General features: G+C 41.0%; 1 long non-coding RNA gene across 1 annotated transcript; it reads left to right on the top strand.

Moving 5' to 3' along the window:
- Positions 1–59430: 59430 nt before the first annotated feature.
- LOC121957084 lies at positions 59431–122490 on the top strand. The gene is made up of 4 exons (XR_006106734.1): positions 59431–60915; positions 101181–101242; positions 118276–118338; positions 120652–122490. It is a non-coding gene; the product is annotated as an uncharacterized LOC121957084 (long non-coding RNA).
- Positions 122491–144179: the final 21689 nt, after the last annotated feature.

Here is a 144179-nt window from a genome sequence, read left to right as displayed (position 1 = left end):
TTTATGGTGCTTTTCAGTCTTATAAGCTTTAGGGGATTAGCAATAATACTTCACACTGAACGGAGATATAACAGCAGAGCCTTTTAATAGGTATGTGCATCATGCTGGCAGTTTGTGTCTTTTACATTGGTTTTTTTCTTCTTTTTTTGAGATTTCACAGCTCAAAAAGTAATTGATTTTGTGTGATTCTATCAGCGACATCAAAGTTTTCCTTTGTTTTTTAAACCATTGAAGCCTTTGCACATCCTCTCAGTTTTTTCACAAAAAAAGCTCAGTTGTCATAGCCACCCAGAGCATACTGGAATGTATTCAGACTAAATTACATGATAAGCTAATAAATCAAATCTTATTCCTTCTAAATTCGCTCTAAATTTGCTTATCTATCTATTTTGTTACAACATCTAGGAAAACATCTGTAACATGAGAACGTATGTTAGTGCAGATTGTAATATATACTGCATCCAGTATTAAAGTTTCCACATTGGTGATGAGTCTTTGGTGATAAGTTGATATCAGCAAAGGCACATTGTTCCCTCCGGTTGCTCTAATGTTGACTTTCTGCTTCTCTCAGATTACCATCTGTGTTTGGCTGAGCTACAGCAACACCCGAGCATTTGAAAGCGCAGACACCTGATGTCTTATCACACATCAAAGATCATAGAACATAAGGGAAAGGATATTGGCCAAACCTAAGCAGCAGTCGCCCTCTGTGTAACGCGGGTGCTGAATGGCAGAGATTGACCGACAAAGACGGGCTTTGTGTGCAAGAGAAACGGCGACAGCTTCCTTTTTCTCTGTCTGAAAGGTTAAGGGTTAACGCTTTCTTTACAATCATTATGAGAGCAGATAGAAGGCCTGATGAGAATCACTTTCATTATAGCTGCCAGTCAGCTGTGTCCCCCACAATCAGTATATGAGCAGCTGATCTCAGAAATACACAATCATGTCTGTGGCAAACAGTGTAACAATGGGCTTTGATTCGCAGGCAGGGAGAGATAAGGGATTCTGAAAGTGGCAATGATAGCGATGTGCCGTTTTTATTTTTTCATTTTTCACATGTAATTGTTTCCTCTTTCAAATTGATTAATGCTGTGTCATTAGCATATCAGCAACACTCTCTCATACCTAAACGACAGAATTGTGTGATTTTCACTACCTTCAAAAAAGACATAAAACTGTTTTAATAGTTCTAAACACATCCCCTCTTTTTGCACTTTTGCTATTCTTGATGGTGATTTTTTTTTTAAATTATCACTGATGAATTAATTTTATCTTCTGTATCTTTTCTCCTTAGTCTTTCATTGTAAATCTGTATCCTTTCGATTCTTTTATATTTTATTGCTCTGTAAAGCACTTTGAATTTCCCTGTTGAATAACATAAAATGGTCACAGTTCGGCTCCAAAACTACCCAGCTAGGTTTAGACAACAAAATTACGTGATTAGGTTTTTGAAAAACATCATGGTTTGGCCATTGATAAATACTTTTTTCATTAATGTAACACCAGGTATGTCCGGTGACATTCATCATTAGCGCACCATGCAACACATACTAGCGTACTAGGCTGCATTATTATAAAAAGAAGTCAAGGTTGACTTTGGCACGCAAACCCTGATCTTCTGGTTGAGAGTCCAATGTTTGACAAATTCAACAGTCCTACAGGGTGTAGGTGCTTCTTTGACATTATGCTGACTTCATCACTTTTTGTGTTACTTTCTGTTAAATTCTCCTCTGCTCTTGTAATAATTACTAATACATTAATTTGCAACCACCTGAGGGCTTCGTCTTACAATATACATCACGGGATTGTAATAACCTGCTTGCACAGTTGTCCTATGTGGTCATTTTTTCAGTGAGAGCGGGCTGCAGCAAGGTTTAAATACCTGCTTAATGTTTTGAAGTTTAGAAGTGTTATATAAAGACATTTTTAACTTCCCTTTGGTTTGTATCAGTAGTATGGATGTGGTTTGTTACTAGGCAGATAGAAGAAAGGTGGGCTTTCCACTCATTTTTGGAAGTAAACACACTTTATCCACAGGATTATGAATACCTAGTTTCAGACAAAAGATGAATGCATGTCCAGAGATCTAACCTCAGTGCATTATAATTGGTTAGCAACCGCAACCCAAAATACTGTCAGATACAAAAGAGACACTGCTTTAGACGCTGCCTCCATCTTTATAACCATAACTACTGTTTAGGACTCTGTGCCTTTTAAATGTAAGATCTTGATATGAACGAATATTTTATTAAATCAATAACCTCCTTGTAGGTTTTAAGTGCACTTAATTAATCACAACATGCACCCATTATTTTCATTAAGTTGCTTCAGTTAGAACGTTTTTATCATCTGTTAGGGTTTTACTGCTGTGGATGTGAAAAGCACTTATGTTCAGAGTGTATGCAGGATGTACTTTCTCAGCTCAGCCTATTTGCTTTGGTAGCAGGATGAGTCCTGATTTGGCACAGGTGATATAACCACAGTGCAGAAACAGACTGGGTAAGCTCTTCAGTATCCAACCTCCTGTTTGCTGCCCAGTTATATAGAAGCAGCTTGAGGTGACTTTATTACAAACGGTCTGTAAGTGCCAAACGATTGTATTGCTGTGAGTTGATAGGTAAGCACAGCTTAAGTGACACTTAAGGCTTGCTTTTGGGTACGTATATAAAATATACTGATCTGATAGAGGCATTACTCTTTCTTACAGCGAAAAATAGGGCTGCCTCATGAAAGTCAGAGATCCAAATCACCAGTCGGAGACCCCTAAATTGACTGAGACTGCTACAAGTCAAAGAGTAATTTTTTACTCCCTAGTCAGCATTCTATGCAGTAAACTAATGGGGGGTGATTTGGTACCCAGATTTTGCACTGGAGTGAGTGCTCTTGACTTTCATGCTACTCTTTGGTACAAGCATGCAGTTGCTTACATGCAGGCAGCGGCACAGAGAATGTTGTTGCACATTTGCAATCTGTTGTTAACGCCGGTAGCTTGTTTTTATCACATGAATGCCACTTTCACATTTCAAACATGAAACCCTTATATGGGAAAAAACCCAACAACGAATCACTGAATATTGAACAGCCAAATCAGATTCGACTTGCATAATTCTTAGTCGGGTACCATCCTAGTAAATACAATTTTGGAGAACAATTTAGGGCTGCGGGATTTTAATCAGGGATTGTGTAGCTATGTTGAGAACCCCAGTAATGAGCCCTAAAACCAGAAATCCATTGGCATTCTAGCACCTCTGGTTCCCTTGTGTCAAAGTCAATGGGTTTTTTAAATGGGTTTTTGGTTAGAAGCCTGAAATAGGGTCTGTGGTTAACGCTAGCTTAAGAGACTCACATTTTGTTTGATGACAAAATACAAGTAAATACCCCGCTTGCAAACTTTAAAGTGGTGTTCATTTGTGAAAATTATCTTGCCAAACGAAACATGTATCATAATTGTATTATTATTATTATTATTACAAAACTTATTTTCTGTAATAATCCAAAATCCAATGGAAAAACCTGTGAGCTTTTTGACAAGGGAACCAGGGTGACGTTAGCTTCTGGGTTGGCCAACAGAAAAGCGGGGCACAATATACCATTTTTGGAGCCAGATGTGACCTCTTTTGGTTGACAGTGTGGAGCCGTGGAGGAGAGAAGGTGGATCTGACTCACAGACTGTGGTGACGCCTTGTGGACTGCCTGTCAGTCTAAGGGTCCCGGCCCTTAGTTATGCGTAGCTTTAAGCCCTAATAAAACTGAAACTTTAAGTTATATAAAAATGCACCCCCTGTGCAGTTATAATGAATGGTGCAAATATAAACCACTGTTTTGTACCAGGCTGTAAACATGTTTATTTCTGCTGTAAAGTTGGGCATTTTAACATGGTGTTCTATAGGGATTGACTCCTTTTTGGAGTCAGCCTCAAGAGGAACTGCAGGCTTTGGCACTCAAAGTTTCAGGCTTGGAGGTTGCTGCTTCAGTGTTGAACAGTGGTTACTCACATCAAACATATCTCTTACTGAAGATGTTAAATTTTTTTGCGGCTGATTATCAGTAGAAAGATGCTCATAGTTCTCAGATCCCATTTGCACATCAGGAGGTGTCACATCAAAAGCCAAAACCTGGTGAGAGATGCGTCCACCATCATTGAAGCCAAATATGATATCAATGCAAAAAAAATAACAAAATTAGTTTTTTTGTACAAGAACACACAGACATGCACGAGCACGCACACAGTGTTGCTGTGGGTGTCACTTTCCTCTCAGCAGATGTTACACCTTCACCCTCTTTATTTCACACATATGATAGGCTGACACTGACTGCTAAATCATAGCTTGGGGCATCTCCATTCCAGTGAAAATACATCTCGCTCGTTGGAATGCAATTATCACATGAAGATGATTCTTACAAATCCATTGTAGCAGTTTGCAGAATTAGTCAACCCTAATATCTTGCCCCCTAGAGCTACAAAGATTGCACAGTGACTGCACCAGGGTTGTGTTTTGGATCAGCTAAATGCAGAAATGTATTCAGACAAAGTCAGAGGTAGGCTGAATATTGGTGTGCAATTTCCTGGTAATATCCTGTGATATTACCAGGTATCTGCTTTGCACTCAGGCACATTGATATGATATTACATGAATGGCACCATGCAGGTGTTTAATCTACCTTTATTCTCCTCAATACGTGTATGTAGTTCTATATAATTTCTTCAAACATTGCCTCATGAATATACATGAGCCTAATTTTGGCTGTAATTACTATATTCACTGTGTGTGCTGTACTTGGCAGTACTGTACGTATGGCAGACCTTTGTGCTAACAGGAATAAGAAACAAATTTTATTTGCACTCTACCCTTCAGAGGACTTACTATGTCTACAGACAAGGAAAGTGATATTCTGTAACCTGCACTCATAATAAACTAATAATATTTCGTTTTGCATGTTAGATAGGTTGTGTGAATGGTCAAATTAAATGTGGAGGCTGTTCATGACTTCCTCTGAGATGTTATGGTACTTGCATGTAAAGCGGGCCCATAATTAAACATGATGTTTATTTAAATAATCAAAAAAGAGAGTCATGGATGAATGGATTGCCATTTAACATTTTGTGCCTAGCTAAGAGTTATTAGCTTAGGTCTAAGTATTATTATTATTATTAAGTAATTATAAAAATTCACGAGTGAGACTCTGATGACATGTTTGTTAAACTTCTGCAGTGCTAATGGATTTGGTGGTTAAAGGTCAAGGTCACTGTGACTTTACAAAACATGTTTTTTTGGCCATAACTCAGGAATTCATAGACTAATTATGACAAAAATTTCACACAAATGTCTAATAGAAAAAAATGCTGTAGTAGTGACATTTTTTATCCAAATTGGTCAAAGGTCAACTTCATAATGTTTTGCAAAAACACTTTTCGGGCCATTATTCAGCATCATATCTCAGGAACAGAAGGGGAGACATTTGGTCCGATATTGAATCGGTGACTCTAATCTTGGGTGCCCACCTTAAAACTGCACTGATTGTATAGATCTTCGGTGCTGCTGGGGGGAAGATGAGTGTGAGGAAGAAGTGTTTGAAACATCTATTAGATGTAAACTTTAAGTGCAATTTGACGGGTTTGAAGAGGCATATAACCGTGAGGCAGTAATTCTACTTTATACCTGAATGTCATTTTATTGTAATTTTCTTCATATGTGGTGGCTCTGCCAAAGTTATTAATGGGACAACCCCATCTCGGTCTCATAACCAGTCATGACCCATCTGACCCATCTGCCAGTCTCCCTTTGTGGCAAATAAATCCTCAGCCACCAGTTCTCACGAAGCATTTCTCAGCGGTCACCTCGACTGAAAGACAGCTTGACAGCAAGTGAGCCATCCCATTAGAGAGCAGAGAAAAAATCAATATTTTCAAAGAGTGAGTCACAATTCTTCATTTGGAGTCAGTTATCTTTTTATTGAAACAAATCCTGCTTTGCACTTTTTGTTTTTTTTTACCAGAGCAAATGAAAATTTTACAAGGTCAAGGTACACAAAGTCCGATACAGTATCTGGCACTATTGATGCATCATTAGAGTTAATTTTTTTGGATAGCTGTGCTGTAAAGTACAGGAGACGCAGCAGAAACAAGACCTAAGTCATGAAAAATAACTTGGCTGCAGAGTTCGTGCCGTAACCAGCTGAGCCACCAGGATGCACCATTTTATTCCTCAACTTTGGCCTTCACACAGTGTTACTGCAGATCTCTCCTGTGCGCCATGTCCCCAGGAGACTGTTAAAATCCCTGACATCGCTGGGTCATCACCATGGTTACTACATGTCATTCGTGACATTCAGCGACTCAATCTTCCGTGGATTCTTTTAGAAGGACATCAGACCAGTTGGTGAGCGACAGAAACTTCTCACCTCCCTCTCTCCCTGTCAAGCCAGCTGCCTCTCATGGTAGACATACTGTATCATGCTCTGATACCTCAAGTCAGTCACAGAGCAACAGGGCTGCACAAGCTGCCACATACAGCATGAAGCAATGCAAGTCGGCATGAGTTTACTATAAATCCACTCTGGAAAGTTGTAAAAAAATCACCCAGTTTTAAAACGCCATCTACAGGACTGATATTTCTATTGATTGTCTTCTCCTTCCCAATAAGATGATTCAAATCCTTTTTACATGTTTTTATACTGTATCAAAGAGTAGTAGGTAAGGCATTTGCCTATTAACTGACGTGAATGTGGACAGTCTGGATTAATAGAAACAAATAAAAGAAAAACATCAGTATTTCAGCTTGATGTTCAATAATAAGGCTGCAATGTTTGCTCTCTCTTTTCAGAAGAAAAGAAGAAAACAAAACAGAACAATCAGAAGGCTTTTCTCAATTATTGGCGTTCTGTCCGCTGCTTCCAGCTGGTCTCTACTTTCTGGACTTATTGATTTGAATTTCCGGACAATACCAAGGGTGTTTTGTATGTTTGCACTGGCTGGCTTTTTCCTCGTGTAAACAATGACTCATTTTTTAGCACAAACATTCAGGATTTCTGCTTAGACAAAGTGCCATCTTGGGAGCAACCATATGAATCAATGCACGGGTGTTGTTTTATGGATGTTTAGCTCTGCTCTGGTACCATCCTCACACTGATCTCACTTTCCCATCAAGCCTCACTTACCAGTGTTGGAGTAATAAGCTTTATGTTTTACCGATCCCTAAGCGCTCATACAGTTCTAACGTCTAGGAAAGAAAAAGAAATGCCGTCTGACTTGATGGAAATGTCAGAACATTTGCAACAAGAAGGTTCTGCATGAATGCTTGTTAGTCCAGTGTTAATGCATGGAGAACAGTCATATCTCACTCCAGCTTGACATGTCTTGATATATTGTTTTATCACTAGTGGACGGTATATCAATATGTAGCATTTACAAGATTGACTTTCAAGATCTCTCATGACTTATAAACACCCCTCATTCTTTCACATATATATTTCAATGCTGACTCTTCAAAAACACACTTTTTAGCCATGCTGGGCTCTAGGCATGGCAATGTTGGTCTCTAAGTCGGTTCACCACTTTGGGGCAGACTGAAACATTTTAACAACTGATTAACAAATGGTTTTGGTGATCCCCTGCAATTTTAATGCAACCACAAGGTGAAATAGCTCAACAACTAATGGATGGATTGCCACATTCATTTGTGTCCCCCTCAGAAAGACTTGTAAGAATTTTGCTAAGGATGAATTTTAAACACTTGTTGATATCTAGACTCATCTAACGCCATTATCCGCCATTTACCAGTATGCTAATATGCTAAATTAAGGTGACCATGGCCGGCTGTGGCTCAGGTGGTACAGCGAATTACTCCCAGTGGTTAGAAAAGCTGCTTAACGCTTTTCATTGTAGAGTGCTGTCACTGATGTGAGTGTTTTTGTATAAATGGGTATAAGTGAGAGGCAGAATTATAATGAATAAAATGCTATATTAATGCAATCACTTTAAAATTTACCCTTATACCATGGTATGTTCTGTCAGCGTGCGAGCACTCACATTGTGAGGCTAATAATCGCATGTAGCTTAAAGCATAAGGTGACGTCTCAGACTTCTAGCATGACTGACATCTTTTGTGACACTTAATTTTAATAATTCACTTTAACCGACGATGCTGTAGACTTATCACATATCTGAAGATATTGTGGTTGGTTGTTCATTTAAAAATCTGACCATATGTAGGTGCAGTCAACTGTTTTGTTGCACTTTTTTTTGTGTGGTTTCAGGGAAGAAACAAGCCTGGTGTGAAATGGGCTGCAGGCAGATAATAGGCTCACATTTAAGATTATTACAACCATCAGAGGAGCATCCAAACAGACAGCTGGCCACTGAGCTTGTTGACCTGCTTTCAAACAGATGCGTTTACCCCTCTGTAGCCTGAGTGGGGCCTATGTTTCACCTCCATAACCTAATGAATGTTGCTTGAATGGTATTGCCTGAAGTAGAGTTAAAATGATCAACACAGAGGTGACACTGTATTGGCAAGCAACTGCTAAAGCAATACTGGAGATAAATCTTATCAACCTGATGAATTCATCATATTTGACAACCACAATACACAATATGCCACTCGAGGCACAGCTTCAAATTTGACAGATGTTATTTGCCTTTAATTTAGTGAATTTGAAACCCTTCCCTGCACATTGTGGATAAAATTGCCCACAGAAAAACTTAATGGGATGTTTCCTGGTGTAAATGCCAAGATACATCCTGACTTATCACCCAGGTTTGTCATCATTAGATATCACAACAGTTTATCTACTGTGTCACTGTGTAGTTTTACAACTATAACAAATTATATTTTATAAACCTCTCGTTCATTGAAATAATATTCGCTCTGTATGCAGTGATTATGTAACTTAGCAAGGAGGATAAGAGTTCAAATGGAGACACAAATATATTGAATGCAGTTGGTCAAAGTTAAACCAGGGAGTCACCTAAAAAATCCAGAGATTTCCTGAGATAAACCTCATCATATCATCCTCTGGCTCATGAATCTCCATAGCCCCAGCCAATGATTTCCTCACCTACTCATAGTATAATGTTTGTTTGCCACCTTTTCTGATAATTACTTGGTGTTGAAGCAAGTGGGCAGAAGATGGAGGAGGTGAGGTGAAGCTGATTTTTTTTCCCTTTGATTAATTTGTGTGTGCATGTTATGTGTTGCCAACACTTTGCGCTCTGTCTGGAAGTAATCGGCTTCAAGCAAATGCAATTAAAAACTCAAAGTCACTGATTTAGAGAAACAGACTCTTTTTTTTCTGCATGACGTGCGTAGTTTTCAGCAACAACAGTAAAAATGGCCTTTTGATAATTGTATTGACTCTATTCCACCTTTTATTAGAGTTTCAATGTCTCCATCTATGTCACAGACATGAGGAAATACAAATTATCTGTTTCACTCAACCTTTCCTGTTTCCGTTTCAAAATAAAAGCCCTCTGACGACATTTGACACAAGCGATTTTATTGTGAAATATTTGGAGGACTGTGTTGTTGACAATGCAGTAACTTGCACGACTTCATAAATAAGTGGAGTATGTACATTAAATTGTGAAAATACAGTAGTTACAACAGAAGACAGCTCTGCAGCAGCGCTGCAACAACAAAAGCTGCTGATGTGAACACACTGCTCACCAGCCTCTCCAGTATGAAGTTAATAGAAAGATAAGGGTCTGTATTTTTATGGTATTTGTTGGGATTTCTAAATACCCATGTATACCGTAATACCGTGATAACGCCCATGCTTACTTCCTACCTTAAATCAAGGTGTGAGGTTCAATGTCAGCTGAGTTGAAGGGATGCAGCATCACGTACAATTGACCTTGAAAACCATTTAGCATGTTCTCTCTGCACTTACTCAAAGAAGTACTTAAAAACTAAGCTGAAGAAAAACATATGTATCAGACAGACACTAGACAGACACTTATTTTTTGCAGATAATGACTCTTTTTAATGAGACCTTTAAGACACACACTTCTTTTTTCCCCCCTGTCGCTGAAGTCAAGCTGTTAAAGCACAAAAAAAGAGGGGGGGTGTTCTGTGCTGAGCTGCAATTAAATATATTCAATGTATGTCATGCTCAATTGGTGACCTGTTCATTACAGGAGGGGGCTTCAGAGAGAACAGGGAAGTAATTTTTCCTGCATTCAGTGTGTAACAGACTGCGTCTCTTGAATGAACATTGTTTTGGGGCTCATGCTGATCACATTTAGTTTTACTGCTCTGCGTGTCCCTCAGCCATGATATGAACAAATTAATTCCTTTCAGATATATTCCTTTGAGACTTAACCTTTTTGCTCATCCAGATGCTTCTTAATACATTGTGAGGATTCCATTATGAACAACAAAAGGAAAGACTGTGGCTACCAGCCATTCTTATGACAATATGTGCTGTGTCCGTGGGTATGTGACAGCTTTGTAATTACCTGGCTGGCTATAAACTCAAATGCCAGGCCAGAAGGGAGGCTATATAAAGGCAGGTCATTAAAACAAAACACAGCTCATTAGCTTTCGTTGAATACCACAGGTCTGACCTGCTGCTCTGTCTTCTTCCTTCCAAAAAATCTACAGCCATGCGGCTCTGTGAGTTTGCATTGAGGCACAGCAGAGCTCTGAGCTAAATGCTAACAGCAGCATGATAAAAAGTGCAATGCAACAATGCTTTTCTGTGCTAGTTATGCCTTGTAGCATGCTAATGTCTGAAAATTAGCACTAATGTACAACTGTGGCTAATGGGAATGTCGTAAGTTTTGCAGGTATTTAGTTAGACAATGTTAAATAAAGAATTTGACCAAGTAACGTTGCGTAGGAAAGATCAGGGGATTACCAAAGTCATTAGGGTGCATCGTCCAGGAATCATGAATGTCTGTATTGTTGACTGTATATAAAGATGGACGAGACGTCTCTAGTTACCCCCACAGCCCTGCAGTTTCCACCCATACACAATTTGGCCGATTGCAAGCATCATCATGCCAAAGCCCTTCTTTATAGCATCAAACAAGTAATTAAAATTTATCAGAAAAATGACACTTGATCATGTATCAGCGTGATAAGAGCTAGCTAAAATGACAGATACTATCATTGTAAAAAATGCATTTGTTGAGTAATTTGAGTTTTTAGTTTGATCCATGTCCCATCAGCTAACATGGCGAGATTTATGACCTTTACTGCAGTCAGCCACCAGGGGGCAGTCAAGCTGTTTTGGCTTCACTTTTGGGAAGCTCTCATGTAGTCCAGCAGTATATGGTTTGTACATAAAGGTGGAGCCTGTCCCAGCGTGCACTGCGTGAGGGGCTGGTAACACAGTTGGTCACAGTTGGCTGGTATACTTGGCAACCTTGAGGATTTCAAAACCATAGCAGGGCCTTGGAGCCCTCCCCCAGAAACATCTGAGTTTCAGAGTTTTAGTTTGCTGTATTCTGGTGACTTTTAAAGAAGTAAAATAACAAAATAAGTAGACTGCATGAGCATGCAGATGTTACATACATTTAATTTGGTTTAGTTTTTGGTAGAGATGCACAATATTGGATTTTTTGCCAATATCTGATATGTAGATGTACAATAAGTCATCTGACTGACACCAATATCAATATATCCACCTCATTTTAGTGATCATCAAGTCTCTTCTGTTGTGGAATTAACATCATATTATGCATAATCTTAATGTGATGGTCCACAGACAGATGGAGACATAAAACATGATGTTTTTTGATGTATGTAACATCAATCATTGCACACAATTTATCTTAGACTTCAACCTAGTCAGTAAAAATAAAAACTAAAAAAAAAAAACATTGGTTTGTGGTCCATTTTTATTGTGTATCCCCAGTTTTTGGTCATGACAATGGCCCTCCAACAGAGTAGGTAAGAGGGAAGTGCTAATGGACAGGAAACAGACTTGTAGGGTTTTTACTACTGTAATGTGCCAGAAAAAGGTTGTGATAATAAAAAGGGGGAAAAATGTGTGGAAATTTGTCATAAATTGGAAGAAATACAGGGGAGTTGTAAAGTTGGGAGGAAATGGGGAGAGGGCAATGAAAAAACAGGAGAAAAACAGGCAGGAGAGCAAGTACGTAGCCAGGCTATCACAGTGCCAATGTACACCGTCAACCAAGTTCACACTTAGATTCACACCTGAATGTCTCTCCCAGGCTGTTTTGACCATACAAAAATGCAAACGCTACATAGGAACACCCCATGCAGCCAAAGGAGACCCTCCTGCTTTGACGTTATTTCAGTTTTTCAGGTGCCTTGCTGTTTCCGACAGAAATCCTGTCTTCACTGACTGCAGACATCAGCTGTTGTGTTTCATTGAATGCTGTGATTGAAGCACTGAAAAATGACCAAAGAGCTGCAATTTGAAAGAACTGACTGCAGGAAAATGGGCATAGCTCAATTGATGTTCCATGCTTTATTGTTAAAATCAATGAGACAAATAAAAGACGAGAATTCGAGGGAGGAAGGCAGATGGCTGTTTTATGACTGCAGGATAGTTGCTTTGATCAATCCTTCGAGGACTGTAAAGGCTGCAGTGGCACAAGCTTGCGTCAGTTATAGTTTGTTGTCGAAGTGTGCACCTTTAGAATGGCTTCCTCTCTTTCAGTTTTATTCACTGAATGCGGACTGTGATTTGGAATTGAACGTGGAAGTGTTACAGCTTTCACTTGCATAAATTGCTGTGTTTATGTGAAAATAGATCTCGTGAAAATCACTGTTAGCAGAGTTCAGTGCGTCAGTCTGAAGCCGACAGACAAGGATTCGTCCCCGCCCTGTTTAAGAGGTATTAATCGGTTTTCTCTTCACACTTGTGTTGGGCAGTGCACTTTGGTGATGTCAGAAATGATGGTCCATCAATGCGGTTCGACTGCACATGCAGAGATGTGTGACTAGCACCCACACAACAACAATTCCATCAAAACGCCACTATCTGCATTTCCTCCGCCATCTACCATCCGGTCTGTCGATAACCCAGCAAATAAATGGTTATGATACAACAAGTGTTCCCTAGATACCATCTCTATTAGCCAGAGGAACTCATGATAAGCACAGCAATAACCCCCAGTCATGTCCAGATATGGCGGTATTGATTTCAGGAATAAAAGATTGAAAAGTAACACTATTCAGTCCATTTCGATGTTTTATTTATTTCAAGCAGACACCTCTGAGAGCCCTGTAGATCTGTTGAGGAGATTGTTCAGTCTGGGAGCTCATAGTCCCAAAAGATTGATGAGATTATCAACAAACAAGGCTCCCTCTTTTCTAAGCTCTGGTACTGCATCAGTGGAGCCTGGAGTGTTTTTGCAAAGCTAGATGGATGCCTGCGATCTCCCACTGATCTGGTGAAGCCCTATGAACGTGGGATGATCTTTCACACATCTACCTCCGTCTGCAGTCTGCAGGGGGTCTCTGTCTAAAGCACTTCTCATGCAGGGAAAAGAGGTTTTAGGCTGAATGATTTAGGCACTTTTCCCACATTTGTTTTGAAGTCACACTCTGTCTCCGAGCAGTGACTGGACAAATATGCAGTGAGAAACTTGCAGAGTTTGATGATTTGTTGGCAGGCAAGTCTGAAGCAGAGAGGCGCAGATGGCCTCTGGCAGTGCAGAGGTGGAGTGTCAGTGCAGAACAAGGTAGGGTTATGTGGGAACAAGTGTTACCATGGCTCTGAAGTTAACACAGAGCAGTCTCTATCCATTAAGCAATATAGCAGTTGCTCAGGGCCCCCTGGTCTCTGGGGGGGCTCCCTAGATTTTTTTTTGTTTTATTGAATATGAGAAAAAAAAAATGTAGCTTCCTAAACAAAAACAGATAACACTTGTGCCATTTTTGTTAACAAATAATGATAGAAGAATAGGCTCAAAGAGGGCGAATTGAGCAATTTATGTATAGGCTAAGTACAGAAAATAATCTGTTGTCCTGGATGAAACAAGTACTCCATTAAATCGTGGTAAAAAAAACTGCATGTACTGAAGCCTATTTAAAGTCTGTATTGCTGCTAATAGGCCCCAATTTAGGTTTTAGATGCTGATCTGTACACTATGTGAGCTTAAACTAAAATTCACAATACACAAGTTGATTCAGTGCCATGTAAAATGGCACCATATTACAATAAAGGGGGTCTGCAAATCAGACCCTGCTCAGGGACCCCAAAAGTCTAGGGCCAGCCCTGAGTCAACACTGGTGGTGTCATTAAAAAAAAAACAAAACCACCTAAATTAAGAGTCAAATATCTTATTTCCATGACCATGAGCCAGACGTTTTTGAATTTATGAGAGTTATTTATGTTAACTAATATTTTTGGACTGTTTTAGAGCACAGGAATAACATGTATGAATTTTGATAATGGGACTAGCACCCCTTTAAGATTTTTTATTTGAAAATAATTAATTAATTTTTGTTGATGCAATAGTAATATTAATATACAGTTCAATCACTTATGTGAGGCAGAGGCTGTTGAGATGTTGTGAAATGACAACGGTAATAATAGAATAATAATAATAATAATAATAGAGTAATAATAGAATGATCTGATGCAGCAAGAAATACATGTTCAGTAGAAGCTTACAGCAGGGGGCACTATAGACAGTTTTTTCACAGTCAAACCCTCCTGTGTAGTCTGAATTAGACATATAGCATAGAGTGCAGAGCCTCTGTCTTTCTGGAGCCATTCCTACCTGCAGATAGAAGCAGTGGTGTTCCTCATAAACTGTTACTGTGTCTTTTAGAGGAGCTGAGGCCGTGTTTTTACGAGGGATGGTCTGGGAGCATAATTGCTCATGAATGGAGCAGGATGCTGGCAGGGGGCTTCAGAGCGCACACAGCCAGAGGGTGATTTATCAGAGTACAATTGCACAGTGACTTTGATGACACAGAACTGAAGAAATAATCAGAGGACCATCCAATCGAGAGATGGAAGTTGTGTGATGGAGGAGGCAATGATCAATACACCAGAGATGGGGGACAAAATGATAGAACGCAGTGATAGTGATAGATCTTTTTTTTTTACGATCTAGCAGCTGAAACCTTTGATTGCATTATATAATACAAATTAAAGCTGATTTTATGGCCAATAAATTCCCCTAATGTAATCCCAGATAAAGACAGGTCCGCTGGTGCTTAAATGCTGTATGTAACAAAAACACATTCAAATTTAATCCAACAGCAGAGCTCCAAACACCAAACATAAGTAATTTATATGTGGCCACCCATTTAAAATATCTTTATTTCTGTATATGTATAAACATGTTTAAGCCCACTCTGCTGTGTGGGGATGCCACCTACTGGTCAGACTTTGGTTATACACTATTTTCTGATCAAATATGAAACTCCATGGTGTATGTGTCTCTTAACAGCAACACTTTTCATGCACATCTTGGTTGTTCAGCCTCAGAAGTCCACGGTGTATTTGCTCAAGATGGGTCGTCTCTGATGCAGCGGACAAAGCATTTCTTGTTGTAGTGATTTACAGCGCTTTCCCATCTGTAGCCGCCTCCGTGGACTCATGATAAAGACACAATAACCTGCAGACAACACGCCCTGTAGGGTGTGATTCAGTCATATATGTAGCCTGTGGTGCGTGCATTATTGTTTTTATGACTTGCAGACAAACTAGATTTCACTGAGATATTTTGACTCGACAGGTGCTGGGTGTCCGTCTCAAAGCTATACACTTGTCTTTGACTCAAATTCCTAATGAATCTCACCCCGTGTAGTTCACATGTGCATGTGTCCATTCTTGGCTATCCCGTGTTTTTAAGAAGGAAAACCAAACATAGCGGGAACAAAGAGCCCACTGTGTCTGCTGGGAGATATTCGTCACCTGTGGTAACACTATGATGTAGAGGAGCTGGGATTACACGGGTTTAGGAATGTGAAGGGTGACAGTTTGGACAAGATGGCTATTGTTGAGAGTAACACCTGAACTGGTAGCAGAGGTGAAAACTGATCAGATGGAGATGGGAAATGGCTCGTCTCCGGCCAAGGAACAAGTCTGGCAAAAGTCCATAAGCATGTGATGTTACTGTCTGGAATGGGCAGCGGAAGAAAAATGATCAGAGCTGATGATATCACGGTTACAGCAGGTCTTAGGGATTTTTATGCATATTAAAACTACAGTTCATAACTTTTATTAAAAAAAAAAACAACTTATATTTAAAACATACTTCTATGCCCACTCTATTGCCTTGTCACGCTTCGAAGCAAGAAAACAGAACAGAACAAATCAGAAACAAGTCAGAGCTGAAGAGGCACTAATGTGGTTGTCAGTCATTGCTCGCAAACTGTCGTCAAACTTGGCAGCGCTGATCAAATATGAAACAAGATTCTGTTAGTGCATTGCCTATTTCTCTTCTCAAATGTTTTCAGAAATGTACTATTAAGCTGTAAAATGAGAAAGAACCAAACTCCGTTCACCAGCTGGACCAACTGTCTCATTTTACAGCTAAACAGTACACTAAAATGTGTTTTTGAAAGCATTTATTGCAAGAAATAGGCAATGCAGTTGCACAGTCTTGATTTATATTTGATCAGTCCTGCCTAGTTTGATGATTTGACAGCATTTGGACAGCTGGACCAGAAATTCCTCAACTCTGATTGGCTGTTGCTGACCATTCAGCAATTAGATTCTAGTAAATGCCATTAAAAGCTGTAGGAGGAGCGGGGGCATTGATTTTTTAATTAGTTAATTAAACTAATTAATCAGTGTCATATACTACTTGCAGAATATAGCGATAGTTTCAGCAAATATGGCAAAAAAAAGTTGTTTTTTTTTTAGGAAAGTTAGCAACTATAGCTTTAAGGCTGGGAAATCCACTAAAGAATCCATTTTTACAGGTGTGTCTTTCTTCATGTAAGTGCTGTATTTCAATTTTAAGGTCTGACTTTTAAATTTAAATTTTGGGCTTTATGGTCAAAGAAAGATGAAGAAAGGAATGCATTTCTAACTTCTGTTACGAGTAAGTCAGCGATTCTCAAAGTGGGGTCTTGGGACCCACAGAGGGCTGTGGCACTCTGCCAGGGGGTCTGTTAAAAGTTTTCAAATTCATTACATTTTTCTAAAAAATATTATTAATTCTTCTGTTTTTCCAGAGGCTTCTTATCAATTAATAATATTTTAATTTTTAAATAAAAATATTTCATAGATTATAAATCTAGCTGTTCTCTTGTGTTGTTCTATGTCATTTCAAATTATTTCAAGGGACATACATGAGGGTGTCCCCGATATATTCTCTATCTTGTAAGGCGTCCCTGGCTGAAAAAAGATAGACAACCTCTGATCTAAACTGTATCTGAGGCAAAGACGGTAACAGTTTACTCTTTTTTTCTTTCCTTTTTGAACAAATTCTTTCAAGTTTGAGTCTTTGCCTGAGGAAAATGTATGTAGACTCAAAGGCTACTGCTTTCAGAATAGCTGTGGTGGCTATAAACCTTCACAGACTGCCAGTTGAACAAAGTTGTCATGAAGTTTCAACATGTTCAGATCTGAGAACTTCTCTGAACAGAGCACTGTGTTCAAACAACTTCATGGTCATATTTTTCAAATAAGAAACTCTTTAAAACTTCTGAAGGCCCTGAGGCTCTCACAGCTGCTCCACTAGAATCAGCTGTAACACATCCAGGTAGGAACTTTATGAAGAGTGAATAGCATTACTTTATTTCCAGTCCAGATGGGATACATTAGGGTGTAGGCCTGGTCAAGTACACCCAACTATTTTAGCATCCTTACAGCAGCGCTTTGACCTGTGCATTAGGAGGCCAGCTGCTCCGAGTTTCAAATCTTTCTTTTTAAAAACAGGGCAAAACATGGAATAACATTGGGAAGGCTGGGAATTTTTTCACACATATGTAAGGTGCATGTCATGCAGGGCAGTGAGGGGAGTTGAATGGAGCAATTGAGAGGCATGGGACCCTGTGGAATGCACCGGAAACCACTGTCCAGATGTGGAGTGCGCAAGACAGGCTGGGGGATATAGGATAGTGGTATGGGGTGGGAGTGGAGGTTGGTATAAGGGTGGGGGACTTAAGTGTGCCATGTAGAAATATTATCAGTGTTTCCCACAGTATTAGAATCTATGTGTGGTGGTCTCTGAAGACGTAGGGGTGGGGGTAGTCGTGGCTCCTTCCCATTTTTTTTAAGTTGTGTACGTGTTTGTGTCCCTTTTTTTAATCATACTGTGTCCCCTCTCTACGTTCAGAAGTTTATGCAGGTCCTTGAATGCAAAATTTGTCATGAGTTCTTTTTTTTCTTCAGCAGCAGAGTTTGGAGAGGTTGAGTTGCAGGGTGGACTATTGATGTCGATTAGGTCAGATCTGATCAGATTGATGAATGAGAGGAGTGTCTGCTACATTGCAGAAGCGAGTGAAAGTATATTTTTAGAGCCAGCGCAATTAACAGTTGAGTTTGACTTTCAATGCGCATGGTGTTCTGCTGCTCCATCTGTGCCCAGAGTACACTTTGTGCTTTATGCGTGTGATGAAAGAATAACTCAACTGTGCATATATTCCAATAGTGTTCCTTATGAACGCTCCAGCTCCAAAAATATAATACTAAAGCCTGACTGATACTGAGCTTTTGGGGCCAGTGCTGGTATTGATAGTGGGGAGTAAAACAATTCCAATATCGATACATCGGCTGATATTATGGTTATCAAATACTAATGACAAAGATATGAAACGGAGGCTAGGTATTTTACAGTTTGACAATACACTTTAAAATGTTACCATTGGGGCGTCTGGTGGCTCAGTGGGTAAAGCGGACACCCCATCAATGAAGGCAGTGTCCTTGCTGCAGCAGCCACGAGTTTGATTCCAGCTCGTGGCCCTTTGCTGCATGTCATCTCCTTTCTATCCCTCTTTCACGCTATTGATCTTCTGTCCTATCCAATAAAAAAGACATCATTGCACTGAAACAGTAATCATCACTGGGAAATCGATCATTCTTTATTACACTAAACATCTTTTTTCAGCTTTTGTTCTGTTAAAAATAAACTTCTTATATCGTACATATCGGACAACATATAAACCCTAAGTATGTCACATATGAGCAACAAAAAAAGGATGGATATTTGACCATGCAGTCAGGACAGCACAGTCTACATGCTGAGTTCTGTGATGTTATAATGTACTCAGGTGGCTCCACTGTCCATCATACATTATGTGTTTGATTATTAATGGCCCGTTGTCCATCTGTGACTCATTATGCCCGCCTCAACGGCCCACATTTCCGTTCATTCACATCTTCTAGGGTTTTAAAAGAACCCTGAGAGAAAAGTGTTGAGAGGGGCGAAAGTGTTTTAATGGACCAGTGAGCACCCAGAGGTCCATTTTACTAATTGACACACAACTCTGGTGTGAAAGGAAGCATCAATAGGCTGCTTTGCAGTACTGCTCTTAAGTACAGTAGTGATTTACTGTGATGTCCTGTTTTCATTTTGTTAATTTACTCCCAGAGCAGTAGACTTTGACCGTCCATGCACTGTTTCCTGTTCTTAAAAGGGAATGCCTCTTACAGAAATATATACTAAACCATCTTTTTTTTTCAGCCTTGTATCCTAAAATTATTGTCAGCTTTACACATAGAAAAGTGTTTCCACTGAACACAAAAGGTGTGCTCCTCATGTGTGTGCACAAGTGTATTGGCTTGTCAGTGTGTATCCGTATTTTCTTTAACAAGCGGTTGCTTGTGTGTGGCTCCGCAGCGTATTGTAGTTATTAAAGTCAGTAAGAAAGGAGTCTTTGTCACGGCCATCATCTAAACCCAGTCACACGGGCCATCTTGTGCCAAAGAGCCCAACTCATTTTTACCACCGCATTCCTGGGCTGTTTGGTAAGCCCATAGGGGTCCTTTCCTCTCTCTCCTCCTCCCTCGCTCCCTCCAACTCCTCTCGTCTGGATTCCTCATTCCATCTTTATTTTGGTCTTAATGGCAACATTAGTTACACACACACACACACACACACACACACACATACACACAACACATGCATACACACAAATTGAATGCAACCATTTCTTTTACATGCATAAAGTCTACTTCTATGATGCCTTTAATGTTCAGTTTTTTTCATAAAGGTGCAAATTAATTGTGTTTTAGCATTACGGTTGTAGTACCAGACCTTAATATAATGTACCAGACTACATTACATTAAGGTTTCTAATTTTCTGTTTACCCAGGGAGGACAAAAAGTAGAACAATATAATGTAGTCCATTAAAATACCACCTTTAACTTTGACTTCAAGAATAAACATATCATTTTATTAGTATTTTGTTTTTTACATTTCTGATAGCTTTGTAAAAGTAAACGTTGCGGCAGTGTTGCTCTGTTGGATTGCTTTAGATTGGACAGGTGAAATAGTGATATCACAAATACCGATTAAAGGGTTAGGGTTAGGGTTAGGGTACTGAATACTTGGAATGGTTTCCATTCTCATTTTCCACATTATTGATACACTGGCATCAGCTGCTTTTCTTGCCCTCTCTTATTTTTAATGTTTACTCCAGTCATTATGTTGTTCTCTGCTACCAAAAAAAAAAGAAGAATTGTCATATCACAGCCCTGTTATATCTATCTTTTAATACAGCAGAATAAATTGTGTGCCCTCAATGTCAACTTTTCTCATGCTATCAAAATATCTTTCAAATATCGATATTTTTTGAGGTGTTGTGTACTAAGGTGTACCTAAAAAAAAAAAAAAAAGTGGCCACTTAGGGTACATCTATTAATTTAACTGCCAACAAAATATCTAAAATTAGTAAACATTTCAATCATGTATTTGACATTTTTAAAAACATGATTTGTGTATACTCCACCTCCCAAAAGAAAGAAAAAAGTCTACAAGCTAAAATTACATTATGCAAAGATTTTCTTTCTAAATTGTTGTGTAATGATGGGAGGTCAGGTGAACAAGCTATTGACAAAATCAGGTCATAATAGCATGAAAGCGCAATGCATTTACTTCAGAGAAAAAGTTTTTTAAAAAAATCACCATTTTTTTCCAAAAATAAAAAGATTATTTAACTTTCCTGAAAAAAATGCTTTTCCTCTTTCATTCAGAAAAAGAGGGCAAATAATTTCCACCAAGAATACCTTTCTCTGAGTTGTCAATTCAGGAAAAAAAGAGCAGATTTTTCTTTTTTTTTTTTTTTTTTGCTCACATGCAGGCATTTTGTCGATTCCATATAAGAGGTCATTGACTCTTAAGGCGTTATTGTAATGGGAGGCACGCCAGATAGAAAACTACTTTCCATGAGAAAGTGAAATAAAAAAAAAGATTATTTTCTAATCTGTTCACATTCAAATAATTAAACCTTTTTGATTATAATCCAAGTTTTTTAAGAAGTGAGGACCAGCCTGAATGTCTTCACTTTCCAAAAATGTCTGCTCTCCCATGGTCTGAGACTCTGTTTCACCCATGTAGAGTCAGAATAAGAGCACACACACACACACACACACACACACACACACACACACACACACACACAGTGACAGAGAGCATTCTCTTATTTTCTGCTGCCAGATTCACTCTCCTACCTGCTTTCTTTGTCTACGTTTTCTTCATTTGTTTCAATAATAAAAAGACACATTTAGGGACACATTTGATATTATTATAGCCACTCAGTTTGTCAGAGGTTGTGTTGCGCAGTGTGCTGTGAGCCCCGAGGGAGCAGTTGCACTGATGGGTTTCGCAGTAATCAGTTGCTCTTTTCTCCTCTACATTAAGCTCGGGGTTTTTACTGTCTGTAAATGTCTCTTGCGTTGCTCCCTGCATCGTTTCAGTGGCTGACAAACAAACAATCCATTCATGGGATGGCCAGACTTCCCAAGAAACTTAACCGTATGTTTATACATTCTTTCAGGGAAAGAGCCTATTTGCGGTCGAGCTATTCTAGTTTCCCATGTTTCACTCTCTCCTTTTGTCTCTCAAACATTTTCCAGACTTTCTCGCTCCTTCCTCACTCGCTCTCCTCCCTAACTTGTGCTTGCTTTATTGTCTCTTTCCACAACTCTTCCATTCTCAGTAATTTAAGGTAGTATGGAGATCATGTTCCTCAACATTTGTTCTTTAACAGACATTCAGTTTGTCTTGGATTGGAGTGTATACAGCCTATGTAACACAGTTCATGTGTGGATGATGCGGGGACCCTAAATTGCCCCACTTCAGTATACTTAAATAACATTCTTAAAAAATATATATAATATACTTTAGAATTTGGAACAGTACAAAACTTTAAGTAAAACGAAGGGGAAAGTCTCCAATAACTTCACAAAAGCAGGAATGTAACTTTTGATTTTGACATTAAATGGCATTTTAATGCACTCTCTTTGTGTGCAGTAAATATATATTTTTAACACAGTGAAATAACAATGGAGGCAGTGTACACCTCTGGCCTTCACCTCCCAAACTAATTCCATTTAGTGCTTAAGTAATTCGTTCTTAACATTTTTCTCTTTCTGAATCCAGCATCAGTCATTGTCAGTATGAAACTGGGTGTGCACAATTGGTACTTTATTCTTGTGTTTGTTGAGTAATAAATACACAGTCAGTGATACCATAGTTACCATGTTATCTTTGTTTGAAAAGTTGGATGATTTACTTTTATGCAGGCGAATATACAGTATGAGTGTTGAGACAGAGTCGAATGAAGTCATAAATCGCACAGAGGGATTTGTTGAGCTTTTTTTTTTTTTGAGTGACATAGAGAACAAGTGATGAACAAAGAAAATCTAAGAAATCTAATACAATCTAAGGTTGATTTGATGGATGATGATAGTGATGATTGTTGTCGATGATCACCACCATCTAATTCCATTTACACAGGTGGGTTCAGGTCCCCGTTTTGGCACATTTTAGAGGCAAATGTTGGTATTTTTCCTCCATTTTCTCCACTTATCAGACAGCCTATGCATGAAATATAATGCCCTTTGTCACATGAAATGAATCACTGCTATTACTTTTACATACATATATCACTTCAGGACTTTTAATTTAGCCTAGGTATTAAAAATATTTGTTTTCTGTTGTTGTATTTCTCCTTTTACTCTAATAATGACCTGAGCAATTCTCCCACTCCCATTTGTTCCTCTGAAATTAACCAGACAATGACTCAGCCAACAGTGTGAGTCATAGTACATGCTTGAGTATTGTTCACACACAGCCTGCGAATAGTATTTCTTACTTTGACCTTTTATTGTGTTTGTGATATTCACCTTCATGTACCTCATTGTTCAATCGGTGGTGTTAGTCACGTGCAGTGGGGTTCTGAACAGGGTCATTTTTTGGACAATCACCTTTTTTTCTGTGTGTGCAAAGGTAATAATGTTTCTAATGATTTTTTATCTATGAACAACTTGAGTTTACCAGTTATATTCCACTTTCTGGAATTCTGTCTGACAGTCTTAATTAGTTTTGTCTCCTTTACAGCCAGACCTAATCAGTGGATTTAACTTAATCTATGGGGTTTAACTCCTGCCTCAGCATGCCAATGTTTTGGTCAGGCTGGGGCATATGTTGCAGGCAGCCTTGTGACTTCCCGACTCTCTTGTGTTTGTCTTGGCAGAGAATTTCTCAGTGTATGATCTATTTTGCCACCCTACCCTTCCCTTTAACACCACGTCAGCCATACACAGCTTCCCAAAAGTTACATCCCACACATGCTGTAAATGCTAAACAAAAAAATTATGTCAGATGTCTCTGGAGATGTAGAACAGAGAAAGAGCAAACTGGCTTTTTCCATGGATGACCATAAAGCCGTTCTGCCTGTCTTTGCTTCTCTAACTACACTAACTGTGTTGAGTGTGTAATTCATTTCAATCATTATAGTCATTACGATAAACTGGTGCGACTGCATGCATAATGATATTGCTTTAGACTATAATGAATATGTTTGACCTGAGCTTTTACCTCCTTTAGTTGGTTCTCTTTTCCCTCTTTGGAGCTTTTCTCAACTTAAATGGTTGGAGTTGATTCCACTGGAGGTCAGACCGGGGGCCAAACTCAGATACTGGCTTTTAATCAAGAAATGGACAGTAATCTGATTGTTTAGGACATTATTGTCACAAAACCATTCACATCAATGAAATACAGACTATAAGGCTGCAAAGGAGAACTAAGATAACAATTTCACTCTTTCAAAAATCTATATTCATCAGATTTAAGCCAGAAAAGCTCCTTTATTTGAAGTGTTTCTCCTGGGATATTTATTTGCACGTTACTATGTAGGGGTGGGGCAAAAAGGCAGAGTATTGCCATAGATATGTTTTTAGATTATTTTTTGTCTTTATCTGACAGGAACAGGTGAAAACAGACAGGAAAGGTGTGAGGGAGAGGAGACGATGTAGCAAAGGACAGAGTCAAACCTGAGGTGTGGTACGGACACAGCCAGTCATACATGGCGCACACGCTATACCAGGTGATGGGGGGCCCTTAGGGTCGCATTACTTTGTGTGGCAATATTGTATTGATAAACAGATGCAAGTTTTTTTGTTTTTTTTCTTTTTTCCTCAGCACCGGCGATTGCACATCCGTCCCATTCTCATGAACACGATATCACAAAAAACCCTTGAGGAAATTTCTTCAAATTTGGCACAAATGTTCACTTGAACTCGAGGCTGAGCTGATTAGATTTTTGTGGTCAAAGTCAAAGTCAATGTGACTTTGCATTCGTCTCATCTTCAAGGCAAGTTTACTTAGACCACCAAACTCTGATCGGTTCATTTTTGAGTCCAAGTGCAAAGGTTATGGTCATTGTGACGTCACTAAAAACATTTTTGACTATAACTCAAGAATTTATATGCTAATTCTGACAAAATTTTACACAAATGTCTAACAGGATAAACTGATGAATTGAGGACATTTTATGCCCAAGAGGTCAAAAGTCAACTGGAATCTCATAATGCTCTGCAAAAACACTTTTCTGGCCATTACTCACTGTCATGTTCTGGACTGCTGACAGTAGATGTGTGTAAAGCATCAATGTTTTCACAGACTTACAGTTTATATAACTGTAAGTGCAACTTGACTGGTGCTGGAGGCATACAAACCCGAGGCAGTCCCTCTGGATCATTATATAAATTATTAATATTGCAAACGCAAATCATTTTTGGTAGCCTATTAGAATAATAGAATAAATTGCTTTTTCAGTCCACTGTATACATTTCGTGGCAATGAAAATTATTGAAGTGATTTAAATTGACTAAAAACTGTATCTTAATAATAAAATAGATCTTTACAAGGTTTTCTTCAGGGATATTATTTGCAGTTTAAAAAAAAAAGTAATATATCACAATATATGTTATCTTAATACTCAGCATATCTCAAAATCATAAATATGGTATTGTGACTCAAGTACTGTAATGTTATTGTATAGCCTTAATGTGTGTTACTAGACAGTATTTTACTTTGTCAGATGGTACAGGTGTAACATTCCTTTCCAAGGATGGGTGGGTAAAATCTTTGCAATCCAATAATACGAGACCTGCTGTTTTTAGCTGAAAGTAGAGAAGTTCCTTCCTTCCTTTCCCTTCCAGCTGACAAAGCTTGTTCACAGAGACCACAGAGCAAAACCTTTCCTCCCTGGATACCCTTAGCATATTACTTCCCTAATTCTTCTGTGGAAACATCTCAACAAACCTGGCTCCAAAACTGCCAAGGCACATTCTGTACTACAACAAGTAATGCGTTGTGCCCTGTTTGACTTCGGAGCCGTGGAAACACAGAGTGGCTCAGTTCCCTCGACTCTGCAGGTGCTGGGAGCACATTTCATAAACACCTGCTGGGAGTTTAGAGAGTGGACTCTGAATCCTGATCGACACTGGACTGTGATTGTCTGGGTTACAGTTAGTGATAGACAGTCTGAACTATCTGTTTGTGAGTTGAGTAACCACAAGGTTAAGACTTTTATATTGTATCTCAGAGCATTTGGCGCAAAATGTGATGGAAAGCAACAAAATTCCTGACATTTTTCACAACATATTTGACATTTCCTTGTCTGTATTAGTCCAGGGGTGTCTGTAGTGTCTCTGGGTGCTCAAGTTATCTGCCAGAGCTCCTGGATTGACAACTGCAACCTGAGTTCTGGTCCTATCACCAGCCACAGTCCTCCCTTAGCCCCAACTTTAACCTCAGCATCAACCCTTCAACAGTTTAGAGAGCAGGAGGACTGAGCGAGCTGACCCAAACTTCCCAGGATGAGAAAACTTTAAATCTAAATGTTATTCTTCTGGGTCCTCAAAGGATACATTGTGTGGGGATCCAGAAGGACATACCAGGCTGTGAAAGAGGCTCTTTCTTGTTTTCTGCCCATTGGCCCCCTCCCAGTCTCTCCGGGGCGGCCTGTCTCTCTCTGACAACAGCTGCTTGCTGCCTGTGGAGGCCGGGGGTGAGCGGCGCAGCTCCAGACATCTGTAGGCCCTGAGCCTGGGCCGCCTAGCTCTCTCTTTCTTTTTCACACACACACACACACACACACACACACACACACACACACACACACACACACACACACACACACACACACACACACACACACACACATACATTGGAGCCCACAGTCTGCCCAGCACAAAGGACTACATTCATCCCCCTCATACAGTCTCTACTGGTGAAGAGGTCGTCTGAAGCTCCCAAGCTCTCACTCTTTTCTGCCTCCTCTCTCTCCTTCTCCATCTCCTGTCATTCTCTCAGATATTTCCTCCCTTGTTAAACGCCGTCCGTCTCCGTCTCACTCTTCATCTGAATGAATGCTCCTACATTCAGGTCCATAAGACTCACATAATCATTAAACAGTATGGGCTGCGGTTTACCAGAATGACAACAAGGGCCACATGTCTCAATTAGTGGAGACATATTGTTCATTTTGGGAAGCACAGTGACCTGTCTTCAGCTTTTGGTTAAAGCCTAAATGTGTGTGTCTTTGAAAAATATGTGGGAAAGTGTACATGTTTGTGTGTCCCTCTGTGTGCGTTTTACCTCCTAACCCTGAGAACAGGCATTCCAGTGCAGAGGACTTGCCGACTAAGTTCACAAAGGGATACTGAGAGAGGCCAGAGCGAACAGAGATCCTTTGTACAGAGTGAATGTGGCCATGAGAAGTTTGAGAACGGCACGGTTTGAGAAACATCACAAAGTTGCTTTAAAAAAGCCCCATTGGTTGGAAACCATCTACTTTCAACATAGGAACCAGAGGTCGGCCATGTGTCTGTTACCTTGTCTTTGACAGGCAGAGGCAGTCACTCCACACCACAACTACATAGTGTGTGTGACCTCAACCGAAAAAAGCACTTTGAATGATGAATGTCTTTAAGTCTGCTTTGCTGTCACTTCTTTTTCATCCAAAAGATTTGTGTGATAGATGCACTGTCCATCAACTGGACCACCTTTGTTCAAACCTTCTGTCTTCAAGCAGCCATAGGTGAAGATTTTCTTGGGTGGAAACAGAAGAGGAGTCACCCTAAAAATTTAACACATGCAACTGTCCTTCCCAATAATAACATGAAAGTAGCAGAGGACTATTATTTTGATTAAATTAAAGTCATTTCCTTACCTGAAATTTGACAGAATTTGCAGCTTGCTTCACTTTGTGACCATCTTCACTCACTGATTTTCCCTAACCAGTCATTAAAGGGGCGGCCGAATGGCTCTGCACCATTAGCATGCTGTTTTTTTATCAAAATATATTCCCCTTTTGAATAGTATTTTCCCCCTTTTTATGTGTAGCGCCCCCCTCAGTGGTTAAGGTTAGGTCTAAGGGTTTGGTCCAGGTCATTTTGGGGGAAACACATATTGACAGGGAAACAGTCTCCCACACAGGCGGCGTACGCTTATGGTGTGTCGAATAGAGTCTGAACACCATTTAATAGTTGGAGCAGGCATTCACTGGATTGCTGTTAAATTTCAGTGCAGAAAGCGACATATACGCCAAGACTGACAAGACGGAGAACTGATGAAGGGCACTGAGGGATAAATAAAATTGATTTTTGCCATTATGACGTGTCCCAGTGCATGATAATTAATAGTAATACACCTAAACTAGCTACTGTATAATCTTATGTTATAGGATAACACTAACATGACAGAATTTAACACGGAAAAATAAGGAAGTACTCATTTAACTGAAAACTTTTTAAAAGTTTGTATTTCATAAAATATTTTGTTAAAAATTGCTACAGACCACCTTAAAAAAAACAACAACAATGCGCTATTTTTATTTGATGAATCTAATGTGAACTCCTCTTTGAACACAGCCATATTTCTAAGGTGGCAAACTGGATTAGAGCCCACTATATATGGGTCCCCCTCACCTCAGGGGCCTCAGTGTGACCATTCTGTCTGCACTGTCTGTGTTTACTTTCCTGGTTTTGCCATTACATGTTAAGCAGAGCACTGGCTCACTGAAACAGAGCAGACTTATTGAATGTAATTTTAAGTCCACACTGATGTGAAGCCATGCCAACTTACCTGTTTTGCAGGGTTGTAAGAGAAGAACAGAGCAAAGAAAAACAAACTATGATGCTTCGGTGTCTGTCTTGTCAGTGGCGCTTGCCTCAGTTGTTTTTATTCCGAATTAGTTGTGGAGCACAGCTTTACAAGAGTTCTGCTCGTGGTGCTGATTGGCTTATTGAGTCCTTCTGCGACCCTCATTGGTTGTAAACTGAGAAACTGCTGTTTCAGGTCATGATGCCAGACGAGTCAGTCAACTCTAACTTAGTGAAGTGGATGACTCAAAGATCTGGACCAGGGCAAAACACTTCCACCATGAACTGATGCATAAAAAATCACCAGAATGCAGGACATTAAGTGTTGCTCAAATTTCTTTTCCAGGATAGGACCCTAAACCCCTGATTTCATATGTGTCATATGTGCTTTGCAAGCAGCTGCCCTATTGAAGTGCCCTTGAGCAACATGGTGAATATGCACAGTGAATTGCACACTGTAGCTGATGGACTTTTAGCTAAAATGAGCCTCAAGCAGGTTGCTTGCTGGTCAATGTGTGTTGCAGCCACTTTAACTTTTGTAAATACATCCCATCGGACCTATTAATAGACCTTTTCATTGAACACCTTCCTGGACCTATTTCATTACACTTTTTCATTGGATTTTTTTTACATTCATATTGGACTTGCAGTAATATAGACCCCTTGTGTTTTCAGTTTATACTGGCTGTTACAACTTTGTCCATTTTATACAATTGTACTTTTCACACAGAGATATGTTTGATTTTATTCTTTCTCATGTGCTCAGTTTATTATTCTATTCAGTGGAGCCATTGACTTTGTGGGTGTTGCTAATGATAACAAGAGATAAAAGATACACGTGTTACACCGTATTGTTTGTACACCAACCAGTTACTTACACATGAGAAAATGGTTGTTCTCAGTCTGACCTATGGGTGGCACATTGCTGTATTTCTTCCACTCTGTCAGTGCTGCGGCTCAACTGTGGCTATTTGTTGTGTATGAGAACATCCCTTGGCACAAACATACTGTACACATTTAAAAGTCTAAAAAGTTTTAATTCCAATTGTTTTCATTGTGAAAAAATAATAATAGCGAATAGACATACAGAAATCGCTTCTGCATGAAGTTGTAAATTAATTTGCTGACAGTGGTCATAAAATGTGATACAGACCAGAGTGCATGTTTTACATCAGCGTGTTCTGATCTCTACATAAACCATGTTTTTAACCCCAGTCATGTTCCATAGCTCAGCGGTAAAACCCATCTAAGCTCTATACACACACATGCACACATTCATGCATGCACACAGTCAGTCACTCACACATACACACAGTTCGCGCGACTTGTCTGCTCATCTGCTTCTGATTAGTGACGACATGAGTGATGCCAAATGGGAGATATGGATCTCATTCCTCTGCAGACAAAGCCTCATTCATTGGCAGAAAGCTCAGATGTGGGAAGACGATTCCTGTGACTTGGACCTGAGCCGCTGTGCTCCTTCTGGGTCTGATGTTGTCCTGTGAACGGGGGTTGTACCACATGTGTTTGGACGGATAGAGGGATGTTGGATCAGGCAGTGGGAAGGTGCACATTCACACAGTATTCTGTATTCCTGTAGATGGTGGGTTGTTTCCATGAGATGTATGAAGCCAAAGTTCCTTTGACATTTGATGTGACAGAACATCAAATATTTTTCCATTTAAGTCTGGCAAATTTTCCTGGAGGGACGAGACGAAATAGATCCTTCAAAATGAACAATATTTGTTAAAAAGAGCAATTAGTTGCCTACATGATCTGCTCATGTAGTTACAATGAATCTTTTCTATTAGTGTGTCAAACAGATGTGTGTGTTTTGGATCGCTTACAGGATACCTGCAACCTTTTTATTCTTCCTTCTATTTGTTAATGTTGTGTTTGGCCAGGCAATGAATGTATTCTATCCTTAAGCCAGAAGTCAGTGGCCTGCAGACATATACCTGACAGCTGTAAAGGTGATGGCACACCTTGAGAGGACAGGCAACCTTTTGATCGCAGCTTTGCCCACGAGCCTTATAACCGCTCTGTGTGACTCACTCTTAAAGAAAAAAAGACCAGTGCCAACGTTTGGGTGAAACTTTACCTTTAAGCTCCAACAAATATGACTAATACTCCAAACATTTAGACAAAAACCGAACACTGTCAAAAGTGCGTGTAGATACTAGAAGTGGGACCTAGTGATTGTTTTGCAAGTCCCGAGAAAGTTTTTGCACTGAAAGGGACACTCTTTTTATTTCGTCGTCCCAAGTCCTAAACTTTAATGTTTCGAGTCCTAAACAAGCCATAATACGTTCTTCACCAAATATGCCATTTTAACAAGAGTAATAAGATATTAATTTGTGTTTATTTGTTGAGACAAGTTTGTTGTAACATGCACATTTTACTGCAATTCTATTTTTGTTTATGACTGTGTTGTTTTTCCTACCTAACTAAATGATCTTTTGTATCATTTTTTCCAACTGGTGCTCAGTAATGCTATGCTAGTTTTTCATGGTTCTCTTCTGCAACTTGATTAGATGCTGTTGGATTGGTTCAAAGTGGATCTGGGGAATTAAATGTCAACTCGCTGGGGGAATTAATAGCTTTAATGTTAGTTGATTTGGGAAATGAAGGGAAAATTATTGATTTGTGGCACTTTTTAAAAAAATATAACATACTTTTCACTCTTGGGGCTTGCAGGAACGTATCAAGTATTTGCAAGTCAAAAGGCACCAGTCCAAGTAAAGTCATGAGTCATTGGTGTTCAAGTCTAAAGTCTTTTATTTTGTCAAGTTGAGTCTAAAGTCATCAAAATTTTGAGTCCACACCTCGGATAGAAGCAGACTTTGTCCTTCATGCAATGATGTCACACGTGAAGTCCACAAGGTGAGGAATGCAAATCAAAACCCCCAACACATTACAGCGCAATAAAGTCCTATAAAAATCATACTCTGCAGTTCAATGTTTATCACCCTAACAGAACAAAGGCTGTAACGCCTGAGCTCAACACTTAAGTTTAACATGATTTTACTCATGAAATTTCTCACAATTTTTCAAAACATTTCCTTTTTATTCCACATATTGTTCTAATATCTCCGTTCCCAGTTACACAATAGTATTATACTGTATGTTTGCGATTTAGTTTGCTGAGCCTGGCAGTACATTCACCAGCCTCAGAGGTTGTTGACCTGCTGTTCAACTTTGTGTTGGCAAATTACGTCATGGTTAATAACATGCAAGATTGTTCTGCCTTTGTTCCTCGCAGGTGTGCGGTGTCATCACTCTTACAAAACTCTGAAACATTCTGATCTCAACAGTAATGCTGCATCTGGACTCTATATCTCTTCTCTTCCTCTTTCTCTCTTGACCTAAACCTTGAGAGCAGTCTGCCCGCCAAAATGTTTGAGGGCAAACCCTCCCTTGTCATTTTAAGCATGCATTTTTTTTAGGGGGTCATTGGCAGATTTGTTTCAGATCTGGAAGGCAGCTTGGGTGATTTTGGATCGTGCTGTGAACCTCAACCACATTACACACTTGCCCAGAAACTCACTCATGAGACACGGTTGTGTGGGTTTTGGTGTGTGTGCCTGTTTGTGTAAGACATAGCTTTGTGTTTTTAAGGTCTTGATAGGTCCTGATCAACAAAACCAACAAAAGCAGTCACAAGCTGCTGTTTTCCAGTGTTGAATCTTATAACGCACAATGTTACATGGTGTGTCTTGTCATCCCAAGGTGTTAATCTTATTATGTCAACACTGACATTGTTATTGCAGGTTGTGGTTAGGCATAGTGACATTATTCCTGCATGTCAAGGGATGGTTGTCAACGGTCAGAATTTTTCTGAGGCATTTACATTCAAGGTTTTAAGGATTTGAGGTTTTATTATTATCATTAGAATTCCACAATAGAAAAGGTAGTTGTAGCCTCCTCTATGTTACACACAATGTAACAAACAGATATTCAAATATTGAAATGAAGTTAAAATAATAATATATCATATAATATAAAACTATAATATATATATATATATATATATATATATTTATAATGTCATTAGCATTGTGTCATTTGGTACCTTGTACCCCCCCATGCCCATGCAGAAAAATTTGACAGTGTGAGAAATGAAGTCTTTGGCTTTATTAGGAAAAAAAAAGTGTATATATATATATATATATATATATATATATATATATATACAGTAAACTTTTATATGAAACAGCTAAGTCAAAGTAATAAATAAATAAATAAATAATTCTGGAAATTCACATTAAAGTGTTAAAAATCTAGCTGGGAGTGTTTTTGAGCTTAAAAAGTTTCTGTAAAGTCAACTTGAGAGAAAAAAATAATTTGAAACAATATACTTGAAATGGAGTAATTTTGTATTTTCAAAATACTTTCTCCCTGGTTCATAGAAATTAAACAGCACTAGGTCAAAACTACTACTAAGTCCTGGGCATGCATGGATCACTAGGGGGCTTTAATTTGAAATTAGGGCTTTTGATTTGAAACAGGAATTGGCCGTATTTTACTCATACTCATACCAATACTCCTTCACTACAGTGTTATGCCACAAAAAAAACAAATAAACATCTTAATAAAAAGAACAATACACTCACAGAGGAGGGAGCTGCTTTCTCAGGAGCTGTATTCACTGATTAAGGTCCATTTTGCTTGATTTAATACAACCTTCCCCTCTTCAGCACCGGCTTCTGATGCATGTTTCCTGCAACTGCTTGAGGCTGCACTCGTGAAGCCAAGTTCCACTGATGATGGTAGTTTTGAAAAAGATGAGCGCTGACTAATCAGCTAAATTGGTAGATCAGTTAACCTCTCATTGGGATGTTGCTGGCTTGATATCAGATTAGTTGTACTGTAACAGAGCATCCAAACCATCTATCTCTTGTCATCATTTTATGTAGTCCTGATTTGTTATTAAAAAAAACTGGTAAATTCTTAACGGGAGTCTAGGAAAAAAAGCCTCTGTGATGCAGAGCAACTGACAGGCACCGAGTCAATCAAACAAACAAAACGACACGGTCATGGTTCTTTTTGCAAGTAGGTTAAAGTCTGGGTGAGACCGAAAATCAGGGGTTATAGACAAGATAGGAGGCTTGGTGTCATCAGGATGTCATTTTAAAATGGATACCTGTAGTGTGTGTGTGTCTGTGCATGTGTATATGGACTTGTCCTTCCTTCCTCACTTCAGTGCCAGCCATCTGAGTCTAAGCAGGAACCTATCGATGTAGCAAGTCAACTCGACAAGATCCGAGTACAGCACCACCAGGTTTTCTGTAATCTGTGAAAACAAGCAAATGTTTTGGGCTTTTCTCTCCTGGGCGCTCCCCTCCCTCTGCACCGCATGGAGCAGGGTTCATTTGAAAGGCGCTGTTTGTTAAGGCTTTAGCGGTTAGTAAGTGCTTCCTTTGTTTGGTGGGAGCGCAGAGACGGGGGGTTAATATCTCCCAGGGAGCGCATACAAAGAGGGCCTTCAGCTCCCCTGGCCGGAGAGGGGTGGCTTGATGAATGAGGCCGGGCCGTGGGGCAAAGGTGCCAGGGAGGGCACAGGAGGGTGGAGAAGTGCAGGGGACAGGAGGCAGGGGCGAGTCCATGAGGTCACGGGGGTATTAGAGCGGTGGAGGGGGTCGAAAAGGCTGCAGGGGGCAAGAGGGAGAAAGAGAGTAGTTACATTTTGGGTACTGGCCGTGATTATAGAAGTGACTTGGAGGCAAGGGGTCACTGTCAGTGTAAAGTAGGTTAAACAACCACCGCAAACTTGATTAGAAAGCATGCACAGGTATGGGAACTGGGGGATATATATTTTTTTTAACATTCCTCTTGTCTCTTTCTAGCGCAGGATGGTTTGATGCCATGTGGAGGAGGTTTATGGATATCACGTGTTAGCAGGTGGCATTACAAGTCCAGGAGGGAAAGTGGGAAGCAGCAAGACAGAAGGCTTTTGAGAACATTAACCTTTTGAAACATACGTAAATTGGCTTGATTACTGTTAAAAACATGGGCAGAAGGCAATGAGCAACAAAAGAAGACAAGACTAAAAATTAAAAAAAAAAAGACCTGAATATTAGTATTAAACAAAGCTGAACAAGTGGAAAGTGGAATTATTTCTTAAAATTGTATTAATTAAAAAAAAAGTAATTATGATACTTAAAATAATGTTTTTTTTGTTTAGCTTTTATCCATAGACATTTTGCCTTAGCCTTTACTAAATACATTTAATTAATTAACTGACTTGCAGTTTGTGGTACAGTTTCTTACCAAGTTGCTCATTGCCTTTTTGCCTTTTATCTTTTTTGAAAGAAGTCACGCCAACATGCTAAGGATTTAGGGGTTTAAATATTTGTAAACAGCAGCACAATTGAGATATCATCAATATAGCCAACAGCAAGTAGCCTATCTTGTTATTACTGATGGTCGTTTATCAGAGACGTTCAGCTCCCTGGCGATCCCTCCTGCCAGCTGACACCTTATTTAGCTTCTTGCATTAAAATAAAGACATGACTATTACCCTCTTATCTTTTATTTTGCTCCAACTGTCCATTGCCCTCCACTTCCACTATATCTGCTCGATACATCCAGAAGTGTGTGTGTATTTTGGTATTGTGTTTAACAGGAGTGCAGAGTGTCCCAATAGAGCTTGATTGTGGAGGGTCAGCATTGCATGATGAAGAACAATGGGATTTCTGTAGTACTTTTGGATCAGATTGATGCTTTTATTTCATGGGAATTGGTGTGTGTGCTGCGGATTGCAACATGTGTTGGCTCGGGTTGTGATACAGATAAAACTACGGGGGAACTTGGCTATGGGGAATGTCTTTTTTTTTTTTTTTTTTGAAGTGGAATTTGGCAGAAGGAAACTTTTCCAGGTATTGATGGAGGATCAATAGGTCACAAGTGTAATTATTTCCCTGGGTGCTTTATGCTTTTCTGTTACGTCTGTCCAGCATTACAGATAATGAACAAAACTCCATTAAAAGGGCATGTTAATAATTACAGATGATGTTTTCCAGAAGTACAGTTCCTTTTCTCTTTCGATTATATGTTCATTACTTTGTATTTGATTCCTTTTACTTCCCCTCCGGCAGCATTGTAATGGTGCGTTTCTCATGTTGGATTGCAATAATGCCTGTACTGAATTATTGAGGGGTGCTTGTGAGGGCTTTGTTGATGTCTCCATCTCCTCTTCTCTGTCACAAACTCATTGAGAAGAGGGAGAGAGAGGGAGAGAGATCTGTCTCATTGAGCCCAACTCTTCCCACGGAACTCCAACTGAATTCCCGCTGCGTCTCGGGCCAAACCAATGGTCCCTTTGTGCCCGTCTATCAGAGTTCCTCTCTCCCCTAGACACTGCCCTCTCTGTGCCCTGCAACCCAGGACCAGCTACCGTCTCTATTCCTTGCTATGGGACTCTGTGGACTTCATCACCCCCATGACCACTTCAGCCAAATCTCAACAGGGTTCAGTGCCCACCTCTGTCTACAGTAAGGATAATCTCGTGGGAAGATTTGGGGATGTAGTGTGCAGCTACTGTGAGAGCTATTGTTACTTATATAGCAGATATAATGCAGTTTGTCTTTTGTCCACACCGGCCACAATAGACACATTACTGTATCACTCTGCATCCTGCAAACAGCTGTGTATGGGGAAAAAAAATAGATAAGTTCTATGAATTGCCTCCAAAACAAATGCACGTGGTAGAAAGATTAAGATCGTTACAACACAAGGCAGGGGTGCTCATAAGAACACTACCATTGTTGTCCAAAGGGGCAACCAAAATCAAACCAAAATGAGCGTTCCTTGTAGTGGCTTTAAGCATACCACTTTCCAAAAAATAATCTGCATTACAGGACTAAATGATAATATTATCGGTTGTCCTGATCTCGCTGTCAAGAAACAAAACCTGTGTTGCCTCTCTCAGAGGACTGCACAACATCCTGCATCATCTTCACTGTCCATTAACTCTTCAGTGATGTTGAAAGCTAAAGGGTTTGGCATCATCCATCGCCGATGGCGGTCTCAGGCAGCAACTTTCCAGGCTGAAAATTGAACTGCAGTTCCTCTAATGGCCACTTAAGACTGACTCCAAAACAGAGTCAATCTCAATAGACCCCCTTCTTAAAATGCCCAACTTTACAGCAGAAAGAAACCTGTTGCAGCCCTACAGATAATTTCAACATTCATGAAAAAAAATAAAATAAGATAAAATAAAATAATCTTTATTTATGTCAGACTTTTCAAACTTTTTTTAAAGATTTTTCTTTGGCTTGTATTGCCTTTAATGGACAGGACAGTTTAAGCGTGAAAGGGGGAGAAAGAGAAAGGGCCACCTGCTGCAAAGGGTCGAGGTCGGAATCGAACCCTCAGCCGCTGCGGCGAGGATACAACCTCTGTATATGGGGCGCAGCTCTATCCACTGAGCCAGCAGACGCCCCTCACTTTTCAAACTACTCTTACTTTTCAGTGCTTTCCACATTAAGGATTTACAGAATAAAAATAAAATATCCATGTAGCCTCCCTCCTGCATGACTTACCAAAATTAACATTAACATTAGAGCACAAATATTAAATTGAGGGCAGTGAATTTTTATATAACTCACCTGTTTACGTTCAATTAAGGCTTGAACTCATGCAAATTTAAGGGTGTGGCCGTGACAGGGTGTCTGCGAGGCCTTGCTTTGGCCTGTGAGTCAGATCCACCCTTACTTATTCACTTCTGGCTCAGTAGCTGTGTCCATTATTTCATAAAGTCTATGGTCTGTCACCAACCGAGCATGATATTGTGAATTAAAGTCCCTGTCCTCCCCGTCCACACCAATACTGGAGCACGGGTTTGTGTTGGCGCTCATGGTATCGTTGCCAATTAACAGCTCTGATATATCAACTGGGTGAACTTTGGGCTGCTAGATGAGCAAATTATTACCTTTTTAGTGACCAAGTTTTTCACCGCCATTGTGAAGACTTGCCACCACCATTGATCATATCCAATCTCTGTCTCTCAAACACATACACACTTTGGAGAGCGCTGCAGTGCTGAGGCCTAATTGTCTCTGTCCTTGTCTTAGTCCTTACTTTTTGACAAATGTGCTACTATAAAGCTGGCAGATTGCAGGTCAGGGCCAGTTCAGGTGGTTGATTAATGAATTTTAATGGATATTAATCCCCCAAACAACTATGTCATTGTCCATTGGGGTGTTTCACTGTAGACATTGTCATATGCCATTCTGTTAGATATTGTCTAAACCTAAAATGAGCTGAGTGACAGCTCTGAAAACTGGCAGTTACCTGCTCTTTTTTTTAGTCACATACATGTTAAGTGTGACGCAACAGAAAGTCCAAGTGCAGATTTCCCTTTTAAAAGTTACTTTATCCAAAATTGCCTCGAGGTAGAGTGCTCAAAACAAAAGCTCAAACTCAGCAGGAAACAGTATAACATATTAGAAATGTTTTCCAGCATCCTGTATTTTAGTATTTAAGACATCTCCACTCACAGATGTGAGAATCTGACAATTAAACAGTGAATTCCTCCTCAAGGGAACAGACCTGTCAAAACTCTCAGTACCTCTCTTAACTAAAGAGCAAAGTCATTTTCTAAATATCATGTTGCCCTTTCGGTTTCCCACCATGAATCTACTTTTATTGAAGTCCATTTTCGCTCTAATCACCTACTCTCTGCTCCTGTTGACTTTCTTGTCTTTTCCTGTTACCACTGAACATTTTTCCCTTTTTTCTACGGGTCGCCATGGCAGCATTTTCCCCCGAATGATCTCATCAAATCCATACAGCTCTAAATATGCTGTTCAGTACTGATTCAAAGCAGTTCTGCTAAAGAATAATATTTATTCTCTTTAATCCACCTCTCCACCTCTACACATTCCCCCGCCTACAGAACTGCGGGAGTGTGCCAACAATAGCACCCCTCCCTTCTTCCCTCTGACTGCCGCCCACTCTGCTCTCGACTCTGGTCATGTCAGCAGAATGGGGGGGCAGGTGTTTGGGTAAAATGGCATGTCAGAGGGACAGGAGGTATGTATAGGAATTGGCTCAAAAGGATGTAAAGACAGTTTTAAGTTGGCTGGGAAAGTTTTTGTAGACAGATGCCCTGTTGTCTTCGATTGTTATAGAAACCCAAGCACTGATTCAGAGATATCGCAGCTGTGGAGAGGTTGTATTGTGTAGTCTGCCAGATAAAACGGTGCTGAAGGGTACCGTAGGGTTTGACTGTTTTGCTTAGCTAAATTAATTTCCTCCAGGTGCACCGATGGAAATACTGAAGGGATTCAGTGAGTGATGTACCATAGATTTCTTTCTCTTTTACGTCTTGTGAAACCGCACTCCTAATGGTGGTGATGGCAGAAATAGATTAAGTTCTCTCTCCAGAGTGTTTCGACATACTGAAACGCATTCATCAAACATTAGAAATTCTGCAAACACCCAAACGACGTCTAGTGACAAATGATTTAAAAAGTCTACAGCAGTGTTAGTTATTTCTGCAATGTCCTACAGTACAGTAAAAGTGGCTATAATTACTGTTTTTATAATAAAAATATTTTTGATACCGATATATAATATATATAATATAACAAACTCCAACACAAAACTTTGTTTAAATGCTCTTAGCAAATGTTTAATCAAAACTGAAACATTCAGCATCATATACGGCAAGATCACAGGGACTGTTTTTTTTTTTTTATAAAGTCAAATGAAAATTTAAATAAAAAATGAAAAAATACAAATATCTTCCTGATGTTTTACAAAATAAGAGTACCTCCCATGCTGAGACTTTCTTTGCACTTTTTAATTGATTAATTTCATTGCCGATCATTAAAATAAAAAGCCAAGACAGATAATTGGCAAAATGCCAAATGTCGGCCACATCAATCAGCTGGCTGCTAATCTGTTGACCCCTAATAAAAATGTATCATGGCAACATGAAACCAATGTGAAAATGTGGGTCTGTTTGAGGGGTGAACCTTCAGAAACTGAATCTGGTGCTTCTCTAGGCTTTGAGCAGCATTTTAGGGAGTTTAGCTCTTTTTTGGCTTTTTTTCACTTTCCAGCTCACATTTTTTGGTTCCCTCTTACTGCTCTCATAGTGTCATTTTGGGCCATTTTTGCCACCATAGTTAGTAGCCCCTCTGCGATGAGTCAAGCAGCATTGGAAAACACTGATTTTTAACTTGAAAATCCTTTTATCCAGTATTTTTATGTTTAAACCACTGGGCTTGTTTGTTTTGGAGAGGAGGAGAGCTCTACACTGAGTCAGATGTACAGTGTAGTCAGTACAGTTTCTCTTTATGCTTAAGTGGCTAAAATACTTGGTATTAAGGTTAGAAAAAGATCTGTGTCAGTGACCATGTACCGCCACCTTCAAACTTCAGTTTACCACTTCCTGCATTGCCTCTTCCTGTTTGCATTGGTGGTTGAATGTGCTGCAGAACTGTCCAATGTGAATGTTATTCCCAGAAAGTGTGAGCTGAATACAGCCTTTAGTTTGATGTTTCAACACACTGACTTGTGAAGTCATTTTCTCTGCTCAGAGGGATGTTCTCCGGATGAAAATGGTTTTACAGAATAACTTTCCCTTCATTCTTGTGGTTAGAAATGCCTGGCACCATGAAATGGAGCATTTTACCATGCATTATGATGGAGGAATCCAGCATGTCTCCAGGATGAAGTAAACAGCTTGGAAAAGCAGACACACATGCTCTCGTCCTCTCTCTCGCTCTCAATTTAAGGAATCTTTGCTCCTGTCAGGCAAACTGTGCTCAGGATCGTTTTTCATCTGCGATACAAAGACTGAAGTTTGTTCAGGACTCCAAAAGGAGTGAGGTCATCAGCTGTGTGGTCAGGGAATGAAAGAGGAGATGAGGAGAGTGAGTTCACCATGACCTAGGTCTGCCCTGGAGCCCGGGACTTTGGTTTGAGGTTTGGACTAGGAGACAGGGAGAGAGGTCAGAGAAGTCCAGTGTCACCACACGCTCCTCAGGTCTTGGCTCATTCATCGTGTTCTAGTCGTGGTCCAGGTTACTTCTCTTTAGGAGCACTCACTTAAGATTTTCTTCATTCTCTTTGACTTATCTTTTAAAGTGAGTCATACATCTTAAGAATGAGGTTGTGGGGTTAACATGATTACATATGAAGATATTATTTATTTAATTTGTGTAATTATTTGTATTTTGTTTCATTTTTTTTTATAGAAAAAAATGCACAAATCTCATTCTTACTAACTGTAAACAAATGAAAATAAGTCCTAAAATAACACAAAACTAACATACAGCTAGTGGCTAACTTCTGGTTTAGTTCTTTGTTAACTTGAGTGGCGATAAAATAATTCAGTTGTGTGCTCCTACCAAATTGTCCCAGGTTGGACAATCGCTGGTGTTACCTCAGTGAGGCTGTGTATCCATCAAAATGTTTCCTTTCCCTGCTTGAAATGTCAGTTGTCGTAGTTTAACTTGTATTTGTCCTCTGTGATAATTGATCTTTGTAGTATTTATCCTTCTCCACTGTGATTTGACAGCTGGTGAGTGTCGAGCGCAACATTTTACCAAAAGTTAAACATTTTTCAGCGCTTATTTTTGATCGGAAAGGGGATAAAAAATCATTGTAAACATATATTGTCTGATTTATCATAACGAATTCATTTTACAAAGTCTCCAAAAAGACACTGCTGTTCAAGGCTGGATAACAAAGCTTGTGAAACGGATATAATCACACTGTGTAGCCCTTGTTGTAGCAGCAGGATGGCTGATGTTAGCATCTGAGCAGCAAATAGCAAGTCTCTCTCTGCCATGCAGCGTTGCAGAGGTATTTAACATTAGTAAGATTATGTTGTACATGACATCATCAACCGCAGAATAAACTTCTACAGTATCCAGTGTGTCAGATTTTCTCATCAGTCCTGTTGAACACGTAGTGGTGAGACGGACTCTCACATGCAGCTCAGATGAGAAAGCAATACATTGCACAGTTTATTTTTAGATAATGTTAATGTTTAGGTCTGTGACGAAGCAAAAAATGCTTCGGTGGACACACAGTACTACCATGTAGAGTGCATGCAGTGCATTTTGGCGGTTTAGTTTATCCAGAGATTAAATGCAGATTATTTTCCCCCATCGACCAATCGGATGGTTGAAAAGTAGGTAGCAATTTAGTCGACTGAGATTCTCTTTGGTTGAATACTGCTCTAGTTGTGACATTCAAAACAATATATCCAGTTTTACACCCATGACAGTATCAACAGAGTGGGTTAGAGCCCATGATTTAAGCACAAGTTTATCTAACTTGGTTGCGGGGGGCCCAGTTCAGGAGGTGAAGTTTCTTTTTTTAGGATGGTGAAGGCCTTACTCTGCCTGCCCCTGCCTCTGATTACCCTGCTGTTCTTAACCTAACCAATCGCACTCCTCATGCCTAAACCTAACCAACCCAGTAAACATAGTCAGCGAGTACTAGCAAATCAGAAGGAGAGTAGAGTAGATTTGTCATCCTGGAGCACGAACACAGCCCTCTAACATGCTCACCCCAAATGATAGGCACACAGTAAACACACTGTGGTAAAGACATGGCCAGACAGGCGGTACCAAACTTTATTGTTTTTTTGATGGTCCACCGATGTGGCAGACCACTGGGATTTGTCCCAAAATGCCACATGGCCACTACACCACGTCTTTGTAGTTTATACAAGGAATCCCGAGTATAATGCATCACATTTGGTGAGAGAAAACAATGTGCTGGATGAGGATTCTGTCTGCTCAGGTGTCATCTCAAGACAGGGGATAGGTGTAATGTCTAGACCGTAGCCAAACAAAAACTGTGTAATTAGCTATCTCTCACCCTCCCCGGGATTTGGCAGAGGTGTTGAGCATAAAGAGCTCGATCATAGGTGGAGGAGAAGGGTGAGGTTGTGTGAGTTAAGTGGCTGTCAGCGCTGTCATGTGGACATTAGTTGGATTAGTGTGAAGAAATTCAAGGAAGAATGCATCCAGTCATTGTGCCCACTCTGTTTTTACAACTATTATGAATGTTTATAAAGGCTGAATTAATCTGTTTAAGCTGTGATTGGGCTCTTTTTGATGACACAAACACTCACAGAGAGTTACACACCTTTTACTCATACCTGCTCCCACTTCAACACATCAGTTCCTCACCTTTGTTTTCTCCCCTCCCTCCCTTCTCTCCATCTTCCCTCTCCCACTCTATTCCTCTCTTTTGCTCTCTGCTGCTGTAAAGCCTTTCCGTGACTAGCTGTCATTAATCTTCCCTCTCTAGGGGCAGGATCTTGACTGCATGCCAGCAAGCGCTCATACAAAGCCAAGACAGCCATCCAAAAACAGAGCCGCTTTTCTTGTTTCCAGAGCACCACGTAGCTCACACTCACGCTGCTGCAGCCCTCGGGGCAACGCTGCTGCACACAACAATGGAATGACTCTGGATACAGCTTTGCACATCACACCTCCGCTAATATTCATACATTTAGATGCACACGCAGGCATGCAGCTTGGCACGCATGAAACCGATCTTTTTTCTCACACGGTCTTACAAGCCAAGTATTATTTGGATGCATGTTGTATAAAGTCATTTTGGTGCATTTCCTTTACTGAATCTTCTAATTTTAACTTTTGGGGGGGGGGTCTGTATTTAAGAATACTTTGTTACTGGTACAGTCATCAGTGTCTGGTTTCATTTCACTCATCAGTATCTGCAGCCTTAACAGCACCTGCAGCAGCTTCCGAATGGGGAAAAAATGATTATAGCTACTACAAGTACATGAGTCAGTCAACCGCTGTTGACATTTGAGTGTGATATTATCAAAGTGTACACACCTATGTAGCATAATAATAGTGTTTACAACAGAGAACTTGTAAAGCAAAAATATGTGGAATTCCTTCTCACGACACGAATGGTTAAGCAATCCTTATGGAATGTTTGTTTCCCTTCGAATAACAAAAAAAGCAGCTTATTAAGTTGTAATTAGTTTGTGTTGTGTTATATTTTTATTTGCATACATATTCAAGATCAAAATTAGCGTGAACACTTGTTATTCTGCTTATATCAGTCACCTGGATGACTCTTTGACCCGGAGAAAGCACGGGTCACCTGACTATCATGCTGTCCTAGCAGTCAGACTAGTGTTCAGTAGGTGAACCAGTCCTCCGCGTCATCCTAAGTGTGTTGGCAGCAGACTCTGGACTTTGTGTCGCAGGCAGCACATCACACATCGCAGCACTAGGGAGAAGAATGGGTGGTTATTTCAACAGTTGCCCCCTAATAAAAACGTGGATCCTTTGCCATCATAAAGAGCTACTGGGAGGTTAACAGTCTATTGTTGGTGCTATAAATGTACGTAAGTGGAAAGAGATGGGAAAGAGAGTGGGAATTCAGCTGTGTAGCAACACCTTTTGTTTGAGTATGTCGTCTTTTTTTTTGGGGGGGGGGGGGGCAGTGTTACTTATGAATGGGCTGGATCTTTCTTTGTTATCTTATCAGCCTTTTTCCAAACCTGGTCCCCTTGATATTTTCTTTTCCTGTGAGATGAGATTCTGTGATCTGCCAAACATAAAGACAAGGGGCCACCAGCAGTGGGTGTATTGCAGAATTTCCTTTTAACAAGTGCCCCATTCAGCCCCCATCAGCCACTCCAAAACACACACATACTTTGCCCCCGTAGTGTGCACTGTGCAACCTTTACAAACCACCACCACATACTACTTAACTTGCCCACTTCCCTTTGCCCTCAGATCCTTTGCAACTCCTTCACTTCAATCTAACCGGACCACCGTGCTTTTCCTCAGAAGTTCCCCACCTCTTCACTGATCCAACCACAGGAGCTACGCACAGTTTACACCTCTGACTAAATAAACAGAAAGTGATTATAATGTTGATATGGTTTCTGAAAAGCTTTCCACTCTTTATGGGTTTGCTTTTGCTCAAACCCACATTGTCTTGCTGTACGGGTACATGGTAACGTGCTAAGGGCACAGTGGTGCAGGTGTTGTGAAATCTGTTGCAAAGTCACTGGGGGGGGGGGGGGGTCTGTACATAAGCAAACAAAAATAATAATGACTCCACCAAAGAAAAACATGTTATTAACCACCCAGTCAAATTTTAATAAAAAAAAGTTAACATTTCTGTCACAGCGCACTGGCTCTGCTTTCAGCTTGGGGTGTCGATGTTACTGTGCTTCTGGTTAAGCTGCTAACGACAATCTGTAGCTGCGAGGGGGCTCGCTTTTTAGCTCAGTGGACTGCTTTGCTGCTTTGAGCGAGCAGCTCGCGAGAGTCTGTTGCTTCACAGCGGCTTGTTCTTCATTTTTATAGAGTTAAGGATGGCTTCACTGCATCATCGAGCAGACTTTCAAGCCTGCCCACACAATCCTGGACACAGAAATGGTGAACAACAATTTACCAGTCCAACTCCAACTCCAACTATGCAGTGCTACATAGTTCCCAGTCTTTCCATGTTTCAATCATTTTCGAACATTTGCAATGTGAAAGAAATCACTCATTTTACTTTACCCAGACTTGAAAGATTATAGATAGATCAAAATGTCTGTAAGTGTAACATATTTGGCACTGCTGTAGGCCTGAGATAATACTGCTCTGAAGGTGTGTTACTCCACAGTTTGACATCCATCGAAGAGATCTGAAGTGAACGGTTCCGTGACAGTGTTAAGGCTGATTTAGACAGCTGCTGTTTGCCTTAAGAATCGGGCATGTCGCACAATGTTCTGTTATTGTTTTCACAGTCAATCATCAATTATTGATAGTATCACTTGTACCCTTCAGGTTTATCTTTGAAAATCCATTTTCTGTTTGACTCTGCCTAAAGTTGTGTTTTCATGAGTAACTCCGCAGCATAAAACCAACACTACGCATGTTAAAAGCTGACATTTACACATTTGAAAGAGCTGTCATTGTTGTCAGCTGAGGAGCTGAGTACTCCTATCATGTAGAGTTAGTGATGACATAAATGTTAAACACTCACAGGGATTTTTAAGTGCACTCTGTACGCCTAGGGGCAGGACGGATTTACATTCACTTGTGTATTCAAATGGAATAGTAATGATCCTTTCCTAATGTGTGCATTGATGTGCAGACAATAAGTGTGGTGTATCACAGTAATTGCTCTGACTCCCGAAATACAAAGAAGAGTTAAGCCCCATGTAATTACTTCTTTTTAGCATAAAAGGACTCGCTAATAAAAAAAAAACCCCAAAATGTTCAAACAGAGAAGTTTCTTTTCTCTGCACTTTGTGTCCTCACCTTAAGGCAACAGTCAGTCAGTCAGTCAGTCGTATTTCATTGTGTTTGTCTGGAGGGGGAACACATTAACCTGCCTCGGCTGTCACGCTAGCTCGCAGTTGGGTGAGTCAGCGTCAGTGAGGGAAGTTGGACGTCAGCTTACAATTCTCATACATCAAAGGGAGGCTAAAGTGACTCCATACGCTGAGCCTCCATGGCGTGGTATTCACATATTCAACAGTTCCCTGACCAGTTCTGTTCAGCTGCTGCGTGTTATGAACACAATGGTGTGAAGTGAGACATCACAGTGTTTCCAAGTAAAAAGCAGGAATGACAATATAGGCTTAGAGTTAATTGTAATCATACTGGATTTGCCAGTCAGAGACTCTTTATTGTTTCTTTGAAGTGGTTGTTGGATGTGTCACCTGTGGGTGTTCCTTCATAGCAGAGAAAAAGAGAGGGCAATTCTCCAATCAGATGTCGCACAGCCATAAAGTAATAACTGGGGCTAGCATTTAATAAAAACAACAAGTAAAGAACGACTGTTGCATGTGAACAAACCACAGACCAAAGATACCAACACTGTAGTCTGGCTGGAACAGCTCTCTTGATTTTTCATATACCAGCTCAGATGAGAGGCTAATGGCTTCTGTGGATGAACAAATTTTAATTTCTCCGTGCCAGTGATAGTCATGTCCAAAGGCGTTATGTTTTCAGGTTGTCTGTCCATCCCATTCTCTTGAACGTGATCTTCAGGGAATTTCTTCAAATTTATCATAAATGGACTAAACAATGAACTGACTGCTTTTTGATGGCCAAAGGTCATTGTCAATGTGAATTTGTGTTCATCTAATTCTTGTGAAGGCAATATTGCAAGATCACAATGGGGGAACTTCTTCAAATTTGGCACAAATGTTCACTTGGCCTCAGTGATGAACTGATTAGATTTGGTGGCCAAAGGTCAAGGTCACTATGAACTTTTATCAGTCTCATCCAAAGGTTATTTTAAGACCATTTTGAGAGAATTTCTTCAAATTTGGCACAAACATCCACTCTGAGTCAAGGATAAACTGATTAGTGTTTGGTTATCAAAGGTCAAGGTCATTGTGACCTTGTATCCGCCACATTCTCGTGAACGCAATATCACAAGAAGGTCTTGAGTGAGCTTCCTCAAATTTGACACAAACGTCAACTTGGACTCAAGAATGAACTGATTTAAATTTGGTGGTCAAAGGTAAAAAGTCAAGGTCACTGTGACCTCACAATATATATTATATTTTTGGCCATAACTCAAGTATTTATAGGCTTATTATGACAAAAATTTACACAAATCTCTTGTAGGATAGAATGACAAAGTGAGAAGAACTTAATTGTGACAGCATAATGTTCTGCAAAAGCACTTTTCAGCCCATTACTCAATGTCAAATCTCAGAAACAACGAGGAGACATTTGGTCAGGTACTGAACTGATGTACGTATGTGAAGCATCCATGTTTTCAGACATGGGTGTAAACTGTAAGTGCAACTTGACTGGTTTGTAGAGGCATGCAACCACAAAGTGGTAATGCTAGTTGGGCAATGTTTGGTTCTGAGTCTTTCTTATTGATGATCATGATGTTTTTGTTCTTCCGGCAATGTCAGTGAGGTCTTGGGTTTTATGGCTCAGCTGCGAGAGCTACTATAAACATATTAAATGAGCCATACATGTAGAGCTATTGTAATCATTGCATGCATTGAATGCATTAAATAGAAAATTGTTTTAGTTTGCTCAAATAAAGTAAATCAATACCACACTCATGTACAAATTGCCCCAGAGGACCTCATGAAGCTTCGTGGCATGTGTGTAGGTCCACAATTTCTCCTAAATGATATGCAAAGACATAGAATACATCAAGCAAATTTAAAAACAAAAGACAATTTGTACACTTTTGTTGATGATGAGCTTCTTGTATTCATTTCAAAGCTGCTTTGTAAATGCTGCTCTTTTCTCAGCTTGAGTGTGCCAAGAAGCTGCCATTGTATTCCAGCTCAACCCTGTCATTAGCTGGCTGAGCTGTGGGGTGTACTGTTTACAAACAGCTGCCTGGCATGACCAGAGAGAAAGTGACACACACACTATGTACTTCAACACACCCTAAACTTATCTGTCTCTGCCTGCATGACTGGATGACATTTTTTGCTGATAACAAAAGCTGCTGTGTAAGAGGATTGCAGCAAACATCTGGAAAAAATAACGGTAAGAATTATTGTAATGCAACAAATTACATTTATTATTAGGATAATTTCAATAGCTCCATGATAAAAGAATGGCTACACAATTCAACATTACGTCAGCTTTCCAACTTCCAAAAGGCATCATCTGTTTAACAGTGATCAACTGCCTACACAGATCAAAACACTTGGAAGAAAATCATTGTGATAAAAATGAAATTGAAATTATTTGCACATAGCAATCAAGTTGTTCACTTATAGTTTTCATTTTGGGTCTTTTTCATACATGAAATACTGATAAAAGATTCAGATACTGAATTTTCTGTGTACATAACAGCATTTGGAAAGCAAAACTATAGTAATTCCCCCTTTTTTATTTAATTTACTCCTGTATTTGGCTTTGTATTAACCTTCCTGCTTCCAATTAGCTACCTGAAGCTGGTGCTGCTTGCACATTGAAATCATGAAGGGAAAAAGAGTAATTTTCTGCCAACAAAAACGTAGTCTCCCTGAAGCTCAAATTTAACTGCCAAACCCCCCGCCAAAAAACAAGATGCAGCCGTAAAACTTTATGTTGCTCAGGCCACCTAGTCCAATCAAAGCTAGTGATGGAGACAGAAAATGAATGCGGACAGGTATAGCACCTGTGGTTAAGGCTGCCCTGGTTTAGTACAATGATTATGACTTGGAGTGTACTCACTGTTTGATGCTGTACTGTATTTCAAAACGGTAAATAAAATTCATGTAATTTCAAAGCTGTCCATTGGGTTCAAGCAGCGTTATCCCTGACAAAGGCTACAAAGTTATTTAGGGTTAAGGCCCAGACGATGCAAGGTAGCCAGTTAGCACATTAACAATACAACCTGAAGAACAAAGAATACTTACCGTGCACCAGTGAACAATGACAAAATCAATTACAAACTGTTTCTGCTAAATAGCTCAATGGCTAAAGCGCAATCTCACCTTATACAACAAGTCTGTTTTGATCTCATGCCTTCTTGACTTCAATTGTTTGCTTGCCTCACTTCCATTTAACTTCTCTTGCACTAAGCTGAACTGCCAATCACAGTGATTTCACTCAAGGGCTCTCAGAAACAATGTTTCCTTAAGCACCCATGATGTAGAAATTTACAGAGAACTTATTCTGTTGTAACTTTGGCACGTTGTTGGTTTGTCTCTAAGAACACCTTGCAGTGTGAAGAAGGACAATGCAGCTCTTTCACAGCCCTGACCTAACTGTCACACCTTATATCCAGGACATTCATTGGCTTCATGGACAAAAGCAATTGTTCCCAATGAGAGCATAAAGCGACAGAGATTAACTGATCAGAAAACAATAGACGGAGACAGGACACAGCTAGTTTGAGTTGAAAGCTCAGAATACAAATATGGGGGGTTAGAAAAATTGGGTGAAATTTAGAGTTTTGAGACTCTTCAGAGTATTTGTGCCCGCATTGAAGGGTCCGATGACAAACAGCGAAGACTGTAAGAATATCCCTTTATACTCCCACACCAATTGCTTCATATTCCCGATCAAACAGCCCCTTTGTCTCAGCGTTTCGTCCGCGCACGGGGAAACACTGCGCTGCAGTGACGAGACGCAGACAGATTATCTTGTTTGAATGGCTTTTCCAGAGCAGCAGAAGGCCAGCACAACAATAGGTAACTTGTTGTAGGCACAACAAATCTAATATTCATTTAACATAGCCTTACCCATGGGGGCTGCCCATGCTGGTACAGTAACTGTTTGTATTTGCATAATGCACTCCACCTCAGCAGTGCTGCTAATTGGGCTGGTTGGAGGGAGCCAAAAGCCTCTGATGAAAGAGAGCAATGGCCACAATTATCATAGGAGACACAACAATGTAGGGATTGAAATAATTTCTTTTATGCCTGCATGGGACTCTCTTCTCATCTCTGAAAGACTGACTTTTCCAAATAAAGAGAACAGGAAGGACTCAGCTGAACTCTGAGCTTAGAAAGTAATCTTCTAAATCTATGCTTGTATGTGACTGAATCTTAATGAATTGCATACGGGAACAATATGTTTGGTAACCAAGCAATCTGAGGTAGTCTGAAATCCCCACGCACTAACCCAACCCTCATGGGTTTGTCAATAGGCAGCACGTGAGTATTTGTGCAGACATGCATCCATGTGCGGCTGTGTGTTTGATATTGCTAACAAGCTAAAAAGATCCTTCTCTGCCCATACATTCATTAGAAATTGATTAAAGTCATGTGTGCTGCTGGTAACGTTGGCAGCAAGGTTCGTGTTTTTCTGTGCTTAGACATGGTGGTCGCCCATGATGTGTCAGAACCAGTAAGACCTTCCCTCAGTCTCGGCAGTTAGTGCCGGAGTGCAGCTTGAGGGATGTGCGTGACTGAGATTGGCATTGGAAACAGAGCTGGAGTTCACAGACCAGATTTGGGCTTGTTTTATTACCTTCTCCCAGTGTTCAACATCTGTTAGATCACAATCATTCACACGCACCAATAAATATTTTGGATGTTATTCACACATATTGTCTTTGTGGGAGCTGTACCCGAAACCATGTAGCAACAACATGAGCAAATTAAAGCTTACGTAAGTGATTGAAACATGTTCTTATTGTTATGTGATATAAATCAATAAAACAACATAATGAAGCCAACATATACCCCATGGCCATAAAGTAGGATTCATACTCATTATACACAGACTATGTCATGGAAGAAATTTCCATTGTCATCAAATACCAAACCTATTTTGTTCAGATTTTTTGGAGCTGATGAGGGTGTTTGACATTTGAGTTGAAATGAGAACAAAAATGAAGTGCAATGCTCGAGTTTATAAAGAGTTTCTGACAGATTTTTTTCCATCTTACATCTTTGAGAGACACAACTCATTGCATTCATTTAATTTGTTTTTTTACTCAAATCTGTCTTTTCTTTTGGCACCCTCAAAGAAGCAGTCGTTAAAATCAAAGAATTTTCCTGCTCTCTATATATTGTGAATGCATTGACTGCTATATATCTATAATGTTTTATGAAGGCTCCGTTTCAGCTGTGAGAATTTTATTATGGGGACATACCTGGGCATAGGGAAAAAAAGACTTGATAAAAACAAAGAAACAATGACACTTTCTAACTATATATTTACTTGAGAAGCATTTTATCTATTTTATTTCTGATATAATTTGTTGGTCCTTTTTCCTGAGGACATCTGACATTTTTGTGGTCAGTAATGTCGGAGGTGAGGGAATCAAGTTACGTGACTTGAGTCAGACTTAAGTCATACATTTGAGGACTTGAGACTTGTTTGACTGACAGTGATAAAAGACTTAACATGAGCTTGACTTGGTACTCTTGACTTGGGACTTGACTTAGACTTGAGACAGACAACTAACATAGTACAGCGGTATGCAGCGTCTGCAGCTTAAAATTCAGTGAAATGACCACCACAATCATCAAATGTATTTGTCACTATAGAGTTCACAAATAAAGGTACATAAATATGTCTTTTATAGCTTGCTTGATTTTTATCACAGTAAAGGCACAGACATACCAAACCAACATTTAAAAAAAACAACTAATGGCAATAAAGCTGACTGATGCATCGTTTTACATCGCCTGTCTCTTGTACCAAAAATCAGTTGTAGACTACAACTGATGGCTAAACGGCAAATATGTTCTGCGCCTGCATGAGAGACAATGACTCTCCATACCAGCTGTATTTGTCATTCAAACAAGGAAACCACAAGGCTGTCCTGACCTTAGTTAGCCAATTAGCACATTAACAACACACCAATGTTGAAAGAACCAAGCATATTTACTGTGCACCAGAGAACAATAACACAAAGCATCAGGAAACATTTCTGCTAAATGGCTAAAAAAAAACAAAAAATTATGGAACAAGTCTGTTTCTTGTCTTGACTTTAGCTGTTTACCTTCCGCACTTCCATTTCTGTTTTCGTGTACTGAGCTGAACCGCCAATCACAGTTATTTCATTCATCGATAGGCTCTGCCGTCTCCGAAAAAAACAAAAAGCTGTTGAGGGCCAATGGTGTGAGACGCACTGCAACAACTAAGGCAACAGACGCTCACCGACAACTGACCATCTGCTTGGTGTGTCAGGGCCTCAACTTGGGACTTGCTCTAGACTTGGAGGTTAAGACGTGAGACTTGTGACTAGCAGATGTTTGACTTACTCCCACCTTTGAGTGATGCCATAACAGAGGTCAGGTTTGGTCTATATTTGGGGTATGGTTAAATCACATAATTTTGGTCCTGGTAATGTTGAGATTTTGGTCACAGGAAAACTTTCTTATATGACAGATATTAGTTTTGTAAATATCATGACAAAATAATGGCATTTATTCTCTTACAAGTACACAGAGATTGAGGCTTTTGCATGACAAACATTACAAACTATTCCAACCAAATTTGTACTCACAAATTTGTACTAATGTCAATAAGATGGGAAAAGGCACAAACAACAGAAGGTGCAAGTGAAGCTTGATGGTGGACCAGCGTTTCCGCTCAATCAAAAATTCGGTCAGTCACTCAACAACAGAGAAAACACCTTCATAACCTTCGTAGGAAACAGGTGCTGAGTCAGTGTGGAGAGGAATGTCAGAAGAATGGGGAGGGAAGGATAGCGTGTGTGTGTGTGTGTGTGCATATGCATATGTGAGAAAGAGAGGTGTGTGTGTGCGTGTGTGTGTGTGAGAAAGAGTGTGAGTAACGCTGAGTGGAAGCCAGGGGAGGCGAGGAAAGAACAAGGGGAGGAGACTCTCTGGGGATTGCGTGCGGACATCAAATGTTTACCTGTAACAAAAAGAAAGGGGAAGGTGTAGAAGGGAAAAAAAGGAGAAGAAAAAAAGGCCGTGGTTTACAGGAGTGGGCGGGGACCCAAAGCCTAAAGCATGAGCTTCGCACGCAACTTAACAATACTACCTTTATGAAGACTGTATTGCGTTATTCAGTGAGCACACACACACACACTTATTCACGTATGATACCGCTGGTGTTACACATACGCACACACACACGCGCACCCACCCACACACACACACACACACACACACACACACTGACTGATGGCACTTGCGCTGCCATGTGAAACCCAGTAAAAGAGGTGAAGAAAGCTTTCGTGACTTCCAGATAATGGGATCAAAGAGGCAAAGGACTGTTTGTCGGCCACACATTATACACCAAATGGGACCAAATAACCGACCCCATCTGTAGAACAGCTGGAGTCTCTGTTTGACAGAAGGGGTACTTGTGTCTATTCGAGCTCAGCTCAAAAAGCAAAAACTTCTGAAAGCAGATGTTCAGCATTCCCTCTTGTCCCCCTGAAACTCTCTGCGGTTGCCCTGTTCATTTTTCATCATAATTGGCCAACAAATCAAGACAAAATGAGAGTCAGCCTTTGTTGTGGAAACCACAGAGAACCCCGGTGATTTACAGACGGGCCGCCTCTCTTTTGCTTTCTCCCCGGGTCTCAGTCTGACTGTCTGTCTCCCGCTGTCTCTACATCTACAGTATCTTAGCTCTCCATCTCACGGTTGCCTTATCTGTGCCGATAACAAAAAGCCTGGAATAACCTGGGCTGGTGTAAGACTGATAATAGATTAGTAAAAGATAGTCACAACATGGGTTTATATTTAAAGCTCTCTGTTTTTTTTTTTTTAGACTTTTACAGTAACACATCTTCTCTCATAATGAGCCGTTAAATTAAATTGTAAAGATTTTTTTTTCTGCTAAAAGGTAGCTAAGAAAATGCCCTGAAAAAAAGGAAATTCTCATTAAATAGGAAAAAAAATATCCAGAAAACTATTTAGAATCATTCTAATTATATATTTACAATTATGCTACAAAAAACCCCTACATATAGGTTTTTAATTTACTGCACTTTGTTCGGGTCATATTCTTGTTGGCTTTTACTTTTCTTATTTTGCTTATTTTCAGGTGATTTTCTTGTAACTTTTCACTCATTTCTTGTTATTTTTGGGCCATGTTGTTGTGAAGTTGCTTATTACCTTATAACCAATTTTCTCAGGTTTCAAAGGGTTAATGAGGAAACATAAATGTTAAGTTTTAAATAATGATGTGCATGCAAAATGTTCTGAAGTCAATCATAACCAAACACAACCTTTGTCCTTTTGCCAGTCTCATCTCTTTGATTGGGAGTAAAATCTGTCAGTCTCAGCTCTGATTGGCAGGTTGCGTGTAAAAGGCAGAGTTTTGGGGATTTAGCCTGGGGCGCCTGCGGTCAGTGCAATATGTGTACTATAAATAATTTTGACTGTGTATGTTGTGTGATTGTGTGTGTGTGTGAGAGAGAGAGAGAGAGAGAGAGAGAGAGAGAGAGATTTACACACACACACTGGGCTCAGGGCTTCCTCTCCTGTGAGCGTCTGCAGTCAGAGTGCAGGTACAATAGGGAGCATTGTTCAGCTGGCAGGCCCCTGCGTGCCGGCTCCCCCTCCGTACCTGAGCACAGAGACAGGTGTATTTCTCCTAGTCACGCATAGCCCTGCCACACTCCCAGCTGCCTACACACAGCCTGCCTCTGAGATCACACACACACACACCTAGAGGAGCATCAGACAAAAGCTGGCATATACTACAGATACTCATTTTCACTCCTTACAGTAGATCCCTTGTGTGAACCTTTAAAATTCACATTTTCCTACTTCAAATTTAGGCCCTTTGGGGAGTTACACCCCCAAAATTAATGTCCCTCAAAAGGCAAAGTTACACACAGACAAAACATGCATGCAGCTGCACACTCACTATAGAACATTTTTCAGCAGGAAATTATTCTGTTGATAATTGGTGCTTCACATTTGATGTTTACAAGGTGTGCTCTTTGACACAGAAACCCAATAAAAGCGAGGCACCTGCAGGCTGAAGAATTCTCATGGTCACACTATAAGGCTTCAGGAAGGGTGTGTTTGTCCAACGAAATTCCCCCTTTGCCCAGCGCAAGAGTGTGCGTTATAGGGAGGAAGGAGGAATGAGTCATGCACATGTCAGTTGTAACTGCACAGCCAGTCCAGGCCAAAAGTTCATTTAATTTCTCCGTAAGTAGGAAAACATGTTTGAGTAAACATGAGAACCCCTGTTAGAGTTTTGATATCTTAATGCAGCGCAAGGGAGGGGGAAGGAGGTGAGATGACGAGCTTTCAGAATAAAGGAAGTATTTAAAAAAAAAAAAAAAAATCTTTACATTACAATCGAATGTAAAGAATAACATAGTGGGGGGGTCATTGATTACATGGTTTCCTTTGAAAGAGCCTCCCTTCCACAGAGCTGACTCCCTGAGGTGCTGGAAGGACTCCAGCCCTATCAGTCTCATAGCACAAGAGGATTAGCTCTTTATCCTGGGTGATTCTAAAGAAAAGAGGTACACGCCACATTATGTCTTATTATATAGAGTAGGCACAAGCCATTTTTTAAAACCAGATTTCACATGAGTAATCTTCACCCGCGTCACTCTGAAACCTCGCCATGACCCCTGTTTAGCTCGCCAGTTCCCACGGAGAGGCCAACAACTTGACGGAAGTCGACATATTGGCCGTAAATGAAATTGAGCTGCCAACATGGAATCCAAGCTCAGGTTTCTTGGCTGATATTTACCGAATTAATTCCCAGGTGGATGTAGAAATAACAACACCCATGAAAAGTGGGGGAGTGGGAAAATTAAGGAGGGGGGAAGGCAAGTGTGGCAGGTGAGTGAGCCTGTACCGCAGGCCATTCCAGTGAAAGGGCGTGCTGTTATTTGGAAATACTCAGTGGTGGAATATACCAAAGTACATTTACTCAAATACTGTACTTATGTATAATTTTGAGGTACTTTAGTTTTTTCTATTTCTTTTCATGCTACTTAATATTTCTATTCTACTACATTTTAAAGGGTAAATATGTTTTCATTTCACTACATTCATCTGACAGCTTTGGTTACTTTACCGAATAAGCGTAAACATAGCACTTAAATCTAATTTTTTGTTATAAACTGAACTAGCTTAGCAAACATTTTATACAAGCAATGCTGTGATGATTAGTTGATTAATCAATCAGTCAATTCACAGAAAATTAAATCTCAACTATTTTTGATTTTTATAATTTTGAGTTTTGCTCTGAGTTGTTTTGATTTTCTTTTATAATTTTGATTTTTTAAATGTTTTTTCTTCTTTTTTAATATTTTCTTTTTTTTACCATTTAGAAGTTTTTGGGATGTTTTTTCTTTTTTTCTTTTTTTTTTTTTTTTGCTTTAAGAGTTTTCTTTATTGGGTACTTTTACTTTAAATACCTGAAGTACATTTCATTAAGTATCCTTACTTTACTTAAGTACCATTTTCAATAAAGGACTTTTACTTGTAACAGAGTATTTTCACAGGGTGGGCCTTAGTACTTAAGTAAAGGATCCGAATACTTCTTCCACCACTGGAAATACTCTTCATTTCTCATCTACCCTTTGGTTTCCACATCATTCCACCCCCTCTTATTAATGCACATCATACTAAAAGATGGGCTGAGGAGGTAGTGACGGTATTATTGTAACCTTCTCTGTCTTTCGGTCTCAAACGCTCTTGCTCTCGATCCTGTCGCTGGAGCTCGGGCACTCAGAGCCACATAAGGAAACATTTGTTCCCAGTCTGGTTGAATAGAGCCTTGTGTTGGAGGTAGTCAAAGAGATACAAGGGGATAGGACATCCAAACAGTCCAACACAAGAGCTCTGCTCTGAAGCCCCTCTCTGTCTGAGCTGGGCCAGTAATGAATGTCCTCTAGTCTTAATCACTCTCAGAGCACACACTGGAGATATGACTGACTCCATTGTCCTCCTCTCTATGTTTTGTATGTTGAAAGCAGAAGTCGTAGAGGTCATTGCTTCCAGTAAATATTAGATTTGTTTCACCAGCACCAGGTGATCACTGTGCCGCTTGTATGGCCTCTTCCACACATGCATTTTTTTTTTTATTCCTGCATCATACGTATTACAGTTGTGCTTCTTGATATGTGTGTTTGTTTGTTCAAGAAACAATTAGTGAGGATTAATGCTAAATATCATTGTATTACAGTCAAATGGGTTAGTTTATGGAACAGCTGTATTGTTTTTTTTATAGGCAACATATTGAAGCTATGTGAGCTGGCAGAACAGTTTTTGCTGTGTGTGTGTGTGTGTGTTATTCAGATTGATCTGTTCTTGTTTGTCTAGAATATTTAATACTTGATTTGATCGAGATGCATTTGGTGGATACTGGGGCAGCTATTGGGACTATTTATGTTTGAAATTAAGTTTTTTTTTTTTATAAAATAAAAAAAAGGGAGGCTAGAATTTGATAAGTATTCCCACTTCTTTTTGATTATGAAATACTTACGTTCTTTACTGTATATATTCTAATGTGTATTCTGGTATTTTTCTTACTTATATTTTGTTGTTATTCTCCCATTTTATACGTCAACTTTGAAATTAAGATCTAAAACAAAAAACAATTTGTTTAGAACTGCTTGAAAATATGTTCCCTCCACTTGCTCGGCCTTGTTTCCCCTGGATTCTCTGATGCATTCCTCCTTTTCCTCCCATCTGTGAGCAGCGTTCAGAATAGTTTTGTGCTCTCTGGATATGATTATCCATGTCACACCAATCTGGAAAACATTTGTGTGCACATTAGCACATACCTAGAGACACATACTGGCGTGAGTAGAGACATTGAGGGGGAGGATGCACTTGCACACTCACGTACAAGGCAGCAGACAGACATACACACATTGAGAAGTAATGCATTTTTTATTTGTCACTGGTTGTGATTGCTGTGCATGAAAGTATGAGGAACCACCACCGCTGTTGTTTACATTCATCACATCATTCTAGATAAGAGATCATTCCCTCTTAATTACCTCTGCAAGATAATTGCCTCCGCTAATGCTTTAATTCAGCCTTGATTAATGATTAATGAGCCAAGGGTGCAGAACAGCTTTTGTGCAAGAAGCGAGGTCAACACAGTGAACCAGATAAAAATGTGTAACCTTCCTTTCCTTTCTTTCTTTTTTCTCAAAAGGAAAAAAAAACCTTCACACAGCAGCGGTGGCTTAGGAATGCGAGACAGGAATGCTGTTGAGTTACTATAAAGGGGGTTTGATCACTGAAAACAATGTCTTTGTGTTTTCATCCCCAGCTCTAGTCACGCAATGCTGTGTGCGCAAACCTCCAGCAACTTTTCAACCCCGGCACACAAGAAAGCCATCAAGTACCTGCAATTGACAGAATCGCGTGCAATTCAGGTACTCCAGGATTGCACTGGAGCGCGGCCAAATGGGGATTAAAGGAAAAGGTGGAGTGGAGCTTCACCTGCTGAGAGTGTAACACACACTGTGGCCTGTGATTGGAGATCAGCAGCAGTGGTGGAGTGGAGGGTAAAGCCACTTTAACTTTATTTATTTGGTCATTTTTGGCAGAAATTCAAAAGATCTATATTCCTGCATACATGTAAACTATAGGATGATACAATGTAGTTTGTTGTACATTCTATGGCGAAAAAAGAAGGTCGATTTCTTAGATGAGGATCATCTGTTTAAGTCAAAGTGTGCCCACATATATTCATAATGTGTTCTTTTTGATAACTTTTAGCCATCATCATCAAAGTTAATACCATAATTTACAGTCATACATAATGTTCCAGCGGAATTTAAAATGACATATGTAATCTTTTTCATTTCCCTCTACACAGTCTAACACATGACAAACCCATAAATGATGTCTAAAATCACCTTGAGGTTTTTTTTTTTTGTTCTGTTACATTTAATGACTGAAAATTAAATTCAAGTTCATTTCTGTTCTAATTTTAGTGTTCGAGGCTGCACTCCGGTCCGAGGAATCCACTTCTTGTTTTGAGCTTTAAGGGAAGCTATCATCCCAGAAATACAAGCAAGCCTGGAGGTGGTTAGGACATGAAAGTGAGGTAAGAAAGACAAGAGATTCATTCATGGGAAGGTGATTCAAGGCACCGACATCCCTGTATCTCTGCACAGCGACAGAAGATCATTATTACTCACTCACACTGCTCACACAGAGCTCACACGCAAACCTGCGATCAAACTGACAGCTGATGAGTGATAGCAGCAAGATTATAACAGCCTATTTTCATGACATAATAAGTGATTTGCCAGATGCAAATAATAATAATAATAATAATAATAATAATAATAATAATAATAATAATAATAATCATGCTATTTTTTTTTCTTTTGGTGTATATATTTTACCTTATTTGTGTTGTATGTTTTTTAATGGACTGTGAGTCTGGCTAAAAGATGGATTTAATAATAACAATAAATAAAATCATCAAAACTCAAATGATTAAGATTCAAAAAACAAAACAAAGAAACAAACAAAAAATGGCAACAACAAAAACAACCTCAAATGCTCAAATGATTGATAATTCCAGTAGCACTTTTTTATTAACAGGCATGGATGGACTACTGTATGGGCCTACAGGGCACAAGCCCAGGGACCCAAAGTGTCAGTGGCCCCCCTGGCCTTCACCTGCAAAATGTCTTTTTAAAGGTAAGGACCGGGAAGAGACTCGGAATGACCACAAATAGATACAAAAAGAGCAAAAGAGATGCAATGGAACTGCAAAGAGACACAAAATAACCTCAGAAACAGACAAAACAATAACAAGATTTCACAAAATGAGTACAAAGTGACAGGAAATGTCCAAAAATGCACAAAATGATCTTAAAAAGACACAAAACGACCTCAAAGAGACTCAAACAACTACAAAATGACATAGAACCACAAAGATGACTAGTAATGACTAAAACAACATTAAAAGACACCCTAATCCTAAAGTGTCATAAAAGACACAAAACCAAAAAAAAAAAAAAAAAACAAGAAACAAACAAACAAAAATGAAACTATGCAAAAACCATGGGAAAGCTCCCATGTTGGAGAGGTGTTGGGGCCCATCTCACATCTCACAATCGGCCCGTGTGAACAGGGTTGATTTAATCTATGTTAATGTAGTTTTTTTTTTTTTGTTTTTTTAAAGTGTAATAAGTAGACACATTTTGCCCTCCAGTGTAAGCAAAATTAATCACACTGCTTTCTATAACAGCCAGCATATTAAATTATATCAATATCACCCCATATATGCTAACATTCAGTGTATATATTTTCTCTTTCGCCATTTTCAAAATTTTTGATCTCGCATTAAACTCGTGTTCGCAAATATTTGGCAGTAGCCACGATATAAACTCAACCTACCATCATGCCTTGCGCGCCTACGTTGCCTGGGAGCAGCATGTGCTGCGCTGCTCTGCTCCAACTATGGCTCATTGCGGCTCAAGCTCTCCACAGGAGCGCACCGTATCGGCTACAGAGACGCTGCTTGGAGCTCCAGCAGAGACACCATCACAGCGCTGGACCTCAAGGAAGAACCCGCTGCTTTTATCGCTTATTGGAAATAATCAACACTGATGGATTCGATTGAAAACCAAAGCGGCGATCGCTTTACGCAAGGATACTTTGGACGCATATAAAGGATTAAGCGCTGTCGTTACAACACTGACACACGTGGAGGAGTTATTATTATTATTATTATTTTATTATTATGATTATTATTGGCAAAGCTTTATGATGGCGACAGCCGATGGATTTAACTCTTTAGCAGTGACTCGTCCTGTTGGATATGAGGAAATACTGCTTCTCACACGGGATGAGTGGTGTCCATTTCTCCTGCTGCCCAAGTCCTGTTGCTGGACAAGTCGTTTGCAGGACAGACGAGTCTCTTGGGATACTTAGCGCGTGTGGCCAGTGTCATAGATGGGCAGTACCATGATTTTGGAAATCGATATTTGTCGCTGTGGATTTTGGCACAAGGAATGGAATATCCTGGATTATATTTTGAAATCGATGCTCAGCAGACGTCAAGCAGTTTGGATAATGACATCTCATCCAGCAGGTGAGAAAATATTTTTTTTACCTACTACTGATATCTTTTAGGAAGTGAAATGTTATAATTTGACTTAATGTGTGTCAGACATTCACGATGCCACTATTTATTTATTTTATTATTTTAGTTTGAGACCTGCAGCTTAGTTAGTGCATTATGTGGTTTTCCAAAGGGGTCCCAGTTAGGAATAACTCAGTATTACTGGCTATTATTTCACAAACAAAATATGGAAAAAAAAAAAAAAAAGTCCGACAATGGCTGTTTTGACCAAAGGTTCTGTCATTATCTTCCTACACACCCATTTGGCCTACATCTTCAATACCAAATTACACCTGACAATCAAACTCCTCTCACATGGGGCTCCTCAGGACAACTCTTAGCAAGCTAGGGTCTGATCTGAGTCTATGGAGGGGGGCGTGTTTGATAGAAAACGCCCTGATCTGTTCCACATGTTCAAGTTCACCTGTTCAGAAATGCTCTCACACTGCTCCGTTATTCTCTGGGTTCATTGCGCGAACATCTTTCACCCTCAAAAGTGACTCAGTTGAGTGATTTAGTTAAATGTCAGACTCACTGAATTTTCAAATCGAGACCTTTATATCCCGATGTGGCCTTACACCTGCAGTGCCAGGTGTCCGCAGACCATTCACAGAGCCAGGACCTGTCATAACTTGTGAAAGACCAGGTGCAGCAAAGCAAACTAACAGTGTGGGTACAGTGACCATGCAGTCCACCCACTTCTCCAACAGTGAGTCCATTCAGGTGAGAGTAAATCTGTCTCCAGAGCTGTGCCCACATGTGAAGCGGCTGTCAGGAGTGGCACATGGCATGTAGAAGAGACCAACCTTAAGCTTTGGCGAATACACAGAATGATTTGGATGATGTGCAGATTCTTAAGTTTGAGTGCGACTTGCAGGTGCATGTGATGCGTTCAGTTGTACCTGTTGTGCATGCAACATAATGGCATCTATAGTGTGTCCATGCAAGTTATCTAATGGAGCTTCCACCTTCCTCTTCCTCTTCCTCTTCCTCCACCCCTTCAACTCTCACTCCTCAATACTTCCTTAGCAATGAAGAATTCCAGCTATTGTCGGGGCAGGGGACAGAGCCCCACTATATGTCTGTATACAGCGCAGTGCACAGACCGAGCCCCCCCCGACCCCACGCACACACGCACACACACACACACACACACACACACACACACACACACCCCCTCCATTAAAAATCTTCTCCAAACAAGACCCCCTTTCTCCACTGAAGAGGGACCCTCTGTCTAATGCCAAGTGACTCTCATGGCCAGCATTGACGGTGGGACACTTGCTTCACAAAAGGAGCTGAAGTGTCAAATAAACTCGGTCAGAGCCCCCGACACACAAGAATTCCTTTATCTGGCACCCTGGGAGGCAGACAAAGACAGACTTTGTGTCAGTGAGCAGGCCTTGACTAAACACTGGGGCTTTTTTTTTTTTTTTTTTTACTCCTCTTCTCACAACTTCTGCCTCTTCTTCTTCCTCCTCCTCCTTTTGTGGTTTGAACAGCGGAGCGGGAGCATATCTTTTGACGTGACCCCGGCTTGCCCCAGCATCTGTCCTGCACACAGCTAGCATCACCCCTGTGCTGCTGTGGAAGCAGATACACCCGTGTGCTCTCACACACCCGCTTCTCTCACGCACACATCAAAGCAGACAGAATATTTCAACGCAAGCACTTCTTTTTGGATACTTTTGTTTATGTCTTGGTGGAGAACTGAGGATAGCAAAGCAAGAATTTGCTTTCTCACAGGGCTGAGTGTGCTGGCTGAGCTGTCATATGATATGCTTGTGGTGAACCGCAGTAGAGAGCCATATACACACCAGGGTCAGACTCACTTAACAACCCCGTATTTATGCCGCTCAACATTTCCTAGGAACTTTCTCATCACGTGCAGCTCAGAATTGGCTACATTGTCATCTGTAAGAAATTAAAACACAATGATATACAATAATAATAATACCAGAGCTCCTCACACCTTCAGTTTGGGCATTTTTTCCACAAGTTTTAAACTGATTTACACAAGTTTCCATGACTTTAATAATACACCTGGACAAATCAGGTAACACAGACTTTTCACACTATGCAGGAATTCTATAGACAAGGCAAATTTATTTATAGAGCACACTGCATACTTAAAGGCAACCCACAGTGCTCAGTCAAGTCAAAGGTCATTGTAGCCCAATCACAAAACCAGTCCCAAAGGGCTGTACAAATAGTAATTCAGTTCAATTTGAATTTGATTTTCAAAAATGTCAAAAATCATAAGTGGGTTAACAACATAACATATCCCTCTGTCTTTGGACCCTCACAGCATATAGGGGAAAAACTCCCCTAAAAACCCCTTTGAAGGGGGAAAAAGGAACTTATATTGGCTCCTTGAAGTTAAAAACCTACTTTGAGAGTCCAAAATATTGGAAAATTACCTCATATGGCGTTGAGACACGGTGAAGCAGCACCACCAAGTTGTGGCGCAGAGCTGGACCTGGCTGGCCTCAGTGATAGACATGTGCATCAGGCCCCCAGGCGTGCTAATACAGGCCTGCTAGAGAGCGATAGTCCCCAGCACAGTGGTTAAGGTAAACAGATCGAGTTGCTGTGGTCGAGCGTGTTAATGATGTGTTTATGAGCTTAAGTTGAGTGGTGATTTATCATGTCTAAACTCCAGGCTCACCTCAGGTCCTTGGCCTTGGTAGAGCCCAGTATCTGGCATGTGTGTGTGTGTGTGTGTGTGTGTGTGTGTGTGTGTGTGTGTGTGTGTGTGTGTGTGTGTGTGTGTGTGTGTGTGTGTGTGTGTGTGTGAGACACTGCACACAGGTGACAACGCAGACTGAGCAGTTTGACCTAACGGTGAACCGATGTCATGACCGTTTTTGCCCACTTGAGAGAAATGGAAAGCGAAAGAAACATTTATTACGTATTATTGACGCCTTGTTTTTACAGCAAAATGTGCCCTCAGCGTTACCTCATCAGGTCTGCGGGGCACGCAGCTCAAATCGCAGGAAAATATCCTTCCATCATTAGTGTCAGATAACCTTTTAATGAGCTCCATGAGAAATATCAAGCTGTTGTGTGTCCTTTTCATATAGAGCACCATTTACACTCAGCTTGTGTGTGTGTGTGTGTGTGTGTTTAGAATGGGCTCTAAAGTTTGTCTGAACAGGAGAACTGTCATTTATTAGTAGTGCACGAACAATGGGGAGCTTGTCTCCGGGGTGGTGGGGGCCAGAGGGGGGCCAGAGGGGGCCGGTGGAGCCAGGGGAGGGTGGCCTGAGATTGGGCAGCAGCCTCTGACCAAGAACAAGCCCCTGTCTGATGGAGAGAACTGCTGACCCTTCCTGAGTAAAATGGCACCTTTGTTTCGAGGTGTATGTGTTTGTGCCTATGTGTTTATGTGTGTGTGAGAGAGAGGGAGAAGGAGAGAGGTTTTGAAAAGCTGGAAGCACTGTGTAAAGTGTTTTTTTTTTTGTGTTTTTTTCCTCAGCGCCTTGGCGATTTTCCCTACATTTGTGATGTTCTCTTAGCTGCAAGATTTGGGATAGATTCTCAAGGAACATGTGCAAGAAATGGAGGCAAATTTATTACTGATATGGCACAAAATCAATATTCAGGGTTACTGCAGATCCTTTAAGACTTTAAAGGTATTGAATACATTGATCCAAAATGACAACCTCAATTGTTATTAAAATGTCTTAAATTAGTCTTTGAAAAGTCTTAAAATGCTAAGACATAGGAAGTATGACTTTTAAGAATTGTTTTTCTGACATTGCATTGTAAAAACTGCATTAACATCACCAAAAAGTCACGTTTTATGTCACAATAAATATTAGGCAAAATTCTCCCGTTACTTGAGTAATTAATGTCAGTTCATGATTTCTTTCCTTCAGCTACTACTGTAAATTAGTCTTAAATTTCATTACATGTGGCATTTAAAAGGTCTTAAAAAGTATTAAATCCTATTGAGCAGCCAGCTTCTCAGAATTTGAAATTTTATACATAAATGCACAGCATGTATTCACTTTAAGACCTTTTACTTCAAAATGCAAAAAAGAGGTGTCCAATCCTTCCATCATAGAGCAAGTGCCTTCAGTAATACACAATTGTGTAGCACGCTACACAAAGCTATAGACCAGTGTGATGCTATGACACCAGACCCACTGCTTCAGACTAATTAGCTATTTTGTGTTTTCCTCTGGCCTGTTGCCACAGTCTGTGTGGTGCTTTCCTCCAACTGGCCCGCCAACAATTGTCTCCTCTCTAATGATGCTCATGAGGGGAGAGATGCTTTGTTTGAAGACATAGATGGGAGAGGGGAGGAGAGAGGAGGAGTAAATGCTGGTTGAGTAATGGCAGCAGATTGCTGATTTCCTACAGGGAAACCGCAATTCACGTCGAGGGTGGCGTGTGTGTGTTCAGTATGTGTATGTGTGTGTTATCCTGCTTTGGGAGTTATCAGGAAGTGGAGGGCTGAGAGAGACAGACAGCTTGAGTTAGAGTGTGGCAGGGTGCCCTAGAGGAAGTGGTGAACATGAGTGGGGGATTCTTCAGAAGTGATGCCTCTGGGTGCGACACTTAAAGCTTTGATAAAGCTCCCTGTGCACCTGGTGTTTAGAGCTTTTTTTTAGCTGAACTCCCTCTGGTATGGCCCACCACGCTTTTACTTAAGTCCTTCTACCCCTTCTGTCCTTGACCTCCTGTGTAAGCACTGAACTGAACAGGGATACAGAAGAATGAGGGCATTGGGGAGATGGAGAGTGCAGAAAGGTGAAAGGAAGATGGGCGGAGGACAGGCTCTTTTCCCCGCCAACACGCCCCTCGACACACACAGAGCAAACAGACGCACAGTGCAGCACAGGGGCATCTCTGTCGGCCCGGCAACAGACAGACAGCACACCATTCAAACTGCTCTCAGCCACAGGAAGGCTGCGTGCACCACCCACCTCACTACTGTGGATCTGCACAGGAGTAGTTAATAAGAGATGCTAAGAACAGGCTGAAATTGTAGCACAGGGTTTACTGCACACGCACAATGTGGTGAAAGTGAATTAATTTTGTTTTTCATAATATTTAAACACAGTGCAGAAATATATAGACATAATATAGTTTATTTTTGATGATTTTTTTAAAATTATTATGACAACATTTTAGTTTAAATAATAAAAAACACAAGAAGAAAAAAAAATCATAAGAAAATATATATTTTTTTTTTTTTCCAGGGGATGTAAAAGTTCACCTTTAATATCAACTTGGAATGCGTGTTTTCTATATTTCTTTGGGTGGTGAAATAAGGGCATACGTGACATTGTTTACAGTTTCCCTTATGTCCTCATTAAGGTTGTCAATTAGCACCACAGATGTTTTTTTGCATGTGTGTTCCAATGGAGGCTCCAGGTGTATGGTGGAGGATCTTTAGGTGTCCCCTCGACCTGCCCTGGTGCGAAAAAGAAAGTCAGTGATTTTGCAATCTTTAAATAGCAAACATTCCTCCTCCTGTTTCCTCTCAAAGCGACCTCACTTGTTCTTTTCACGCTCTGGTTTTGGAGGGAAAATTCCTTCCTTTGTGTTCCCCTCTTACAAATGTCACATTCCACCAAACCTGTGACCATATTCGGCCTTTACTTTGCCGGGGTGTGGGTCGCCACAGCAACGCCACTGCGTTTCAACGAGTCACACCTATACAAGTAAGCCATCCTCATTGAGGGCTTTTTTTTTTTTTCATTCGATCCACTCTTTCACTCCTCCTCCTCCCTTTTCTTTCGTCCTCAGTTGGGGAGGATAAAGGAGACATTTTCAGTGTGAAGAGGAGCGTGAAATTTCCTGTGTGACCTCCCCGGGACACGGCGGACCACCAGGCTCCTCAGATGACTGTGTATGTGTGCGTTAAATCCTGCGCTTGTGTGGGAGATCCGTGTGACGCACGCTGACAGCCTTTAGTGCGTGTCTGTTTTTCTTTGCTTTGTGTTAAAGGAGATTGAATGAGGTGGCGTTAACACTCCTCTCCACAAAAAAAGTGCAATTAAGTTGGATTAAGTGTCCTGACATTTAAGAGGAGCACACGGATAATCATGTCACATAAAGCTGTAAGCTGGGTGACTGGGAGGCAGATGCTCTTCCAGTAGGCCTGTGTTTGGCCAAGTTTTCACAGTAGGCCTCTGACAGACATGCTGTGGAAGTGGCTGTCAGTGTCCCTGACCAGAGGCGCAGATAAGCATACAGAGCCAAAGTGCTGTAATGACAGCTACATCAACTGGAGGCAGTCCAGACGTCAGGCTGTCATCACAGGGCATCACTCATTTAACGGGCGGGGCGAAAAAAGGACATTCATGCTCCTCTGTGGGCTGTGGCTCATTGGATTTGTGTCACCTTTGATGGGATTAAAATGTTATGACTAGCCGATGGGTTTTATGACATCTTATCTTATGAAATCTTTACTTTGTAGAAGAAATGTCATTTAGAGACAGGGGCTGTGTTGTAGTGCAGTCTGCGGTTGAGTTTTGGGCTGTGCATTTGTTAGACTCTGCTGCACCCCTGTGGATTAGAGCGATAACAGAACAGTAGTTTTCTGGGCTGTATTTCCTCTTCTGGCCACTGAAGCTCTGTGGTGCTAACTGGCAACCTTAGTCAGGACATGAGGATTTTTTTTTTCCCAAGCAGGCTGTTTTAGTTGACAAAAACAATAAACACAATAATAAGTGCATTAAAAAGCTGTAAACATTGTCACTTATGCCCTAATGTCATTATACAAAGTAATATAGAAAATAAACATTCCATATTTATATTAAATGTACAACACTGTGAACTTTTACATCCCCTGGACAGTAATTTGGATAATACTTATTTAAGATTTTTATTTTAAAAAATAACTGAAAAATAATAAATTATATTTATATTAAAAAAAGTAATAATTATTTTTAAAGAAATTGTATATCATGTCTATATTGCACTGTTTAAATGTTATGCACCAAATCATCACCAAGTCAAATTTCGAATAAATACAAAGTTACTTGGCTATTAAACAATTCTGATTCTGAATCTAAATCTAAATAACAGATCATGGCTACTCGGAATATAATAGAAATTCCTCCCTTTTCAAGCTAAATTTACATTGTTGTCTTCTAGTGATCCATCTATTATCTGTAACTGCTGTTACTATTCAGGGTAGCGGTGAGTTGTAGTCGATCCCATCTGACAAGATGCGGGTTACATGCTGGGCAGGTTGGCAGTTCATCACAGTTTCAAAAGTGAAAGTAGAAGCCAACCCCAGATTCAGTCTCGTTTGCTGTGTCACGTCGCGACATTTGCTTTCTGCTCGTGGCCCCAGGTCGCTGCCTTTTTCAAAAAACTCTCACCTCACCTAAGAACTTTGCGAGTACATGCTCAGATGTTCCTAACACACACACAAAAAATAATAAATAAAAAAATCCATGTAGGCAGTAGAGTATCTGCAGAAAATACCCTCTTTTTTTTAAGGAAAAATCTGCTTTTAGTCTGAGTTTTTGCAAAGCTGATGTATGAAATATCAGACAACTTTGGCCTCATGTTTTCTTTTAATGTTCAAACCTATCTGTATTTTTAAAAGAATTAAACACATTATATAAACAGGATGTGTAGTCAAGTAGACTTGTTTTTTCTTCAACGAAGAAAAGAACAAGTCTACAGAACAAGTCGGGGAAAGAATTATCAGGCTAAAAGATGTATTTTATGCATTTCCAGTTATACTAAAAATAGAAAGTAATCAGCTCAAGTTAAACATAAACAGAAGATTAAAACAGGTCCAGAAATAAAAATAACATCTATACCACTGTTATATTTGTATTTTGGGTAGAGTTATGTGTTTCTTTGCAAGATGGGTCAGTTTATGAAATACCTAAAAATTGTTTTGATGTTAAGAATGATGAATACTAATTAAATTAACACAAAAACAGCAATCCAAAGTGAATGTCCATAAACAACACAGCTGACCTTTAAGCTACAAAAGCATGTCACTTTCTTCAAACACCACTAGAGGTCAGACTTTGATCCCTCCACAAACAGACTGGAGGAGTCCACTCTTTACTTACTACTGTATAGTTCGATACAAGTTGGGTGGCTGGTTGTCAAATACAATGCTAATTCCTCAGTGTCACTGAAAGGTTTTCTTCTGTTTCAAATTGTAGTGGGTACAAACTTAGACAATTACAACCATGTTCTGGTACTTTACCCGCCTGCCTTTTTTCTGCCCTTGGCTCCTGAATGCATAAAACACAGCTTCATTCTTGTCTTGGTCTGTGTAAAATTAGTGCAGTACAGTTGACTATATTACCCACAAGGTGTCGCTCTTGCATAAGAATGTGAACAGGCAGTCTTCTACAGTGAGGTGTTCTACTTCTGTTTCCTCAGATATCCACAGTGATGTTAAATCTGCTGCAGGAGAAATCCATGTTGCTTTGCTAAAAGTTGCGTCACACATTCATTTTTGGACTTGTTTTTCAATATGTTTGCTTTTAAAATCAGTAAGCAAAGTGAAGCTGCCAGTGTCTTAGCACAGTAAGCACGTCTAAAAGTTTTCCGAGTGGACAAAAGCTCAGTTTCATGTGTGATCACTAGATGGCAATGTGGTAACATGAAATACAGTTCCCCTTTTGAAAGTAAAAGCTGCTTTGCATGTCGGGGTAACCCTGTGATCTATAGAGTAATGGATGTAGATTGGCATTATTATCTTCTTATTGCCCCTCATTCCAGCTCATCTCCCTTTGAAGATCAAAGTGGCCATGTGCCTCTGTGTGTACCGACACTGATAAACCCCGAGTGAACTTCAATAAAACCAACTGTTCACTCTGTACATCTGTCGCTCCCAACCCTTTCCCGGTCTTACAAGTTGAAATGCTGTTGAACCAGCAGAGCCAGCCATTGTGGAGCACTTCATGTTGATTGTTCAAAGTAATAAAAAAACAAAAATAAAGAATGTTTTCGGCAAAGTTGGAGATGTAATTTTAAATGTAGGGTAGTGCAGCTGAATAGCAATGTAAAACATCAGTGACAACCATCAGCAACCAGTCTGACTGTTTGAATAATGATACGGAAACTTGGCAAGGCCTCTGGCTTCCGACCTTACCAAATGAGACTGAATGAGAGAAAGATACAGGTGACAAGGTGAAGAACAGGTGGGGCAGCTTATGTTTGGGTGACAGTAATAGTGCAAGTATAATGCGGCTTACAGTTTAGTTCCCACAGATGTTCTGTATGTGTGTCTTAGTTGAGCACATAATGTGCAAGCCTAAGTGATATTTCGTAATTATTGTTGTTCATTGTTTTATGCATGTGGTAGAACTTGTAAAACTTGCAAAAACTTTTTTTTATGTGTCTAGCTCTTTACTGCAAATTCAACTCTTCATATCTTCTGTGGAAATATGACAGTTTCAATTCATCTGCTCCTGATTCCACTCTTCTGAATGAATCTCCTTTTTTTTTAAGAGCTCTGTTTTTTGGAGGGCCTAGTCTTCTGTTTCCTGTCAGTGTGTGCCCTGCATTGTTGAACGGCGATCAATTTGTGTTCAGCAAATCAGATTTCAGAGTATGTAGTCTTTCAGGTTCCTGTCAGATGGAGATCATGGGAAACAGTCATGGGAAAAAGTTGCAATCGTAGCTGAATCGTTCAGCTGTAACCGTGTGCACATTCATGTTTAATACAAATTGTTTCACCTCACACAGTTGTGCATCCACGCTGCACTTCATGTGTGCACACGTGCAGTCGGGAATATTAACATTTTGAAACCTGATCATATTTACTGGATTTCTTTCAAAATTGGTGGAAGAAGGAAATGAGCAACATTAAAAAAATAAAAAAACAACATGAAATATAAATAAAATGTTACATGAAATTTACCTAAGAATAAGCAAAAAAAGAAACAGAAGAAGCGGACAAAAATGACCCTAAGAAAGTGGTCAAAATAAAGATTTTTTTTCTGTAACATAATTTCAAATATATAATAATAAGATTATAGTTTCCCAGAGGTTTTTCCCTACTTTTTAATCATGTAATAAACTCCCAAACCCAAGAACGCTAAACCTCAAATTTATGATGTCATCAAATATAAAGTGTGGAGCTGCTCCTTTAATAATGAATTCAGAAAGATATCCTAGGTGACACTCAGAGCACCCAGGGGAATGTCCTGACTATATGGGTGGATTTTCTGTTTCGGGACTGAGAACACAACAGAATTAAACTCATTTGGAGATTAAAAAAAGAAAACAAACATTCTGTTGGTCCACAAAATCTCCCATTAATTCGTTGTCCATGGAGCAACTCCCATAAGTTTGAGACTTCTCTGGTTTGTGGCTTTTAGAGAAAGTAGCTCATTTCCACACATGTTGATTGAACTTTTCGAGGCCATGGGAACAACATTTTGGAATTCTTCATTTAGGTGGTGTTTCCCTTTAAGGTATAGGTTTAGTGTATTTGTGTGTCAGTAAATTATGTGTGTACTTTACGCACATAGCCACACCTCTTTCAGTGGTACTAGTGTATGTCAACTTGTCCGTAATCTACAGCTAATCAGTTTGCTCCTTTTGGGTTTGTCACTAAGGGGACTTTAGCCACCTTGAAGAGCTGGCTGTGTGCACACACACAGAAAGGCATGCACACACAGCCTTCTGCATAACCTTTGTAATATTTCATACTCTGTGTGCAATTCCTCCGGATCCCTCTTATCTACCTTCCTTTCTGACCAAAACCAAAATCAAATCCAAACTGTGGTCTTATCAGAGGTGCTGGCTGCTATTTGCCTCTGCGTCTGTTCTCTTTCTTTTTTTTTTCTCTTTTTTTTTTGTATTTATTCTCAGTGAAAGTGCAAGCTTGTCTTTGTGGAGAGCTTGTTGACATTAGCACCTGCGTCAGATCTCATTCATATTCGGAATGACAATTGCTAACCCACAACAGAAGTCAATGGTTGCAACACTGCTCCCAGCTGCTTTATCATCTCCATCTCTTCTAAGTTTTCTAAAATTCCTCATCTCTTCATAATAATCGATCATCTAAATCCTTCAGCAGCTTTTGATAACAGCTACCGCGAGCTAGCCGAGGCTGAGAACCTGACCAGACGTGTCCAAGGCAGGCAGGTACTGTGGGAGCTCTTGCCTTGAGGGAAGACTTCCATGTTTTTCCCAAGCTGTTGTTTATAGCCGACAGTATGTCGAGGCATGGCAGGGCGGGCAGAGTGAGCAAGTCAAGGTGGCGCTTCAGTGGAGATACAAAGGAGGAAGTGTTTATCTGTCTAGTCGATGTCTGCCGGTCAAGTTAATCATCTACACCGGCTTTCTGTACTTTGCAAGACTTTAGGAAAACATTTGTTCATTAGCTGCATTTTTCACATTTCAAAACCTCAGAATGCATTTGCTGGCTGTTGCATTAACCACTTTTTTTGCAGCAGCACTTTGAAGCATTACTTGAGCCTTTTTATGTAACTATTTCTTATGGCCCTGCGTCTTTGCTCCCTGTGGTTGACATTAATTGGGCTTTTTTAGTAGCAGCAGCAGCAGCAGCTCCTTCTTAACGTATGTAGCACTCCCACCCTTTTACACTCAACACACTGGGTAACCTCCAATGTAACACTGGGTAACATTGGCATCACCTCAATTAGAAACAGGGGAAATCCTAGCACAATGAAATTGAATAACTACATCTTCCCCTCTGTTGCTAACCCCCAGTTGGGTCTGCAGCTTTCAATTGGTTGCGGCCTAACTGGGGTGCATGTGCATTGGGGCGTGGGCAGCTGCAGAGTCTGGAGCAAGACTTGTAGCGAAGCTGGTGTACACGCATGTGCATGCATTCACATACACCAACTTATACACCCATGGAGGACATTAGAAGTGGTGAGCGGTTGTTGTAAGCTCTGGTTTCATTGCAGTGCTAGGAGGGGAGTTTGTGTGAGGTGGGTACGTATGTTTGTGTGTGTTCCTCCATTCCGTTTACAAAGCCTGCACTCCTCCACTGTAAACTTTGCCAACCTCGCCTCTTCCAGACATCTGTCTCTCCCTCTCACACACTCTTACATATGCCTGTGCCACCTTCTCGATTAATCCCCAAGTCCATACAAGCTGCAACTTGAAATCCAAACCCAATCTGTGCATATTAAAATGGTTAATCCACCTCCTAATATAATTACTTGTACAACTGTGACATTTCTAAAATCTGGATAAACTGTGCGTTATGTGCACTGTGCGGCCTGTAAAGGCAGGGAGGTATGTGAAAGTAGCTGGTTTCACATGTTTACTGCTACTCGGAGGCTTGGTGTAACGCCTGGTGGCCTTGAGGACAGGGCAAAGGCTGCTAGGGTGAGGTCGGACTTTTCCAAACCCTTTCCATAAGTGTGGCGCCATGCATCAGACCGACTGGCCTGCGCTCTGGAGGACGAAATCTGGTGGAACCGGGGGAGAAGAGGCGGAGAGCCGATTGAGAAAAGGTTTTGGAAAATGTGAGTGAAGTGGTCAGGGACCTGGTGGATGGCAAGTTTCCCTCCTGCCAGCTGCCAGCTTATCGACTTTAACGACGTGAGCTAGCGATGGCCAGTCCCTCTGCCCCCTGGGTCTCTGTGTCCTTCATGCCCGCCAAGGCAGCAAGAATGGCAGCAGCACACCAATAAAGCCCCACATGGTTCTGATTGAGAGGTATTAAAGTTCCCGTTCGCTCACTCGCGTTCACAAAATTACGAAGATCAAAGAAATGGGAACAGTGCGGCACATTTGATAATCTTTATGCCTCAAATGTCTTGCTTACTCATATTGTCCCGGTGCAGATTTCTTTAATCATCTTAAGAGAGGGTTTGATTTTAAAAGTTTGGTTTAAAATATATGGATATCACCCTGCAGTTAAACTGCTTTTCCAATCAACAATGAACTGTTTTAACCTTTGGTTTTTGTGTGCCGTGGGGCATTGCAGGGCAAAATGATTTGCCAGTCCCCTTCCTACTGTAATTTTCATCCCACCTTCCCTATCACCTCCTTTCCTCCGTTTTGCGACTGAGCTGTTTTGGAAGGAGCTCCGGGGGCAGCATTCATTTAAGAGTCAGATATAAACAGGCATTAAAAGGCAGCATGGTCTTAATTAGCTGAAGCTGCTCGTATGTTTGGTGTGATTGTGTAATGTTTATACTTCAGTGTGTGTGTAAGTGAGTGTGTGCACGCTGTGTCAGGCCACCGTGCTAATCACCCGCCAGAGTTTTATTGCCCTGTGTGATGTTGTAACGATGCTGGAGTGAGACAGACGCCTGTCACAGTGACATTGATGACTGATAACTGTTAATATAACTGAGAAAAAAGTGTTCACGTAGCTTATATAGCACCTTTATAAGTATCCTTTACCCCGCCATATCCTAAATCTGGCCTTGGGGCCAATCGTGGTCTTCGAACCAATTTTAAATGACCTTTCGCTTGACTTTCAAGTATATGTGACCGCACAATATTGATTAATTAAGAAGTATCACTTTGGCAGGACTGTCATACAGTTTTGCATCAAGTAGGAACTATGCAGTTAAAACTGATGTTTTTCAAAACGGCATGATTACCTAACAGCAGATATTTGCTGCTAGTTAGCAGACATGGCCACGGCAAAGAGGTAAAAAGTCGTCAGTGAGGACCGCCGCTTTCAGGGAAGGTCAAAAGTGAAAAACTTTTCTCGAAAGAATGAAACAGTTGCGTTTGTCTCATTTTCACTTTGTACAAAAAAAGCATCTTGCTTCAGGGTAAAATTCACATCTGGCCCCCATTCAAAAAAGTTTGGACACCCCTGCTCAAACCCTTATCCTAATCCTACCCCCCTGTGCACCATTTACCCTAACCTTACAAAAAATGTTCAAAGTGAAAAATTGGTGACACTGATTTGTCCTCCCTCACAAACATTTTGCAGATTTGCAGAAGTTGCCTCCATGTGTGCCTCAGTTGTCATATTGCAGGGTTGTTTTGCAAAAGGCAACAGAAAACACATGAGCTGGCAGAGTTTGTGAAGCAAAGTAGTGCAGTTTAAGCTGCAGTCTTTGAGTGCAAACTATGTGCGTATGTGTGTGCCAGGGCCAGCAGTGTACTCGTCAAGGCTTCCTCATTCTGACCACAATTTCTCAGGTCCACTTCAGGGATCCTACAGTGATTATGAAAATAAAATATGCTCTTCTTCTGTAGAATTACCTGCCACTCAACTGTACAGTACAGCAATGACATTTGGCCCGGTCATAAAGGAGCTACAAGAGTCATAAAAACACCTTACGATGTCTGGATTTCTCTAGCCAGGCCATTAAGCTGTAAAGCCCTATTGTAAAAATCTAGATTGAACCGATATAGTTGAGGAGAGTGCAGCAAAGATGAAAAGGGCCTCGCTCTGCCATACTTTCATAAACCTACAGTGGGCTTGGCTTTTACCGGGAAGCACAAGGGAGAATTCTTTGAATTCCCCGGCCTCACACCCACACTCTACTTTTGCCGCCCTGCAGCCAATGCGTCTGGCTACATGGGCTTATTTGTGGCACGTTTGACGTCACGGAGAGATCAATTAGTTGCTCAAATGAGCGAGTTGTTGCTTCCCCGGCGTAGTTTAAAAATCTATTTTACTTTATAGTTTGTACATTGGACTGAATCTGTAGATAAGAAAAGTGTATGTGGACATTTAACCTGGCACTCACTATTAGCTACTACAGTGTAGGTGGGCCAGATCACACAACTGTCTGACCATACTGGAAGCCATCCACATGTGCAAGTTTGGACGCACCAACCTCCTGCTTTTTTCCTTTGTCCCTCACCTCCTCTATCTATCTTTCTAGAATTGTTTCCCAGACCCAGACATGTCCATAAATAAACGGGGTCTCCCTCTCCTCAACCAGACCCAAGCCATGTTTATGTTCAGGCCTGTGTTGGGGGGAGCCATCTGGACCACTGGGCCCACCTCACCGCTTCACTCAGGGCTCAGGTGGATTCAAGATGTGCCACCAAACACCAGCATCTGCTTAATGGACTAACACAGGCTTAAAACATAACCACTGGATCACTGGAGATATGTTTTTTAAACTTTTATTTAAGATTAAACAATCCTCGACTCGTGCCCTGCAAATTTTAACACTTTGCAGTCTTAGCGCAGAATATAAAAACAAAACAGCTCAGAAGAATTTTAGAGTTGCAGCACTTTTACAGATATTTATTCTGCACCCGGACTGCATTAATTAAGTTTGTAAATGCACTATTATTGCAAACATCTTTTCATTCATAATTACTCCAGAATACAAACTGTACCTCTCGATGTGGATGGCATAATCTCCCAGTTCCTGCTTTACTCTTACGCAATCTGTAACGAAAATGAGAGAAAATCTGTCATGACAGACAGTGGAGGAGATTTGAGGTTTATTTACATTAGCTGGATGTGGTCTCCTGGTCTTCATTTCATTTGGTCCGCAGGAGCCAGGCTATTAAAACTAATGAACACTTATTACCCCGAGTTGGATCCTGAGCTCCTTGCTAAACATCCCTTCTGTAGCTGTTTGTTTTACTTGTACCTGATTATTCAAACAGAGCAGTAAAACATGTGGCAGAGCCTTTGCCTCTGGTCTTTACAGGTAGTCTCATAAACAGTCTGATCTATGATACGTGATTGGACATGAGAGCCACAGTTTTTATACGAGCAAACACGGGTGGTCTTTGGTTTTCTCCACTAATCATCTTGGACTGAATCCAGTTTTTATTTAAGGTGCAATCTGATGTCCCGTGTGTTGACTAGTCAGGATGCTAAGTCATCATTTTAAAAGAAAACTGTTTAGTGTTGAACACATTGGAGTTTTGACAAACCTCAACGTCTGTGTGCATTTTCATGTTCCTCGTATTGTTTGGGGGAATGCCAGATTTTCTTGGAATGCGCAGAAGAAGACAGCTGCTTTGCAAATGTGAGGACACATTGAGACTCCTCAGAAGTCAGCTGACACACTGTTTTATGTATTGTAATGGTTAATAGTGTTGACAAATACGACAGTGTGTTTTTTGTTTTTGAGAATTTCTTTGCTGATGTGAAAAGAATCGATTTAAATGTGCAGAGTGTAGGATTTTGGGGGATATGTTGGTAATGGAATGTGTTAGAATAAGGACGTTTTCTTTAGTGTATATTCATCTGAAAATAAGAATCATTGTATTTTCGTTATTTTAGAATCAACTGTTTTATGTACATAGGAAGCTAGTCCTGGTCTGCCGAGAGTGCCGTGTTACACTGCCATGTTTCTACTGTAGCCCAGAGCAGACAAACCAAACACTTGTTTTGGAGAGGAAGAGACCTTTGCAGATAATTTGGCTCCCCGTAAACATCTCCTGAACTTCAGGATCTTAAGGTTTTAGAGAAAAAAGGTGAGCACACATTAGCAGGTGCTGACACGTCTAACAGTGTCAGAGACACACTGATTTGTAATGTGAAGCTGCTTTTTTAAGTGTTTTTACTGCTTTAAATCACCTGGTCCATTTAGCTTCAGGTAAAATAGTATTCTAACTGGGAGAAGGATCAGCTGGTTGCAATCTGCACTATGCTCGGCTAGATGCCACCAAGTCCCCCTAAATCTGACACGCTTTTCCTGTAAATGTGCAACATTTTCTCTAACCAGGAGAAAAATACATGCCTCTGCGAAGTGAGCTGACATTCAGATAAGTTTATGTTTTAAAATGATGCATTATGTACTGTATGTAGTTTACAATGTAAAATCTGCCACCAGTTTGACCTAGTGGCCCTTTTATCATGGTTTCAACACCACCAGGATTTGCTTGCTTGATGGCTTTATAATTGTTTGCTGATCGCCAGGTGTCAGATTGAAGATTATAGCCACAACTGACAGATGCACAAGGTACTGTAAGTGTGCGTGTGCATACATCCACGTGTGTTTACATGACAGCTTTGATGTGTCACTGCGGATCATTGTTAGCATTAGAGAGCGTTACTGAGTGACACAGGGAAGTGTGTATTTTTCTCCCCTTCGCTGGGACCTTTGTGCTGCATAAATCAACCCTGAACAGCTCGGGTATTGTCGAGGGAAGGAAAGAGCCCTTTCTTCTGACTCCTCTCCCGACACTTGTGGTTTTTAATATGATACTAGCATACGGAAAGCATGGTCAAATAAACAGCGTGTAAAGTTTCCCCGTGTCTGTACCAATCCATCAAAAAAGAGATGGTGCTCGACTTTCATTGTCCCGAACTACTTCACCCCCATCAAAACCCCTCCCACTACCTTGTCATCCCCAGCTGGAATTTCCCTGGAGTCTGAGTTGGCCATTTGTTTCAACCTAATAAAATATTGTAGAAGGTATGCCACTTAATGGCACCTTTGTTTGTCAAATTCAAGATAAAAGAAATGTGCAGCTTTGAGAGAAAGGGGAAGAGAGAGTGATAAGCTTGAAAATGAGAGGCGCATTGAGAGACTGAAAGAAAAAAAAAACCTTTCCTGTCTGCATTTCTGCCAGTGACATTACCTCTGCAGCCCTGAAGAGGAAGCATATCAGCCCTTTTTGCTGAAACCCTGTATGGTGAAATTAAAAGGTAGGGCTTCATGGGCTGCTATGTCTAGGTCAAAGCGCTGCTTCTAACACTCTTGTATTGCATTTCACTTAACATGCTATCATTGTAAAAAATCTGTAATTAGATATAGAACACAAGGCACCACACCTATAAATCTAGCACGATTATAAAGGCCTGTGTTGGCTTGATACTCGGACTCCACCTACGTCAGTGGCACAGCTGGCACTCTGTGACTGTGTGTGACTGTGTGTGTGTGTGTGTGTGTGTGTGTGTGTGTGTGTGTGTGTGTGTGTGTGCGTGTGTGTACTCACAGGTTATAGACTATACCAGTCCCTGTTGTACTTAGTCATTCTGCAGCTTTGCACTAAATAGTTTGGAGATCTCACAACAGCACGGAGCCCTCTTTTACAACCCAGCTTTCCTTGTTTTTACTGAAAATCATAGAATGTGCTGGCAACTCTGCAAACAATGGAAAAACAGATTAGAACATGCATGACGTGACGACAGAATATTTAGTGCAGGAGAGGGCCCTGGGCAGCTGTGTAAAGTAACATAAAGAAACGGAGAGCAGGAGAGATATGGGCCAAACACTGTGAGAGAACATCGAAGGCATGCCTTTGGAAAGAGTTTCAAGTCCTTGGAGTGTCTTAACCTAGCTACTGGTGGAGGAAATACTGAATCCTCTCTGCAGGGGCCTTCCTCTGTTCTCTCCCGGAGAGAGGGTGCCTCTGAGAGTGCCTGATAGCACACGTTTTTCTTGGATGCCGCACAAAGTCTTTCCTCCATCTCCTCACAGATCTGAAGACATATTTTTATCACAGGACAGATGACAGGGGTAATCCTTTGGTGTCCTGCCCCAACTGACCGTTCACTTCCTTGTTTTGTTTTGGTTTCCCTGTCTTTCTTTACCCCCTCTTATCAGCTAATCCCTCCCTGTATAGAACGGTCAATTAAGAAGCTTAGTTTGATAGAAAACGAGACCATTTTGGATGCTTGAATGAGTGAAAGTGCAGTGAAAAGCGGGGTTGTGACTGGCCCTCCAGATGAAGAAAAGAGAGAAATGGAGCCTTTTTTTTGGTGGGATTCATTTACCAAAGGAGAGCCTGTGTTGCCTCCCAGAGGTTAGAAACTGAGCATTGAAAAGTGGCACCAAAAAAAGAGTCGAGAAATCTCTGATTTTGTTACACAAGTGGTTCAAATCAGGGATTTCGGACGTCACAATCACACACTTTTGTAACTGCAGCATTGCTGACCTTATCATTCCTGACCTTTGTCTTGATGCAGAAAAAATGGCACAGCAGCATCTTGCACACCAAACACACACACACACAGTTTCTGATCTGCTTACTAAGATTAGACACAAATGATCCTGCTTATGACGCAGCAAAAATGTGTGGTTAAGATCCATAGAATTATGGTTTTAAAGCGTTTAGCCATCTACTTTTGTCTCATTAAGGAAAACACATTTCCCAAGAGTAGTTTAACTAGTTGAAGCTGTAAATTTATTTGAATCAATAGTAAATTATTTCAAGTAATATGTCCAGTGAGTAAGATTTAGGGGGATTTAGTGGCATCTAGTGGTGAAAATTGCAAATTGCAACCAGCTGAAACTCTTCCATGTTAGAATTCCTTCAGTGTTCATTGTTCAGGAGGTTTTCACCGTAAGCCAAATTATCCACAGACGTCTCTTCCCCTCCAAAACAAACTGACGCATGATTTAAACCAGTAAAAACACTCAGTGTTTCTCTGATGCTCACAGGCATATTGGAGACGGGTCACTAGCCCAGCACCTACTGATGTGTGCTCACCTATTTCTCTGACAACCTAATGTGTGCTCATTTTTTCCTGATCCAGATGTTCAGGTTTTTAGTGAGAGCCGAATTATGTTTAAACAAATGGACCCAACAATTTAAAGGGGAACATCTCCTAAATTAAGAACTCCAAAATATTATTTCCATTGCCTATAGTTCAATCATTTTTTGTGAACATGAGCTTTCAAGCCATAAATTAATGGCTTAAAAACCCTGTTTTAATATTAGATTCCAATTTCAGCAAATATACAAAGTGGACCTTTAAAGAAATAAATTACCTGTATAAATGTCATAATGAAAAGTGATTTGCTTTAAAGTAAAAAACAAAACAAAAAAAACCCAATTAGCAACAAACAAATATTTCAATAAATTTCATTTAGAATTCTAGTAAAAATGCATTTTTGTGACACTTTAAGACATCTTGAAGCCAAAGTCAGTAGTTCTGTGTTTTATGTAACGTATCTAAGTGATAACTAGTTATACTTTGGGTTGGATCTTTTGTTATCCTTCTCAAACTAAAGAATTCACTCACAGCACACACTTTTTTTAACAGTACAGGTATATCTAATCCACCTTAAGTTGAATGACTGGCAGGCCATTTTTTGTTGTGAAGTTTGGAGATTCGGCTCAGGGGGGTGAAAGAAATGCTTTCTGTGTACAAAACATAAACGAGATGTGCCTTGGAACAGACTCCGTGCTGTGCTGCTGGGAGAGGAGAGAAGAGGTGAAGGAGAGGGGAGGGAAGGGGGGGTAATTGCCACATTAAGGGGAAGGAATTCAAAATAAATTTAATCTCCCAATCCCTTTCACCCCCCAAGAGGTTTACAGTGAGCATGCTCCGTCTTGTTGTGAGACACAAGGAGAGTACAGAGAAGGTGAAATGGAGACGAGAAGAAAGAGGGCGAGGTTCTGATCGAGGTAACCAGCTGGCTTCTAACCAGCATGAACTTGTGTGGGAAAGGTTCACATAAACTTTGTATGCAAAAGCCGTGCCGCTGTAGCTGAGTTTCTTGTGTTTGTATATGTGCGAAGTAGCAGTGATGACCTTTGCTGCCAAAGCCGCATTTGCATTTACTCTTCTCTGCCGGCACCTTTCCCACAGTGCCTCAGTCTGTATCTGAATAGTGTCATCAAGACCAAAGAGCATGTTTTCACCCTAACCAAACACACCACGTCGGCTAATTGCGCTGACTGGCACATCTTCAAGAAAAGGAAGGAGAAGTGGAGGGAGTGTGGACATCATTAAAATCCGCTGCTAATGTGTTTGGTTGGTTTTAGCCAACTCTGGGGTCAGAGGATGATTGAAAACCAGACGTTAAGCTTAAACCGAAGGCTTTCTTAAGCACACATTCTCCCTTGTGATGTCTTTCGGTCCCATTTTTCCATCAACTAGGGACTTGCTGAATAAGCATTCCTTGTCTTGGAAGTCACTCCATCCTTTTCTTTTTCCTGAAAATAGCTTCAGGTGAGCAGATCGCTCCAAAGCCGCGGCGAAGCTGTGTCAGCTCGTGAGGTGCAGAGGCAGGGTTAAAGGCCCGCCAGATTCTACTGTATGTCATCATGTGGTTTGGGCTCTCACTAGGACATATGGTGTGGTGTATTTTTATAATGTAATCATTCCTCCTCCTGCAACAACACTGTTAAAACTTTCTGCATGCTGGGGCAAGAATTCAGTCAAGAGCCCTGCTGACCCAGACACAGCAGAGCATAAACAATGGAGCTCAGGCCTTGGAAACACACACCGCACACATGGACACACTTCTTGCAACTTTTGTCACTGCCCAGAAGCTCCACTTCCTGTACGATTGTCCGGTCTGACCACCTTTTTCATCTATTTATTTGTTGGTTATTAGTTCAATCACAGGTCATTGGTGCATACATGTGGGCCTTTTTGAGTGGTTTTATTAGCGTGGTGTGTTTACCTGACCAAATGTAACCTGTGGTATTCTGAGTTGAGTCATCTTCCGCTGTCAAGGAGGGACGGCGAGGTCAGCTGGAGTTCTTTCCTGTAGGAGCAGTTTAAGTGACACTGATTTGGCTTTCAGGTAGTAAAGATAATTAAGACAGGTTGCACAAGCCTATAATTATAGCCTCTCCCCATGCGTCACCCACGTCTTCTTTATGTCCTCATTATCGTCTGTAAATATCTATCTACTGTATACTGTGAAATGCAGTTTAGTGCTAAGATGTTTATTTCCGCTGTTGCTGCTGACAAACATCTTCTCAAACTGTCTACTCAACAAAGATGGATTTAATTATCAGCTCCCTTTTTTGTAAATGCTTCCTGTAGAAAGAAATGTCACCTAACCTGCCGGTGTGTCTCATTAGGGGAAACAACAGCCTGGGTTTCAGGGTGCTGACAGGCTGATTCGCTGTGATGTGGTGCCCTTGTGGATGAACATGCCATCCCTTGGCTGCCGGGTGAACACTGCGCTCTGTGTTGACGGGGACGACGGGCACACAGATCACGTTTCCAGCAGAAGCAGGAAGTAAGAATTGGAGGGTTCCTCTTACCAGGCCCCTTTCTTTCCTCCCGGTCCTACACAGAGCCAAACTCAAACCATGTGTGTTCTCACCCTGTGGACCTCCGCATACAGCCGGCCTGGCTGGCTGGCCGGTTGGCAAGTGCTGTGGTCTTCTTAACAACATGTGATCTCAGGAAACATTCAGCCCCTCCCTCGTGCCATTGTTATTTGAATCCCTCCTCTGTGTAACTCTGTTGGGCTCTCTTGGGGGAAGTGGTAAGCGATTCCTCTCTGTGTCCGGTCTCCAAAGACACACCTCTCCTTCCCGCTTGGAGCTTTCATTTAAGGTTAAGCACACGATGGATGTGATTGGGAAAGTACAGTAGTCTGTCCCCAGGGCCAAAGGTCATTTCCTGATACTCAAGCTACTACAGGTTAACTAGGAGCAGATTAAGAAAAATGGCTTAAACACACAGTGACAATGGAGGAATTAAGCCACTGATGGTTATGTAGTTACACAGTAATTACATAAACTGATCAGTATTTGTAGTTTAAGCCGGTGGGAAACATGATCAGAATTGATCATTATAAAATGTTTTTTTTTTTTTTTTTTTTTAAATGAGAGAAAGGCTACATTTCTCTTCCATGCTAGAAAAAAGACCATAAGTTCTTAATGCATTTAATGGAAGTAAATAGTGAATGTTTGTCAGTGTTCATTCATTCATGTGGTCGTCTTCAGATGAGCCCTCCATTAGCATCTCTCATCATGCATGTGGCTAGCTTACCAGTGCTTTCTGCTCCTGCATCTGTGTTTAGGACATCCATGTATGTTGATGTAAGACGTCCTTGTAGATGAACCGGGACAGACTTCTCAATGTTAATTTTGTACATTTGTGGTTGCAATAAAGAACTGTAAAGACTACAGTATGACAATACCTCATAAACTTGAAACTCTGTATCTTTGTCTATAGTGACATTTGTGCACTGAAGCCAAAGCACTGCGATGTAAAGGACATATACACCTATCTGTGAACAGTGTCATCAAAGTCAGAATATTGTAGTCATTGTTGGCATGTTCTGGCACGTGAATACCCCTAAGATGAGGTATTTATGGTGATGGAAAGTGCGGCTGTATGAGGCTGATTAGGTGAAATACCTGTCTCTGCTCTCAATCCTTCTACTTCAAAACTGCTGTTTACAGAAAACACCGACTGATGAGGGGATAATCTGTCGAAAATATATGTGCCACTTCTTTCTTTCCCTCAGTCTCTCTCTCTTACTCTCTTTTCTTACATTTTCAATAAAGTAAAGCTAATTTAACCCCAGAATGGGAGAGTGTACATGCAAAATTTTAAAAAGATCAAGATCATAAAGGGATTTTTTTATGGGATGGTGGCATTCCTGCATTCGCTGTCAGGCATTTTGTGAGGGATTTTTCAGGCCCTACTCCTGCCTCGTTCTTCGCCTCCGTCTCATGTGAAAGTCACCCACGACCCACCTCCCGCCACCCATTTTTTTCTAATGAGACACATTGTATGGACACCTGTGGCCTGCCATTTCCCCGGGGGGGGGGGGTTGAGGGTTGGGGGCGTGGCAGCATCGCCAGCTTTTAATCGAGACGCGTTGACTAATCGCCCAGGGATTAGCCTCTTAGACAAGGCCTCTTTCATTCTGACACTGCATATACCGCAAAGACTCTGCATGGAGATGGAAAAGGTGGGGGAGAGTACATTTTTGGGGGGCTGGGGGTAAGTACAGATGGCATACTGTACCTGGATGTGCTTTGTTTGATCATGCCTGAGCCCTCTGCATGTACATACACACAGCACACCCACCCACACACACACACACACACACACACACACACACACACACAAACACATATATCCTGAGGCTGGATCTTTCCCCAAGTTCTCTCACTAGAGACAGCTCTGCATATTTCTCACAGCAATCACATAATGTGCCCCTGACAGCCTCTGCCCTTGTGCTGCGCATTACAGTCTGCTGAGACTGGGACAAATGAAATCGAACAGTGCTTAATTGATTTTGAGCAACAAAACCATTGTACCATCTCACTTTATGCCTCTAAAGCACTCTGCTCACCATACTGAATGAAGATGACATGTTTTTCGGGAACTTTGCCCTTTCTTCAGCCCATTTACAAACAAACACACATGAACACACGCACGCTCGTGCACAGACGTGCTCTGAGTAAGATTGAGTTTAGCATGCCGTGAATGGTTTGTGTATGTGTGTTTGGGAGTGGGCTGTGGACCTGTATATTGTTGTATGTAAATGAAGCGGGGAGACACCGTCGGGGCTCTGTGGCGTAGCTTGAACCTGATGTTTCCCAGAACCCTCTGCTGTATATTGTAGGGTCTGATGAGGTCATTCATAACACACAGCACATACTTGCACATAGGCAAAACACGCACATACGATTGTAGGCACAGAAAGAAGGTAGACAAAAAGAAGTAAGCCTTGCTTTGCACATATAGGGCTTGGTGTCAGTACTCTATAACTTTAAGGTATCGATGATAACCCAGTGCTAAGTGGTACTGAAACTCCTTCAGTCAAACAATACCCCATTTGATTTTTTGTTACCAGCTCTCAGTTTGTATGGTTTTGCTCTTAGCTGATCACTTGAAGGGTTCTTCGATTTAATGCAGGTCAGTCAGATGTGGTGATGATGTTGTAGCATATTGTATTAAAGCTGGCAGTTCTGTGTGCCGAGATGTCACCAAATGAGTGCTGGTGGCATTTTATGCAACTTAATGCGTCCATTGACATAATGATTATTAAATAAAGTAGACAAAAAAGCTATCAAATGATGTACTCAGTTGGTATCAGCATCACTTTAAGGGATCTTGTATTGGTATTGGTACTAGTGGTATTGTATTTTTTATAAAGATATATATATATTTTTTACAATATCCAGCCCAATTTGCACATGTAAATTCAATGGCCAGTGTGAGTAACTGTTTCAATGGGCATATGACTTTTTTTTTTGTCCGTCCATCTCATTCTCGTGAATACAAAATCTCAAGAATGCCTTGAAGAATTTTTTTCATATTCGGCACAAATTCTTACTTGGCCTCAAGGATGAACTGATCAGAGTTTGGTGTTTAAAAGTCAAAGCTCAAGGTCGCTGTCCCATACTCGTGAAGCCAATATCTTGAAAAAACCTTTTTTTGCCATAGCCCAAGAATTCATTATATAACAGAATTTCACATAAATGTCTAATAGGATAAAATGATGAAGTGATGACTTCTTATATTCATAAGATCAAGGTTTTGTTAATTTGACATCAGAAGGTTCTTTAAAATCTCTTCAATGTTCAATCCCACATCTCAGAAATAGAAGGGGAGACATTTGGTCAGATAATGAATTGGTAACACTAATTTTGGGAGTCCACCTTGACACTGTGTGACAGTATAGATCGTCCATGCTGCTGGGGGGGAAATGGATGTTAAGCATCCATGTTTTATAATATAAGCTTCAATGCAGAAACATCCATATTTAAAGATTAGTTTATCGTCATGGCTACATGACGTCTAGTCTAGAAAACATGGATGTAAACTGTGACTGGTTTGCATAGGCGTACAACTTCAAAGCAGTAATTGTAGTTTATATGCAGTACTCCTGAAGACCTTTAAACTGATTTTGATGTGTAACATTGGTGAAGTTCCCCTTTAAGTCAAACTTGACAAATTGTGAAACTGCCATTTAAGAGACAAAGAGATGATGCCCCAAATCCATTAGAAAAGCAGAATTGTGTTTCCACTGAAGAGGGTCTCAGTTCTCTTTTTCATCTTTTCCTCTACATGCTCTACAAAGTACTGCTTCCAACTTGATATTTTATACATAAATTACACAGCATGCTGTAGTTACTAATTTCCAAGAAAAAAAATCCATCATGGTCAAGGTTCTTGTAAGAAAATTCACAGATATTCTAGATAATGTGCTTTTAGTTTCTGAGAACTGAAGCCTGTAAGGTGTGACTTGCTGTTTGTCAGGATTCTCCATTTGCACAGTTTGCCTCTAAAGCCTTTGCATTTCAAATTTCACACACCTATCAGAGGAACCTGCTACACACTAAGCCCTCTCTGAATGGAACATGGTGCAGAGCAAGCAGAGGCCCAAGACAACTTTGTAACATGACAAAGGTGGGCAAACACCACAGTGATGCTTGTCTTTTTCAAAGGCTTCTGTTGGGGTAGCACGTTCCAGTGGTCCCCCATTGTTCTCTCGATTGACTCTGACTGAAGTGTCTGTTTGCACTGAGCAGCCCTAAACCGGCAGGCTGGGATCATCCAAAGTTTTTCTTGTGTGTGATTTGTCACGGAGACAGCTTTTTGTAAAGGTCACCCATGTGTGGCAGGCTGGCTGCTCAGGTGTGCAACGGCAGCTACATGTTTGCTCAGTGGTCTTATGTGTTCTTTCAACCATGTACACTCTCAAGTTGCCCTGGCTCGAGCAAACATCGATGAAGAAACATGCAAAGAGGAAGACATTGTGGTTGAATATCAGGCTCGTTGTATTATAATTTGCAGTGTCTGAAACTGCATTGGAAAGTTTGTTCTGTTTTTGTTGAATTGCACCGTTCGACTTTTCACAAATCCATTTCTCCATACTGTGTTTGCTCTCAAATACATACTGTGGCCTGTTGTTTGTCTAGTCACAAGAGCAGCCTGGAAGCAGCTGCCAGCCTGGCCCTGCAGTTTGTGTGCTGTTTCACTTAGCCAGTGTAGAAACTGATAACAAAGGAAATAAATTAAATAGCACTAAGGCATTTGCGGTTGAGGAGATAGAAAAGTGAGACATACTTAACAGTGAATGGGAGGGGCAAGGTAGAAGCTGAGGCTGCAGGATATCAATAGGTGTGTGTGTGTGTTTATATATACTGTATATGTATGTGTGTGTCTGTGTGTGTTAAAAGGCTGTGTTTACGAAGCTGGGAACTAAGTGTTTGGCCCTCCAGGTGTGTGTGCCGGTGGTTGTCGGGGCTTGTGAGGCCTGCTGCGGAGGTGGCTACGTGACAGCGGTAATGATAGGTTGTGGCGGGTGAAGACATGAGTGTGTGTGTTGCTGCAGGCAAGTGTTAGCTTGGCTCCTGATGACATACACACACACACACACACACACACACACACACCCGCGCACAACAATGTACCTTATATCAGACTTCACATCCCACGCAGCGTGAGCAATTAGACGCATGACATCAGGACAAGTAAGCACTTGCCAAGTGAGGAAGGCCAAGTTCTGCAAGTCTGGGGTCAGATGATCCTCAACCAACCAGCTCCGTCTAAAGAGCAGGCTCTTAAATCAGGTGACAGAGGGGTCAAGTTCAGGTTGAGCTGTAATCTAGCAGAGCAGGTCAAGTGCCTCTGCATGTCTGATTACCTTTGACCTGTTTACTTAGAAGATGATCTGTGTTTTTAGCTCTTCGGGGTGTATTTACACCAAGTATGAAGGATTCAGTCAGTCTCTGGAGTATTTACCATGTTTGTTTTATTGTGCAGAAGAGAACGATTTTATTTTGTGCGCCAAGGCTTTCTAAGAAAGCGCGCCTCTGTCTTCTTCTCTGTGGTGCATACAGACAGATTGACAAAAACAACTGCAGAAAACAAAACCCCAAAACAGTAAGTTGAAGTTTAAAGGTATACGAATCCTCCGTGAAATGACTTTCAATTTCTCACAATATTATCGTACATTTTTGAAGAAATTTTGTTTTTCTTGCATGCCTCCACGGTGAATAGAGAATCCAAGAAAGGTGAACATTCTTCGTGAATTCAGTTAAAAAGGTTCACATTAAACAACATCAAAAGTATATTAAAACATTTGTTTCTGAACTTTCACACAAGTTGTGCATTATTATCCAAGTCTCTGTTTTGCAGTGGTTTGTTAACACATGCATTTTTGGTAAAATCTTATGATATAAAGTGCTTCCGCATAGGAGTAGCGCCCTTAACGTGCCTGGGCACGCACATGCCTTTGAGCTCTGCTACAAATGCTCGTCCGTGAGTGTGACTGTTTGTACGTAAGTTTTAGTGAAAATGTGTGCATGTGAGAAAAAGTTTTCTTCACAAATGAAAGTTAACACGTGCAGGGGAAGTATTCCTTAAACCTTATTTCACAACCACAAGGAACCCAGAAAAGTCGTTAGTTAAAGTTTCTGAACTATGCTGCCAAAATTCTGCTCAATAAACAAGTAACTTTTGTGTCCATATAACATTTGGTTTCGAACCTTGTTTCACTTGGAAAAAAAAAAAAAAAGAAAAAAAGACGATGCTACAAAGTAAATATTTCCCTTATGGTTTTGGCCAATGAAGATTAGCATGATTGCACCGTGAGATAAACAGTTTGGAATTTACATTTGTCTCTGAAGGATTGTATTCTGATAGATGATATTTAAATTAACTAATCAGATTTTGTGGACTTTGTTTCCTCAGAGCTAGAAAATGTTAAATGACTTTCTGTAGGAGCATCTCGCAGATCAGCACTAACATGGAGTTAGACACCGCAGGCGCATGATCTCAGCTCTGCAGATGTTAAAATTAGTTTCTCGTTTTATGACAAGCACATACCTGGAGCTCATTAAACAGGCTCTTCGACACACTACCCTCTCCTGTCATTTACAGTAATGCGCAAAGATAATAGTGTTGCTCGACAAAGATGCTCATTGTTGTGGCTCGCAGCGAGGCCTTGCATCTTGGGGAAATAGAACTTGCTGCGGCTAGCCGACCCACACAATAAAGCTCTCAGGAAGACCTTGTCAGTGCTGGGGCATTTCAAAATGGTCTCACCACTCCGGCCGCATCCGTTCGCCCGGTTTCTGCGCTTCTCTGTTCTGTGATACCGCAACATTTAAAAAACACACACACAGAGAAGAAGAGACAACAGATGAGCTATTGTCTTACATAGGATGGACTCAGAACTAGTCATGTCTGCATGTCTGATCTTAAAGTATGAACTGTGGTTTGGTGTAGGACGGTTGAGTTGCTGCTGCTTTATGTCAAGATGACTCTTCAACGTGTCAGCCTCTGTTCGACATCTTAAAAGGGCGACGTAAAAGAGTAAGTAAGTAAGAGTAATGACACAGAAGAGAAATGATTTTTAGAGAGTTCCCCAGTCATTTTAAACATGGCAACTTGCCACATACCATGCTCAGGAGCAACGTAATAAAATTGACTCAGTGACAGATGAACAGTAGGCAACCTGTGGTTCTTTTTGGTCGCTTTTGTCCACAAAGATCAGACGCTATTGTGAGGTGCGTCTGTATAAATCCTTGTGAGATTATTTTTCTATTACTTTTTATGTTTTGAATTGAACTCTAATGGGGCTGAGTTCAAAGAAGTGAGGAGGATATTTCCTGCTGTCTCGGGGCTTAGTGTGAGTTCAAAGCCTTCCAACTGTTGACAGCAGCTGGTCTTCTCAGGAGCTCCGACTTTGTCCTACTGTATAAAAAAAAAGCGACCACTCAGCTTTAGTCAATCCCCAGCAGTACAACACTATACATCCCCCCCATGCACTGTAGTAGAAAGCTTTATGATTTAGACAGTATTAAGCTGTCTGGAGAGGTATCAAAGGTTCGTGCTTCCATCTCTGACTCTTGTTGTTTCTCTTCAGCTCATTTCTTTTCCAGTCTCAGAGACGGCAGTGCCCAGAGGCAGTGTCAGTGCTTATATTTGTGATTTTGTTGGCAGAGGAACAATGGGTTAGTTTAGGCAGTGCATTCCTGATTATTGACACATTTTGGTATGGAGGAGGATTAGTGAGCGCCATGGCTTTTTTGATTCTTCTGCTTTGGCTCGTGAGCAACACCTGGGTGTATCTATGACAACAGGCATCACAATGAACAGTGATTTCGCCACCAACCGGTTTGACAGAGAGTCTGTGGCGATGCTTGTGCAAGGAGGGTCACTTAAGAGAGGAGAAATGGGGAATATTTGCTTGACACAAAGTGCAAAGTGACGCTTTGCAAGAGTTCCCAGTTACCTTAAGAATTAAATTCTTCCCTCTCATAAAAAAACCCCATAAAATATGTTTATGCACAAGTTTCTATCCTGTATGTTCAGTAGAAATAGTTTCATAGGGTGGAGATGGAGGTTTACGGTTTCTTCAATAGGAGCTGTACCCATTCTGACAGCCCTGATTACCTGAGTCCGGCTCGCCCACATGTGGTCTGTGTTGAGATGGCCCGATAGCTGGGACTGAGGCAGCATTGTTAGCCAACAAGCAGTTTGCTGAGGGTCTCTTAATGACCTGCTCTTCAATCTTATCAGCAGGAGCCCACAGGACCCATATCAAGCATCCTGGTAAAGACTTCCACTGACATCATGGCTTTTATAGGCTCTATCCAGTTATATTTTCACTTTCAAGAGCCTGCAACTTGTTTTTGCATGGGAACAAGCGATATGAAACCACAAAGTGTCTTATGATTTGAATTCACTCCAATTTAAATGTGTCCTCTCAAGGAGCATGTTTTGTTAAAATGTCTCTGTTAAATCTGACAGCTGTGTTGCTGCTTAAGGATGATTGATCTTGAGACTGGTCTCCAGACCACTTTTTAAAGGTCCTGGTCTCATCTTGAGCTGTGGGTATTTTATTGGGCATTTGGATCTTTCAGATCAATTTGAAGAGTGCTTATTGATTGAATGTTCCACATTTTAATGTAAGTGTATCATGCAGTTTGGGATTCTCCCGAGTCTGGTGTTCATCTGAACTCAGTCTCACCCTGCCTTGGTCTTGGTCCTGACTTGGTCTCAACCTTGTAACATCTTGGTCTTGTCTTTAGCTCCATATGCACTGGTTTTGATGATGACTTGGTCTCGTTTTAGGTGGTCTGGATTACAACACTGGCCATAGGTAATGTTGGAATTCAAATCCCAGAGGCGTTTCCCATTGTTGGAATGACAGACACAGGTTTCAGTGTTATTTTTGACGTGTTTGTTCAGTCCTGGCAGTTTTCCAGGAATATATTGGTGAGGAATGCATGAGTTTGATTGACTACTGCAATTTGTCGAGTGTGTATGCATTCCAGGGGAAAAAAATCTCATCACATTATTCTCATGTACATAGATTTTTTTTTTCATGGGTAGTTGATTGGGATGTCCATTTTATTATCTTGTACACACCATGCACAGTATGTGGGAAACAGGAGCAGTTGCTGTGGTGTCTTGTTAAAAAATTCTCCTCGCTTGCAGGGTTCAGTGTTAATTACCTGAAGTGGAACTGAAAAGTTGGTTCACTCTGTGTCCATTCCTGAGTGGAAGACAAGCTGTACTGTAGCAATGATTGCCTGTGGAGAAGAAAACAGTGTGTCCACATTAAGTTACTGTCCATCCGTCCCAGAGGTGACTGTAAACTACAGCAGAAACTTATCTCAAACTTGTCAAACAGTGTTACTAACGAGCACTGATAAGTGAGGTATTTAGGGCATTTGACTACCCTGTCATGTGCACTCAGAGGTGATACTGCTTGGCAGGCCAGACAGCCGACAAATAACGCCAAGAGGGGGAAAACCCATCAGTTTGGAGTCCATTTGAGTCACTCCGGCCTACTCACTGTTAGCTCACCTGTTGTGTAAAAGTAATGATTTCCAAAGATGTTTTTACAGATAAAAAGTTTCCGGTACAATACTGCCGATCATTGGTACAGGAGGCCCTGTTCAAGAAATGTTTCCCATGCAATAAACATGATTGCTTTTTTCAGGCCCTGTAATGAGAGCATGTAAAAATCTCAAGTAATTACAGGCCTAATTACATGTCAATAATCAAACCCACTAATACAAATCATTCAGTCATACCTTTTATCCACCTGCTTATTATTCCTAAAGTATATGATCATCTTGTCAGCCTCTCACAGGGCAGCGGTGAATTCTAAACTATATAAACATAAACAACTACATCCTCCCAAGAATTCAAAAACTGAACAGGTTGACTGAGAGTAAGCGTGGGTGGCTGCCAAAAATAGCGCCTTCGTTTGCGAAAGAAAAACAAAACACAAAATGTTCTTCCTGATGGCTGACATGTCAAGGAGACATAACTGGAAATGAAGGCTGAGTGGAACCGGACCTAGCCTGTCCAGGAGCCCTCTCATTCACATCAAGTGGTTTTGTTTGGCACTGGCCCTTTTGTTGACACTGTGAGGTTCTCATGCCTATTAGGTTGCTGTCGGCGAGCGGGCACCATGATGACATGCCTCGCACAATGCTGTTGGCTGGTGCAGTGTCATTGTCACATTATCACCTGCTTGCTTGACTGGAATAGTTCTAGACAGCTAAAGAGGGTGCACAGGCTTTGTCCTTTTGCACTATAGTGTTACAATATCAGCAGATTACATACCTGTTCTGTTTAGTCACTGTATCGCTGTGACATCACAAACATGCCAGATTTTCTAATGAAATTGGGTGTGAAAACCATTTTTTCACATCCTCGGTATGTAATCAGTGTGTTAGCCTTGTCATACTGATGAGGAAGTCCTGCATTTTTTTTTCTTCTTTTTTTCTGATGGCTCATCCCTGTGTAGGCACTTGGGTGCTTGCCCTTTTTGAAACAAAATTCCCCCTGCCAATAATGAAGAGTGTTACAGGCTTTAACCGTGATTTTCTGGTGTGAGGCAGCGTGGGAAGTTTGCTGAACTTCCTGACCCCACGCACCACCGCAGCACATTGACCCTCGTCACGTGACAAAGGAATGTTCCGCATCTTTTGTTTTAACACCCGCCGCACTCATGGAGTTGAGAGCAATTTTGCATACTATAGAATGATCACTAGCTTGGCATTTTGCCTCCCCATTCTCCTCCGGTGTTATTCCCAAACAGGATTTGCAGGCAGCTCTCTCCTGCATCTTTTAAATCACTTCAAGCGCTACTGAAGCCTTTTTCACCCAAAGCGGGCACCAATCTAATGGCATCATTTGGGCCTGCACACATCAAGAGAATCAACCCCTTTTTTTTTCTATGCTTAAGGTTTTTTGTGAACAGGGGAAAACAAAAGACCAGCCCAATGAAGCGCATCTTTGCTGGCGAGTTGAATAGAGGGGCCCCTTTCATGGCTGTTTATGAGCACCCCTCTTCAAAAACACACATACAAATCACATCCAGTTCTCGCAATGGCTCCTCTGATACGAGGATGATGGCAGGGAGGGGGCTGGAATCTCCTGGTGCCTCTCTCCCTTTTCATATGTTCCAGTTGATGGATTTCCACCAAGTGACGACCCCAGCTTTACTATCAGATCCATCGGTTTGTTTTCATGCGCTTAATCACATGTTACATAAGAGCAAGTCAGGCATCTCTGCTGAAAACATCATTAAAATGTTTCATATAACAGATGCTGGACAGAAGGCAGAAAAAAAGCCAGCGTTATTAAACTGTCTGTTGCCTTTGGTGTTTTAAAATGTAACATGCAATTTATGGGGAAAACAACATGCAGCATTGTGAATCATGAGTATAAATTAGGGCTGCAATGGGTATTTTCTGGATGAAGTCTTTGCAAGCTTTGTCAGCTATTTTAATAATCGATTGATGGCAGATATTCAGTGGTTCAAGCTTCTCAAATGTGTTTTTCTCCTTATCTTGCATCATAGAAAATTAACCAGTTTTTGGAGTTTAGACTGTTGGTCTGGCATTAAAATGTATATATATATATATATATTATTTTTAAATTTTTTTTTTTTTTAAAAAAAAGAAGAAGTCTCCTTAGGGCTGTGCAATATATTGATATTATATCCATAGTGTGTTGTAAGACTAGATATCATCTTAGATTTTGGATATGGTAATATTGTAACTGTGTCCTCTTCAAGTTTTAAAGGCTGCATAACAGCAAAGTTATATAATTTTCTTACCAGACTGTAGCTGCTCTATTGTTTGCCTTTATCCACTAAGTCATCATATCCATTATATTTGATATTGAGGTACTCAGTAAAAAAAATTTTTTTTTTATTATTATTATTTTTTTAATCCCTAACCCTAATCCAGCACTAAGGTACTATGTACTCTAGGAAATAATGATGGATAATTTTACAGTTTTTTTTTTTTTTTTTTACAGTTTTTTCATGTTTTAAAATCAAAGGAATAATCAATTAAAAGAGAAAATCAGAAAATTTAACAATTATAAAAATACTGTAACCTCTAGTTACTGTTCTGAGGTCTGATTATTTTATTTTTTTCAGTTCAGTGTAGAACATAGTGAAAAGCCAATCTCAATTTCCCTGAGCTAAAAGTGACCAAATCTGATTAACAGAGCAAAGTCCAAAGCTCTAAATTTTACAATATAAAACTCAGATAAGCACTATATTTTAGAAGCTGTAATCAGCAAATATTGTGCTTTTTATGGTAAAATAACAATGAATTCATTATCAAAATTAATCCAGTATTATTCGATATTTTTATTATACTGCGAAACGTTTTAAATGTTTTTTCATAACATTTTGTCCTGTCTTGCCTGTAGGCCTGTTGATCTGTTGTGATAGAAAGTTAGGATCACATTCAGACAGCCTCCTCAGCATGAACGAAGTAAAGTTTAAATGCAGCTTTCAACCAACAGCAGCACATAAGGAATTAGTTTTTTTTCCAGAGTGCCAGCTCTGTGCTATCAGTATAGTTCTATAACACTGTCCTGGATGCCAGTTTTGGGGCATCAAAGCTTTAGTGAAAAATAATAGTAGCTGGGTAAGAAAGAAATGAGGACATCAGTCGCTGCGCCTAAAATAATGTGACAATTAGCCACCTGTTAGCCCACAAGTAACACATAGCCATAATAGCTAGGGAAAATAATACTTGTCAAGATGGCTAAGCTGTTACAGTTTTCGTGTGATTTGCCAAGCTTGTTTCGGATTTGTGATGTACCAGTTTTCAGTCGGTGTCACAAAACTATATGTCCATGCCTGAAAATTAAAAAGATAAAAAAAGTTTTTTATATATATATATATGTACATATACAACATTATGAATTATATTAATAATCTTTACATTTATTTTATTTTATTAATTTTATTTTTTTACATTTGTTTTTAAGACTGTATCTATATATATATATAAATATACTTATATACTGGATTGATTATAATGGTAATGATCAAAGCTTGGAAGCATTCGTATCAGCCATAAGTTATACTGATGACCAAAGTAACCTGCATTTCTTAGCTATGCTGTTTTCGAGCTGTTGCATTGTGTCACTGACAAAATGATTTACAGTGCTGTCAACATGTGATTTACAGTGTTGCAAAGTCTTTTGCTCAGAGGTGTAATTAAGTCCCACCTTAATGCTGTGGGTTTTTTTTGGGTGTAGTTAAATAATACTATCTTAAAAGGGTCATGATGCAACAGCCAATCAAAAAATTCAATTGTCTTCATCAACTCATTCTATAATTTTATCCAAAAATATACATATACATAATTAAAATAGTTTGAAATAAAATGCAAACATTGATGATTATGCGAGAGTGTTTCTAGCAGTGTGCACATGTTCATACTCAGAGGAGAGAGCGAGAGAAAGAGCACACAAACTTGTGTATGCGTGCCTCTTTCCTTGGGTCAGATATGAAGGTCACAGAGCTGACAACTTTTGAACAAATTGCAAGTCATCTCACCATAAAGTAGATCTTCATGTAACTACCTTTTCCGCTTTGTGTCATACCTTGTTCAACAGGTAGAGGTGTGATGGACAGGAGGAATGCAGGTGGAGGGATTTGTTTTGTAATGGCAGTCTATTCTTTGGGTGTTCTTAAGCAAACAGAGCGGCGCTATGTCCTGTTTTTACGGGTTTCACACGTCACTGTTCAAACTCTCAAACAGGCAGGTCCCCAAGTGTACATGGAAGAGAGCAAACAGTGCTCTAATACTTCACCACTCTGACCTTCTGCTAACTTGATACACGCATAGACAAACACACACACACACACACCTTTAACTAATGCAGTCAAACCGCGCCGTGCAAAAGGATCTGGGACATGTTCGTTTTAATCTCGGGTTTTTGTGGCTTATTTGTTGCACAACTGAATGAAAAAAAGTAACGATGTGGGTAATGTTGATGTAAATTATATCCAGCTTTTGCTTTCCGATCAGAGTGCTTTAGCCTCCGAGGGTAAATAATACAGAAGTGTGGATCTGCCTGCTGTTAATGACAGTTCAGTTCAGTTTTGGCCTCAACTTGCAACTTGTTTTTCCAAAATATTCGAAACACTCTTTTTTTTTTAAACTTTAAAAAACTCTTTAAAAAACTTTTGTTGTTTGTTGTTTTGTAAAGAAAAATACATACAGAATCACCTTCTGAACAAATATATATTTACATTATTAGGTGACATATTTACACATATAGTGAAAGAACTAACAAACAGGCAAACATCTTATTGAAATAGTCTATAAAAGGCTGCCATGTCAAGTTTAACACGTTTTACCTTCCCTTTTAATGAACATTTAATTTGTTCTAAATGTACATTTTCATCACATCATTCAATAATGTTGGGTGGGTTGATGGATTTTTCTGTTTCAAAACTCTCATTCAGTTATATTAATGAATGACTTTCCATATCAGGAAATAGCTTTGTTATTAATGCATCCAGGGTCTCATAAACATTTGTGGTGGGTGCTTATATGTCTTGTTTAAGTAGCAAACGAGTGGCACATTTCAGGCTCCGTGAGCCGGCCTAATTGAGTGCTACTTTATGTGTTTGGGTCAAAAGCACGGAGAGTAAAAAAACAAAAAAAAACAGTGGGAATTCTGTGGGAAAGTTTAAAAGCTCATAAAATGATGGATTTCCAAGTGCTCCCTTAATCCCAACAAAATGTAGTGAAACAGTACAATGTCTATTTTTATTAATGGCACGGAAAAATAGAGAGGAAACGTGTAGTGCTCCCTGGTTGGTGCACACAACTGTGTGTCTCGGGTTGATTTAGTTTATGTAAGCATGTGTGAAGCGCTGAGGTGCGTCTGGACTTGTGTGTCACTGCAGTGCGTCTTTACAGTTCTGCAAAGCTCCCTGCCATGTTGTCCTTTTATACAAACAGACCAAACAACACCTACTGCTTCTATAGATCCCTCTGCGATCCTCTCTTTACTGTTCTCTTCCTTTCCGCTTGTTTTAAATCTGTCTCCGATATACGAGGCATTCCTTTGTGGTTGTGTAACATGATTTGAGGCGAACAGAGAGAGACAAAAAGGGAGAGAAAGAAAAAGAGAGAGAGAGAGAGAGGGAGTTTTGTCTTGCTGGGTTTTCATGTCCTACTGTGCGCTCATATTTCTCAGCCCGCTTCAGAGTTGTGGGTAGCTGGCTTATCGTCGGCCTCCCCAGCTCTTTCCGTCATGCGTTGCCTACGTTAATCTCTCCTGTGTACTGTAAACCGCCCCTAATAACCCTGCACACGATTAAAGCAAACATCTTAATATCGGCCTGCCTCATTATCAACTCACACTGGGAGAATGAGTGGTTCGACCTCTCCTCTGTAATCATGAGGCTCAGAATTAAGCCTGAGAGCAAAACAAGATACTTGGTATCTGTTACGGGAAAAAAAACAAAACAATAATGCTATGAGTTTGTCTGATTTTCTCATTTTAAAAATTCACAGGATTAAATACAGTATTTTTTACTGATAAATCTGCCATACGAGCAGAATTTTCTGCTGTTTGTGAAGAGACAGGCAGCAAGAATGAGAGTGAGATGCAGGACTGAATGTTGGGTGTTGCTCTAGAGGGTGCTGTTCACTGAGGAAATGTGCTTTCCTCCCTCTGAAGCCTGGCTGCGCTCACTAAATCTTATTTGTTTCACTCTCTTGAAAACATGTTTTAAAATCAAATCACTTACAGAAATCAGCGTAAAAAAAATTCTGTGCCATTAGTTCAAATTGATGCATCAGAGGGAAAGTGGAAAGTGAGACAAATAATATGAAATGTGATTAAAAAAAAAAACAGTTCCTCGAAGGAAAGAGTGTGTGGTATTGTGCTGCGAGGCTTCTCCACCGTGACATTAGGACATTGTAATCCCTCTGTGTGTCCTCACCTGTGGCTCCCACTCCACACACAGACACACAAACGCCTGCAGATGTTTACACAAGTTTCACACAGCCAACAAGAGCAGATGATGAGCTGTCAGTCAGACCTCCAGTGGCAGAAAGGAGACGGGTGAAGAATGTGTCCGTGGCGATGGTTACACCTGTGCTGTCTGTGGTTTCCTGCGGCGGTATCGCAGGGTGTAATCCCTAACATCGCCCGTGTTTATGCTTGTGTTTTAGTTACAGGCCTGATACTCGCATGCTTTAGAGCTTAGATGGGACTTCTGCTTCACTTACTCCTCAGCCTGGCCCCAGGGGCATCCTCCCCAGCCTGCCACACACAGGCTCGTCCCCGGCATGTATGGATACAGTAAACAAACACGGAAGCTTTCTGCATGTGTCATACATCTTGTATTGCCTTCATGGACTCACAGTCAAGTACACATTCATACAAGGGCGTAGATTTCAACATTTGGGGGGGGACACAACCGACAATGGGGGGGTTTTGGGGTCCTCCTGCAGGACATTTTTAGTGTCAAAAACAGTGTTGGAATGTGCTTTTACCTAAGTACTGTATTTAAGTATGAATTTGAGGTACTTGTACTTTACTTGACTGTTTTCTTTTCATGCCACTTATACTTTTACTTTACTACATTTCAGAGGGAAATATTTCAAGTTCTTACTTCAGTTAATTTATCCAACAGCTTGAGTTACTTTACAAATGAAGATTTTTGCATAAAAACTTACGATTTGATCAAATGTGAGGTTTTGTTATAAAATTAGCAAACAGTTTGTAAAAGTACTGCTGAAATGAGTCAAAGAGAAGTCAGAAAATGAATTGGCAACTATTTTGATAAACATTGAAGTCATTTTCTTTTTTTAAAATATATATCATTTTGAGATTTTAGGTGGGCTGCTTTTCTATATATTTTAAAATAATTATTTTTTTTGTCAGTTCAGTGTAGGAGTTTTACTTGTAATAGGGTATTTTCATAGTGTGGTACAAGTACTTCTACTTAAGTAAAGAGACTCAATACCCCTTCCACCACTGTCAAATGCTGACTTTACTGCATTCTGGTGATTTTTTTATTCAATAATCAATCAAAATTGCCTTTTTAAGCATCAGTTTATGGTGAAAATGTCATAAAAACAAAGTCCTCTGCTACTTTCATGTTTTTATGTTCAAACTATTAAGAGGGATGTGTCCCCTCTGCCACTCCCAAAATCTACACCTATGCATTCATAGAAACTTAAGTAAAAGGCTTTTTTGGTATCAAACTAAACACTGTGTTCTGTTTAAAGTTGTTATGTAAAATGTAATTTATCCTCAAACTCTGTTCTAAATTTAGAAAACCATATTTTTCTGTTGATCTGGACTTGGATTGCCATAATAGGATCATTTACAGGGAACATTAAGCTGTGGTTGTTTCCTTATGTACTCAGAGTATTTGAGGAGGTCTTTTTTTGTTGTTTTATATGGTTTGTATTTCGTCATGAGTGACGCCGGCTGCACCACTGAGGTCATAAACGGGGAGGAGAAAGTTTCAGTGCCAGCGACTGAACTCACTTTTTATTTTAGTAAATATGCTAAATTTAGAGCTCGGTCGTGGCCAAAAGTTCGTCCCAAACTCCCTGAATGACACACCTTTCGAGAAGTGACTCTCAACATCTGCTATTTTTATCATAATCTCACTTTTCTCCCCTTGTTTTTCTTCTTTTTCTCTCCTCTCTCTTTCTCTCTTTTTCTGACAGCCACACTAAAAATGATGCAGTCCTGTTTTTCATTTATAAGATTTGTTGGGTGGATTATTACAGAGAGGATCCTAATTCCCACTAAAGGAAGGACATGCTTCAGCAGTGTTTATGAAAACACAGTGCTCTGACGTGAGTAGCAGTGGAGAACCAGTAACAGGTCCTCTTTGCTAACACACCCTCCTTACATGGCTGCCCAGTGAAAAGTCTGTTGTAATGGTGGCATTTCAGCCCTTCAAAGTAAAATGGCCAATTGGATAATGGGATTCGGTTTCTGGGGAGCAAACCAAGCCGTGACACTGCATAAAGTAACATGTGACGTCTTCTGCTGACTAAGACAAAACCTTACACTACATAAAATCTGGCCTATTATAAGCACAGTATTGAAGGCTTGTGGTTCTTCTTCTGTGCGATGTGACATTGATGAGATCCACCCGTCCGCCGTCTGTTATTTCTGTCCCTGACCCATTATTGTCAAGCGGTGCTCTGCTCTACTGTAAAGTGGTCAGTGTTTTGGAACCTGGTGCTGTGGGTTGAGGCTTTGAACCGTTTTCCATTCGTACCTCACATTACATGCGCAAACATCGTTTTACCTAAATGAACCCAGCTGAACAAATGGAGAGTGAAGAGTTAAGCAGATCTAGCACTGTAATACTATATGCTGTAGCTGGTGTGTGAAGTGACATTTGTCCTCTTTTGATTTTTCTTTTTCACAGTGAAGGAATCCAAATTCTTGGAATGAGATGCCAACCTTTAATTGCTTCCCAGGGATCTTCTGGTGAGTATATATGTTTCTAAAGGCTGCAAATAGCCTCAGTGTGCTTGTGGTGCTTCAGTGTTAAAGTTCTCCCCTGTACATTTCTGCCATGTCTGTATCCTTGACACAAGCCGCAACCTCCGAGGCTGAGAAATGAAGCCAATGCGGAAGTGCCAGATGTCCCATAAGATCACAGAAATGTCCAAAAACCTAGAAAAGTCCTACAAACATCCCCAAATCCTAGGAACGTGCTATAATTCTGGAAATGTCCTAAAGTCTGAGAGATGTCCTAAAATCCAACAACCGTCCTTAAAAAAAAAAAAGGCCTAAAATATGCGAGATGTCTGAAAACCCCAGAACAATCCGAGGCACGTTCGGAAATACTAGAAATATCCTGCAATCTTCAAAACGTCCTAAAACTCTAAAAACATTGACGTAAAATTCTAAAAAAAAACACACACACTGGCCCCTGGCCTCCTGGCATTTTGCAAAAGTGGCCCCAAAGCAAAGCAAGTGGAGTACCCCTGCATTACACCCTTAATGTGAATGTAGCTTTAATTGTCGTAGGAAGATGTTATGCTTTTTTTGTCCAGTAGTGTTTTACTTTGCAGCTCTTGCGGCTCACCCAGATGTGCTGAATGTTTTTACTATCTGTAACAAAACGGCTGTGTGCCAGAGACTTTTAGTGTTGCTGTGGTTAGCCTTATAAAACTGACGCAACTCCAGCTTTAACTGTTGGCACAACTGGCAGCCAAATGTTAATTATTTAGCTTAACATGGAGAATTTAGACAGAATTTACTGCCTGATATTTGTTGTGGTTTACTTAAGAGATTGTTCTCGTCCTCAACATGGCATTTTAACACAAATCATTTAATCATACTGCGTTTTAAAGCCACAGCCATCAATACTGTAGCCTACGGTACTCAATGTACTTAGCCCCTCTCCCCCATCCCATCAGCTCCACTCCCTCCCCACTGGTGCCCCCTATCCCTTACTCCCTCATTCAGCTGGTCCACCCTCTACCAACCAGTGTGTGCCTGTCAGCGTGTCACCCCAGGGTGATGCCCCTCTCTCAGCCCCTTGGGGCCCTTTTGACTCCGCAGCACTCAGTGTTTGCCCAATCATTTGGGAGCCGGATACGGGGATGAATTGTTAACTACAGCAGGTCAGCCTGTGCCCCACAACCCCCGGCCCTCTCTGCTCCCCCCCCGACCTGCTGTTGACTCATCTCCATGGCAATGGGGCAGGAATTTGTTTTCCCTCATGTGTCTGCTGCCAGCCAGCTCCCCGCCACCACCCCTTCTTCTCTTCATCCTCGCCGCCTTTGAGCGTCCAATCAAAAGACAGCTGTAGGGAGTCACATGGTCAGGAAGTGTTGAGGGTGCATCCCACTGAGTGAAGCAGCGTTGTCACTGGAGCTCTGCTCGGCCTCAGGGGAAAATGTGTGTGATTTGTTTGGTTGGAAAGTACAGTCATCAATGATTTCCTGACACACAAGCATTTTTAAACACAGGCGATCAGAAATGCACGTGCACACACGCAGACATGTGGTTTATAATGTGCAACTTATTATAAAATACATTATGTTTAAGCCGCCTAAATCCTCCTCCTGCAGCCATCGCGATGGCCTTAGTTAAAATAATTCAATTTCTGTTTATTTTTGCTGTGCGATGATTAAGAGAAACCCTAAACAGAGGGGGCCTGTCATATACATTATAGATGTGCACCAGCCTACTTCCACGTTTCACATGACACGGTAATACAGTACAAAGAGACACAGGTCTCCTGCATTACTTTTTGGTATGATTTTGTTATTAAAAATGCTACATGTGGCTCTCTGAGCAGCACATGGTCCTAGCTCTCTGCAGTTTTGAGCAGTTAAATTCCCACCATTGTCTCAACGAATCGACAAGCTCAAGTGTGCACATGTGCGAGTGTGTTTGTGTGTTTGCCCCCACACGCATTATTAGCTTAGGGCAGGTGAGTGTTTGCCTACCCGTCTCCCTTTATGATGTGAGTGTTTGCCCAAGGAATGCACCACGTCCGATTTGTCATTGACTCTTATTGTTCCGCTCATCCAACTGGTGCCTTAAGGTTGAGTTGTGCTGTGCCCTGGCAAGTGAGAAATATGTGCTTTTTTTTTTTTCCTTTTTTGCTCAGTGTATTTGTACGCGTTCTTGGATGAAATTGCGACTCAGTGGAAAAGTATTAAGGATGGTAAATGTATTCGGAATGAAAATGAGAGGAGTCCAAAGCTGCGTCGAGCAAAAGTGGAAAGTGAATTATTAAACATCACGATCAAGTTGAATGTCACCTATTTTAGAGAATTTTCAAAAGTTTTGATGAAAGCCAGAGTTTGAGGCTGGCTTCTGCTCCCCATCTGTAACTACATGGAACGTTCTTGTTCTGGAGCCGGGTCAGTTGAGATAGAAAATTACACAAGTCGTCACTCTTCAATTATGCATTATGCAAACCGAAGTGAAAAAAAAAGCGTGACGTTATTGAGAGGAATTACTTCTAACCAGGCACATCCTGTAGATACATATGAGCCCTGATGAGCAAAGTTGGCTCCCTCGCTTTGTGGTAATGAGGAAGCCTCAACAAACTAATCCCTCCCACTGCACTTGAGTGGTTAACAGAGTCATAACAAATGGCGTGTGCAGATTTTTATGCTTATTTCCAGAAAGTTTCAATATTTAACACCGCGAATAGCACAATTTTTGTTTGCACATAAGTCATGAAGTGTGTGGATATCTGTGCATGTATAAGTATATTTTAGTTTGCGTGCATGTGTGCCTGCGTGTGTTTGCACGGCTGTCGTCCTGTGCCACCATCTGGGTGGTCCTCACGGCTGGTTTGATGGTAATCCCCCTGTCCCATAAATCAGTGTCCGGGCTCGGGCCGGGAGCTGATGCTGTGTGACCAGTGGAGCGAGGGGGCTTGAGGCACTAAGCCGAGACCCCAGCCGCTGCCCCGGCCTGGCCTGGCCACACGTCAGCTCTCCACACCACCTTTAAAATAACTCGTCATGCATGGCTGACTTCGGGAAGCGGCCTCGGCTCCAAGAACATACAAGCCCCCAGCAATATAAGCTGCAGAAATGGAGGGCACGCTCATAAAACGTAGCACCAGAAGATAAAGTTTCATGGCCTGTAACCTGCGCTTTTCCCTCAATATCCAAAACTTTTTCATTATTTTCATTGTGCAGTTTTCAAATATTATAGAACTTTATTTACTTATAATACATTTGTTTGCTCTGACTGGTCTCTAACAACCCAAAGTGACTTCTGATAGCCTTCTAGAGAGCTGTTCAGATGTTTCCGTCTGACTGAAAGTGCTAAGATTAAAGCCATATCTTAGTCTTTGTAGGGCCTGTGCCTCTCTCTGAGAACGAGGAGGGAGGATGAAGGCTTGTCCGAGCTGTCTGGCTTGCATACAGCTCTCCGCTGAGCTTTTATCTAGGGAGATTGGTTGCAGCTCTGTCCAGACCTGGCTCCCAGGGAGTGCACAGTCCTGAGACCTGTGGCATTAATAAAGATAATGCTGTTTGGAATAATAACAGCCAATTCTGCCCAATAGAGGGGGAGAGACAACAGAGTGTAGCGGAATACAAAAGAAGCCAAGATGAAAGGCTGAAAGGTAGTCGTGTGCACCTCTCAGGCTCTCTTGTGGGAACCGTTATCAACATGCTCGCACACAAACAGCACTGAGAGGGACCCTACGCCGATTTTGACCCTCGGGTGCCATGACGCAGAAATGCAATTTGTTCTTTTGTCTGCCAAGATCACAGAGGGAGAGCAGTGACTTGTCTTTTTATTCTTACGTTTTTTTTTTCCTCTTGCTCCGCTCCTTTTCATTCTCTCTGTTCCCCATTGCCTTCAGTGAGTGCAATTTAGTTTGATGAGCAGGTGGTCTTTTTTGAATCTCACAGTGCTTTTGGCTCCCACCTCTGGCGTGTGGGGCTTTCAGTTGGAGTCAGTCATGTAGGCCAGGATTAGAAGGGTGGAGGAGAAGGAGGAGGAGGTCCAGTAAGAGACTTGGTATTGGCGACCTCAGCGCCCTGCAGTCAGAACCACGCAGAGTGCAGATTGAAAGAGTTATTTTGTTGCTAAAGCTCTCAGCCGCACCCCAGATGGCTTTTGTGCGGGCCAGGGACATGTTTGGGGACAGGGTTAAAGCAACAGAGTCCTTCAGGCTTGGTGAGTCTCTGGGCTCAGCAGGTAAAGCGCTGTGGGCCAGACAGACTGAGAAGGCAAAACGTTGCGGTCTCGGCACTTTTCCACCTTGAATCTGAACAGTGGACCGAAACAAAATAAGTGGATTAGAGGAAAGGGAAGACATACTTCTAAGCACACACACATACACAGAGTGAGATTAAGACCTCCGAACATCCACCCAAGTTAAGACTTATTGGAGCATCTCATCTGATGTCACATAAGACAAAAGAGCTGGTAGAAAACGTGCTGCGTCTGCATTTCCAGTGGAAGCCCTTTCTCCTCTTGCACACTATTTCCTGGTTGCAAAAAACTGCATTACAGCCTGCTTTCACTGCTTTACCTTTGATCTCACTTTCATCACACGCTGCTAATTAACCAGCCCTGTTACTACTTAAAGGGATTTATTGCCCATTACTTTATCTGTCCAACATTCCTCTCCAATAATCTCCATGGTGACACCTAGAAAAGCAATCAATATTCTGTCAATAATGCTAAATGGGTGTGCGGCTCTGCTTTCTTTCTCGTGTTGACTTCTGTGTCGTAAAAGCCTTTTGCCCTTGAGCATAAGGAGCTGGTAGCATGATTCCAGAAGCCTCATTTGCCACTCACTAATAAAATTGTATCAAGCGTAATCTGGCTCACAGGATGTGGAATCTGGGTAAAGATTGGTGCAGGGACATTTTTTTTTAAGTTGAATGCAAGAGTCAGCCTCACCCTGATTCCCTCGACAAAAAGCCAGTGGGATTTCTTCATAGAATTTTGCAGAAAATATGCTCCATTGCAAACAAAAGTTTTTGATACCTACATGTTTTTTTCAGCAAGATTATTATTCACATATGAACACCACTTCTTTATGCGTAAATGCAATTGCCAGAGGTAAAAAGCTAATGATAGACAACAAACAAACTGCACTACAGTCGCATGGCTCAACTTTGCAACTACAGCAAAGCTGTAAAGCTGTGTTTGGCATGATGATGCTCTGTGGTATCATTTAGCCACTTGTTCGTAACTGCCTTTTTAAAGACACCTAATGGCTTCAAAATTCATAAATGGTGTATTTGCTTACAATTTTATGTCAAACAGAACAAATCGTCATATATTTATATTGAACCGCCAAATTTGATATGACTGACATAATCCTGAGTCGGGTACAGCCCAAAAAAATACAGACAAGCAGCAATTGTTTTAATCTTAGCCAATTAATCCAGTCGAACAATAGTTTCAGCAATTGTTTCATCACTGTTCTAAATTATTGTTTGTATTATATTCATGTGCATGTAATCATATATATATAATACTAAGTAAACATTTATTTTTTAAAGAATGAGATGTCTACTATTATTTTCCCAAAACACCACAATTATTCAACCAGCACATTTGCTCTGCATAGACAAAGCGTGATCTACAGCATATCTGACATAATGGCTTTATACGAGCTTAACTGTATGTTGGCTGACTCAGCGTCAGTGCTGACTCAAAATTTCATTAAAAGCAGCGGCGTTTATGTCAGTCACTGAAGAGTGGTTATGGCAAAATCAGATAGTCACCCGACTACATAGTGTCAAGATGAAAAATGTTTTGGTCTAAATGTCAAGCTAAGGACTTTGAGGTCTGAACTGTAAATGAAAGCCTGAGGAGTGATCATTTGGACTCTTCTGTTCGCCGTTCTGGGTTTGTCCCCCAAGTGTTTGTCATGGAGGTTTCGCAAGTGGCCGCTTCTATTTGCACTGATAAACAGCAGGGATTGGATCCAGACCCTGCTGGGATCTAGCTGGAGCCCCGGGGCTTGTAACCACACAGACCGGGAATGTTAGTCATTTGTTTATTATTGGTGATATTTGCCCGCTCTTAATCCCTGGATGGATTAGCCTTGATGTGTTCCTCATCCCACCTTTTTCCACCGTTGCACTCCCTGGCATTTACATAAGGAGTTTTACATGTTTTGTTCATGTGTGCATTGACAATATGCACACACATGTGCATGCAATGATCCATGAATGTGTGTTTGAGTGTGTGTGCCATATCGCATGTGTCGCAGAAGGATGTTTGTAATCAAGAGAGTTTGACAGATATCCCCTGTAACTCTGACCCGTGTCACGTTATGATCAGTGTCAATAGGAAAATTCAAAACTGTTTTTGTGGCTGATTTTTTTCATCCCGTGCCAGGGCATCTTGCTCTGTGGCCGTGCTTGCGGCTGGAGTGCGTGTTTGGATCGACCAATTCAGGGCTCTAGAAAGTGTTTTCTGACATTTATTTTCAAACGGAAACACACAAAGAGCCCTATAGGAACCAATTAATCAAAGATGCTGAATGTCAGAGTGGCGTCATTGGAAATCGGAAATTACTGATGTCATAAAGGAGGAGAAAGTGGTCAGAGTGGTGCTTACGTGTCTGTCCCGTGTGTTGTGAAAGTATTGGCGGAGAGTCACCTGGATCAGGGAGGGAACAAGCTTTACCGAGCAGACCTAACTTGTTCAGTGTGACCTTTAAAGAGCTGATCCCTAACACGACATAAATCTGTTTCCAGTTTCAAAACACGACCACGCACATGCACATTAACATGCCGTACTCTCTCACCCACAATGTTTTTGTGGGTGAGAAAGTCTTGCAAATCTGCACAAACACTTAGGCGACTGCACAAAATCCCCGCTCCCTAGTTCCTCCCACAAACATACACAGAAGAAGATACGCCAAGACTGACAGACTTATTCATGACATAGACATTTCATTATCGAAGTTTATGTGTGTGGGCTTTGAGGCCAAGAGGTGAAGAATGACGTTTTATCAATTTTTACAATACTTGACTTTAACTTGTTGGGGTGAGAGTCGCATCTTAATTGTTGGGGAAAAGAGTTCTTAACGTGGGTTTTTTAAATTTTTTTTGGACTCAAGTTTCAAATAATTTACGGCACAATCAAGTCAAGTAACAAGTCTCCATAGCAGTGGTCAAGATAAAATGGAATGGCACAGCTTTTGAGCATTTTCAATGCCAACAAGGGATGATAACAATTATATATTACTATTATCGATGATCAGTTAATCAGCTAAGAATTTAATGGAATGTGTGAAATTGAATCCATCAATTGATGGGCTCTGCATTACTGTCAAAGTATCTGCACTATGTTGCAGTGAGCTTTGATTGAGGAAAAAAATGCATTTTGCATTGTTTGAAATGACCAAAGTTTATATTTAGTTTTTTTTTCAAGCAATGATTAATTGATTTATCAATTGTTATTTTTACCAATAATTGATTAAGGAAAATTCTTGTTATTCGCAACACTAATTACAACCTATAGTGATTTAATGTAGATAAGTACAAGTCATTTCCATAGGCTCAGTAACAGGATATTCTTCTTATTATTTATTTTTTGTTTAATTTTTGTCAGAAAAAAACTTAAAACTTAAGGCCTTTGTACACCAAATCTGCATATTCCTATGCATTTTTTTTTTAAATTAACCTCCATTTGATAAAGAAATTTATGTGCAGAAACCTTGCGTCCAATTCCTTTGATTGCTCTTTTTGTCACAATGTCTGCAATGGCCACTAATTTTTTGGATTTAAATTCTCAAAGTAAGTCTTTAGGCAACTAATTTTTTGGAACCGTCAATTCTCAAGTACTAATTTTTATAACTTAGGTCTGATTTTTAAGAACCAACTTGAATGAATCAAGCTCAGTATACCCTCAAACAGTGTCTGACCCTCCCTCTGTATCCTTTCTTCACCCTACACACAAAGTGTTTTTACTCGCTGCACATGGAAGTTGTCCAGCTGAAGCGGTCACAGCTGAGCTTCATGGGGTGTTGGTTAATTGGCAGTTTTTGGTAAGTGCAGTTATGCTTCACTATGCATATCTTCCTCAATGTCCCTTGCACTATTTGCCTTTTTAAAGTGTCCTTTAATTGGCTGCACAGTCACAGTCTCCTGCTTTAACTGTCCCCTGTGGTACCTGAATGTGGCCTATTTGACCCTGAGGCCCTGGGGTGAAAACCTCATATTTGGCAGCCAAAACCAATGAACCAGTTTTTTTTCTGCATTTGTTTTCAGTCTAAATCTCTTTTTTTCTCTTCCTGGGTATCTGCACTGTAAAATCCAACAAGTTTATTTCACTTAGAAACATCTAGGAACAGATTACCTTGAGAAATGTAAGTAAATATAATTAATAAATCAATAAGTTATAATTTGTGGGTACTTTATATCTTATTGTTAGGTATACTTAAAATTTAGCTATATACACTATTTTTTTTTATATTTAATAAAATAAGTCTTTCTAAGTGTTAGAAACCTCAGCGACACTTCTTGCTGGTTACAAACGAGTCAATCATATTTGCAATTTCTTAAACATGTTAACAAAACAAAACTTTCAGATCTCCTAACTTTATAATTTTAGTTAGACTAATTTGGCTCATTGAATTTTTTGACACTTTTGACACAACAAGGTAATTGCAATTGCTGTATTTATGTTGCAAAAATAAGCAAATACAGCTAAATTTTAAGTAAACTCAACAATTAAATATAATATAAATATAAAATTAAGTTTTAACTTTTTATGAATAACTTTTTCAAGGCAATAGTTTTCTAAGATTATTTTTTATTAAGATCAACTTGTCAGATTTTACAGTGTGTCTTTTGTATGAGTTTTGAAGGTGATCTCTTTTTCACAGGGACAGTTTTTGGGCGTCCGAAAAGCAAAATCCGCTCAGTTTCAACACCTCTTCATAATCCCTACCTAGCTTGTGTTTGTGTGAGTGTCTGCCAGCCTCAGTCAGGCAGTTCTGTCAACATGGTAACATGCCTGCCTCCTCAGCGCCCAAAGAAAGGCCTCATATTCGGGCTCTAGAGGACCCTGACTTGTCTATCCGATAGATCTGGCCGTGGCTTCTCCCTGCACACCAGCCACTTCCAACTGGGCTGCATCAGCAGTACTGAAAGACCTGAGAGTACTGCGATCCCACTACGGGGTGTATGACTGTGGCTCCGGCTGCACTACACTTTAATCCCCTTCCCTTTTAACCACAATGGGAAACATGTGCTTACTCTGTGTAGGGTACAGGCCCACCATGGGAGAGGCTGTTTACTTTCACTCCAAGACTAACATTTCACAGCTCCTGTGACCACTTCTGGTTACTACCTTGACTGGGTTAAAAAGGTGATAGAAGATCATTTGGTGACATTTTTGTTTGAACAGAACTGTCTGCCCAAGTCTCACCTTGTAAAATTTGACAGAGAATTTTTTTTTTTTTTTCTCCCACAGTATGGTCAAAAAGAGAGAAGCTGTCTAATTTGTCTTAATAAAGAACTGCTTGATGCAACTTTATTACCCTGTTAAATTTCTATTCCAAATGCAGAGTATGCAACTGATGATTGCACCTCTCTGCTTCTTGGTGAGAGAATTAAGCAAAACTAGGAACTGTGCTTGTCAAAATTATACCCTAAACCGACATAATCCGCCGTGTAGGATTTTTCCATATGTGGAGAGTGCATCTCATCACTTTACATTTTCAAATCCCAGAACAGAAGCCTAAAGTTGTAGTGCTCGTCCGTGAAGTTGTGCTGTGTTTCCAGTGGTTAGACAGTTGTTTCTGTGCAGGCAGGGAACTGCAACAGAGAGGTGGTGTAAAACAGCAACTAGCAGACATATGCCAACCCGGAGGACAGGAAATGCAGTCCAGATGAAGATGCTACACTGTGGTTTATTTTACCGGTGTGTGTGTGTTTTCAGGAATGTGTTCTGTAGGACTGACCATATGTCTTTCGAGTGACATCACACCATTTCCATATCCTTGTTACTTTCTAGGCCGGCTTTTTCTTTTTTAATCAATGCATTGATCAATTGTATAGCTTACAAAAATCAAATTCAATCATTGCCAGAGCAATGATTGAGCCCACATTGCTCCTCTTAACTAACAGACCATAAGGTATTTAATTTGCAATGATTTAAAACAGAGAACAACTGTAAATCCTGTAACCAGGAAATGCTACTGCTTTCACTTTTTTAGGTATAAAATATTGACCTGCAGAGACTTGAAACCTGCCTGTCCCATGTCTCATGGTTTTGCAGCAGCACAGTATACAGACCAAGCGGCAACCTCTTACGGTGCGTACCCACCAAACGCGATTAAAAATGATCGCGCCTCAAGATTACATACAAAGTCAATGCAAAGACGCGATTTGACGCCTCATTTTGCCGGGCGACGCGATGGACGCGATTGCGCGGCGCGTTGGATGCGTTGGACGCGAAATTCGCGGCGCGTTGGACGCGTTGGACGCGAAATTCGCGTCGCGTCCAACGCCTCGCGTCCAACGCTCGAGTTGAAATAATTGAACTTTTGCGGCGTCGTCGCGTGAAGACGCGCCGCGACAACCTATCAGCGTTGAGATCGTCATCGACGTGCTGACGTATGGACGTCCTGGTGTTCCCTCGCAAAATCTAATCAAACCGCCAGAAACAATGGAGGAGCAGCTTATCGTCGCCGTCACCGCTCACCCAGAGCTGTACGACAGTTCCTGTCCCTTGTTGCAGGAGACGGTGGAACTCGCCGAGCTCACGCCACCTCCGTAGGGTAGCATGCACCCAGAACCGACGTCGGCGCCTAGCCCGCAGACGACGCTGGGAACTTCTCCAGAGCAGGTGCGGTGCAGCGATCGTCAACGAGAGAATGAAATGGCGGAAGAAATGTTGTTGTTTGGGCGGGCTCAACGCGCGGCGCGATTTCAACGCGCGGCGCGATTTCGTCGCGCGTCGAGTCCCATTTTGGGGTTTTTGTACGAGCGTCAAAACTGGAGCGTCCGGCGCGACGCGATTTCATTTGAGGCGCGATGAAATAATTTTTATCGCGTTTGGTGGGTACGCACGGTTAGGCTGAAAGATGATGCCAATGCAGAAGTGCAAAAAACTTCAAGTCATAGAATAGTCACTTGAGGCTGGCTCCAAAACAGAGGAATTTCCCATAGACCCATATGTTAAATGACCAACTTTCCAAGCGGAAACATAATTGTTTACAGCCTGGTTCAAAAAATGTAACTGTCACCGTTTGTGACAACTCTACGGGAGGTGATTTCTTTTAATAACTCACCTGTTTACATTTTATCAAGGCCCGAAGTTACACACATTTAAGGGCCTCACTTCTCCACAGCAGCTCCTCTCATGCAAATATGGTCACTTCTGGTGCCAAAAAAATATATATAAGATGATGACAACTGGAATGACGTACATGAGGCTTCAGAACGGCAGTTCGCAAACCAATGGGTTATGTGACGGTTGCTAATTCCATTCGTGTAGCGGCTGCCAGTCTTGCATTTATCTCTTTAAATAGATATCTAACAATGAATGCAGATTTTGCAGGCAATGTTTCAACATTTTGGTATTTGAAGTGTTCTGGTTTGCATTTGTAGTCCATTTGTAGGCTGTGTAGTATTGACCAATCACGTTTGAATGGCAGGTTAACAGTCCGTGTGGCAAGGCTAAATGCATTGGCCAAAAGACAATCTCTAAACTCAACAGCTTTTCAAAATGTATCTGCATTCAGATACAGATAGCTGTTAAAAAAGAGATTAGCCAATGGATGGATGCAAAGAAGAGGATGTCTGGTGGGTTTTAGGGCTAAAATATTGGCCCCCAGAGGCTTCATTGTTGTCAAACAATAGCTGATGGGTTTCAAGATTGGTGTTGATTTTCATTGCTATGCTGTCACAAAATCTGACCCACGACATTCAAACAAGGATGTGCAAAAAAATGATAATACACATCTGGTATTTTTTAGCATTGAAACGTTGCTCTGAAACTGCTTTTCAAACCTCAGTTTCCAGGGTGGGACCTCGAAGGCACCAAAAAGAACGTTGCACATAACAATGCAACTGTGTCAAAAAATGTTGAAATGATTACTTTGATGAATTACTCTGTCAAGCATATTTCAAGTCACTCTGCAAGTTATTTTTTTCTGCACTGAAATTAATGGAAAACCAATGGCTGCCTGGAGTGTCTAAAGACTTGTGCTTTGGAAAATGTCTGCCAGCAGTTTTAAATAGACACGTATTTGTATTTCTTTGGCCAAAACACGTAAAACCACTTGTACAATAATTAATTGTACACAGTTGCTGTGGAAGTAACCATACATCAGTTTGCATTGAGAGTCCAATCTGAGGCTCTGTCGACCAACTCATGGCTGGTAGCACTGCGTGAACCAGGTAGCACTGAATCAGGTCCTGGCCTCCACAGGTGTGGCAGGTGATCTGAGGGATGAGTGAGCTCTTCCTGGGGTAACAGTAGCCCCAGCCAGCTCCTCCTGTTGCCCTGCCCCAATCTGCCCTTTCCTGTCGTCTTATCTGAGCGCCCAGTGCAATCTAACCCAGGGTGCGGTCCCTCTGCTCCTGCGTTCCCCTCACTGCTGGCCTCCGTCGCTGGTCTTCTCAGATGTCACTGTGAAGAAAGAATCAACCCGCTTGAGTTGAACTTGAGTTAGGCTGACTGACAGAGTTCTGACACCCCATTGTAGGCACAAGTGTCTCAGCTTCCTGCCACCCACAACTTCCCGCCATCTGACCTCCATGTCACCAAGGGCAAAAAGGAGCACAGACACTGAGCTCCACGGCTGATCTGTTTAGGATTTCGTTCTTTATGATGAACGCCGGGACAGCCGTGATTGATTTTCCAGACTCAATGGAGAAGTAATTCAAGTTTCCTTAAAAAGTTACAAAGACAAATGAGATTTGGTTGTCGGTTGGGCCAGGGGGACATGCTGATGTAGTTGAAGGGCTTTCTGATTAGCAGAGTGGAGACTTAATGTAGATCCTGTAGGGACAGAGACTTGTACTTCCTCCAACTGTCTGGGTTTAATTAAGCCCACTATTCCACCAGCAGCCAGCGGACCAGCTTCTTTTACATTGTGACTTAAAGATTCAGAAAAACTTGGATAACTGCACATCTGATCGCTGAAGCTAAGCTTCGCCGAGACGTCAAACGTGTTCAGCACCATAGAAGCAAATAAGCATGAAAATATTTGCATGCTCATCATTTTTTATCACTCTTACTGTGCTTATTCAACTATCCCTGAGCTTATTTATCTGCTAACTCAATCAGTAAATGGAATAATTACAAATCATACAGTAAAATCATCGACCCGGGGAAATTTGACATTAATTTAAGCAGAACAAACCAGTGTGATTTTTCCTGTTTTAACACATCAGTGCTTGGTAACCTGAATAGGACTTGAATCATTTGCGAATCATCTATCAGTTGCATTCCTGCCAAACACACGATAAACATGTTTCCACATGTGCTCATTCCACAGTAGAGCTGCCAAACAGCAGTCAAGCGCTGCTGAAAGGAGGCTTATCACAGCCCTCTATGATTTTCCTTGACAAAGAAATTGTTTTGTTTTGTTCTTATTAAAGGGAAACGGTGGCCTTAGTTACACTCACTATCGTCCATACATGCTATACAGTATATTTACAGTATCCTGTAAATTGAAGTGTGCATTTTGAGCCTGTATTTGCGGGCCTGGTTGATACTTGCAGTAAGCGTACATTCATAAAGACGAGAGGGTTTGTGGGACAAAATCTGATTAGGGCATGTGTGTGTGTGTGTCTGTGTGTGTTGCATGGACCTGAGCCCCGAGCTTTAACTGTGTGTGTGTGTGTGTGTGTGTGTGTGTGTGTGTGTGTGTGTGTGTGTGTGTGTGTGTGGACTTGCAGACCTCAGCTCGGAGATGTAATCTGATTTGCAGAAATGAACGGGTCGTTTCACATGACTGGTTTAAAGGACCACTGGCGCAAGGTTGTGCCAGTGTCCCTAACTGGTGTGTGTGTGGGGATGCATGCAAGCTTGTGTGTATACACCTACAAGTATTTTATTTTTTTCCTTTTGAAAAGTGCACTGCAGAAATATGAGCTTTTGTTAGTGCAGGCTCCTAAACAGTAGAATGAGAAAGGTGTTGAAGTTTGCTGTGTGGTTGAACAAACCAGAATGCTGCATTTATTCCGTTGTTCTTGGTTTTAAATAAGATTTATTTGGGAAAAGGTTACATGAAAGTAAGGCCACTGCTAATTAACAGTCGATTACACATCTGGAAAAAAGTACAGCTCTGCTTTAGACGCTGATGCAGGTTTTGTTTGCAACTTTCTGTTTACACATCACTTATAATCAGAGCTTTATTTTGAACTAATGGACCATCAGAAATTATATCAAATAATTGAAATCATCCTATAGCCTCAGCCCTCTTTAGAGGACTGCTGGGATCAAATCCCCTGAAAGCTTTGCCTCTGAATCCTCTCTGTTTTTTAACATTGTTTGTTGATGTTTTTTCGGGGTGGAGATTCTCTGCTGGATGCGGTCCATCATGTGATTTTCATTGGAGAGTGGCCGGAGGAGACGACCACAGTAAAAGCAAGTGAGCGTGTGTTTGTGTGTCATCTGGCCTCGTTAATAAATGCAGGTTGTTTTCCATCTGGGGGTCATCAGTTGTGGTCATCACATACACAAGTGGAAGAGAGGGGGGGCCCTAGGAGGTGACGTTTGCAGCCATGTGCGTGCTTGTTGGTGTGTCCGTGTGCCCGCTTATTTACACGGAAGCCTGCACAGAACTTGTGAGTTGTGTATGTGATCTCCTGGTGTTCATGCCTGTCTTTTCTTAGAGGTTCAAGTGTGTGTACTTGGTGTTTGATAGTGTGTTTTCTCTCCTGTGTGTGCAGAGAGCTCATAAGCAGGACGATGCAGCGGGCAGGAAGCTCTGATCCCATCAGGCGTGTCAGCAGGGGCACTTTTTCATAAGGTTGTAATCTCACCACACAAAGGGGTGTCCAATATAAGAGAGAGCCCCTACCCCTGAGCTAATCAAGACCTGACCAACCCTTCTCCTGGCTCGCCAACACTCTAAACATTACCTCATCTGGAGGCTTAGCCTAGCCACATGCTGCTCCGGCCTGCTGGTGTACATGATAACTCACTTAGCTCAGTACGATCGCTAGAAAAAAAAACGGAAATATAAGAAGGGATATAAAAGAAATGGGACCAGCACACAACTACCTATGGTGCGTGGTGCCAGGGAAAGGTATTTTAAAAGGGAGAGGAAAGAAAGAATCATTTTACCATGTCCTCCAGAAACTCTGGGAAGCAATTTGCCGGTATTCAGTTTCTCTCCCCGCCGTCCTGTTACTGCTGTTTTCCCCTCAACACTTGGAGCCTTCAACCTGAAAGGAGGTTCTTTAGTTCAGTCTTTGTGTCACTCGGAAACAGTGCATTTGTTGCCAAGGTAACAGGTCTGGGACAGTGAAACTCAGAAGCAGAGAGCACCTTTGTCCGTGAATGGATGAAGAGGGACTGGAGCTGTCATTGGTCCAGAGAGCACAGCTTCAGTCTTAAACACGCCTGCATGAAGAAACCTGTGATTAAGAAAACTTTCTTGATCCAATATCTACCTGAACCTGTTAACCTTATAAAATAAAACCAGCGCACTGCGCAATTTAAAATGGTACAATGGAAAAGCCACTTTGACTGCCTCCCTTCTCCTAACCTGCCAGCAACTGCAGAGCTCCCCTGAAACCTCAGATTTACATAAAACAGAGTGGGTTGATCTGTCGCTACTCCAGTTTTGGCTTTTTAAATGTTCTTTGAAGATACTGGAGAAGGTCTTGAGTCATGTGGTCATTGCAAAACCAGGTTTGGTTGGCCAGGAGACTAAAAAATAACGCAACAAGAAGGTCGTCAGGGTATTGGAGTGATAACTTTAGCCTGAATAAGGAGGGTTTTCTTAGATTTTGATAGTGGAGCAACATTTTTTGTCTGTTTGTCTGCTTTGGTTAGTCAGAGAAAGGTCTGGAAGCATTAAAAAATGCTCCGGCACGTTTGAACTTCTTTAAACCAATAACAATCATCTTGGGCGGTGCAAAACCCAGGATGAAGTGACGTGTCCTTGCAATATAGTATCAGGGGGTAAATAAGTGTCATTAAAACACCTCCACAAAAGAACATGCAGCAAAATGTTTACTGTGCCACTAACTGGAGGTTGTAGCATCACTTGTTCCTCCTCTTATGTTGCACTGCTGACTGGACAGTAGAGTCACTCCTTATCACTTCCTGAGGTACAGATGGTACTGCAAGACTGCACAGGTGGGGGTTAGTTGGTTAGCATGCTTATTATAGTAGATATGTCTGCAACATACAACACATACAAAAATTTTGCCAATACTGTCACTTCTTCACTATTGATAATGTTAGTTCATTACTTCATTTTAGTTTTAAATTAAAATTGTAGCCATATCGTACATGTTGTACCTTTAAGACGTATGGTATATCTACATGTGCTCCCAGCAGCTGTTACTCTATACAAGTGGTTCCCAGCTCTCTTGACTTATATCCTGTTAACCTGAAGCACTTTGTATATGTTGCCCATTCTCACTGGTTGCATTTGCATTGCATGTGTATGATTTTTGCCCTGTTTTATTTGACTGATGTTTATAGGCATTGAGAGGTGAAATTATCCAGTACGATCGGAGTGAAATCTATGCAATTTTGTGAAGTCCATGTTTTTTTTTTTGTGTTTTTTTTTCTTTATTTTCCCTTTTTGTTAATCATCCCATGATTCCTCAAACTTATTTTGAGACTCAAAGTTTGGAAACCACTGCACTCTGTCCTCATCTTAACTATGCAAACAGAGGAAGGAACTGATTGCTCTCTTACTTTAAAGTAGGAAAATGAATATTTGTCAGAGTGTTAATGCAAGTTTGGGCAGAGCTGAACTAAGTTATACCAGATTCCTGTTTTTTTGTCGACTTTTATGTCAACTTTCGAGTGAGCTCCTCTCTGAATCATTTTATTCCCCCATCCTTTATCTTTTTCAGATCTCAGGTGAGAAACCCAGAAGAGGCTGAGTCATTGAAACGCGATCACAAGAGATTCAACAGGTAGGGATGACACTGTCTTTTGTTTTGTTTGATCTTCATTCAGTGGAATATGTGATCACACACGGCGCAGCTTTATTTTGAAGTGACAGTTGCTATAAACAACCAGAGTTTGGTACATCCTCTGATCAAACTGAGGTAGCAGTAGTTCACATGTATGTGAGACATGATCAGGGTGGTGGCACTGGCTTTATGCCCGTGTTCTTGCTTTTTTTTTTTTTTTATTGTGTAACTGAAGTCATGACAGCACGGTAAAGAATGCAGTGGCACAGAGATATCACTTCAAACACGGCGTCTCTCAGGAGCCTCAGATCCTTTCAGTGGGACTGAATGAAGATATGCTTTGATGGCCCACCACAGAGTCGGTGGCCTTCAAAGAAACCTGTTGATGGGCTTGTGCGGGGCAGCCAGCAGAATGAATGAGTGGCACTGTATACGTGCGTCTCTCAGGGTATCCGTGGGTGTTCTCAATGGAGGTCAAACATGCTTGACCCCAACATGAGTAGTCTTTTTCTAAAGATTTTAGACCTGCATTATCTTTTTCTCCTTCTACCAGGTTCTCTGGGTAAATGAAGGGGAACTGTGTGTGTGTGGATGGCAGGGTGCCAGCAGACAGGTACAGTAGATGTGCTGATGAGGGAGGGCGATAGGGGCCGGCCTCAGTCGCAGCCCCAGGCACAGTCAGGCGTACACGGGCAGGCTGAGACTCAGAGGCAGGTTGGGACCTGGTTCTGTGTGCTGATGCTGCTCTACTGGCTCTGCTCCAAGGTGAGGCATAGGAGAGAAACGTGGGAAGGGAACAACCAGAATCAAGGGCAGAAGGAGCGATAGAGAAAATCAGGTGAAAGGATGATTGTTGAGCGGTGGAGCTGAAAAAGCACACAACCAAAAAATGAGGGTAGATAATAACAGAGAGCGTTAACAAAAAGGAATAGAGTGGTTGTGGCTTAGGTCAGGGGAGGCAGGATGGAGAGAGATGAGGATGTGTGGGGCCCAGGGGAAGGAGAGAGAAGTGAGGGAGGAGGGAGATGAAGAAAGAGTGCGCGAGTGAGGCCACATCCTGTACGCTGGTGGAACGTGACTCCTCACAGGTAAAGCAGCTCAGAGGTGCAGACAGGCAGAAAGAAGATGAGAAACACTGATTGATGACTACTTATCCTCTGACATGTTCCTTCCCTGGGCGAAGAGTGGGTGGAACAGGCTAGTCCTGCCATTTTGGCTGAGCGGGTGGTGCGTGGGTGCAGACGACGTAATGTTTTGTGGGAGGTTAAAAGCATAAGCACAGGTAAAGCAGAGCACAGGCTCTCAAGAGGCCACCTACCTGCATTACCTCACCTTGGGGTGTTTCTACGTTGTGAAAAAAAAGCAGATGTTGTTCTCATAATACAACGACATCCAATTGTTTTTGCAACAATTGTCTCATTTTTTTCTTTAATTGTTTTCACACTTATATCAGGGTTTCACACACATTTGTGGCAACCTGCAATGATTAAAACAACTGCCGCCACATTCTGATTTTCAATTTTTGGAGCTAGACTGTTAAGAGTGACATTGGAGTATGTAGTGTATACCATTCTGGTATTATGCAACATACTCTCGCAGCACAGAGCATTCTCTGGGTGCAGGGGGAGCAGCAGAACGTCAGCCGCAGTGTTGTGAAACTTAACCATTTGAAACCTGGCTTGATTTCTTGGCTGGCTGGCTGGCTTGAACTCCCCTACCCCCACCCCCATGTCATCAATAATCGACATACATAGATTCTAATTTTGTAGTAAACACTGTATTATGCATAATAAAAGTTGTATTTTTTCTCTATAATCATTGAAATGAGTCATCTTTCAAACAAGGACTTTCTGTGGGCCTAAAGCGATACTTTGACACATTCATTCTAATATTGGACTGAAAAGTAGCCAGTTCCAGCTGCATCGTGAGAAAACTGTGTGATATGTTTCAACACTGCTGGAGGTAAAACACTCTAGATTTTGCTGCCATTCATAACGTGATAATTCCAGCCGTAGATGTGTCTCTGAGTGGTTCATCTTAAACGTTCTTTCTTTGTGTGGAAAGTTTCTAAAAGCAGCCAAATCTGCTCAAGGCATCAGCGGATTGTTGTGTTAGTGTTGATTAATTCAGGGTGTTTTATGAATCTCTGGTTGCTTCAAGTAACTTTGCCGAACGGTTAGTTTTAACATTCTCTTAATAAGAGGCCAGAAAATATCGCAGTCTAATTTTCTTTAGTGTGGGTATGAGAAACATGTGTCAAAGCTTCAAGTGTTTGGCCTCAGTCAATCATTAGTTTCTGTATTATGTTTCTAGGATCAGACTAAATCCTGGTTTGGACTGTGGACCAGCATCCCCTGCAGCAGATGTTTGCTCCTGGCATGGCTGCGAACAGTGTGAGCTCCATTTCTGACAATCTCACTCTCTGGGATCCAGCGCCAGCAGCTTGGACTTTGGAGAAGCTATGACATAAACTCAGCGGGACAGCGGAGTGTATTCTGCTGCTCAGACATTATGGAACAGATCAGTCAACCCTGTCTGGTGAGGCACTCGATAGGAAAGTGAACTTGATGAATGCACGTTTAGCGTAGTTGCCACAATGGATCTACACATTGTTTGACTTTTTCTAAATTGAACCTGGATTAATATTTTCCCATATATACATCTGCTTTTCATATTCAGTGTTTATTCACGCTGTTGCTCATACACAGCAGTTGTGACATGTACTGTGTTATTCTGGATACAGTATCAACAAGCGCTGGAACTGTGAATGGAAAATAATCAGATGTTATTTTCATTTTTAGGTCTATTTTTACAGACTGAAGGCAGCACTTACACTAGTGCAGTCATATCCACAGTTTAAAGACACGCTCCTATTATGTGAAATTAGTTAATGCTACTTAAATCGCAATAACTGTTGGATTTCAATAGTTAATCACGATGGATCGCATTTTTAATTGCATGTTTAAAATTCCATTATTTTGAAAATTATATTAGCAAAGGGAAGCAGTTCTTACCAGAGTGTTTTGATTGGAAATCAAATGAATACAAAGAAATATGATCTTGACTTTTAGATTTATTTATTACAAATCAATGCTGCAGTGCTACAACTGTGTGGTCTTGAAACCATGAATTGGAGGTATGAGACAACTTCAAAATGCTTATTCTATGAAACACAGTGTTTATCAAACTGAGGACATCCTTTAGACTTGAGTCTTCCCCGATGTTGACTGGTCTGCAGTCAGTTTCCACCAATTTAGCAAGCACTGCAATTATTTTCTTTCGATTTAGTTTCATCCACAGGTCTGCTGCACACTCCAAAATAGTGCTTTGCTGGCTTTGCCGATGTGGTGGCCCGCTGCGCTGACATCAGTCTGATTAGCTGAGTTTGCTCAGGTCACATGTGGGAGCTAAAACTTGTAGTACTTTTGTGATATTTTAATTTAGTTTCACACAAGATACATATAACTTTTTAATGGTCAGCGGAGCCCTCTGGGAGTTTTTTAAAGTGAACTGAGCCATTCAAAAGCGCAGTAGTCTTGTTATTTTCCATCACTGTGGCTGCAAGAAACTGGAAGCAGCTGCAGCGGCTTGACCAGGGTGCGTCAAAGGGACAAAATAGCAGCACACAATTACCGTGATTAAAAAAAAAACACTTTACAATCACTGTATTAATGTGTGACAGCCAAACATACTGTGTGTGATCTTGAATGTGGAGGCTCATGCACACTTCAAAAACTGGACAGGTGTGTAGGAGGAAATTGTTCAATAGATGAAAAAAAGAGATTTAATATTCAACTTTAACCAAAACCAAAAATTTGTTTACTCAATAATAAAGTTTATGCAAGTAAAAGGACAGTGTGCAGTAATTTTCTTTTTCTCCTTAATACACATGATTAGAATTTTTCAGGAACGGTACCGGAAATGTGACTTTCTGACTTGACGTCTTCGAATTGAGATCACAAAGAAGCCATTGTAATCAAGGTGCTCATGAATGCAAACCAAAACCCTGTCTATTGACAACGCATTTCATTGTAAGACATTGGCAGTCTTTGCTGTTATTGGTTAATAATCCTGTCAAGCTGTTTATTCTCATGATGATTTATAGCTGCAAAACTTTTGTTGTGTCTGTGAAACCCTATTAAGAGAAATAAAAAGTGTATCCAAGCTGCTGTCTGTCTGTTTTGTCGTTGCAGCTGCAGAATCTCCGCGATTAATAAGTGATAAGATGCTTTCACGGTGTTTGTTATGTTTGTTCTGTAGTTATTAGTCATGCTGGCCTCAGTGCTAGTTGAGCCAGTTTGTGCCAATCTGCTTCTCAGAGGACTATCAGGAGTTGTATTTTTTCTCTCCTGCTTAGGCAATGAGAAGCAAAGTGAAAATGAAGCTAAAAGTGAAAATGGAAAAATGTGACATTTAAATGTTGATCCACTGAATTGTTATTGGAAATCACAGGGTTTTACTTCACTAATGCCTGTGGGAATAACAGCTCAATTTAAAGTGGTATTAAAAAAAAAAGATCATTTACTTTTATCACAAGGTCTTTTTTAGAAGTAGGAGGTTTCCTGACAAAGATGACATCATGGAAAATGTGTTTGCCTGCTGAGTTTAGTTTCTGTAAACCTTCTGTGTATGTTGTTGACAGAGAAGTGCTTAATGCCACAGTGTAGGTCAACGTGAGTCAAACTGCAGGGAGTTTTGACCGTTCTGTGCATAAAAATCCCCACAGCCTCTGCAGAAAGATATTCCTGCACAACAAATGCATTTATTGTTTTCAATTGATTTAAGTGAGTTCAACAATTCAGCAGTGACTTCCCATTCAACTGTCTTTCACTGTCAATTTCAGCTGTGATTCAATAATGTTTGGCTGTGGAAAGGGGGGAGCTATGGGTTCTGCGGGGGATGGGACATGGGTGCAGGGAGTGCGGGGAGGTGGATTTGCTAAAGGGGGTAATTATTCCTCACGGGGTTGCTTATTGTTGGCTTTCTCTCTCAGATAAAACAAAGCAGAGTGGGTTAGGCTCCGTTGCAGTGTGCTCAGGCTTTTATTTTGGCGATTGACAATGTTCTGACAAGTTGTTCAAAGCATCTTAGGGATCATATTAAGAATCGAATTTGTGTGGGGGGACGAGGTCATCTCCATCTGCAGCAGAAAAAAGGAGTGTGAAGGCCCCGGCGCTGATGTTTTGGAAGTTGAGCTTCATGACATCTTTATGGCCCTGCTTATGGTCAACAACATTAGCATGTCCACAATGGACTTCCCTACTTTGCCTGCCTCCCCCTCCCCTTTTTTTTTTGCTCCCCCGCTTTTTCTCACACACATACACAGCTCAGGGGAAAAATGACCTCTCTGCAACTCTCAATTCACTGCACTTCTATAGCCCTGAATGGACCGGCTCAACAAAAGGTGACATAATTTTCTCAGGGTTTGATTGGCCCCCTCCATGCCACAGGATGACATCATGCAACCCCCCACCCCTTACCCCAACGCATCACAACCAGCACCCAACCAACCCTCCCCTCCATGTTCTTGGATGCTGGGTTGCCAAGACGACAGTGTTAGGCCCAGGCTGTGGGGCAGGACTTGGCAGTATATTGCAGCTTGGCTGTCCATAATGAGCTCAGGCGGCGTTGCTCTTGTGTTTGCGGTAAACAATCTTGGGAAATGATAGAAGGAGACGGAAAGGAGGGGAGGGATGTGGAACACTATCGTGGATATAATGGCGGCCTCCCTCTCTGTTCCACCTCTTCTCTATAGGGAGCGTTGATGTAACTTTCTGCAATAAGAGAAGTCTTCCAGCAAGAGGTGTCAAGCCACAAACCTTTACTGTCAAGAACAAGCTTTCGAGCACTCACTTGAAGCTCCGCCAAGTTTTGGTGCAAGTTTCATTGTGTCTCACTTTCTCTCTCATAAGGTTCAAGGAGGGAATGTGTGTGTGTGTGTGTGTGTGTGTGTGTGTGTGTGTGTGTGTGTGTGTGTTTGTCGAATGGAAGAGGGGGCATGTGAAGAGGGATGTGGGCCCATGAACAGCCCACAAGCCATGATTGCTTATCTTAAAGTAATTAAGAGGATTCACGCCTGTTTAATCTGCCCAAAGTTGAGTTTTATTTTCATCCTTATCACTCTTTTTTTTTTTTTTAGTAAAGCCTCTTTCCCACTGCACAAAAGAAAAACAACAAAAAAATAACACTAGCTAATGCTAACATCTGACTTTTTTATTTAATAGCAAACGTTACAATCAGCATTCACTTCTGCGTCAAATGACTCTTTATTAAGATCTACGCAAGCACTGTATTTTATCTCTGTACTATCTATTGCTGTTTCTTGTTTCTGTTGCTACATGCTTAGCTGTGTGTCATTGCTTCATGCTGCTTGCATGGATATTTGTGCTTAAAAGCTGTCATTGCTGTGTTATTGTTTGATGTTCTGCTATTTCTTGTTGCCTTGCGTGGCTTGTGTTCTGTCTTGATGATTCCTGTTTGTTATTGCTAGTGCTGTCTTCAAGATTCCCTGCTGTCTTTGTTCTGTGAATTTTATCATTTTATCATCTTGCCTAAGGACTACATTTGAAAATGAACTAGCTGGCTAACACTGGGACATTTATAGAGATTTTGGTTAATAAGTGTTGTCCTTTAAAATAAAATAAATGAAATAAAATAAAATAAAATAAATACTGTAAACCTCCATCCAAGCTGCACCCAAACATCATTCCAAATTTAGTTTTCGCTAAGTTCGAGAGAGAGAGTGAAATATAAAAGAAGTAACTACCTTAACATCTTCACTGGCCCCTATGCTGCTTTCTCCTGTTTCATAACCTGTTTTACGGCCTGTCTGTGCTGTCAGACATGACACACTAGATAAAACACACACACACACAAACACACACAGAGAGAAAAGCATACTTAACTGCTGCAGAGCTGTGTACACAGCTGTGATCTACTGACAATAAGAAAGCAGTCTATCTACTATTTTCAGCTGGGTTTTCACTTGTTTATAAAAGCCATGTTAATTTTGGTGAAAAAAAATAGGTATTAGTATGTCTACACTGTTTTTTTTTTTTTTGTTGGATTTTAATTTTAACTCTCCAAGTTTGAAAATAAGAAATCAAATCAAAATCCATGACGTTTTAGCAGAAAAACTCTTTTTCCCCCTCATGTACCCACAAATTTCAAAAGCTCAGTAATTGGGGTGTTCCTCCATTTGTTGATCGATGACGTCAAGTAACAAATCCTGTGTTCTCCCACAGTATCAGAGCCAAAAGAGCTGCTGTTGGCTGCCCTGGCTCAGCTCGGTACAACCTGTGACCCTGACTTATAAATGCCACTTTTCATGCTGGTTTTGCATCCAGCGCTATTACAGGCCCTGTACACCAGAGTATCACACACGTACAAATGGCCGTTTCCCCTTGGAATTGTCGTTAATGAGGATAATTTGAAGTGAGGTTGACACGCAGCCCGGAGCCAAACCTTGTTGGTTCCAAACACTCCTGCAGCATAGACGCCTTGAATCACACTCCAAACCATTTCCTCAAATTGGAGCTGCATCCGAAGAAAAAAAATGACACAATTACTACTCGGTCTTGGAAGACGTCCATCTTTCATGTTACATTTTGCATTCAAGAGTCATGTATGACGCATGGTAGTGCTGGTGCATACTGGACTTGATGGAAAATTGCTCTTCCATGCAGCTTTCTGTCTTTATCATGTCCATCATGCCAAGTCTCTTACCCACTTTAAAGTTACCTCTTTATAGTTTTCATGCTTTTCCTTTCTTGCTGTTCCTTGTGGTGTGATGTGATTAACTGTGGTGTGCCGGGTTGGCCCCTCCTTGGACTTTGTTGGAAGAGAGCATTGCTTTAGTCGGCTTTTGAGCTTGGATGAGCGCTGACTGGGTATCGGTTACCTCTGGCATGCTGAGGGTGCGTGGGCTCCTAGCAGCTATGACGTCGATGCACTCAGCTCTGCTTGCACAGAAGAAATGGTGGGAATCCATTTCTTTCCCTTTTCTCTGTATTTTCCACAATTGTTCTTTATAGATGTAACCTACTTTCCAACAGGTTTTCACTTTCTAAATGTGTCATGGGATTTACCTTGAGTTTATTACGGCCACATTTTCCCAAGTAAGAACTTTATCAAAACATTAACAGCAAATTGATAGTGACATTAAGGTTATGTACTTCCCAAAAATCATAAAACATGCATCAGTGTTTCTGGTTTATTCATGGTGACAGCCTTGATTGGCAAGTTGACATAGATGAGGCAGTTGCATGGGAAAGCATCTCTCAGTCTGGGCAAGCACCCTCTCTCACCCTCTCCATCCCATACCTCTCTCCCTCGCTCTTAATCCCCATTGAGAAGGGGAAGGGGAGACTCGGGAAGCAGGAGAGGATGAAGAGGAGGAGGGGAGCAACAGAACAGGCCAAAGGCTCCACTGACATCCATGGGAATCTGCAGATCCATTCACTCGTAATTATTAGCATCAATGCAGAGAGGCAGTGGCAAGGCGAGGGGCGGGGGCAAGGGGGTGTGGGAGAGTTTTGGGGGTGGGGTTCGGCGGGTTGGGGAGGGGGGGACCAGTCAGAGATGGAAATCAATCACGAGAAGAGGTTGTAATGAGAGGGGGAGAGGTAGAGAGGTGGACTTTTAAAGCAAAGATGATGTGAGCTTGACCTTATGAGTGAGCACATTTTGATTCAGCACACAGTTTCTCTTTCCCTGTTCTCTGGAGAAGTGATTACAAGAAAATGAACATTTATAGACAGAGGAACTAGCCTATACAGTTCATCATCAAAAGTGAATGCAGTGTGTCATGAACATTTGATCTCTGATTAAGTCATTTGCCATTTTATGTTTAAGGTCACATATGACTGTGTGAGTGTGTTTCAAAGCAAAAAAAAATATGTGCAGGTTTCAACATTGTGAAAAACTGAGAGGTGTTTTCCTGAAGTCGTCAAATACTGCTGCTTTTGCAGAGATTTTGGTGTTAGCAAAAGCAGCCTTTTATGGCTGTATGATATACCAATAACCATACTCCAACAACCCCAGACTTTCATGTTCAAGTCTGGTGTTCACGTCGCCTCTGAATGTTATGTGTCTTTCTTCACTTACCATGTGTGTGTTCTGCGCCAGAATGTGCTCTTGTTGACGTACCTGCACTGGCATGTGCTTTTGTTGTCTAAACCACATGGAGCGTAATCCCACCATCTGTTTTTGTTGACATCACGATAGTGGCATCCCGAACCCTCAACATCAGATACAGAAGGATATCTAGAGCATAATATACAAAGCGGCAATAGGCTATGTGAGAAACTTGGGATGAGAATGTGTTGGTATTCTCTGTAATGAGATGCTAGGGGGGCATGTCAGCTAAAGAGCTGAAACTACCTTAGTTACTAATAACGTTAGGGTCAGGATTTGTATTATGTCTTAATGTCATTCCATCCACCCACTGTGTGTGAGCAGCGAGTTCAGTATGTTCTACAAGCTGTCTTCACTCTTATATAAAGTATAATAAATACAATAAATTCATGTATAATAAATACATGAATAAACAAGTCTGTTAAATGCCATAATCATAAAGACGAGCAGAACAGCTGTCACTAGAGTACCTTTCAGACGTTTTAGTCTGAATCGGCAGCCCGTTCAGACGGAAGTTACTGGAGTCCATAGTTGTGCAGCAGCTCTCTCATTCTTGGGCTCAGGGTCTGTATTTCACTGTCATGTGTTGTGTTACTGTTGTGTGTCTGTTAAGCTGCTAATGAGAGTCTGTAGCTTCACAGCAGCTTGTTCTTCGGCTTGGAGAACATGTGTGCTTTGTGCTGCTGAGTTAGCTGCTAACGAAAGTCTGTTGCTTCATACTGGCACATTCTTGTTTTATATAGAGAGGGGGAAGGGATTAGATGAAGGATGGCTCCAGTGTGTTATCAAGCAGGCATTTAGGCCCGCCCAAAAAGTCCTGGACACAAAAATGGTGAAATACTGTTGAAAAGTGTAACTACACAATGCAGTACTACACAGTTTCTATTGTTTTTATGTGTTTTCAACAAGTATTTTTTCACACAATGTAGTAAGAAAGCAAACCCTGATTTTGCTCTACCCAAACTTGAATGAACTGCAGTCAATGCTGATTAGCAGCAAGTCCTCACACTTTACAACTTAGCTTAAAATTGTTTTTGTATTGTTTGCCTACTGTGACACATTCGTCATGCAAATACATCATCATTTTTAACGTGGATGTGTGAGACAATAAAATAATTCATGTGTGCACATGTGCTTCCTGCCTGTCTGTGCGAATAGAAGGGGCATGGTGGATATTCTCAGATGCCAGCCCTCTGTCCCCTCTACATCATACATCACCCTGACAGGCCATTTCACTCCTGGATTCAGAATTCCGGCGGAGAGACCACCTCAAACACTTTGGGTTGTCCCTGCTTGGTGAGAACGTCACTCCCAACCCGCTGAACACCCCGTTTGAACTTTTGCCGACTGGCTGCGGAGCCAAGTCTGTCCGACGGGGGAAATTATGACAAATGATTTTTACTTTCTCCTTTTTTTCATTTGAAAATCTGAGAATTTTCCAGTGGAGGGTGATTCAGCACAGCAGCATTAGTGGCCTGACCTTTCACTGATTGGTAAAGAGGAAGGATAAGATTTAAGTGGAAGACAAAAAATTTTTTTTATAGAGGTGCATTTTTGGTGTTGCTCATCTTCACTCTGTGAAAGAAAAGCCAAGTCAGAGGTCAGGTCAGCACTTGTCCTCTTCGTTAAGAAGGTCTGCTCATATTCTGGAGTTTACCTTGGGAAACACAGTCAGATGGAGACGTCTCATTATGCCGCTGGTGAATTTAGACAGAGGGTGTCAAGCTGTCAGCTGCAGGGATAAATGATGTCTTCATGTGAAGCTGTCAGAAAGAAATGTCACAATAAGTTGGCCACATTGTTTAGTATGCGTCAAGCATTACAGGCTCTGTAAAAAAAAAAAGTTGTACACGAACATCTACAACATACTGAAACCTCAAACTGTGCCTTATGTGTTTGGGCAAAAGGCTATATGTTTTAAGATTATCATCAGGACAATGGCCCCTAAAAAGTAGTGATGCCCCCAAAAGGTTTTTCATAATAATAATGGGACCACTGAAAATCTCTGTGTGACACGCTAAATCCATAGCTGAATTTCAGGAATTATCAATAAAATAAAAATAAACAATTGGAAAGAGGAAATTCTTAGATCTCTAGTAACATCAGTTTTGTGTTTGTACTTCAAATATCAAGCTAAATATGTCACATTACTCAAAGGGATACATCGTCGTTTTTTAACCAGCTTTATCGAAACGTGTGTAGTATGTGTAGCGCGACTGTGGTAGACGTTTCTTCATCTAACAGTACCCCAATATCCCTCCTCCCCCCATGGCAAAACTCTGCTAAATGATGTAATTTACATATTTTGGAGTTTTACTGGCTCTTCGGGCTGTACTTCCACATTTTGTGTAGCCTGCCACCAGCCGCCACCTCAAAGAGTATACGGCTGATCAAGAGACACACCTACCCCTCTCTCTATCTGTCAAACCTAACCAAAATCATATCAAATGATAAAACTAGGCAGTGCTGAACACATATAAACCAAACCTATGTTATTGCACTGCCAATTTCTCACCTAAAATGTTTTCAGAAATGCATTTTAATTGCCTGTTTCGGCATAATGGCAAGGGCCACACTGCTTCCTGTACTGTGAAAATGGAGGCTGAAAAATAGACTAAGCAGGACTGATCAAATCAAATATACACCATCTTGCCTCAGAAACATGTTTAGCTAACTTTTTAACTGCAATACAATATCTGGCTGGTGGTCATTGTTTCACACAGACAAATCCACATTAAGTCACCCACCAGTGGGCGTGGAGCATTCTTATAGTTTTTTTTTTTTTACCTCTTGAGCAAAAGCACCTGTTTTCTCTGTTTTCTCTGGTCATTTAGCTCTGAGTTCAAAAGTAATTGCTTCTTTCCACTGCAGAGATGGCTTATGTGAGGGCCTTCTTTATATCGGTGAAATACTGCTTTAATGACTGTCACTGAGCCAACAATTTTGGAAAAAAGGCTGTCAAAGTTTGCAGTTCATCACAGTGCCCAATGGCCTTCCAAACCAGGAGCACAGGCTGTAGTCCAGAGGCTGTCCTGAGATGAAAATTGCACAGAAAAGCTGTGGACACTTTTATTTCATAGTCATTAAGGTAACAAAAACCAGAATACCCCACAATACAGTGCAGGGAGATGAAAATAATATTTTGTACTATAATATCTAGGTTTTGACTCTGATAAAGGCACAATACACGTTGAAACGTTAAACCTAATTTAGCATTTAAGTGAATCGTGTGCTCCAGTATTTTCTTTGGGTGCAGTCCTTGTGAAGTGACCGATTGAACTGTTGAAAGAAAATTTCATGTTGAAAGTACTGCGGTTAGCATACAGTTAGCAATGGACAAAATATTCACAAATCTAATTATTTTTGATTGATGGACCCTTACAGAGTAAAGGGATATAAATAATCAAGGTTTGGACACAAATTTGAATTTTCAGACCGCTTCAATGGTGTTGCCACCCCTTTGCAGCACCACTGCTAAAGAGCAGATGTGTAAATCATATGCTTACATTTGAAATGCCCAAATACAGCATACTGATATGTACATTAATGGCATCTGAAGCACTGCCTTTTTCACATGTGATAAATCCCTCAAATGTCTTTCACACTTTCAAATTGTACTTGCTCTGCTGTATTTCTTTGTGGGGTAGTCTTCTCTGTTTTATTTCTTTTGAAATCAATGTTTCAAAACTAATAGCACCTTTTTTAAAAGCAGATAAAGCACCTTGTCTGTTTTTGGAGCCACCCATAGCCCTGATTTATTATAAATATCCAGAGAAAACCCATAATTAATACTGTACATTGACCGAAACAATAAGGCAGTATATTATTGCTGCCTACGGAAGCAGTGCATCTCATCACTATATGCTAAGCTAAAATTCCCAACTGAAGTAGGTAACAGTTATGATTTTAAGCCACTCCCAATTTTATTTTCCTTTTGCATTGTATTGAGAGTTATAAGGTGTGATTTCACTGAATGTCAGGATCTTATTATTTAGTCTTGACAGATCTGGCAGGTTGCTGCCTCCCACACTCTGGTCAGAGAAAGGAGTGACCCCTTGGCCTGCACACACAAAGTTCCTTTTTACATGCGGCACTTGAATTTCGTTTCCTGATGCTTAGAGCTGGCAGAGGGGTGAGGAACAACGAGAACTCACTCAGCCATCTATCACAACGTTAGCAGGGACAAGATGGTGCTGGTGTGTTACTCATGCAGTGGCATTGTGTGCAGCGTGGATATTTCTTCCATGTCTTCCTGCACAAAGTCAGAACCGGTCGCTCCAGAGATTCGAGCAGAGTTTATGTGAAACACGCTTTATTGCACGCACACTCACACACATATCTTGTATCTCACATAGCCAATCGCAGTTCCAGATAAGACCTGTCATTCCTGGTCCAGGATGGTCGATAGCCATCAGCTCTCAGGGTATTCAGGCCCTGTTTACACAGTCAGTGAGGCCCTCAGTGCCAACACACACTTCTGACTCTGTTGCTTCACCCCTGTCACACATGCACCAGGATAACTGTTGGACACCCATATTTGCACACAGTCAAGGACATAACAAAGATATGGACAAAATCGACACCATCTACTCCTTTCCCACCTTCTATATTCATACTGAAAAAGTGAGTGAGCTACAGGCCAAATTAAATATTCCGACTGCCACACAAACTGCTGCTCTGACTCTAGATATTAATGAGTTTATATTTAGGCTGCTAATGGTTGTTAACGATACCAAAGAGGGTAAAGGTTAAACCCAGCATGCATCCTGTGGGCAGAAATTGGAGAAATCCAAGACAAAATTAGGGCTTGCTTTTTATCTTGAAACAGAGGATGATCAAAATACTGCAGACTCAGGGTTTTTCTTCACTCGTGTTTGTATTTCAAAGGCAGCTTTGTCTTCCTGTTCATCCTGCTTGACATGTAGCCCAGAAAGTTGACGTTGTGCGATCTTATCAGCGAAGCCCCAGAATGTTCTTGTCCTCGCCAGAAATTTAAAACGCTTCCTACTTCATCAAAAGCTCTGGGGTCAACACCATTCAAAATTCTTTGGAGTATATCATGTTTAATCCATTTCAGGAGCACTGACTTGAGAAGGACGAGTAATGTGTTACATAATTATCACATTCACAAGGTATTTAATTTTTTTCAATAAACCCAAAGTCTGTCTATATAATGCTTTTAATATTTTCTTATTTTCCATTTTGTAGTTTAAAATAATTTGATATGACAATATGTCAAATATAAAATCAGATCAGACTCATTAAAAGCAACCAAAAATTTGTAGGAATTAATTCAGATCTAAGTCATCCATGGCTGTCTGTTTAGATAATAGGCCTCAGGGCACAGATGTGCAAAAGACAACACCCCGTTTCCTAAATAAGCAAGACACAGACTTTCTGGTGGTTTTGCCTCTTTTATTTTTGCTGTTTGCATCATTTTGTAGTCCTTGTGCATCTTTTTGTGGTTTTGTGTCTCTTTACAGTAGTTTTATACCTTTTTTTTTCATTGATTTGTGTCTCTTTGTAGTCATTTGGTGCCTCTCTATGCTGGTTTTGCTTATTTTTGTAGTTATTTTGTGTCTGTTTGCAGTGTATTTGCATTTCTTTGTGGTGTTTTGCATATCTTTATGTTTTTGTTTGAGTTTCCTTCTGGTTAGTATCTGTTAATTTGAGTGACATTTTGCCGGTGAAGGCAAGGGGGGGACCCTGACACTTTGGGCCCCTGTACAAAGTAGGCCCAGTAATCCATCCATGAGTTCAGCATTTTGGCTCAGTGTAGTATATAAACATGAGGTGAGTAGCACATATTACTTCTGTGATGTCCACCTTTTTATCAGGTGGCCATGTGGGGTTTTCTTGCGTATAAAATCAATTTTTACAGTGTAAGGTTTTTGGGTTTTTTTTTTTTAAAAAAAACTTTTTGTAGCAAATGTGTGCCCTTGAAAACAAACAGAAAAAAAAACGTGATGAATGCATCTGTTTTCTGACAAAACTCACAATGCTGATTTTCTAAAAAAAAATATGCGGCCTGAATTGTTTACATCCATGTTTACTTGATAGTTGTCTTTTTCTTCCCCGTCTCTGTGGTTCCATTTACTGGTGCATTTTCTCCACCTGCAGAAAAGTGGAAGAGTGTGGAGGCACTCGCAAGAATGTGTCCTGTGTATCCCAGTCTTTGACCGTGCATGTTACACATTCATGGGAACAAACAAAATGTGGAGCCACTTGTAAAAACCTTGCTCTCTAGCGCTACTAATGGCCAAAAACTCCACTGGGTGCCTTAACTCAGGAAAAAAAAAGGTTTCAGGAGGTTTAAGGTTTTTAAATCAGTGTGAAGTAGAATTGAGCTTATTTATGGTGCAAAAGGTGAAGAAAGGTCAACTAAGAGGAGGATTTTATATTGGTCATTCCTTCAGTGGTGACACTTTAATGTCTTCCAAATAGCTTTATTCAAAGCCAATAAATCCGTGAATCATTTCATGGACGTTTTCAAAACATCTGTCGAGTATTGCTAGAATTTAGGCACTGTACATTTTAGCAGTTCAAAAGTGTCTGGACACGACTCAGCAAGTCCATTTACTAAAACAACCCAGTAATTGAGCTGAGCTATTCCCCAGAGGTTACTTTCACTGTGCTCAGAAACAAACATGAATTCACTCATTTAAGGAGATTTTATTTGGATAGAAAAATGCGTTGCACTGGCTGCTGTCCAGTCAGTAAGAGTTCTGGAGTAAAGTGAAGCAGTAGCGTCTGTCAGTGGCAATATACAACATAAAATACAAGCTGATCAGGCAAAGTGGAGCACTAAAAAAACCCTTTTAAGTCCAAAAGGCCAGACCCTCTGAATATGAACGCTCATAAGCAGAGGCACGTTTTGATTTTCTGCGGCCACATCAATTGCTGACAGTGAGTGGTATTTTAGTGTGGGTGCCTGATCTGACTGAGTCAAGAAGACTGTGCAAAATTTTCCAGCAGTTGGCTCCATGTGTCTTCTCTCTGGGGACATGTTTGCGTGGGAGAGCAGGACCAGGGGCTTTGCAGTCTTCCAGCCTCTTCTGAAATCTGGTTGCAACAGTCTTGTGCCAAAATGCTGCCTAAACAGACTGTTGATTCTGTATATTGTTCGGCTTGAGAAAATGCAGGAGCTTCTAATTGTGAATTTGTTGCTTTGTTTGTGTGCTTCTGTCAGGTGTGTTTGAATATAACTTCTTAACAAATGCCTGCATGTGTGATTCAGCTCTTTCCGTGACTGCACATGTGAGAAGTTTCATTGTTCTCTCTGGTGTGTAGAAGGCATTTCCACGTTGAACCCTCATGAGAACGGCCACTAGCAAATCGTCCCATCTACACATGACGCAGCTTAAATTATATTGTCATGTTCGCAGGTGAGTGTAATTTGGCACCTGTTAGGATCAGGCTCAGTTTCTCATGGACGACTATGCAAATATCTTCTGGTCTAATTACATATCCCAATCAGTGTATGAACGTTCTTTAACTGAAGTCCTTTCTTTTTCTGCTTTTCTGTACTGTGAGAAAGTAGCACACCTGTCATCAAAAAAACCCATTCTCACCTAGTTAAACAACCTTTGTTCACCTTTTAAAGACTGCAGCTAAAGGCCCAGACACATAAAACCGACCTCAACGAATTAGTGGCGACGAAGGCTGACTGTTGTTGGTTTCTTGGACAGAAAGTTGTACTTGAATACGCTGCAAAGATACAGCCAACAGCCAACTAGCATGTACATTCTGCATTTTCTTGAGATGAAGTAACTATGCACACCAGCAGGCAGCAATTGGTTTTTGATATTCAAAAAAAGGAAACTGGAAGACCAAAAGGGCAGATTCAAAATCCTGGTTAGCCATTTAGCTTATTAACAAAACAACCTGATGTTAAAAGAACAAAAGATGTTTACAATTCACTAGTGGGCAACAAAACACAATAGTGTCCCAGGGATGATGTTATTCTGTAAACTGATGCGGAAGTTAGCATCGCCCCGGTTCCATCGTAAAAAAGTCTATGGGATTTTTCTATTGGACTCTGGATCATTGCAGAAAATAAGGTCTGTGGCAAACAAATGTTTATGATGATATACTCTTCTCAAATGAGCATTACTTTTAAGACTTATAGCATTTAAGCATAAACACAATCACAAAAAGTAAAAAGCGGTAGGCCATAAATGATCTACACATGTTTGGCTTGGTGTGTGGACATTCTCACACTGGTCTCATAAGCCATTTATTAACAACTGCTTTTTTTAAGACATAAAAGCTTAAAAGTTTACTAGTGAGATGATGTATGTTATATTGTAGAAAAGAAATCATTGTAGGCTTGTGTCAACCACAGACCTTATTTCAGGCTTCTAACCAAAAACCCATTCAAAAAACCCACTGACTTTGAGACAAGGGAACTGGAGATGCTGAAAGGATATCTAATATATGGGTGTTGGGACTCATTCTTGGGGTTATCTATTATGAACTGTTTCTGCTTAACAGCTCAAAAAACCTTACCTAATACAACACAATGTGACCTAGGCCATCAGCGCATGCTCTTCAGTGCCCGTGCCGGGTTTTGACCTGGAAATCAAACAGCATAAATTCATAGAGGAAAGCCAGGAAAAACAAAAGAAGATGGAAAATAAACAAAGAGAAAAAAAAACAAGATGAAGGTGCATAAAGTAAAGTGTAGAGGGCGTAAGAAATGTGCAGCATGGAAAAGTTATCCATGTTGTCACCGTTCGACTTGCAGCTGGTTTACTTCTTGCTGACTTGGTGTGTGACATAATAAATCAACCAGAAGAAGGTCCAATAGAAACTTGCTGAAAGGGGCATATTGCCACTGACCATGGTGGAGTTGGACAAACTTCTGTAATTAAACTGATTCTCTCCCGGTGCTTCTTTACTGGGACAAGGACAGTAGTCTAATCAAATGGCCTAATCGTGCTATAACAGTAGCTTGACTTAACTGTGCATGTAATCGTACTGATTGACAGATGGCTGACTATTGGCTTAGTGAGTCAGGGTCGTAACAGACCTAACAAAATCAAATCTGATACCACCATACTCATATTTGACATATACTGATAAACAGACCAGTAAATGCCCCTTACTCAAGTCAAGCTGCCCTTCCCCTTGATATTTCTGCTCATATTTAATCTTCTGCATTCATTTGAAGGACCTAGGAACTCCCCTGAGAGAGGGAAAGCAAGAGAGGGACTTCTCTAGCAAAACAAACAGAGGGAAGTGACGGTGACTTTGTGGTGCAGAAAAGGGGAAATATTCAGCTCAGCTATCTAAAGAATTCCTTCAGCATAGAGATGTGCTGGCCACTTGTTTATGTGTTTACAACCAGGGCATGTTGGAGTCACTCAGCAAGCCGATGGACATGGGTGTGAAGCTGTGGCTTCACAGCTGGAGCCAAGCTTCGCATATCACATGATTAGAGCACTTGTGATAGCCATAATGACAGCGGCGGTGGAGAGGTTACCGAGAGGTTACAAGAGGCTGAGGAAGAGCCACATTTTATTGCCACTGGGGGGACCAATTAACTGTGACACCACAATGTTTTTTTCAGGTTTCACATCCAGAAATCGGTGTCACTTATAGCCATTTAAAAGCGTAATTTATTGCTGTTTTATAAGTATACATAAAAATGTTAAAACAGGGAAAATAGTTTTAAATGATTGTAGAAAGTGCTTAGTATGATTGATAACAAACACAGTGTGGGATGAATGGATGGGAGTGAAAGAGTGTCTTGGGGCTGGTTCACATCCTGTCAGCTGAGCTCCCTCTTTACCTCTCCCTCCCTTCTTCCCTCCGTTGCTCCTCTTAACAGCTGGTGCTCCCAACTGCATGCAGGGTGATGTGTGGGTTGAAGGGGTCTCTCCTCAGGGTGTCCAGCTGAATCTGGGCTCGGCCTGGAGTAGTGCTCTGGGGGTTCCCTGACCTTTTGACCCCTGGGTTAACCTCTCAACTTCATCTCTCCCCAGGGCCAAACACATAGCCATACTGAACGCATTAACCCACTGACCCCCCTCTGTCCTGCATATTGATACACAGGACACTTCATCCTCACTCAGTAGTAACAATAGCAATTATTATATGCCTCAAGACGCTCATTTACAAATACTGTAAAACTTAAAATGTGAGGTATGACTAAGTGAAGCTGTGAATGAATGCAAACATTCAAAACATTGTAATGCTGAGTGGACAGGGGCAGTTTAGGACACAATCAGGCCAACGGCAGGCTCAAAGTCTCTTCAGCCAGACTTAGCCGTAACTCTTTAGCAGCTCCTGATCGAAGTTGAAGGCTGAGTCTGCGGGCCTGCAGGCTGCAGGGCTGCCAGGCTGGTCAGGTGGAAGGCTCGGGGCTGGGTGACTGCCACGGGGTAGCACCACCCCCCCCCCCCTCAGTCCCTGATCTGCCCAGCGTGCACAGGACTTAGGGCAAAAGCTGGGGATTATCTCCACTGCACTTCCACCCCTACCACCCACTGCCTCCTCGCGACGCAATGCCATGCACTGTTTTGCCTCCTCCCTCCTTACTTCCTGCTTTGCACCTGCATGACATGGGACAGGACATATGCAGACACGTACACATTTATCTATAGGACTGACAAGTTTTTCTTGAAACTCTGTGTGGATGTTCATTTGATCACTTTACGTACAAATTTAAAACACTCATGCTCTCCTGCTCCCTCTCTGTTACACACACATAGATCACCTGATTGACAGGCAGCCTCCATGGCCAAACACTTGGATGTTAGCCAAAGGTGCATGAACGGAAATGCTCATTGTTCTTTCCTTAAAATGCAAAACTCACCAGTGACAGGTGACAATACTTGTTTTACATGTTCTCCCTCCTCAGTTGCTCACCCACACAGTCAGTCATCACTCACTAATATTTCAAGCAGCATTTGCAACCACACACATAATGTGAGATTGACATGTCAAGAGCATGCTTTTTTTTAAAAAAACTTTTAAATAAACATTTCTTTAATGTTAATGTTGCCTAAAATAACTTTAATGAAGATATGAAGTCTGCTTGATTAGACAGATCTTTGTATTTGTTAAGGTTGGATCCTTTTTGTGAAAGAGATGACAAAGAGCACCAAATACCTCTACCTTGTACTCTGTAGGGGCTCCTCTCCACAGGACATGTCTTTAAAGGGGATCTAGTGTTTCATTTCCCCATAACTCATGGCCTACTGTGAGCTCTGCCTCCTCCTCTCTGCATCTCTGCTCTTCTTTCTGTCTTGCGCATAAATAACACACCTAACTTGCGCCCTAATGAGCTGCCTCTCACTCATGATGTCATGTATGAGTGTTGACAAGAATCTTTGTGTGGGTCGGAAAGCAAACAGTAGCTGAATAAGATGACTACTGATAGAGACACTACAAAAAAGAACGATCAGCCTTCACAATCAGATGACATCAGCTAGCCTGTGGCTGACCCTGTAATGCAGCAACAAAAGGCATGGAGAGATAAAAACCCAGAGGATTCATCAAACGTTTAAGATGAAGTGATGCTGCTCCGGTTAGAGAGTAAGACATAAAAGATGAAGCGAATTACCTCATTATGTTGGGAGAAAGATGTGGCTTTGCCATGATTCAGTTATATTGTTTTTTTGGGGGGAGGTGGGGGGATTCCTGTCACTGTTTTTGAGGGTTTGCACCGTGGATATGCCTCCAATACAAGCCAAAAGCATTGCAGCTGTGGGGTGGGATCTGCTTGGCACTGTGACATAATTTTTGTGTAAAAGCTGAAGCAGATAGATGTATATTCCCTGTGCATTTCATTGCATGGTGTTGCTGATGTCGAGTGACATCAACAAGTCGTACTGGAAGACAAATGTATTACAGCTTCATACCGTCTCCCCTGCCGCTCAGGCTTAGACAAACTAAACACGCTAAAATGGCCTCCAAGAAGGTGGATGTGTGGGGACATGTTCTCACGGCGCTGCCTGCTGCAGGTTTTGGCTCAGACTCCAGGGTAGAGGTGGCAAAGTGTGTGTATGTGTGTGTGTACTCATGCACGCTTGTGTGTTTTAGTGGGGCAACGAGTGGAGGTGGGGAGTGGCATGGAGCACACAGGCAACAAAATCACGGGCCCGATGCCAGATGAGATAATGACACTGGCGAACAGGATTTTGGGTAATGGGGGCGATAGTAGCTATGGAAAAAATGATGTCATCAAGTCGAGATCTAGAAGCACTGGTTTCATGGAAGGTAGCAGCTTTAACTTGAGGAGACAGAAGGGGGTGGAGGGAGAGATAAGGGTTGGATGGGGCTCAAGGAGGATGTAGGTGAGGTGGAGGGGAGTTTATACGAGCACACAGGGACGGCTGTGATGGATATGATATGGAAGGGATTACGTGTTATATTGCTTGTTCTTCATAGCATTTGCGCATAATGCATATGGCATATCTATATGCAGAGCATGGTGGCTTTTATGTATAGGAGATTTATTGTAGTGCATCCTCTTCTCCCTCATCTGTCCCCTTAGCCCAGCCCCAACAATTTTGCAGGCACGTAGCCATTGCACCCTTTCCTTCACCTGTGTGTGTCTGCAACATCACCCCCACACACTGCTCGAAAAAGGCCATGGAGGCAATGTGCAGACCATATTTGCTTGCATGGTCAAAGACCCCCACATGACAGACTGTTAAGGCACAATGGCGGTAGAGAATGCATGCTCCATTTTTAAAGTTTAAAATGTAGACAGCTTCCAGACTGCATTGTAAAACCTGAGAAGCTGATTTTACTAAAAAATAATTCTGGAAACTGCTTGCCTTGAAACAGGAAAGTAAATCTAAGTGTTAATCTTAATTTATGTTTTGCTTTATATTTAATTGTTAAGTGTTCTCAAAATGTAGCTGTATTTACTCATTTTTGTGAAGTTGCTGCAATTTCTAAATGACAAGTCGAATTACCTTGTTCTTTTGTAAGTGTTAGCAAATTTATAGTTTTATAATTATAAATGATCAGTTTTGCCAATGATGTTTTGTGAACATGTTCAGGAAAATACAAATATTATAGACTAGTTTTCAACCACTACAGATATATAGCACAGTTTGCCTGGTTTACTAAAGTTGCTCAAACTTAGAAAGAGTTATTTAAGTAAACTTGTCATTTCTGAGTTGCAACAACTTCACAAAATCAAGTAATTATAACTCAATCTTGAATAACTTTACAATTAGATACAGAGTAAACATAAATTAAGACAAATAGTTATATTTATTTACTTTTTTTTAAGGTAATCAGTTTCCTAGATTTTTAAAAAGTAAAATCAGTTTATTAGATTCAACAATGTAGCAACTCAGAAAAAGAAGGGGAAAAAAGAGAAAGTTACTTCTGCCTCTTACTTTTTATCAACCAGACACATACAGTACAACTTAAACAGAAACAGGAAGTATTGTGGGTAATACAGGAAGTTCAAACTAAGACCTTAACTCTGTGCTGGTTCAGCAAGATCAGGATTAACAAAAGACAACAAATATATCTAGGTCTGAATGAGTCTGCTTGGTTTCAGGTTTGGCATCTCTTAATCTTTTATTTACTGCCCTGCTGGTTGGCAGGGAGCATTGAGCAATCCCTTTTGTTCAAAGCTTACAGAAGGCTTAACAAGAGCAAACAACCTAAGTCCATGTAACTTAGTAATGTGATTCAGATTCATAGTACATGATGGAAATGGAGATAGATTTATGATGCAACGTGGGACGTGCTTGCACAAGGGCTAGCCCGATTTAGCTGCAGCACTTTTTATGGTACAATTTGAGTCTTTGAATGAGGGCTGCCTGCGGTTTGAGGTGAAACCCAAGGCCTCACAGTCTAGGTGGGCCTACTGTGTTAGCCTAGCTCTGACAGCACCTGGGACTGGTTAGCATCCTGGCTAGAGCTAGATAGAGCTGCTGGACAAAGTTCAGCTCTGTGGGAGAGGAATAAAAGTTACAAAGAGAGAAAGAGCTTGCTAATGTAAGCATGACGTGAATGCTGCCACACGTCCCATGCACAATCTCAAACTTACAAATCAATTCACACATGCGCAGCCTAATCTCTCTCTGCTTCTTTTCATCACATACAGTAGGCGCCCTCAAGCTGCATCACACATCTCAAAACCATATGTATGTGCACATCGGCAGGTCCACTGCAGGAAGCACAAATAATACAAAACAAATGGGCTGTAAAAAAAGAGATGTAGCCGTTATGAAATGAATGAGCTAAATGAAGCTAAATGAATTGACATTAACCAGACAATGAGATTCTGGAACTTCTCTGTAAGGGCAAACGACGTAATCATCAGACAAATTCAAGGAATGGCAGGAGACCGAATTACAAACCAGCTAAGGGGCCACGGTGTAATTCGTGTCATGTCCTACCTCCTGCACGCTCTACCCAGGTGCCATCCCTCAACTTAACCAAATGGACTGTTCAGAAGGTGACCATGCTTCTGACATGGACAAACCAGCCTGTTCTCATTCCAAACTTGTCAAATAGCTCTGCTCTGCCAGTGCTTTTGGCGCAAGTGTGCAACACCAAAAGGCACCTTTCACACACGCATGGAACGCGGCCGGTCAGAACCAGCTGTGGTGTTATTATGCACCAGTGGATGGCCGGTATTTGCTTCCCATCTGAATTTTTGTACACTTTACCATGTACATGCTTGCCTTAAACCTAACCATCCCTGACTTTGTCGCCTACATCAACCCATCTGTGTTGTTGTTACATGTGCTGTTGTTGCCTAAACAAACACATGCCATGTCATCCCATCATGTCAATTTGTTTACGACACAGTACCGGCATAAACTACAGACCCAGAAGGATACCTAAGTCATAAAATGTGGAGGTCTACTGACAAAGCTGCAATTTGTTACATGTTGGGATAAGAACTTGTTGGACAACCAACAATAGGGTTAGCACCCAAGCTTCATCATCTGTGAAATTAGCAGTTGGAGCACCTTCACTGTGGGAACAGGATTTAAAATTAAATCACCGTTTTCCTCCCAAGTGCATATCCTACTCATTTCTCAGACATTCATCCCTCATCATTTTTCTTTTTTGCCATTTGCATCTCAGTAGGATGTTTTCTATCACCACTTCAATTTATCCACTATGGGTACTGTGCCCTAATCCCAAAATGGTCCTTCCCCTTGCTCTCACATACAGCCTTACTTTTCACATTAGTGCAGGGTTAGAGCAGTGGTTCCACCTCCACTGCCAGTTGGCTGTGATCCTTGTTCCGGCTCCAGCATCTGCACCAGTACAGCAGCATGGCAGTCAGTCCAAAGGGGTTGCACAGACTAAGGTCCTCGGTCAGAGAGAGGGGCTTCTCTCTCTTGTGACACAGTCATTACAGGCAGCCAGGGTAAGCCTTCTTTGCTGGATAGATGGGGCGACGTTCTACCCTGGCCGGGGTTGACCTGACTAGACGACCACAAGCACTTGGCTGGCTCCGGCTCATTTTTGGGCCGCAGGCCCACCTCCATGTTCTGTGCTCCATTTGGGCTTTCTTGATCCGTCCCAAACAAAACCACAAAAGTGGAGAGGCTAATGCAGTGGGGTTGCTATGCAGCTCTACCCAGCCGCAGAGCAGTGAGGTCATAGACTGTATGCCCCAGCCTAACGCTTGGCATGATGCATGGGAACTGTCTTTGAATCTCTCTCAGCACCCGTACCTCCTATCCACTATTCGTTTTCTTCTCCCTCTCTTTCGTCTCCACCCCTCTATCACCCAGCTTTCTGAGTGTCAAGGATCTGACGTCCTAGCACCTCATCACCGTCCAACCTACGAACATATGGTATCCATATCATGGCCATATATTACTCATCTTTGAATCTTTCAAGATCCCATCCGTGAATACTACACCAGCTTTCCCACAGCACAAATCATTAGTGTCTCTGCATCTTGGCATTACAAAATGATCCTATGACGTGATATGTTAGGATAACAGCAGTGCTGCCAAAACAGGGCTGTATGGTAAGGCAGACAGGATTTCATATTCAGATACTGTTACATGTCACAGAAGGGTATCAACTCTGGAGCCAAACCTATAGCTTTCTCAGAAGGCAATGTATCCCTTACGTTTCTTAATTGCCGTCTTGTTAAGATGGACATAAAGTATTTTTTTACGAGACAGGCATAAAGACACAGAGATTTACTGTGGATGGGCAGGGTGTTGGTTTACATGTTCACAGACACAAGGACTTCTCTCAGGGGACAAGCTTATAAGTGGCAATGGGATACAATAGAATAGCTGAATCCTGAAAATTAGATATCATGCATGCCGGATCCTGCTTTCTAGTATTTGGTCCGACAACGTTGGCCAGTGCAATAACATAACCCCAAGCAATTGTAAATAGGGAAGAGGAGAACTTTAGATTTCCTCCAATTTCTGATCTGCAGTTACTTGCACACAGAAGACTGTAACACTTCCACAGCTCGATTACTGCCTGGGCAAGCTCCAGGGGCAATTTTGTAGTACCATGCAGTGCTGAATGGTAATATCCCTCTGTTGTACAAACTGTGCTGCACTGTTTGTACATGATGAGACATGCACGGCTTGGGAACATATTGCTTGTCAGTCATACATTACCTTGTTCTAACACCTTCACAGACACAAAGGTGCCAGTATTGTTTCTATAATGCTCCCTCTTCCCAGGGTTTAATTCTTTATTTTACAGTGGTAGAAAAAAAAAAGCTCACTTCCTGC

Source organism: Plectropomus leopardus, chromosome 17 (genome assembly GCF_008729295.1).
Source record: "Plectropomus leopardus isolate mb chromosome 17, YSFRI_Pleo_2.0, whole genome shotgun sequence".
Taxonomy (NCBI): domain Eukaryota; kingdom Metazoa; phylum Chordata; class Actinopteri; order Perciformes; family Serranidae; genus Plectropomus; species Plectropomus leopardus.
This window is presented reverse-complemented; position numbering and strand designations above follow the sequence as displayed.